The 142,687-nt window shown below is 40.1% G+C and overlaps 1 protein-coding gene and 3 long non-coding RNA genes across 6 annotated transcripts; 2 read left to right on the plus strand and 2 right to left on the minus strand.

Annotated features, from left to right (window-relative positions):
- Positions 1-4,097: 4,097 nt before the first annotated feature.
- nucks1a (nuclear casein kinase and cyclin-dependent kinase substrate 1a) lies at positions 4,098-33,607 on the minus strand. Its single transcript, XM_005452256.4, has 8 exons — positions 33,326-33,607; positions 17,632-17,681; positions 16,049-16,133; positions 15,064-15,110; positions 14,814-14,966; positions 10,292-10,441; positions 8,571-8,720; positions 4,098-6,788 (listed from the first exon to the last, which is right to left on the minus strand). The coding sequence occupies exons 1-8, from the start codon at positions 33,340-33,342 to the stop codon at positions 6,535-6,537; spliced, it is 906 nt and encodes a 301-aa protein (XP_005452313.1). The 5' UTR covers positions 33,343-33,607; the 3' UTR covers positions 4,098-6,534.
- A 126-nt stretch (positions 33,608-33,733) lies between these two features.
- Positions 33,734-34,422, plus strand: LOC109199449 (uncharacterized). The gene is made up of 3 exons (XR_002059853.2): positions 33,734-33,924; positions 34,018-34,039; positions 34,142-34,422. It is a non-coding gene; the product is annotated as an uncharacterized LOC109199449 (long non-coding RNA).
- Positions 34,423-54,877: 20,455 nt separating this feature from the next.
- Positions 54,878-64,516, minus strand: LOC112846830 (uncharacterized). Of its 2 annotated transcripts, none has more exons than XR_003220008.1 (4): positions 64,320-64,516; positions 58,713-58,916; positions 55,416-55,483; positions 54,878-54,959 (listed from the first exon to the last, which is right to left on the minus strand). It is a non-coding gene; the product is annotated as an uncharacterized LOC112846830 (long non-coding RNA). The 2 variants fall into 2 exon arrangements; XR_003220007.1 differs by having other exon boundaries at positions 58,713-58,993.
- A 9,788-nt stretch (positions 64,517-74,304) lies between these two features.
- On the plus strand, positions 74,305-78,814 carry LOC102079336 (uncharacterized). Of its 2 annotated transcripts, none has more exons than XR_266211.4 (4): positions 74,305-75,051; positions 77,680-77,831; positions 78,247-78,337; positions 78,429-78,814. It is a non-coding gene; the product is annotated as an uncharacterized LOC102079336 (long non-coding RNA). The 2 variants fall into 2 exon arrangements; XR_003220006.1 differs by having other exon boundaries at positions 74,309-74,806.
- The last annotated feature ends 63,873 nt before the right edge of the window (positions 78,815-142,687 follow it).

A 142,687-nucleotide genomic window follows, 5' to 3' on the forward strand; every position in this document is an offset into this window, starting at 1 on the left:
CGTACCTGAGAGGTAAAAGAAAGAACATAGACTATATAGACAAGTATTTGGCCATCTACACATTACAGCTCCAGCAGCTTTTATGACATCTCATTCTACATCCATTGGCATTGCTCCTATTCCTTTGTAGCTATTACAGCTCCACTTTTCTGGGAAGGCTTTCTACTAGATTTTGGAGAGTAGGCCACACTTTTGTCCATACATGAAGAAAGGAAATTGTAAGGTCAGGCACTGACGTTGGATGAGAGCAATTTTTGTTTCAGTTTAGCCGAAAATTGCTATATGGGTCTGAGAACAGCTCTAACAAATCTGAACCATAGAATTATCCAAAATGTCTGGGTGAGATAAAGCATTAAGATTTTCCACAGCATGATTCCTACCCCACCAAACTCTAAAGCTGGCACAGTGCAGTCAGCCAGGTAATGATCTTCTGGCATTTCCCAAACCCAGACATGTCCACCAGACTGCTAGACAGAGGGACCCATGCCATGAAGCTCCCAGCACAGTTTTTGTGCTGATGTTAATGCCGGGAATATCTAGAAGAGAAATTTCACAAATTGATTTGCTTCAACAAGGGCATCCTTTTGCAGAACTATACCAAAATTCAGTGAGTCGCGGATACACAGATAGTCACTGACAATAAATAAAGAAATGTCATTTATATACTATTAAAAAAAAAACTTAAAGCAACACAAAGAAAACACATTAGATTGCAATGTGGAAAAAAAGAAATCCTGATAAGGTCTGGGTAATGTGTTAGGAATGAAAGGATGTCACCTCGTTTTGGAGAAATGAAAATGATTAACCTAAAGACGGCTGAACTCAAAAAGTCCTTCTGTGGATACGCATCACCAGACCATCACTGAGCCAGTACCAAATTGGTCATGCTGAACAATGTTACAATCAGCATAATGTTCTCCACGGCTTCTCCTGACCCGTTCAAGTCTGTCAGATATGCTAAGAATGAACCTGCTCTCATCTGTGAAAAGAACAGGGGGCCAGCAATGGACCCGTTAATTCTGATATTCTACGGCAAATACCACTTGGGCTCCACAATGCCTGACCGTGAGCCCACCCTCATGAAGCTGTTTTCTGACTGTTTGGTCAGAGACATTCACATCAGTGTCCTCCTCAAGGTAATTTCGTAGCTCTGGCAGTGCTCATCCTGTTCCTCCTCGCACAAAGGTGCAGATACTGGTCCTGCTGATGGGTTACGGACCCTCTACAGCCCTGTCCAGCTCTCCTAGAATAACTGTCTGTCTCCTGGAATCTCCTTGAGAATGCACTGTGAGACCAAGCAAACCTTCTACCGATGGCATGTATTGCACCACCCTCTCCAATCCAGACTCAACGACCTCCATCACACCTCTCACCCCCCTTTCCTCCTCCGTGAAACTCAGAATACACACTGAGGATGTGAGCAGACTATTTCAGAAACAGAAGCCCAGGAAAGCCCCCGGACCAGACGGTGTCTCACCCTCCTGCCTCAAAACCTGTGCTGAACAGCTGGCTCCCATCTTTACTCGCATCTTCAACAGATCCCTGGAGCTGTGTGAAGTTCCCTCCTGCTTCAAACGCTCCACCATCATCCCTATTCCCAAGAAACCCACCATCACAGGACTGAATGACTACGGACCAGTCGCCTTGACGTCTGTGGTCATGAAATCCTTCGAATGACTGGTGTTAGCCCATCTGAAGGACATTACAGGCCACCAGCTGGACCCTCTGCAGTTTGCCTACCGGGCAAACAGGTCGGTGGATGATGCAGTGAACATGGGGCTGCATTACATCCTGCAACACCTCGACCGCCCGGGAACTTATGCCAGGGTCCTGTTTGTGGACTTTAGTTCGGCTTTTAACACCATCGTGCCTGAACTTCTCTCCTCCAAACTCTCCCAGCTCAGCGTGTCTCCAGCTACCTGTCAGTGGATCACCAGCGTCCTGACAGATAGAAAGCAACAAGTGAGGCTGGGGGAGATCACCTCTGAAACTCGGTCCCTCAGTATTGGTGCCCCTCAAGGATGTGTCCTCTCACCACTACTGTTCTCCTTCTACACTAATGACTGCACCTCCAAGAACTCGGCTGTTAAACTCCTAAAGTTTGCAGATGACACCACCGTCATTGGCCTCATTCAGGATGGTGATGAGTCTGCATACCGGCAGGAAGTTGAGCGGCTGGTACTCTGGTGCAGTCAGCACAATCTGGAGCTGAACACTCTTAAAACTTTAGAGATGACAGTGGACTTCAGGAGACATCCCTCAACTCTGTCCCCCCTTACCATATCAGACAGCCCTGTGTCGACTGTGAAGATCTTCAAGTTCCTGGGTACCACCATTTCCCAGGACCTGAAGTGGGAGACCAACATCAACTCCATCCTCAAAAAGACCCAGCAGAGGATGTACTTCCTGAGACAACTGGGGAAGTACAGTCTTCCACAGGAGCTGCTGATCCAGTTCTACACTGCGGTCATTGAGTTTGTCCTGTGCTCCTCCATCACAGTCTGGTATGGTGCAGCCACTAAACAGGACAGGAGCAGACTGCAGCGGACTGTACGGGCAGCAGAAAGGATCATCAGCGCCCCCCTGCCCTCCATCCAGGATCTGTACCTCTCAAGAACCAGGAAACGGGCAGGGAAAATGATCACAGACCCCCCACACCCTGGACACAGACTTTTTGATCTGCTGCCCTCTGGCAGACGGTACAGAAGCCTGCAGACCAGGACCACCCGACACAGGAACAGTTTCTTTCCCCTCGCCATCTCCCTTCTAAACAGTTGACCTGTCACACTGCTCCCACTGCCAGACTGCAACTGCACCTTATGTACATTCTGTAGTATTCATTCCACCTCATTTCTGTATTCTATGTATATAAGTTTAGATTGGTTATTTATAGTTGGTTTACACAGCTTTGTGTATGTATGTGTATGCATGGGTAATGTGTGTGTGTGTGTGTGTGTGTGTGTATGTGTGCGTGTGATTTACATTGCTGTGCTTGAGAGCCTCAATCTACCGGAACCAAATTCCTTGTATGTGTCTGCACATATACTTGGCCAATAAACACGATTCTGATTCTGATGTGCCATCCTGGAGGAGTTGGACGTACGCGACCTCTGCAGGGTTCAGATATCGCCTCATGCTGCTAGTAGAGACACTGACCCTAGCCAAGTGCAAAACTAGACAACAGCCAGAAAAGATGAGAAAAAATGTTTCATGGCCTCCACCTTTAAACCCATTCCTGTTTTGTGGGTTGTCTCATTGCAGCCTCTCTTGTGCACCATCTGTTAATCTCATTAACACCCCTCAGCTACTTAACTGACCAGATCAATATCACGAAAGGTTTAATGACTTTATTCCACACTGATTAAAAAGTGTTCCCTTTTTCGTTTTTTTAAGTGTACTCTTGAGTACACAACATTACTTCCGTTTTGGATTGTATTTCAGTTACTAAACATTTTACCACATCTAGATATAGTTCAGTTTTTCTCAACTATAACACTGATTGCAACAAGGTGCAACAACTACACCAAACTACCTCTGCACTTTATTTTAATCCTTATTTCCACTCGCTGTAGTTTTAGTCAGCCTCTGACCTTTCACTTTATATTATCAGTGTTTTAAGTTCACTTTTATTATATCCTGTTTTATTGGCTTTCAAGGCCTTACTAAAGTTTATGTTGTGTAAAGCTCTAAAGAGCTCAGGTGGCATTAGATTGATGGTCCGTGGCTGGGGCAATTATAATTTATTGTGTACCAGCTAAAAACTGTACTGTGTTCTGTGTAAAATCTATTTAGATAGAGAGGTCCACATTTAGTGTAAAATTGAGGGAATATATTCACGCGCGCACACACACACACAGATCAAATGTTCTTCCTACCCCCTCTGGGTTACGAGTGCCTCAGCAGCACTGTCACTAAGCCCATCTAAATATAGCATCTGGTGACCAGACCTGATCAACATCTGAAAACATAGTGGTGCTGTTGAACACGTCGCCCCCGAGTGGTAGTCAGAGGGCACTGCAGTTTATTACCCCTCAAACGCTTCTTGCTCATCCCTCCAGTCACCACCCACACAGAGCTCAACGGCACAAAACAAGTAGTTAATCTGTATAAAAAGTAGGTTGCCTTTATTAGAAGCTGGGAAACCAAAAACATTATCAACATCGTTGTTAATACTTTTTTTTGTAAGACCACAATATTGCCATTACCACCATCATCATCACCGCTTCGCACTTTTCCACAACATGCAAAAAGATTCAAGAGTTCAGCGTTCCTTTTCCACACTACTGACAAAATCTTCTCCACTTGGTCTCCTGTAGGAATCACAACTTGGCTTACATTTACATTGCCAGTACAACTGAAGGTAGATTGAAACAAAAAAAAAAAAAAAAAAGACATCAGAAAGAGAACAGAAGTTGGTGAATGAATGAGAGAGGAGAAATTCATAGCCTTATGCCATGTGGCTCCTGCGGGAAGATGATAGGAACCTCATTCAAGCCCTCAGTGCTGTGAACTACGAGCCGCTATCTGACCCTACCGCTAACAGCTCTTGGAGCGTAAGTTTGATATAAACAAACGTTTTTTTGTTTTTTTTTAAAGTTCCAATCAGAAAATGACAGTAGCTACAGATGGGTGCCAATTCAGGACCTGAACGTAGAAAAAAACACTTTAACCTGCGAACGAGGACAGTCGGAAAACAATCTAATGTGCTTCTGAACCAGGGACTAGGTTCGAGTGGGTCCTGTACGCATCCAGGACTGACGTTTACTGCAGCCTCAGACTTGATGTGAAAACACATTCCCAAGACCGCAATACAGACTTGCTTTTTTATTTTTTTTGTTTTTTTGTTTTGTTTTGCTTTTTTTCTTTGTTTTTTGCTTTGACATCAAACACTATTCGTTGCAAAAAAAAAAAAAAGAAAAAAAAAAAGTTTAATCTCACAAGTGCTGCACCTGATCTCCGAGTCACTAGTTTTGAGATCGTTTTATGGCTTTGGATTGCTGATCGTACAGATTGTTGACTCGTTTTAAGCCTAATTTGCCGTTTGTAGCAAAGACCTAAAACTTGAGGACAGATTACATTCTCGGGCCTCCAGTGACGATATAATCAGAGCCATGACCGAAACTCAATGAAAATTAAGGCATTGACAGAGAAACAAATGCCGGATATATACCGAGCTGCCCCCTTTTAATCTACTCCCGAGTCGCAGGACTGTGGAAATCTGGAGTCAAAAAGGTGTCCACTTGTGGAAACAGTAATGTGGGCAAAATAAAAAACAAAAAAACAAAAGCCTCCAGGAAACATGGACCTCGCTAAAGCTGATGTGTTTGGGGGTGGGAGGGGGGGCATGAAAAGGACAGAATAAGTCAAAGGAGGGATGGTTGGTCAAACCATCAGGCAAGAACAGATTGGATAGGGTCGACATTTTTTTCTTTAAAATCAAGATACATTTTATTTCTTTTTCTTAAAAAACAAACATTACAAAAAAAATCTGAATAGAGAATTAGAACAATAACCAACAGGAGAAAAACATTCATTTTTTTTTAACTCTGAAAAGAAATAAAAAGAAAAGAAAAACACCTCTTTCTTAAAATAACAAGGTTTCAGGATGCCTGGCACAAGGGCTTGAGTATTCAGAAGATGCTGTAGCCATGCAGGGAATAGAAATTGTGTGTTTTTTTAAAAGGAGGTTATTAGAAAGCCTGACGTACAACAACAGAAACCGTTTCACAAAGGCAGCTGATGGGCTTAGAGGAAAAATACAAAAAGTACCCCAATGAAAATTTAAGCGTGTATGCAAAGGCGCACACACCCGTGTGTCTTCTTGAAATGTGCGATGGTGGCAGTCTGACATGTAGCGAACACCCAGTTACACTTTTAATGAAGCAGCAGCCGCAAACTATGTAGATCAAAGTGTCTGAAGGAAGCGGAGCTAGCTTTAAAAAGAATTTAAAAGACACTGCTCAAACTCAAAGAACCGTCTAAAACAACCACCTGGTGCCAAAAAAAGCAAACCAGAGAGGGTGAAGGCTTTACCGCTTGCCTGCATGTGCTCACTCAACGTCATGTTGCAAATACAGCGCTCAACTTACTGACACATATCAGTAAAAAAAAAAAAATAGTAAAGAGTGTGGCCAGTCATGCCTGATAAGGAGGAAACAAAGATAAACAGCAGTGAAGGGGTGTGTTCACACTCGGGACGGATGCCTGCTAGCGCTGAGAGTTTTCACACGAAAATCCAGAAGGATGAAGAGAAAATACTAAGTCCTTACATATGCTGTACAGCCACAGGAGCACTATGTCCAAGCTGGAGGCAGCGAGAAGGAGGGGGGAGGTTAAAGAAGCACACCAAGTCCAAACCACTGAGCCAGGCCACCGGCACAAACCCAAAAAAAAAAAAAAACCCAAACAAAAGTCTAAACGCAGAGCAAAACAAAAAGGGAAAAAAAAACAAAACAACAAAAAGAAGAACAGAAAAAACCCCACTGAGAACAGACAGAGAGATGTGGAGGATGGGCTTCAAATGGGTACCATCTTCTAGTCTTCTCCAGAGGGTGCCTCCTCTTCTGAGCCATCCTCCTCCTCCTCGTCCTCCTCTTCCTCTTCTCCTCCTGTGGCCTCCTTTGTCTTCTTGGGAGCTGGGGAACTCTCCTTCTTCTCGGGCTCCTCCTCTTCCTCCTCCAGGGCACTCTCTGGGTCCTCCTCCTCTTCTTCCTCTTTGGGTGAGCTCTTCTCCATGGCCTTGGTGCTGGGGCGCCCCTTCCCCTTTCCTTTCATTGGGCTGGGGGTCACTTCAGAGAGAGGGACACAAATCAGTCAGTGACTAATCGCACAGGTAAATGCACACAGGTGGGCTGCCATGTAACTTTAACTCACAATGAGGAATACATTTAACACTGGTCGGTACCCACTGCTCTGCACTGACACACACCTGAAGCAAAGGTGCGAAGCAAATGCAAACTAATTCATATTTTTCTGTTTCCATTTCTGTTCAGAATCCACTCAGTGACGCAATTTTGCACCATCAACCTTAACAAGTACTTGTTAATGTACATGGTGTAAATGTGTAGTCCTGTAATAGCCTGATGCAGTGTTTCTGTCAGCAAGCAGCGACTTACTTTCATTTATGTCATTATCTAAATTCATATTTGTTCTTTTGGAAGAAATAAGCACTGTACTTTTTCCCTTTCACAAGACAAAGATTCAGATAAACACAGAGTGATGTGATGCTTTCAGGGACAGACTGTGCTGAGTGAGCAGTAGTAACTGAGTGAAGTGGTGATGTGCTGTAGTTTCATCAAGGTGGATTATTCTGAATGTGCCGGGTTGCACAAACTTGATCCTGACAGGAAAGTTTTTCTGAGGAACAGAGGAACAGAGTGTGTTTTTTTTTCTCCTGCATTTCTCAGGAAAATTGTGTTCAGCTCTCGTTTTACAGCACACAAAACACGATGTGCGCGACTATTCAATTCAATGTTATTTATACAGCACCAAATCACAACAACAGTCGCCTCAAAGCGCTTTATATTGTTAGGAAGACCCTACAATACATACAGGGAAAAATCCAACAATCATGACCCCCTATGAGCACTTTGGCGACAGTGGGAAGGAAAAACTCCCTTTTAACCTCTGCCAGAACCAGGCACAGGGAGGGGTGGGGCCATCTGCTGTGACTGGTTGGGGTGAGAGAAGGAAGGGCAGGGTAATGACTAGTCAACTGATCGCCACTGTTGTCACTAGTACCTGACGCACTAGTTATTTAATCTAATTGTTAACATTTTTATTGAAAATGCTACAAATCGCTGTGTCCATCTGCCACCAGATGGAGCTGCAGCTTATTATCCTTCATTATTTTGAAGGCAAAAAATAGGACTGCAGACACAAACAGTGGAAATTAGGTTTCTTAGAAGGGTGACTGTCCTCTCTCTCACCGATAGGGTTCTGAGTTGAGTCATTCAAGAGGGGTTCAAAATAGCACTGCTACTTGGAGATGGTCGCCCCCTGGGTCAAATCCTAATGGGACATGCCTAGAACACCTCACCCAGGACTCACTGAAAGGATTATATTGCTTGGCTGGCACGGGGATGCCTCAGTGTTTCCCCAGATAAGCTGGATGTGACTGAGAGGGAGGCTTGGGCTTCTCTGCCTGCAACCCAGCCCCGTATAAGCATTTAAGATTGTAACTTTTGAACAGGATTCACAGTCAGCATGCCAATTTACTTAACATATTCATTTAATATTCTGACAGTTCCTAAAATAAACAACTTGGGTGTAAAAACTGAAGGTTTTGTGTGCTCAAACATACACAGATATACAGAGGGAAATGTTGCAGCTGTTTGAAAACTTTGTGGAAAAAAATCACTTGGAAAGTTGTTGTTTCTGGTTTCGACTACTTCTCTTCCTACATCAGCACTTTTGTGGTTGTACTGTCTGAATGGCGACATCTATCGTTCAGGAGAATACTGCAGTGACCTCCTGTGACTGCACAATGATGTTACGGTGAGCAAGCAAGCCACGTCACAGGCATACTGGGACCCATCTTCCTGCACCTGTATCCTGATTGGCTGCCTCACCTGTGGCCTTTAGCCGTGGCTTGGGGCTTTTCTTCTCCTTGTCTGTCCGTCGCCGTCGAATCACCTTCTTGCCTCTCTTCTTGGAGTGACCGTAGTCGCTGTCATCGTCATCCTCCACCATGAAGTCCTCATCGCTGCCAGACTCGTCAGCTGCAAACAGGACACAGAGGATTCTCAGAGAGCGAGCACAGAGGGTATCCAACTGAACAAGAGTCACTGTTTACATACATACACAGCATGCCTGGAACATTAAAGCCTCCCCAGCTTCAGTTTAAAACAAAAACCATTTCAAACACTGAGTTACTTTAATGTCTTCATCTGTTTCCAGTTCCACTTAATACCATGATAGCACTGGGGCTTTAGAGGATGATTCCATTTCCAGTTTGACTGTTGTGGCCCTCTGGGTCACACCCAATTTGCAAGACTTGGGCGTCTACTGATACTTAACTACTACATCTGTTTGTGGGAAGCACAGACTATACATAAAAGATGGAAGTAGTGAACTCAGCGTCACCTATTGATTAGCAAGGCCCCACCAAGAAGCAATCCAGGGATTTTGAAACTGGGGGGTAGGTCTGCTGGAGAAACCTGAGGAAAACTGCATGTTCATGATCTAAAGACTTGTCGATCCCAATGTAGCTCTGCCCCCAAACTCAACCTGCTTTATCATCCAACTGGAAACATATATAGGGAGCAAAAACACAAGACTAAAGACTACTAAAACTAGTAATAGAACCAATTAAGTTATCAGAAAATAGCTTACTGAGCTTAGCTTAGCTGACAAACTCTGGTGAGTGAATACAACTTGAAGTTAACTTTGTAAATTATGGAGATAAACACGCTGTTGAACATTAACCTCCAGGACACAGGAGTTATAATCAAATGCACAGAAAGGGGCCAAATATGTTTTCTAATGCCTCCATTTTCCCATCATGTGTGGGAAAATGGCTATTTCCAGTGTGAATACCCAGAGTGAGGTATGCACAGTGGCTTATGTGCTGGATGTACAGCTAGATGAATGGTGTCTTGTTTTTGTCAAGCATTTTTGAATTGCTTGGCTTCCTGTACAGTTTCAAAAGAACCACATCGTTCCAGGCTTCAAACAAAAACATCACTAACACGATGGTTTATGTATGGTTTAAAGAGGCCAAAAAAGGTGCATGCATGCTCACAGTATGTCTACTATTGTCACGAAGAATGGAGGCTATAGATCAAACTAAAAACCAACAGACCTAAAGTCTGAAAATAATATCCAGTGCTCTCGAGCTGTGGTGGGCTGAGTGAGATATCCTCCAGCTGGATGTGTAATGTCAAGCGATCGATGTCAATGATCTCTTTATCGTTTAAGATAAAACCACGAGGATAACATTGTGGAGTCTCCTGAAGCTATAACACACTGCCATGGCTACACAGAACAAAGCTGATAAACTGGCATCCGCCTTGTTTGGTCAGATCTAAGAATACAGACAGAGCACAACAGATCCAACTTTAGACAGTTTTGAAATTTTACCAAGAATAGCTGCCAACTCCTTTGTTTCTTTGATGCTGCTAAAATGTTTCGCGCCACATCTGAAGCTCAGAAAATAGTATTTAAGCTGTGATCAAAATTCATTCTACAAAACAGCTCACTGTTGTCTTTGTTCTAGCACATGAAGATACAGGAACATTGATACAGCAGCTCATGTCTTCACTAAAAACAAAGTGTGCTGTGTTCTACATACGGTCCATGTAGGACTCCTCTTGATCTTCATGTTCCTCATCCTCGCTGCCTCCATCTCCCAGCAGGATCTCTCTCTGTTTGGACACGGCCTTTGAGGCCGCCTGACGCACTGTACGCTTTCGACTCACTTCCCTGTCGTCATCGCTGTCATCTACACAAGAAAACACACAGACAGTTACACAACGACTCAGGGGATGATGGGTAAAACAAACAAACAAGACAAATGGAAACAGTGCCTTAATGCTGCTCTATATAATGCTTTTATTTGATCTCCGGTATCATGCAACTGTATTTCTATTCAGACATAGACCTTTCCACTAATTCCGCAACAAACCCTCTACATCAATTGGTCGTTGAAGAAGAAGAAGAAAAAGAAAAAAGACAGTTCTACTGTCCCATCATTCCTCTGTGAGATCAGCAAAAACCAATACAGCTGCAGCCATGCCAGTGCAGGCTGGTGGTTAGCATGCACCCATTAACAGTGCTATTATGCTCGACTTGTCGCACAGTTCTGAGATTCTTGCAATTGGGCTCATTGCGCTGTGGCCGCCACCGCTGGGTTGAGGACATGAGTGCATAATCATGTCGGCTTTTCCCGCCATTTTAATGATATTCCAGCTCAGGAGCTCAGAGACCGTTTGGAACGGTTTGAAAACTTCAGAGTTTGTGCCCCCTCTCCAAAGTCTTGGCTTTGGTATTGACTTGTCCTCCTCCTATAGCAGCGCTTATAGCAGCTTAGAGTGCGACCAAATTTTTCAATGGTGCGACTAAAAAAAAAAAAAAAATTTGGTCAAACTGTTCGGGTAACACAAAAAAAAGAAAAAAAAGAAAAAAGAAAAATCTCTGCAACTCTCCGTGTGGTCAACAACAGACACACATTATGTCCCTATCGTGGACTAAACCAATCAGAGATAGTCAGGGGTGGGACCCCTTTGATTGGCCGTGGTCCAGTTGAAAGTGCAGGTGGATAGAGAGAGGTGAGTAGCTTGAATAAAGCGATATCGATTCATTAAATCCTGAATTGACTTTTAAATATAACTGTGTTTTGCCAGAAACGCCAGTTTCTCAGATTAAAGCTCACAAAACTAGTTCAACAACCACCAAACAGCAAATGAGAGCAGGTACACGGATTCTGCACAAAGACGTAAACACAGAGCGGACCCGACACATCAGAATCAGCTGTGTCTTTCTCAGCTTTCTCACCCGATAGCCTGTAGACGGACATGCCGTCGGAGCTCACCGATTCTGATGCGCCGGGTCCGCGCTGTGTTTACGTCTTTTTGCGCTGAGCTGAGCTGCAGGTTTTGTCTCTCTCTCCAACCAAAATTCACCGAGCCAGCAGCAAAAGCAGCAAACTACGCTTCACATTTGATAAACATCGTCATGAATTCCCTCTGACTTGTGCTGTTTTGCTTCCACCACGATTTAAAAAAAAAAAAATCCACACTTCATACACAGCTCCCTCTCTCTCTCTCTGTACATCAAGAACAGTTTCCCGTCTCAAATCTCTGTTTTCTGCATTTTTCATTCGCTTATTACCCATCAGTCTACCGTTGTTTACAGCGCTGTCGGTCGCTGTCTTTTTCTTTTCTTTTTTTCACTTAAATGACCTCGGACAAGAAAGCCTAATTTCTGCTGTTCAATACTGAAGAAATGTAAACTTTTTAAAATTGTGCAAAATTGCAGAATATTTTTAAGGTTATCTGCTATAAAAAGCCAGGCCAGAAAAATCTCCTTCATGTTTTTCTGTTTTATTCTCAGTTACTTTCACACAAAGGCATCTGCTGTGATGTTCACAATTCTGATGAAGTCTCACATGTATCAGTACTGATAAATGATCAGAATTATAATATTTCTGACTGTCTGAGGCTAAATTGAATCGAATCAGGACTTTGAGAACCGGAATCGAATGGATTATAGAAATCAGTGATGATACCCAGCCCTGAGTAGCCTAGGCCCAACAGAAGTGGATGTAGCTGTGGGTAATAAGAAAAGATGAAAAGAACTATTGATAACTTTTGTGTTAAGTTAAGGACTGATCCGTCTGAAATTCATAGCCAGTGCTCTGACACGATGCCATCAATCTTTGAACGCTGAAAAAGCACAGTGTATCCAGAAAACACATTATATGCTGCAATAAATGCACTGCCCAAGTGTCCCCTCTCCCCACTGCCTTTCAGCATCAGGCAGCAGCAAACAGGTCGTCAGAGGAGGCCAAGATGATGATTAAGTTTTCTACAATAACATTTTCTACAATACTGACAAAGCACTTTAAGCACAAGATTGTTAGTTAATCATTTAGAAATGAATATTGTCTGTATGGACTGCAACTCCCCCCCCAAAAAGTGCACATGTAAAACTCCGGTGTTAAGCGATGCGGTTGAAAAATTTGAGTGCGCCTAACTTTTGTGCCGGTGCGCCCATGGCAAAAAGTTAGTCTAGAGCCCTGATGTGGCAATACTGTCTGATTGGCGACACCTTTTGTCCAGGAGAATACTGCAGAGGATTCCTGCGGTTGCTGCGGTGAGTGAAACGGCCATTACAGCAGGTATATTGTGGCCTTTAGGTGGTGCCATCCATCCTCCATGATGTATACTGAGTGCCCCAAACACAGAAAACTTAACATTACTGCTGCTGTTGAGGAGTCACTTCCAGTATGAATACCATAAATGCAGACTACCAGCATGAGCGCACGGTTCACATCCATACTGTAACTAATGAACATACGTGAGGGGATACTGCCTAAACAGCTTAGCAGCAAAGCAATACAGCACAAACACAACTTGTACAACCCTGATGTGTAATGAAAAGTCACAGTGGAGCATTGCAGGTAAGCCATTTATGCCATGTAGGACATCTGAAGGCCCACATTGCTGGCTCCACTGCAATTACTGAAGGAACACACACACAGCGTGGTGTGTTTGTAACTATCCATTTGTTTGTTGATGAGGCAGAAATATAAAGGCAGATTTAAATCAGCAACATAAAGTTGTTTCCCACAGGCTCCGCTATAACTAAAAAGAGGGCAGCAGATGCAAACAGGATATTGTCTGGACCATCAATTAATTAATTTATTAATCACAAATACTGATATGTTGTCAGTATTTATAATTGCAGCTCATCAGATGACTGTGACTGATCAGCCTCGTCCACCGTAGCTTCCATTCACAGTAATAATAAATCACAGCGTCACAGTGTCGGGGACCGTTGTAGGCAAATGCTTCAATCAGCTGAAAATGTGGGAGGAATAAATGTCCAGGAGAGCACATCCAGTGCTCTCGAGCTGTGGTGGGCTGAGTGAGATATCCTCCAGCTGGATGTGTAATGTCAAGCGATCGATGTCAATGATCTCTTTATCGTTTAAGATAAAACCACGAGGATAACATTGTGGAGTCTCCTGAAGCTATAACACACTGCCATGGCTACACAGAACAAAGCTGATAAACTGGCATCCGCCTTGTTTGGTCAGATCTAAGAATACAGACAGAGCACAACAGATCCAACTTTAGACAGTTTTGAAATTTTACCAAGAATAGCTGCCAACTCCTTTGTTTCTTTGATGCTGCTAAAATGTTTCGCGCCACATCTGAAGCTCAGACTACAGCCTGTTTCTGAGAGTTTAAAAAAACTTAACACTAAAGGTGGCGCTTTTTACCAAGAATGAGGCTCTTGGTTAGTTTTTCCTTTAGACCAGTTACCAGGCGACCAGTAAAGAGTCCATGACTAATATCAATCTCAAAACGATGACTTATTCCTTGAGTGGTTTTGTTTTCTCAAGAAAACACTTTGTGGAAATGTTGAACACATAAGCGCAGGGTGCCGCTCTCAGAGGTTGAACCTTTTTACTCAAAGGGTCGACTAGAGCTGAGCAAATCAAAATCGTGTGCTCGATCACACAAACCTTTTTTTTATTAGTCCTTTATTTATCCAGGTAAGAGTCTCATTGAGGTTAAAATCTCATTTGCAAGAGAGACCTGGCATCTCCACCTAAACTCTGATCCAGACTGTGGCATTGAGGTAGATGCCCCTACCTCAGTGCCACAGTCTGGATCAGAGCTTGTTAGATCAGTTAGACCACAAACACATTCACATCAGAACGTTGATTCTTCTTCAGCTGCCGTTAAGTGATCTGAATTTTATGCAGAAAATGAGGAAAACCTACACATTTACCATATGATTTTTTGATATGATTGATTGCTTGTTTTCCGACCACTCTTGCTAAAGTTTGCTGGTCATTATTTGATTTGTTGCATTCTTTTGTTTATAAATTAGCATAATGCCAGTTGTAGCCCCGAGAACATTCCCAGATCTTCCCATTCTCCATCATCACATTCCTGAGATTGCAAGCTCATCATCATTTGCCCCTCTTAGTCAATCTGACCGTGTGTGTGGATAACACTGTCCAAAGTAAAATTTCATATACAAAACTGATCAACATTAAAAGCTGCATACGTCTTCAATATTTCATGCTGCCAGAGTTCTAGTGGAGAATTAGAAGTAGCGTTCAAACAAACTTGTGTTACCTGCAGCCCGTTTTCTCTTCGGCCCCCGCTTGCTGGGCTTCTCCACCTTGGCTTTCTTTCCCTTTTTCCCTCTTTTTTCTTCATAGTCACTTCCTCCGTCTTCATCCTCCTCCTCTCCAAAGTCATTGTCTTCATCATCGCTGCCAAAGTCATCTTTAGTATCGACACAGAGGAAGTCAGTGAGCGCTAACCAAACTCCAGCTGTTTTCAGAGAGAGTCAACCTTTTTCATGCAACTCAGACTGACTTACCTGCTGAATCATTTTTGGATTTGGAGAGCTTGTCATCAGAGTCCTCACTGGGGAGCAGAACAGGAAATAAACAAAACAGTGTCTTCAGTAAGTTGAGGAAAGGCAGCCAGGAACTCATCAACAAGACATACTGCAACGGACTGGCATGGATGAAATAATATGGACGTAATGTGCTGAGGACTGGTCTGAAAGATGTCCTGATAAGCTCCAGCCAGTGTTATTCTCACTGATTCAACATCATTCATTCAGTGGGAAGCATGTTTCATTTTGCCTACTGTTACATTACTGAGTAAAAAATTTAAAAATACAAAACAAAACTAACTAATTTATTCACATAACTGTGATTTTATCTGCCAAATAACACACCAACATGCCGATTAAACAGCGCGATAATCACACATGATAGAGAGAATTAAAAAGGCCACCCGTGGTGGGCTGTGCCACAGGTGGCAGCAGCAGTAAGAGACTGAGCAATCAGCACTATGACTGCACTGGCACTTGCTTTGATATCCAAGAACTATTAAACAAATTGATAAACAGTGCCAGTGTTTGTCTCTGGCACAGTTAATATCCTCCCATTGAGATCTTTCACTAACAAAAACATGCATATTCTGATATCCTGATTTTTCCTGTGTGCCAACTACATGATACACACAACATGTGATGTATGTACCACTTTTTCCTCCCTTCTTCCAGCCCTGTCTGAAAAACTGATAACTGTCACCTGGATCTCTCCTTTTTTAAACATATATTTAATCAACAATTTATTTCCTGTTTTCTATTTTCCTATAAAGGCTCAGGTGTACAGCTCATCAGGAAGGATCACCATACGCTTCACCATGTACCTGTTTGCCGGACCTTTAGATCCAAGTCTATTCCTTTCCATCCAAGTGATAAAGTGTAAAATTGATCACAGTGTCTGACGCTGCATTAGAAACTGTAACCAGACACCAACAATCCTACCAAATCTCCACTTAGGGCTCACCTGTCATCTTGCGAGTTCTTTGAGCGCTTGTGCTCACGAGGCGCTGGTCGCACCTTCTTCGGCTTGTCGTCACCATACTCCTCATCTACAGAGAAAGCGCACTTTTAACCTTTAAGACACACAACTCAATATCATGCTAGCAGCTCTACAAGATACCAGTTAAGACATCACAGTGCTTTGAGTTACATGCTAATGTCATCATTCTAAATTATTTAACCAGGAAGATCCCATTGAGATTAAAAACCTCTTTTTCAAGGGAGACCTTGAAAAAGAGGGTCTCCCTGCCAAGATAGGCAGCAGCAAGTATCTCACAGTTACACAAATTACACAATTAAACAAAGGCAACAACACACACACACACAAAACTAATTGTAAAATGTTGTTTTTTTTTTTTAAATAAAATGAAATTCAATAAAATGACAAGCAATCTAATTGAAACAGTTGCATGTTCTGGAACTGGCCTCAAAGATTCTTAGTTCTGATTTAAAATCACTTAATAAATGAATTCTGTCATTTTTTAGTCGTTCTGCAGCTCGTTCCAAACCGAAGGTGCTAAATGGACAAAAGCTCTTTTGCCAAGTTCAGTTTGGGCAAATGGAACAAAAAGCAACAAGTAACCATGCGGATGAAGAGAATAATGACCAGCATGTTTCACTGCAACCAGGGAACATATATAGGAAGGCAGAAATCCGAGTATTGCCTAATATATAAAACCGTATAAATGAGACTGACTGGCCAAAGCAGGCTATCATGCCCAAGGGTATAACTCACAGTGGTGAGTCTGAAATGTACGGTTTGCGATGAACCTCAGAGAAGCACGATACACAGTATCAACCATCCGAAGACACTGAGCAGAAGCATTCATATATAGAATATCTCCATAATCCAGCAGAGGTAAAAATGTTGCAGCAACAAATCGCTTCTTTGTATTAAAAGAAAAACACTACCAGAATAAAACCAGCTGTTAGGCTCAGTTACTGCTAGTTTGCTTATACTTAAAACTAACAGAAGGCCATTAGTTTTGTACTTACAAAAAACTTAAACAAAAATGGACAAATTAACTTTTTTCATCCTTGTTGCTTTTGTTGGATATCGCAGTAACGAGTAGTCAGGAAGGCAGCCGTACCCAGCCACCTTCTCGCCAAACCAGCACCCGACAAACTTACATTTTGCCTCAACTTGGAAACTTGGACTATGATTTTCTCAGGAGACTGAATATCTTTTAGATTCCAACTGATGAAACATTTAAAAAACCAACATTGATATTTGGGGATTTAAAATCTGACATCTCAGCTGACATTCTGTTTACTTTCAGACAAAACAGGAACAGATTTGTCAAACATTTGTTCTGCAGAGGTATTTATTTACTTGTCGACACAAAGTAAACAGAAACAGTGCGCCTATATATGTACCAAAACACAGTATCGCCTCACAGGACAGGTTTTTTTTTTTACCCCATACTTTTTTACCTTAAAATGTGCCATTACTGTACACTGATGCTGAATATCTATAGCAGAGACTAATCTGTACATTGCCCTTGTGTCACTCCATTTGTAATGAAACACATCTGAAGCCTCACTTACCTGCGTCATCAGACTCGTTGAATTGTGAGTAGTTCACCACCTTCCTGTTCCTGTGAAGAAGAACACACTACATTAGATTACAAAGTTACTGCCTTAACCCGATATTAGACGGTGTAGACTAGAGTGCAACAAAGCTATTATATGTAATGTCCAGCAGTTCAGGATGGTGCAAGTGGCAACGTGTTGGCTGTGTATGAATGTCTCGATCGTATTATTTGGTACGAGACATAAAACGCCTTCCAGCCAGGGGGCCCTGAACTGGACACTGGTCTACCTTCTACAGTTACAAAGGCTAATTTGGCCAAGTGTATGGGGGAGGTCTCAGTGACACTATTTGACTACACTTCAGGTAACACACACTTTGGAAAACTGAAGAGCAGCACTGACCAAGACTAACAGACAGTTCAGGTTAAAATCACTATGAAAAAAAGTTACCCCTGAATCCACTTTATTAGAGTAAGGTACATTTATGCAAATAATACATTAAAACAAATGCTTGTATTTAACAGTATACATGGCCAATATGCAATATCACTTAAATGCAAAGTAATTCAAAGGCATCTTCCAAAAAATAAAGATATTAGCTTTAACTTATTTGTAAATCTTTCAAAACTTTGTCTAAACGCATGTTCGCACGTTTAGACTAACTGCATTCAATAGCTAGCTTGGTGACTATGTCTTGAGTCTAAAAACACCTTAAGAGGATAAAATTACAAGATGTTTAGTCTCTAAGCGGGAGTGAAGATTAGAGGTCCTGATGCCAGGTTGAGAAACGGATAAATGCTGTTAGAGGTTTTTGTCACTGCGGAGCTGATTCTCTATCACTTCTACTTAATCAGATTTCTGTACGTATAAAAAGACACGATAAGGATCGAATAGATTGACCTATACAAGTAGTTCCCTTTCTTGTTGTATTGGGTTGTGGACATTACTTATTATTGAAAAAGTTATATATGCATTGTACTTATTTTAATGATAGCACAGAAAATGACAGTGTCGCTTATAATAATAATAATAATAATAAATTTTATTTATAAGCGCCTTTCAAGTCACCCAAGGACACTTTACAATAGGAAGACACATAGTAAAACAATAAAAATAAGAACAATAAAACAAAGCACAAGATAAAATTAACAAACAATGGATTCACAGTGAATATGCAGATTTGAACAGATGAGTTTTGAGTTGGGATTTAAACTGGGGGAGAGAACCAATGTTTCTTATTTCTGGGGGTAGGCAGTTCCACAGCCTGGGAGCAGAGCAGCTGAAAGCTCTGCTTCCCATGGTGGTGAGGCGGAAGGAAGGTACAGCAAGCTAGTCATTTATGTCACTTTGACCAAGGAATGGGCCTTTCATCTGCATTCACCTGGCTTCTTGTCTAAATTTACTTTTGCAGTTTTGTGCTCAAGATCAAGCGAGAATAAAGAAAATGTAAAAAAAAAAAAAAAGAAAGAAAGAAAAAAAAAGTTGCTCCCATTGAGGTTCTTCACACTACCTGAGCCGTCACAAAAACTGATTTCCACTGAGGACTTCTGAGCCAAGCCTGAAGCCTTGTCTGTTTTCCCTCTTTCCCTACTTCACCTCAAGGCAGGTGAAGCAGAGAAAGAGTTTCCTTCAAAAGCAAAATAGAGGCGTGGCAGTGAGCAGGAGCATGCTGATTTAGAACGATCTGGATGTATTAACACGCTCATCACAGAGGGGAGAACAAAACTGTGTGGTACACACGTTTCATGACTCTGAGGGTAAGTTTCCATGAAACTATGTTTTCTTCGGTTTAAGAACATTTTCTTAATGGTGAATGAAGCTGAGTGTAATTTATTCAGATGATCAAGATTATGGGAAGAAAAAAAGAACTAGACTACGGCAACTTTCACAGAGCAAAACAGCAGGTCTGTCCTGAATAAGACCAGCAGTGGGGCTTTTGCTGAAACCTAAAACGGTACAAAATGTGGATCCAGCAAAACAATGTCACCAACTGATATTAGATGGATGAAGATTTTTACCATTGCCATCTTGGTGTTTTGAAACCAGATGTGAATGATAATTGGCCAATGCCTTGTCAATCAGAACTTTCTAACTAATGAGTATACCGTTGATACACAGTATTACCCCGAAACACGGTATGACTAAGTGTTACAAAGCGGGGATGATATTTTATTCAACATAGCCTGAAACTAGTAACAGACAATGAAGTTAACAGGAAACTATTTATAGAAGTCACATCAGAAAGCTGTTTTCCCACAGACAGGGTGCCAGTATACCCTCTGCATTGGTCATTTAGCTCGCTGCCACGTCATCATCACGCAGTCACCTCTATCACTGAGCTTTTGTACTGGACCATCATTAAAATGGCAGTGAACACTGACACAATCATACTGTCTTCAATCCAGCTGTGACGGTCGTGGTACAATATGCCAGGTTACAACAATGAAGAGGGGCATGACTGACTGAAGCACCTCAAATACAGTGGCACACGCAAAGTGATGTAACGTCAAAAAGATCAACACGCGCTGACTATATATACTAAATACTGATTACAGTGCAAATGTTTGCAATATAAAAAATAAATGAAAAATGTAAACATCTATGTTTAGTGAACTTCAAAATACTGCACAATAGTGCTGGGCGATATGGAAAAAATATTTATCACGATATGAATTATTTTATATCACGATAACGATATACCACCTGACCTGTGGTCATCTGGAAAGTATGCAGTCTGTAAACAGCGAGTGGAGAGGGTGCAGTCTTTGTTTTGAGTTACCGTAAAGCATGTCGCAAATCCGGGTGCATGTAAAGCAGCACCATGTCGCAAAACCACAAGACGGAGTTTCTTTGCGAAAAATATCATTTTTTTTTATACTTTATTTTCTCTTGCATAAAGTTAAGAGTATGTATAGTGAAAAGACAACACTAATATGTGCCACAGGCTATTTAACCCTTTAAGACCTACCATAGAACCAAGTTCGCCAGAGCTTATCTTTACATTTTACATGCTGTAGTGCCATTTGTGGGAGCATTTCTAGTTGCTATACATCAATACAACCGTTATAGCCCAAATTTTAATAATATGTATGCGTTAAGTCCATAGTAACTACATAAATTGCAAAAAAGTGCAATAAACTACAAAAAAATGGAAAATCGTTTTTGTTTTGTTTTTTTACATATATTTCTAGTTAGAGAAATTTAAGAGGCTTATCCCTCAAAACTGTAAATACAAAAGTTGTACAAAATAGTTTCCAACCACGAGAAATTTATTTTGAGTGTCTTCATAGTTTTATTTTTGAGATGCACTAATTTTTATATACTACAGGAAAAATGAAAATAAATAAATGCAAATTTGCAAAAACACAGCATGTGCATCAAAATAAACTATTTCCAACAGTGTAATTTGACTTCTAAGCCTCCCAGAAACGATACAGAAAAGCATAAAGTCAAACATGACTTTTAAAACCACCAATACAGGCTTTGAAGCTAAAAAACTACATTTTCCGCGAAAATGACGTCACTTCCGGCTTCGGAGAGGTAATGCCGGACATGCGATAGTTCGCGCTGACTTATATTCCAACGTAGGAAGTGTTATGAACAGCTGATCGGATCGGCAAAGCGTGTTTCTGGAATATTATGTTTTTGTTGCTGGAAGTGCTTTTTAATTTTTGCAAAGCTATATGTGGACGGAAACCGTGACCTCGGGCAAGCTAATGGAATAAGATGTAAGTACAACTCCTACGGTTTCATATGCAAAAAAAAATTATTGCGCTACCTTACCTGGTTCCAGTTCTACAGGGATTAAAAAATAGTTAGGTAAAACGGAGTGTGCCTGCTCCAAACTGTTGTAAAGGGTTAACGATATATTTTATGTAATAATTTATAAAATCAGGGTTAGAAACGATAGAAGACAAATGGCATGATAGACACTTTTCTATCGTCCACACGATATATATCGTCATATCGCCCAGCACTACTGCACAATATTTGATCCACGTCTGACTCCGCGAACCCATAATGTTTCCACCAATGTTCCCTCTAATTTTTCATGTGTCTGAGCGAACACACAAACTCCCTGAGCGGTCCCTTGGACCACTGTGAGCAACATCAGACGTGTGCACTGTGGTCACGCCAGCATCTAATCCATCCAAGTTACGTGGTTTATTAAAATAATCAAATTACAGCATTTACATTTATGTTAGACTACTTTTAATTAACTGCTTTAGTTCACTTCCAATGAAAATTTAAAAAATCTTGTTCATGACCTGTGTAGTATGTTAACACTATTGGAAGTAAAAATAACTTGAACTCCAATTTTGAAAACACAACTTTCTTTCTTTCTTTTTTTTTTTTTTTTTCCATAAAGCTCTGACTTGTATTATGAGGATGAGTCTGTGGTCTGGGAGAGTCCTATAACTCTCTGTCTGCAAAATACAGTATATAATGACCAATGTTGGGCAATTAATTATATAGTTACTACTTCAAAAAAGTAACTCAGTTTGGCAAACAACAAAGTTTTTTGCAGCTATTTATTTTTTTTAATGCAGCCAAGGCGTTTTTAAATAAACATTTCAAACTATTTACAGAACAATCAGCTGTTCTGCATCAAATCTGATGCCACACAAATTATTTGTGCCACTCCAAAAAATAATTTCTGTCCACTATGAGATAAAGGAGAACAACAGCCTGATACCTGCAGGCCTGACAACAGGAGATGTATCACTCCTGTAACACCTGTAACATTCAGCAGTCGCCTCATTGTTCTGACACACCAACAAAACTATTGACTACACTACACACTAACTACACAAGATTTGCGCTAAACGTCTCAAATCTCTCACATCTCAGAACACCGCCGTCACTCCTAAAACTTCCCCCCGTTTCTTAACAACTAGATGCCACGTTGCCATATCATTTTTTGATTGGTCGACACGGTACTTTTTTCGACCAATAGGAAAGGGTGGGGGTTTTTTTGGTTTTGTTTTTGCTCACAGGTGGAGAGTGCTTTCAAGCGTTTTCCTTATAAAACGCCGTTTTTACCGTTTCTTCCTGCAGTAAATATAAATAATGATAGTATTCAGGAAGAAAACCACACATTGCATATATTTTTATCATAACTCTGGTTTTACGTGGCCGATCAACACAATTTAAAAACTGGTATAAAGTCCACACTTTTTCCGTCAATTGTTCCGTCTGTCCTGCTCACATCTCCAATGGTTGTACACATTGTCATTAATGTGGCTTCACTGCACATCAGCCACGCCGCTTTGCTAGCTAAAACACCGGTGTCGGCACATAAGGACGCTGTCATAGCCTGTCAGCGACGTTGACTGGCTGCATATATACGAATGTGAATCGCATTACTGGCTGGACTATAGGATAAGGTGGCATCGTTCTAAACCCATACAGGAGCAGCCAGTCACTTACTAACACTGCAAAACAGAATTGTTAAAATTTTAATTTTAATTTCAATTCAGGTTAGATTTTTTTTTGTGCGCAACGCAGATTTTCTGTGCGCAGAGACCGTGCCAGCAGTGCGCAATTGCACACGTGCGCAGCTTAGAGGGAACATTGGTTTCCACACCACTGAAGTCGTTTTACCTCACTTTTCAACCAACTTTTCAACCTTCTTCAGCAGCCATTATCCTCTCCTCTCCAAATAACTTCTGCTTAGCTTTCCGAGCTTTCCTCGGGTCCTCTTGTGACGCGTGTTCGAAACGCAGACAGGTGCGCTCGATTTGCCACACGGAGCAGCGCGAGAGTAAAGCATGAGGGAGGTGCTAATAATCGGCTCAGTCATTTTTAATGATCGTTGAAAACCCAGATCGTAATCGAGATTAAAATTCGATTAATTGAGCAGCCCTAATTCATCTCGAAGTTTTTTATATCGTAAGGTAAAGATCCTAAAATAGACTACTTCTGTAAGCAAGCACTTGGTGATAGTAAGAAAGGGGTGGGGGGTGGGGTGGAGAAATCACAATAATGAGCATTGGACCAGTCAACTGGAGTAACAGTCAACCACCCTGTACACAGGCTGACAACCCTGGCTGCTGGTGCTAGCAATGCTGACATTAGCAATATTTCCAAATTAATCTGACACTGTGTGCGCAATGTTATGCACAACCTAGGGCTGGGCGATATATCGAGTTTTTTAAAAAATATCGATATATTTTTATTCGAGATATAAGACGTGACAATATCGTTTATATCGATATAGTATATGTTACATTATAACTATACTTGTGGAGCCGCAAGTTTGCCTCTCTTTCTTCCACTTTTGTTTCTACGCAACGTTACTCCGCCTCGCCTCTCTCCTTCACTGAACACAACTCCCCCCTCCCCCATCGCTTCACCTGCAGGCAACGACAAGATGGACACGACAAATCTCCGTTAACCAGTTACCACGCGTCAACGTGTTAACGAACTAACCACGCTAACGCCATGCAGCCCACAGGGGCTGCACGGCCTAAAATCCTTTCGTTTTCTCAAAAGTTGACAGTGCGCCTTATGTATGAATTCTGGTTGTGCTTACTGACCGCGAACCGATTTTATGTGGTACACGGCGCTCAGCAATCTGTCAAAAAATGTTTTGGTACGACTTTGGTAAGCTACGGAGCTGCACCGCTTGATGGATTGTCGGAGCATTACGGCTACCGAGGAGCCTTGCGGAGTGATACATACTCTGCTTCAACGTAATATTACCGTACTGTGTGTGTATAAGGACCATAAATGGCACCTGTTAAGAGACATGGTTACGAAGCGGATTTCAAACTCAAGGCTGTCAGTCACGCAGTAGAACATGGGAACAGAGCAGCTGTGAAATCTGTCTCTTTGTTATTATGCTCAGCGTGTTTTAGTTTACATTTTGACTGCACAATTATGAGCTTTTTGTTATGCACAAAAACAACATTGTTTTCTTTTATTTATGGAGCATTATTATTTAATAAATGCTCAATTTATTTTTGAGTAATTTTTTCATGTACATCTGCGCTGTATGTTAATAAAAGTGCCTGTGTGACATCTGGGACACAGCTTTGACTAAGAACTCTCTATTTGTTCTTACTTTATGGCTTTAAAAAAAAATAATAATAAAAAAAAAAAATCGAGATATATATCTTATATCGCCATCCAGCTAAAAAATATCGAGATATGAATTTTGGGTCATATCGCCCAGCCCTAGTACAACCTTAGATTTTGTTTATTAAACAACCAAATTAACAGTTGTAAACAGCTCCTAATTACACACAATAACTCTCCTGACAGTGGTCAACCATTTGTCTGACACCTTTCGTTTTCTTATGGTGTTTTTATTCTCGCCACGTGACCCACCATGGGTGGCCCAGGACGAGTTCTGACGTCACATCATGTAGCATGCAACACTGCTTTTGTGGCCATTTGACTTGCTGTGCACCTCTTAATTTTTAGTCTCTGGCGCATTGTGCCATTGTTGTCACAGCTGGGTTGAACACACAAGTGTACAATTGCGTCTTTTAAAAAAACAAAACAAAACACCATTTTAATGATATTCCAGTTCAGGTTACTTCGTAGGTCAAAGTGTAGTGTACTTCAAATTGAACCATAATTCAGGCATGATGTAGCATGGAGGGAAATAATAGCACCAGTGGATCCCTTGTCCCTGAGAAAATGCAAATGACTACAAATAATTTATCAAACGAATAAAAAGAAATAAACAATTTTTTTTCTTTTTTTTTTTTTCTTAGAAATAAACTAGTCCATACCAATCATAACATTTTTATTTATTTATTTGGTTTTATTTTTATTATCTCAGTTCTATTTATCTTTTTGTATTTTGTACATTGTTTGTTTGGCAGGATATATAAACAATTTTATCATGCTAGTATCTAAGAAGTTATGACTATTTCATAGCCTTATTAATTTAACTTTAATTATATAAATTATATAATCAGTTGCCACTTGTTTTATCCTGGTAATTAGTTTTCTATTGTTAAATTCTGTAGCCTAGTAGGTCGTGAAAACATAAAGCTATGCTGCCTAGGTCTAGGTGGAGCTCTTGCCCCCCCCTCTCCAAATAAAAGATACATAAAGTTGACTATATTAGAGTTAACTGATAAAGCCTCGCTACCAAAGTAATGTATCACCATATACTGCAGTTGTAGACACAGCGTAAGGTACCACACTTCTCACTAATATTTAAAACATTTGATTATCAAGCAATGTTATAGTCCAGGGGTCGGCAACCCGCGGTTCTTTAGTCCTTATACTGCGGCTCCGCGTGGTTTGGGAAAATAAATTAGAAGTATTTAGCTGAAGTGCATTTTATTTGTGTTTAGTTCTTTTTTTAAAAACTTGTAGTTCTATATTGGAAGATTGTTGTGATTTTGAAATATAAAAATAAAATAATATTTTATTATTTTTTTTCATCGCTCAAAATAAGGGTTACACTCGGGGAAGCCGGTGTACCTGCCGAAACGCTGTGCATTTATCGAGACTTTCAACCCCAGATAGGCCAATTATGGATCTTCGGATCCACATTATGTCGGCAGCTGTTCTCAACCGTGAACTATGTTAAAAACAAACACCGCTCACGCCTCACAGATGACAGCTTACAGTCCTGCGTAAAGATGAAAGCCCCGATTTGCAGACGCTGTGAGCAGAGGTTCGGGACCAGAAGTCTCATATCACGGCAGACCCGACGATGTTTGCATGAACATGCTTTTCAGCATCTCTATATTGACCACTTTTCACACACGGTTGCTGTACGCATACAGCTGGCTGTAGCTTTTCAGCTCACAGCCCGACAACACAACAGCAGAGAGAGCACAGACTTTAAGGCGGCGAGGCGTGATTGCGGGTGCCGCTCAGGTGCGTCCGACTCCCATTCAGCGGCACTGCAGACCATGCCCCACCACACACATTAACCAGGTAAAATACATATTTAGGCAGAATTTTGCAAATATCTCTTTTGTTTTAGCGGCATAGTGCTTTTTTTCCAATTACTTTTTAAAAGGGTGGCGGCTCACAACAGTTTTTGTTTGCTACATGGATCATTTTAGTTCAGCTGGGTGTCTTTCCTTTTGTTATATTTCGTTAAGAGTTCAAAATGTGTTAATTACATAAATAAAATGTAATTTTCTCTGTAGCACTTCATGGATTTTATAAGCAACACACCTTAGTTGCTCTGTGGATTCTTTTAAAAAGCAGTTAAAAACTTTTCTGTTCAAACAAGCCTATTGTTGATCTATGTATTTTATATTCTTTACATTATTAGGGCCCGAGCACTGAGAGTGCGAAGGCCCTATTGTATCTGCTCTGTTTATTATTATTATTATTATTATTATCATTATTAGGGCCCGAGCACCGAGAGTGCGGAGGCCCTATTGTATCTGCTCCGTTTCTTCTTCTTCTTCTTATTATTATTCAGGCAAAACAAGGGCCTTTTTGAGGGCTTTAACATGCTCGAAAACTCATGAAATTTTGCACACATGTCAGGTCTGGTGAAAAATTTTGTATTTTAATGGTTTTACACATGAGCACTTGGAAATGGCTCTAGAGCGCCACCTATGCGCTGTTAAATGCATCCCTACGAACACATCGTTGGAGCTACATGTATGAAATTTGGCACACATGTGTATTATGCCAAGATGAACAAAAAAGTCTGTGGGCCCATTGACGCAAACCCAACAGGAAGTCCGCCATTTGCAAGTGAAGGTGACATTTTGGCTCTAATTTTGCCATTTCCATGCCTCGAACATTTTTCGAACTCCTCCTTGGGATTTGGTCGTATAAGCTTCATCTTTGGTCCGTGTCAGCTATACACATGGGCCATGTTAAATTGCGGAGCTTTTGAGTTTTCGTGATACGGTGAGGCCGTGGCGCCACGACGAATTTCGATGACTCGCCATGAAAATCTTATTGCCTCTCATTCCCTCAAACATTGTCCGATCTGGACCAAAGAGCACACATATGATAAGGTTCCACCCCTGAACATATATCAACTGCCATATTTGACACCAGGGACAGCGCCACCTAGTGGGAACAGGAAATGTCATGTTTTACACTTTGGGGTACCGTATTGTGATGGGTGAAATCTGCAGCCTCAAATTTCTCCAGGAAAGCCTTAAGGAGTTGGTCTTGGGTTACAGTGAAAACTGTGACTTTTCGCGAAAGGGTGTGACCCCAGCAGCATGGCGAATATTGACGTCTCGCCATTAAGAAACAAATTAGTATAACTCAATGAAATCTACTCTGATCAGTACCAGACTTTACAAGTGTGATGTCAGACCAACCGTGAACAGATTGATGTGCCCATTGTCAGGAATAGGTAGAGCGCCACCTAGTGGCAACAGGAAATGTCATGTCTTTCATTTTGTTGTACTGATTTTCACAGGTTCATCGTGGCCACCTCAAAAGCGGTGAATATCACCATCAGTCCCTCATGATGCTTCAGTGAGAAAATTGTGACTTTAAACTGAACGGCGCACCCTAGTGGCAACGTGGTTCACCATGAACAATGAAGTGGCTTTTGAGGGGCTTGGAAAGTTTAAAAAGTCTTGAAATTTGGCGCACACCTCCAATGTGACGAGGGCTATATTGTTACGTGATCATTTTCATTGAATGGCGCAAAATGGCTCCACAGCGCCCCCTACAATATTTCAAAACAACAGCCCCTGCTCTGTGTTTCATTTATGAGTCTGAAACCTGGTAAGTTTATAGGAGATATCAAGATGTACAAAAAAGTCTCTTGGAGCAATATCCCAAATCCAACAGGAAGTCAGCCATTTTAAAATTAATGTGTAATTTTGGCGACATTTTCCCCAATTTTCAGACACCGTTCTGTGACGAACTCCTCCAAGGGATTTCATCAGATTGACGTGATCTCCTGTGTGTGGAATCTAAAGACCTTTGTGATGTTAAATTGCGAAGCTTTTTACGTTCAGGGAAACGGGGTGGTCATGGCGGCACGTGGAGTTTCAATCACTCGCCAAAAAGCAGTAATCTGCTGTCACTCAAAAACACAATGTTCAATCTCTCCCAAAGATCGCAGGTGTGATGAGACTCAAGCTCGGAAATGTTTGTTATGCCATTTGTCAGTAATGGTTAGAGCGCCACCTAGTGGGACGAATATAATCATGATTGAATGAGATAGGATGTTAGCTGGTGGTTAAATGCATGAATTCCATCAATTTGACATCAGATCGGACGTGCTGGTTTTAGGTGTTGGGCGTGGCTCGACGCGATGGGGTGCGAGGGCCCTCATAACGCTGCTTGCAGCTTTAATTTAGATTTGATCTTTTACATTGTGTATAATATCTATTGATTGTATTGTTTATTTTAATATTTGTGTACAGCGCTTTGTGACTGCCTGTCTGTGAAAAGCGCTTAATAAATAAACTTTACTTACTTACTTTAGTTGTTCACACAAAGCACAAAGGTAAAAAAACAATATATACAGTGTTATCTTAATTTTAGATTTCAAAAAGTATTTGCAGCTCCCAGTGTTTTCTTTTGCGTGGAAACCGGGTCCAAATGGCTCTTTGGGTGTTAAAGGTTGCAGACCCCTGTTATAGTCTCATGCAGCTTTTTGGCCAATGTTTAATCTTGTCCATTAGATTTTGCTGAGTTTAGAAAAACTTTTCTTTTTAGGCTAGTTAATTGGTCTAATTATTCCTTGTTTAAACTATTAGTAAATTATTGATCAGGAGAGTTGAGCATTAAAAACAATAGCATGAGTAACACAAGCAACATACCTGTAAAGAATATGTGTTCAAGACTTTTTTGGGTGGTGCAACACAACAAAAAGAATATTTTTAAGCTGTCTGAGGTTTGGCTGTGCTTCTGCTGACATGGCTTCTTATTCCATTTCAATCAAACAGAGTTGGTAAAGTAGGCTGCTACCATTTCTGTCTCGTTGCTGGCAGACTGCTTCAATTTTTGTCTTAAGAAAATGTAACACATTATAGGCACAAATAATCGCATTATGTTAAAGCAGGGGTCTGCAACCTTTAACACCGAAAGAGCCACTTGGACCCGGTTTCCACGCAAAAGAAAACACTGGGAGCCGCAAATACTTTTTGACATCTAAAATGAAGATAACACTGTATATATTGTTTTTTACCTTTGTGCAAACAACTAAAGTAAGTTTATTTATTAAGCGCTTTTCACAGACAGGCAGTCACAAAGCGCTGTACACAAAGATTCAAATAAACAATACAATCAATAGACATTATACACAATGTAAAAGATCAAATGTAAATAATGTAAAGAATATAAAATACGTAGATCAACAAAAGGCTTGTTTGAACCGAAAAGTTTTTAACTGCTTTTTAAAAGAATCCAGAGAAACTAAGGTGTGTTGCTTATGAAATCCATGAAGTGCTACACAGAAAATTACATTTATCCAATTAACGCATTTTGAATTCTTAAAGAAATATAACAAAAGGAAAGACACCCAGCTGAACTAAAATGATCCATGTAGCAAACAAAAACCATTGTGAGCCGCCACCCTCACAGCAGTTTTTTTTCCAATTAAAAAGTAATTGAAAAAAAAAAGCACTATGCCGCTAAAACAAAATAGATATTTGCAAAATTCTGCCTAAATATGTATTTTACCTGGTTAATGTGTGTGGCGGGGCGTGGTCTGCAGTGCTGCTGCATGGGAATCGGACGCACCTGAGCGGCACCCGCAATCGCGCCTCGCCGCCTTAAAGTCTGTTTACTCTGCTGTTGTGTTGTCGGGCTGTGAGCTGAAAAGCTACAGCCGGCTTTATGCGTACAGCAACCGTGTGTGAAAAGTGGTCAATAAAGAGATGCTGAAAAGCATGTTCATGGAAACATCGTCGGGTCTGCCGTGATATGTTTACAATGAGACTTCTGGTCCCAAACCTCTGCGCACAGCATCTGCAAATCGGGGCTTTCATCTTTACGCAGGACTGTAAGCTGTCATCTGTGAGGCGTGAGCGGTGTTTGTTTTTAACATAGTTCACAGTTGAGAACAGCTGCCGACATAATGTGAATTCGAAGATCCATAATTGGCCTACCTGGGGTCGAAAGTCTCGATAAATGCACGGCGTTTCAGCGGGTATACCGGCTTCCGCGAGTGTGACGCTTATTGTGAGCTATGGAATAATAAAATATAATTGTATTTTTATATTTCAAAATCACAATAATCTTCCAATTTAGAACTACAAGTTTAAAAAGCACTAACATAAATAAAATACACTTCAGCTAAATACTTCTAATTTATTTTCCCAAACCACCCGGAGCCACAGTATAAGGACAAAAGAGCCGCATGCGGCTCCGGAGCCGTGGGTTGCCGACCCCTGTGTTAAAGTAACACTGTCTATAAATGTTACAGATGGGCACAACTGATAGCGTCTGCAGCCTAGCTCCCATATTAATGTATTATTTTACTATTAGACACTGCCGCTAGCCACCACGTTAATGAGGATTTAACAGGCAGCTAATGTAGCTATTGGATGGCGGCTAATAGCTAACATTAAAATGTACAGTGGCAGGTTAGCAGTTATTATAACTGTATAATGCTTCAATGTTGGTGAAAATGGAGCTTTATAAAATTCCTCAAAGTTTTTTTTAAATGCCAACTATTGTTCATGTGTTTAGCTGCTAGTGAGGGGAGGGGCTGTGTGATTGTGTATCTGCAACAGTGTTGTGTGAAGTTGTCTCGGCTGAGGGAGACAACACTGTTGTAAATGAGTATCTAGTCCAACAGTCATTTTTAGTATTGACTTTCTGGCAACCTCGGTAAAGAACAAAATGCAAAAATCTTAACTGCAATGACTTCATCAATAGATCTGTGGTAGTGTCTAATGGAGTTGATTTAATTTTTTTTTAAATTTATGTGTAGAAAAAAAAAAAAAAAATCAAACAAACAGAAAAAACATGCTATTCCCAGCAGAGCTTGCCCAAGGTATCAAATGCCCTTTCTATGTAACGCATGCTAATTATTTGAATTGCTTTTTTTCAGCATGAAAGTATTTATATTCTTAAAGACATTTTGTCCTGTTCTACTGGTCGTCCTTGTGACTTTAAAATTATAACTCAATGCTTAAACATTTGAGTTTTGCTTTTTTTTAAAAATCGTTTTCAGAGCACTTTTCTTTCATCCTTTTCAGGTTTTATGTTGGCGCACATTGTCCCAAATCTTTCAGAGTGCAGCATTCAGTTATATGAGGAAATTCCCAGGGGCAGCCCTGCAATCCATCACTTACTGCCAGACAATGACTATATGGCCTGCATCATTTGGATGGCACACATGTTCAAGCTTTGTCAAGTAACAGTTCCAATAAAGTTTATTCAAATGTGATTGCCGTGCTCTGAGTGTTGACAAAAAGAGTAAGGCAGTGTTATTTTGTCCAACGTTCATTGACTTCACCTGTCTTAATCGACATGTTTAGTTTTGTTTTATACCTGTTGGGAGGCTCAAGTATAGACTTTGTGTTTAGTAAGTAAATATTAAAATCCTACAAAGTGTATTTTAGCATTTTAAAAATACCTTAAGACATTTTAAATCCAACTAAGCCCTTATTTTTACAATCATTAATGTAATGCCTTTAAAAGCTTAGAAACTCTGAAAGGCAGAAATCCTGTTTTCTCAACCCAAATAAAAGATTAAGAAGAACATTAGTTAATGTCGGATTTCTTTTAACTTCACAGCTTTTTTTTTTGTATTTAAATAAGGAGTAATTTTCATACAGTCCCTAAATATTCACCCAGTTGTCTCTGCGAGAATGGCCCAGTAAAAGATTCCATGTTGTCGCTACAAAATTTCGAGAACTGAGTTTACATTAGAATAGCATAAATGTGATTTACAGTAATTGTAAAAAGGCATTTTAATCTGAATAAAAGGTCTGAATGCACCTCGTGCGTTATAATCACAGCGGGGATCTTGCAACGGGAATGGGGGTTGGAGGGGGTGTGGTGACTTCTTGTAGTTCTCCGCCTTCCTCTGACATCAGCCAGCAGTGTTAATTTACTGCCAGCTCTGTAAATGTAGACCCGCTCTCCGTGCTCTTTTTTCCTCCTCCCCCAACAACAACGACATTTTCGTTGGCTGACACCATTTTTAAAAATGTTCTCAAAGTACGACCCCCCCCCCCCGAAATGCGGCGAAATGCGTTGTAATGGCGACTACAACACGACACGCACAGTCTGCGCGGTAACAAGATCAAATCCCGAGGCCGACCACCACCTCCTCCGGAGATTTTTTTTTTTTTTTCGTGTGGGGGTGTATTAGCGTTTCTGGAGCCTCCCCTGGATGAATGGGTAGCCATATTCTCATTCTCAAACAAAATGGGAAAAACGTTATCAGGCCTGGCTTAAGTGAGCCGTAAAACGTAGCTGGTTAAATCACACAGACTAATTTTCCGCTTGGCCTACATAGCAGCCAACAATGCACATCATGGATCCGTTTAAAAGCATGATAGACACGACACGGCGGCGGGCTGCGCGTATCTCCACACAAGACATGGCGAACAGTGCACAGCGTTGGGATCCATATTAGAAAAAATGAGGGTGCACACGCGAGAAGGGAAGCGCACATACACACACGCATGCACACATTCCCATTATTTTTTCATGAAATAAACAAATTCCCAGCTCATAAAACACAACATGGTGGAGACGTGCACGTTATCGGCTATGCCAGGCGCCAGCGCAGTGTCGTTATTAACTTGGAGAGAGCAGAAGACATATTTAGCACACCTACCTCACTGGTCTTGACATTTTGCAGGAATACTGTGGAGGTTAAGGATGTAAGAAAGGGGGAGAAGAAAAAGCACAGGGGGGGGAAAAGGAATATAGATTCCCGCTCTGCAAAACACCGAGGGGAGTGAGGTTGACGCACAACTCCACCGTCCGAGCTAGCGCGTGAAAATAAAAGTACGGCAGCCACTTGTCCTCCTAACGCAAATATTCTTATATTTTTTTTTTACCTTCAGCTACCTTCAAAATGGTGAATAAAACAAACTGAAACTGCAGCCTGTGCTCAACCAAACTACGCGGCCTTGAGGGGTGGGTCCTCGCCGGCAAGGCCCGCCCCCCAATGAGAGCTGAGAGGCGCAGCGCGGTGCTCCGCTGCTGCCATTGGCTGATTTAAACGACGACTTTTCTTCTTCTTGGATATTCTAGCTGCTCATCAGAGCATTTTTAGCATACAGTTCCCCGCCTCTGTTAACAGGCTCGGTTGAAATGACACTGTTAAGAAAACAAAAAGAGGCCCTCAGGTTGGATACATACATTCAATTCAGTGTGGGTCCCACAAGACCATAAAGCAACGTTGCATCAATAGGTTATAATGTGTATAATGTATGTTCATATAAACATATAACGTATTTCAGTAATCTCTTTGATTTGGCTGTTACTAAGACAAGCCTTTCTCTCCTCTGTTTCACCTGGCAGACTGCAGCAGCAGGAAGCACAGGTAACGGTTGCATTTATACATTTATAGCCCACATTGCAGTGAACATGTTATCCCTGTCTCAGTAAAAGAATTTATACTGCTGTGCATATGTTTCATCCTCAGACTGCTGTGAGATTCTAATAGCCTCCTGGATGTGAAAACAGATTTCATCTCCAAACTGCTACAATAAAATCCACTTTCATAATGCAGACTGAGCCCTGATAAGCCTTTATTTTAAGTTCTTGTGACTGGACTGGGCTGTGTGCAGGCTACGTTTAATGGCCCTGTTCCTGACCTGGGTTTATACTTGTCGCTGACTGCTCCATTTTGGTTTAAATTATGATTAGAAATATATTTTTTTTTCCTGCTATTCAAAAACCAAAAGTAATGTTATTCTATTCTTGTTTAGCCTCACCAGTTAACCCCCCCCCGAAAAAAAAACAAACAAAATTGAAATTACGTCATAATTGAAAAAAATTGAAAATTGAAAATTGAAAATACCTCAAACTATTAGAATATTTCATTTAATTTGAGTAAATTACTGTTCAAACTGTTTAAATACTGTGTATCTCTAAGTCTAGATTTGTACATACAACCACAGTCATGGGGAAGACTGACACCTTGACCAAGTTGTCCAGAATACAATCATTGACACCATCCACAAGGATGGTTATTTTACGGATCTTTGCTGAAAAGCGTTGCTGTTCACAATGTGCTGTATCCAAGCACATTAATGGAAAGTTGTCTGGAAGGGAAACGTGTGATACAAAAACAAGACAGATGACCGGAGCCTTGAGAGCTCTGTCAAGAAAAACATATTCAAAAAGTTGGGAGAGCTTCACAAGGAGTGGACTGAGATCCACCATACACAGACATCTTAAGGAAAGCATTCATAACATCAAGCTGCTCCTGACCCAGAGACTTTAAAGGTATCTTGCCTGTTGCTTAGTGGTCCAAAGTCCTTTTTTTCAGATGAAAGTAAATGCTGCATTTCATTTGGAAATCAACATCCTAGAGCAGGGGTGGGCAACTCCAGGCCTCGAGGGCCGGTGTCCTGCAGGTTTTAGATATCACCCTGGATCAATACACCTGAATCACATGATTAGTTCATTACCAGGCCTCTGGAAAACGTCAGGATATGTAGAGGAGGTAATTTAGCCATTTAAATCAGCTGTGTTGGTTCAAGGACACATCTAAAACCTGCAGGAAACAGGCCCTCGAGGCCTGGAGTTGGACACCCCTATCCTAGAGTCTGGAGGACAGTGGAGGGGCACATAATTCAGAATGTCCCTTCTAGTTCCTATTGATATTCTTCACTGATATCAAATCTACAAAACAACAAAACAGAGCCAAAAAAAGGCTTTTAACAACCTGAAATACCCACCATGTAGCATCTATAAAGAGAAAACATTTCATTTGTATATATGATTTGAAATAAAATCAGAAACCAACTAGTGCTATCTAATTAAGGATCGTCCTCTTCATTAACACACATTTGAATGAAGGGCACATATGCAATATATTGACAGCCCATGTACATACAAAAAGCTATGATGAATTTCTGTTTCTGTTTTCTTGTCTGTATTGTAATGTGTTTTTCAGATACTTGCTGATCTTTACATTCTCTTATTCATGGGTGAAATTACCAGAATTAGTTAGTTGTTGATCTAAAAAGTCTATAAAATATAGATATCAAATTCATTGTAGTTCCTTAAGTGGTGGTGTATCTGCTTATTGCTATTAAACACACATTTTGGTCAGGCAGAGTAAACCTCTAATGACAAACTCTATTGACAGAATGTATCATTGAATGACTACAACAATGTAATATTGCCAAATGAACCAAACTTCCTCTTTTTCATTGATCTGAGTGATCTAAAAATTCAGTTACTTTCTCTGAATATACCCAATGTACTTGAGCCATATAGGTACGTGAAGACACTGAAAGGTAACAAAGTCACATTTTAGGTTGCATCAACATACTGGTCGTAGTCATGATTTTTAAAAGCTCTGCTAAGTGTGCTAAACTGGCAAATGCAATCATCTAGAAACAGCTGCAAAAAGTATTTGCTTGTCTGCATATTAATTTGATTGACATCCCATTCTTCATCAATACTGTTTAATATGATGTCTCCCCACCCTTTACAGCTATAATGTCTTCAGCTCTTCTGGTAAGGCTTTCCACAAGGTTTAGGAGCATGTTAGTGGGAATAGGAAGGGCTGTCTTGCAGTCTAACTCTAATTCATCCCAAAAGTGTTCTATTTAGTTGTCAAGTTCTTCCACACTAAAGACATGATCCATGTCTTTATGGACCTTGCCTTGTGCACTGGTGGGCAGAGATGTTGTACCAGGAAGGGGCCATCCCCAAACTGTTACAGCAAAGTTTGGAGCATGAAATTGTCTATAATGTTTTGGTATGCTGAATAAAGAGTTCCTTTCACTGAAACTAAGGGGCTGAGCCCAACTCCTGAAGAACAACCCTACACCATTATCCTCCCTTCACCAAACCTTATACTTGCCATAATGCAGTCAGATAAGTACTGTTCTCCTGGCAGCTGCCAAACCCAGACTTGTCCGTCGGCTTGCCAGATGGAGAAGCACCTGAATTCAGCGATTTGGATATGTGAGTGAATACTTCAGGCAATATAGTTTATCTACCTTCATTCTCTCCATCATATCAGCTAGCTCTCTCCCTTTGCCAGTCATAGTACCTACATTTAGAGTCGCTACTCTCATCTCCATACTCCAGCTTTTGTTTCTCTCTCATTACCTCTCAACATGCCTTCCCCTCATTCATCTTCATTTGTCCCTGTTGTCTAACAAACAGCCGAGACAGTTGTTAACCCAGGCCCTGACCAATCCAATATAGAAATCTCATTGTTTATGATCTGCATGTTAGATTTGGCCAGGATTATACGTTGGACACTATTCCTGAAGCAGTTCTCCCCATTCACCCAGCCTTGGGACTGGCAGTAGGAATACACTGGATTGTGTCCTCCCTATGGCTGGGTTTTTACTTAATGTTTTAACGTATCATTGTGGCTAACCTGACATCTGCAGATAACAGTCTTGACTGAGATGATCTATAACAAATATCTTTGCTACAGGGTTCACTTGGAAACAGTTTCATCAGTCTACAGTACATTTTAAATAGAAATTGATAACTCATAATTGGATTTTGTCACTACTACTGCACTGCTCAAGGACTAAATGCACTTTTATACGTTATGCCTCATTCAGACAAACACCTAAATGCTTTCTATGTAACACTGACACATCAGAGAACAACTTTAGTAGCGGTTTAGTATTTTGCCCAAGGATACTTTGCTTGCAGACTCGTACAGCCAGAGATTGAACCACCAACCTTCCAATTATTAGCTGACCCACTCTACCTCCTGAGCTGCAGTCAGTCACTCCAGCAAGAAAAATGTCTCTTTGAAACAAAATACATTCATCAGCTTGTGGAGCTAGCTTTAAAGGATGCTTTCTGTAGAAAATTACAAAACAATGTGATGAGGAGAGTCTGCACTCACAGGACAGTCACACATACATATGTGTGGCAACGTCTTAACTTAACTTTTCTACCTGAAAAATGTATTTTATGCAATTTTGTAATTGTGGCTACATTTATCTATGAGCAATTATGTAATTATATAAACCAGTTTATGATGAGGTTTAAGCCTCCAGAGGTCTATGTCATATTTATTCAAACCAGGAGTGGGCAATTATTTTTCCCACGGGGCCATATGAGAAATTGAAACTGTTGTGGTGGGCTGTACCAATAAGCTGAACTCAATTTTGTGCAATATTACATTTGTCTATTTATAAACTGCTATTAGTAAGACTAGATATTACAATTAGAAAAATGTGAAAGAGGCATAATAAAATTTTAATTATTCACCATTTTTTTCAACATTCCCAAAAAGCAGTCACAAATAAAATGTACATGTTTTTGTGAACTTTCAGTCTCTTAACTATACAAAGTTTGATTGCTCTTTTGCAATTTTTTTCAGCTATTTAATCTTGTTCAGTGAGTGAAATTTTTCTGCTTGAACAAGTGAATTAAATGTTAAAAAGTGGAGATTTGAAGGGCAGTGGATCTACAAGCTGATTGTAACAGAGATAATTCAGATTTGTTAAATATCGTCACTAAGAATGTTTGTTTGAGTATGAAGGCAGATGAGAACCAACATCTTCTCCATTGGTATGTCAGTAAGAATGATGCTTTCCAACTGGCTTGAAAGAAATGGTAACTTTCTCATGAAAACCAGACTGTATATTTTGCATGCAAATAGGCCTTGCAGTTTGATATTTAGTTAATTATTTAGTTAAGTAATTCGTGAAGTCACATAATTCAGTAAATGCAAGAAATGCGTCTGGATCTGAGAGCTCTGAAATATCCTTGCCTCTCTTCTCATTCTTGAATTTCTGCTATCAGATCCCACACTCTGCACTCTGTCTCCTGACAGCTCTGTGGTGGCCTATGTCACCATGTTCATTTCATGCTCTTCCAAAAGTGCAACAAGTTGTCTGTGATTCAGTGCTTCTGCTGGAATGAAGTGAACTATTTTAATTACATCAACTACAGGGTTAATGTTTTTAGCACTATAGCACTTGACTTGCACATTAGCTCCTGATGCAATACAAAAATAAATTTTTTTAGCTCTGGGGTGATTTTAGTCACTTTATCTTGCATCCACTGTTGTTATTTGGACAGTCATTGGTTGTAACACCTGCCAGTTTGTCCTGTTTCTGCCCAAGCCTATCGGGCACCTCCATGAACGATTCACTCCCTGTAAGTCCTTTTCATTGAGTGCATTGCTCCTAGCTCTACTGTCATTTAAAACTTTTTCATCATTCCAGGTACAAAGATGAGTAGCTCCTGTCCAGAGTCTTGTCCAGTCTTCTGTGCTTTCTCAGTTGAACACAACAATACACATGGCGTTACCTCTGGTTTTAGTAAACAAATACTTAGTAGACCATATCTTGTTAAAAAAAAAAGCCTCTACAGTTTGCATCAATTTCTTTTTAAAAAATGTGAGCTAACATCTTTAGGAGAAGCAAACTCAGTAGCAAAGTCTGTTCCAGCATATTTGAAGTAAAGCTCTATTTGCTTCCATACCTGCAGATACATAACGAAACGAAAAAATATATAAAATAGCAGTTGCCTTCAAATTAAAAGCAATGTAATTTTCCACAAAATCACAAAAACAGTAGGGAAATGGTGGGTGAAATGGGACAAAATAAATGGATGCATGCTTGATACGTGATGGACTCTCAATCTTCCAGGTAAGGAAATCCCAGAAAGCTAATTCTATTCATGTGGACACAGCATTTTCAGCAGGAAAAACGTATTGTCACTCATCCAACGGGCTTCTTAAGTCTCAGGTGGTTGCAGGTTTCCCCAACCTTATAAAAAGCACAGATGCATAATGACTGAAAACTAGAACCACTGACCAATAATGGGCCATGACCTCATTGTTAGTATGCAGACTGTCACGACCATTGATCAGAGACCATGAGTATTATTCACAGAGTCAAGGAAAGGTTGCAATCATAGCATGGTAAGATGCTGAAAGATGTGCTCTAAGGCTCCATTTCCTCAGTTCAGAGATGGTCGTTTTCCATTTAAACCAGTGTTTAAATGGTGAGTTATTCACTTATAAAATCTTAAATAACACTGCCCCTAGCTATTTAACAGAACTTCTTCATTTGTATAATCCTATAAAAGCACTAAGATCTTCTAACCAGATGCTTTTAATGCAACCTAAGTCTAGGTTGAAAACCAGAGGCGACCGTGCCTTTGCTATTGTAGCTCCTAGACTGTGGAACAACCTCCCTATTGCCATTCGCTCTTCTGAGACTGTTCAGTCTTTTAAATCTCGTTTAAAGACCCATCTTTTTACACTGGCTTTGATGTAAGATAGTTTGATTATCATTTGGTTGGTTTCTATGTTTGTCTTGTCTTGCATTGTATTTGTCTTATTTTATTTATTTATTTTCATAATTTGTGAAGCACTTTGATCAAAACTGTTGTTTTTAAATGTGCTATATAAATAAATTTTGATTGATTGATTGATTGATTGATTGAGTTTTTTGTTGTCTTTTATGAAACAGCCTGAACTTGAGCCCTTATGCTTTGGTGTCCAAAGCATAAGGGCTGGAGCTGATCGGGGCATGTGAGAGGTAAACTGTCGGGTACAGCAGTTTAATTGTTCGGTATTTACACACTAACTAATCAGTTACTGAGAGTATATAAAATTAAGACTGTCACAGAAATACATAGTCTTTTGTTAAGAATTGCAGTTGAGTTTTCTGACACTGAATGGAAGTAACATTTGTTTTCGAGGCTCATTGAATTTCAGGTCCACCCACGCGTGCAGTGAGTTTGAGTAGGTTCTGTCAAATTGTAGGCTGTGTTGAGGGTTTGTTTGGAATGTGAGTTATTCCCATTATACTATGTGTGCGCGTGTGTGTCGGTGATGATGCTACCCTGGATTTTAGGAGACAGGCTGTTGAATTCTGATCAGTGTTTTAGGAGTTTTGTGTATCGTGATGAAACACTGTTAAAATGCATGCCTTGTGTCTTCTGTTTCTTGCACATCAGACAGACTTCTGTCTCTGTGTTCAGGGATGATGCTGTGAGTGAGGAGCAGGTATGTTTCCATAGCAACCAGGGAAGTAACTCCAGCCCCCCTCTCGCTCTCTCTCTATACCTCCATCTCCCTGTCTTTTGGTGGCTTCACATTAGCCAGTGGATCATGCTCAAGTCTGAGCTCTGTAACCATCACTATGGAACTACAGTAGAAGCCTTTGAACCTTTCAGCCTTAATAAACCTCTTCAAAGTTTGATGATGGATGTCATTTGTGCATCATAACAGTACTGACATCCAGCTAAAATGGGGATTAAACCATCTAGTGCGCTACTGTTTAAGTGCCAATCGCATTAAAATGTTAAGTGCAAGTCAGAAACAAGGAGTTGGGAGCTTGTTAGTCCATGTCCTCATCTGTGTAACACTGACACCAGGTGGCCCATTTAGCCAACTGCAATGCAGCAAAAATACAACCTGTAAATACAACCAGATTCCCCCTGGTCATCAAGGACCCTGTCAGAGGTTCAAATACCTCAAATACTACCACCCAGTTTTTGAGAGGTAGTGTATAAAGATAGGAAACCTTTCAGGGGTTCTTACTGTGTTTGAAACAGTCAGGTTGACGAAACATATCATGTGATGTTTTGATGATTGTGAGGGAGAATGAATGAATGAATGTCAGAGTAATTTTGAGATTTTAATGATTTCTTTGAACTATTCTTTGGATGGAATGATTGTACAGCATACATCTTAATGACTTAACAAGAAAAAGGATTAGGTGCACAAGTTTGAATTTATTTGAATTTTCTCTAATCCACAAAACTGCAAAACAGCTTGATTTCTCTTAGGCAAGCTAGAGGCTTCACCTCTCTTGTGCTCTGTCTGTTGTTTTGGATAGTTGACCCCAGGTATTTAAACTCACTCATTTTCACTAACTCTCCTCCTTGTGTCTTCAATCTCTTATATCTGTCTCCCTCTCATTTAGACAGAATCAACACCAAGTAAACACACCAGACTGAGCCTTTATGTTCCATTTGCTGAGCAGTGGTTTTTGTCTTTGGAGCCATTTTTGTCCAATCTCTTTCTTATTCTGGAGTCATGAACTCTGACATTAACTCAAGCAAGTGAGGCCTACAGTTCTTTGGACCTTCCTGAATTTCCTTGGATCAGGGCATGATATTTAGCTTTGAGGATCAGTTGGTCTACTCCACTTTGTCAGGCAGGTCCTATTTAAGTGAGATCCTGATTGAGAATAGGGGTAGCAATAATCAGGCTTCGGTGTGGCCTGAGTGTTACGACCCCCTCTGCTAGGCGTCAGGGGGGGAGAAACATACACAAGCCCTCTCACGAAACCGAGTTAATAAAGGGTTTTATTACAAACATTAAACCAAAAACCGACAGGGCTGTTCAACAGACCACTGGGCAAACAATTATTACATAACGAAGAAAACAGTCAAGCGTAAAAGCTAAGGGTTATCTAAGGCAAGCTGGCGGCACACAAAATAAAAGCTAAGGGTAACTAAGGCAAGCCAGCATCACAAAACTCTAATGAAACTAAGTTCAGCTGTATGTCAGGTTTAAACAAAGCATCACAGCGAACAGGTTTTAACAAATGAGCTTCACATGCAAAGCAGACGAGGAGGCCACTGCGTGTTCACTGCAGAGCAGCAGTTCCCCATAGAGTGAAGGATCTTCAGCCTTTTATACTCCCAGGTGCAGACAATCAGCCAGTCAATTGGTCTTGGAGTGGTCATGGGATCTCCAGGCAGCCAATCGTCCGCGAGGTCTGGCACACTGATCTGCATAAAAGAAGGCTGGCACAGGACTCCCAGCAGCCAATCGCCCACAAGTCATGGTCTCACTCCCTCCAAGGCCCAGGGCTGTAACACCCCTCCCCTTAAAATACAAGACTACGTTTTGTATACACAGATTTCAATATTCGTGACAGACAAAAAAAAACAAACAAGTCATACTCACAACCGGGAGAGGTCATCAACTAGTACTTTATCAGTACGTTTTTGTTCTTTGTTTTTTTTTTGTTTTTTTTTTAAAATGCCAAATCTCTGAATTGTTTTCTTGCAGCAGCAGGGCCCATCGCATGAGGCATTTATTGTGGCTAAACATCCAGGCAAGACATACAAGAGAATTATGAACAGTGTACACTACAATGGGTAATGTGCACTGTTCACTGTGGTAATGTGCACTGTGTGAGAAGAGGTTTTTCTTAAAATGGCATAGCAGGTTCGCTAAAATGGCTGGTGCCACCAAGGCAAAGACAAGTGAGCTCCCTCGGAAGCTTGCCTCAGGTATGGTTTTATCCACACCTGACTAGGTGTGGCCAATTAGCACCAGCTGAACACACTGAGCAGATTAGAGGCTGCAGAGGGACGTAACACTGAGAAATTGAACTCAGCTTTCCAAAGATGTGATACACCACAGCTAATTTATGTTATAAGGGGGCAATCACTCGTTCACACGGGGTCACATAAGTTTGGATTTTTTCCACTAAATAATAAACACATTCATTTAAAAACTGCACTTTGTGTTTGCTTGTGTTATCTGTCAAATATTTAATTTTGTTTGATGATCTGAAAGATTTAAATGTGGCAAACAGGATGACAAATACTTTTTCATACCACTGTGTTTATATTTGTGTGTGTGCCCAGAGGATTTGTTCATTTTAAAAATGAACCAGGTTGTTGATTTGACCACTCCGAAAGGTTGCATGTTGCTGATGCTGAGAGGAAGGATTTCTAGGTAAAGATGGGTAGAGGTTAACCAATATGCAAAAATCTGCATCAACAAGTTGGGGAACAATTTCAGAATGATCTTCTTCAACGTAAAATTGTGAAGACTGTGAATATCTCATCTTCTACAATACATAATATCAAAAAGATTGTGAAATTTCTGTGTACAAGCGACAAGGCCAAAAAATAAACACTGGATTCCTTTGATCTTCGTGCCCTCTGGTGGCAATATATTAAAAAAGGCATGATTTTGTCATGGAAATCACTGTGTGGGCTCGTGAAAGCTTCCAGAAATCATTGCCTCTGAACACAGTTCACAGTGCCATCCACAAATGCAGGTTAAAGCTCTATCATGCAAAAAAGAACCCATAAATGAACATGATCCAGAAACACCACCTTGTTCTGGGGGCTAAAGCTCATTTCTAATGGACTGAGGCAAAGTGGAAAAATGTTCTGTGGTCAGACTAATTAAAATGTGACATGCAATGTGGTTGCATTCAAAAACAGAAATTCTGACTTGTCCATGGCCTCAAATATTCTGATACCATTTTAAATTAAAAACAATCAGGGATATTAGGGCATGTTATGTAGTAGCACAACATCCATGTGGTGTCTGAAATGTATTAGTACCTGTCTGCACTTGTTCCCTATTAGTATACATTCTAGCAAATATTATACAGTGAATGAGTGAGTGAACAACTGGACAATTCAAACAAAGTGGCAGAGAATGACACGATTTCACATGCACCTATAGCTTTGTATTTTACCACTTGTTCCCTATATATAGTGAAAAAATCTTTAGAAAATAGGCAAATAATTTAGAAAATGTCCGTTACTGTCACATGAAACACCAGAAAGTATGGTTTAGAACCTGTACACCTCATCCGTCCGTAGAGACATCATGCATGGCTGCCTGTCTGTTATCAGAAGAAAAAACAAAGAATCTCCTGATATGATTTTCTTTCTCAGTAATCTGGTGTCTGGTGAGCACGGCACGGTGGTTTGTCTCCTACTCTGCATCAACAGCAAGATTTGTTTCTTATAAAAAATGCATTTAAGACTTTAGTTGTCCAGTTCAAACTATAAATATGTTAGCAGCTCATTGTTAAATAGCCCATCTATAAAGTCATCATCATATAAGCTTAAAACACATGGAGCTACTGCATAACACAGTGTTATTCAGCGTTTCTGACTGCTTTTCACGGGGCATATTCACAACTGACATTAAAAATGAGTATGTAATACAATGCAGTGTAATGAACAACTGCAGCATACTTGCACACGAGGATTGAGTTCAGTGAGAGTGTGGTGTAAAAATGTTTGAGGTACAGGCAGAAAATTAATTAATTGAAATTATTTAAGAAGACTTCTTTAATCATTTTTAAAGCAATAAATGAAATTAAATACGTACAGTAAAATTGACAAAAAATTCAACTGAATTCAAGTTTTGTTAGTTTAGTTTAAGTCGTTCAGTTACTTTCCACCATTACAGCTAAAGTTAGCGCTAAATTCATGCTTGGCTAAATAGTCTTATTCCTGACAATTTGGACATTTATTGAATACGGGACCAAAATGACCTTTTTACATTTTTGCCTCGGTCCTCGTCACTTCACATGTTGACCTAAAGAGGGCAGTGCAGGACTGCAGTTGGGCTGGATTACAGCCTGTTGGCACAGGGAACATATTACAAATTCAAGTCAGCCACTACTGGTGGATGCCTGCTGGCCAAATGTTTGACTTAATACCTCTGCCTGTGTGTGTGTGAACGTCTGATTAAAATGTCTCTTGACCTGACTGTGACACCCTCAGTTGATGAACTCATTGTCTGACAGTCTGCAAACAACCCACTGATGCTCTGGGAGGGAAACAGAAAAAGCAACAGGGTAAAGAACTTCCATAAATGAGCCTCCTTTTCAAAGGCTTATCGTGCCTCCTGGCACAATGATTGTTCTTACATATCATCCTGCACCACTTTGGAGTTGATTCCCTCATTTTCTCTGCTCTGTTCTCAGATGAGTAGCTGCAGGCAAAGCTGTGGATAAGTGGAAAAAGAAATACAGAGAGTGTGAGAGAGATAGATGGAGAGGAGCCTGTGCTGCTTAACTTAATTCTTAACTGGTTGATTTATGTAAAGCACAGGCATGAGCGGGAAATGATCTTAGATGCCCACTTCTGCACAGTAAAACATCAAGCTGGAATTCATTGGAAACAACTAATCCTTTTCTCACTTTCATCTTAAAATAATGCAAATATATATATATGTACCGTTTTCATTTCAAGAATATTTTTTTTCAGACCACTTTAAGACCCGTCCAACATGATGCGCTAACTTAGCTGGAAAAGATAAGGTGAATGTGAGTATTGCTGAGAACTCAGTCACCTAATTACACTGTGAGAAAAAAAGAACACACACTCCAGCAGTGACTGCTATTTAAAAAGTAAAATCTTGGAAACACATACCATCTATGCTTGCTGTGTGTCACAGATGAGTCACGGCTGGGCTTTTTTTGGCTGTTTTTTCTTATAAATAAGGTTATTCATAACCTTATTTAAAAAGTTCACATGACAGAAAGAAGTGACTTTTCAGACTGAGAAAATAAACTAATACCAGCAGACAGCACAATATTTGTGTCTGATAAGATGCTCATTGTGTCACTTTTGACGACATGCCAGTCAGGCATTCTTATTTTGAAAGAAATATTTACGCATTACCATAGTGACCAGAGAGCATTAAGGGGCATAGAGGAGGATGTTACTCTCAATGTTGTTGGTGCATTTTCAGGAGGATGCTGCTAGTTAAGTTACAAAATTACACAGTGAATTTGCGTTTATTATTATATTTACAAAATACCACAGTTTTTGTTTTGATCGTATCATTTTATTTTGTTGTATTTATCACCGACACCTTAAAGGCTGGTCCATGAAAATATTGTCTGACATTAAACCGGTCCGTGACGCAAAAAAGGTTGGGTACCGCTGCTCTACATCTTCACATTCTCTGTTTAACAAGAACATATACATCCATTTAATAAGGCAGATCCCTCCACTACACAACTGTGAGGGCTCAGACTGCAAATTGTCCAGCTGTTCATGAAAAATTACATGCCAGTTGTAAAAAAAAAGAAAAGAAAAGCCAGAAACCATAATTGATGTTATGAAATGTGTTAAAAGGTTCCTGGCATGACAGCAGTTGAATTAATGTTTGTCTGTTAAGTGGTGGTGCTGTACAGGAGCAATGCCAAAGTCAACCTAACAAGAAACATAGTGCTGGATGGGTTGGATGTCTGGTAAGAGAGGGAGACGGAGATAGAAAGAAAGAAAAGGCTGAGATAGACAGCTCTTAAATGCTGCAGGCACGGACCACCATCAGCAGCACTGATTAACTCCACCTACTATTAACCTGCAACGCAACACAGGGGGACCAAACGGGGAAAAACACTGCAGGCCTACACAAGGTAGGAGGGCCATCACGTGCATAACCTGGTGTATCTAGTATCTTTTTTGGTGGGTTTTTTGGGGGTTATTTTTATTCGTCCCATCCATCCATCCATTTTCTTCTACTTACCTAGGGCTGGCTTGAGGGCGCAGCGGCATAAGCAAAGATGCCCAGACCCCCTCGCCCCAGCTACCTCCTCTGGCTTATCTAGGGTGAACACAGAGGAGTTCCCAGGCCAGCTGAGAGATGTAATCTCTCCAGGGGTATGTCTGCCTCAGGGCCCCCTTCTGGTGGGACATGTTTGAAACACCTCCTTAGGAGCCAAACCACCTCAACTGACTTCTTTTCATGTTGGGGACTAGCGGCTCTACTCTGAGCCACCTTCAGATCACTGAACTCCTTACCCTATCTCTAAGGGAGAGGTCAGTCAACTTTTGGAGAAAGCTAATTTCTGCTGTTGGTTTCTGAAATCTTATTCTTTTAGTCTGTGACCATAGGTGAGGTTAGAGATGTAGTTAGGGATGTCCTTAAAAACTATAAACAGAATTGGTGACAAATGGAAACCCTGACAGAATCCAACTCGCACTAGGAATGAGTCTGACTTATTACTGGGAATGTGTACCAAGCTCCTGCAACAGTGGCCGAATGAACAGTAGCAACAGACACCCCTGATTCACCTCCCATAGTATACTCCCAGGAACGCGATCGAATGCCTTCTCCCAGCCCAGAAAACACATGTAGATTGGTTGGGAAAATGCCCACACACCGTCAAATATCCTCAAGAGGATAAGCAGCTGGTCCAGCGTTCCACAACCAGGATGACAACCGCATTGTTCCTCCTGTATCCAAGGTTTGAGTAAGAACAAACTCTCCTCTTAAGTACCCTGGCATAGACCTTCCCAGGGAGGCTGAGGAGCGTGAACTCCCTGTAGCTGGAGCACACTCTCCAGTCTTCATTTTTAAACATGGGGACCATCACCCCAGTCTACCAGTCCAGAGGCGCCACCTCAGATCACCAACCAATGTTGTAGAGGCGTGTCAACTAGGTCAGCCCTACACATCCAGGGCATTTAGGAACTTCGGCCAAACCTCATCCACACCAGAGACCCTGCCACCAAGAAGTTGTTTACCTGCCTCAGTGACCTCACCCCTAGTAATTGGCATCTTGTCCTCCTCATCAGCAGATTCTCCTTCCTCTATAAAAGACATGTCAGTGGGATTAAGTAGGTCCTCGAAGTATTTCTTTTGTCACTAGACTATGTCCTCAATTGAACTCAGCTGCACCCCACCCTCAGTGTATACCATATGAGTGACCATCTTATAAGATGGTCACTCATATGGCAAACTGTCAGGCGACTATAGTCGCCTGACAGTTTGCCAAAATTGCTTCAAGGCAGATCAAAAGTCCTTTTCAATGGCCTCACTGACCTCCTCCCACACCAAGTTCTCCCTTTTGCACAAAAGTCCAACAACAAAACATCACATTAGTTTCAGATCTGGAAGGCTGTTCATCCCAATTACAGGCACTACCGGTCTTGCTGTCAATGACCATGTGATAACTGAAATCTCCCAGTAGGACAACAGTGTCACCAGATGGAGCACCCCACATATACATATTACCACATTTGGGAAAACACATCAGCACAAACACTGATTCAATTCAATTCAATTCAATTTTATTTATATAGTGCCAAATCACAACACTAGTCGCCTCAAGGCGCTTTATATTGTAAGTTAGACCCTACAATAATACATACAGAGAAAAACCCAACAATCAAATGACCCCCTATGAGCAAGCACTTTGGCGACAGTGGGAAGGAAAAACTCCCTTTTAACAGGAAGAAACCTCCGGCAGAACCAGGCTCTGGGAGGGGCGGCCATCTGCTACGACCGGTTGGGGTGAGAGGTGATGCCACTTGTTGAGGTGATGAGGTGGTGGAGGTAAGACAATTTAGGCTTGTTATGTACTCACGGAAACTGGGTACCTTGGAGTCATTGAGTCAACCATGAATTCCTCTATAGACCAAATTATTCTAGAGTCAAATGTGAGGGCATGAGTCTGAAAGCTAAAGCTTCAACCTTGAAATGAACTTAACTCATAGTTCCTAAATCTCTGCAAGGAAAAGTTGTGCACCTGGCCCACGTGGGACATCAAGGCATGGTTCGCAACAAACAACGCCTACTGGTGGCCACACATGGATGAGTTTGTCCACAAAAATTCTTTCAGCATGCACAACCTGCCAGGCTTGTGATAAAACAGCTACTGTTTCAGCTGCCTCATTACAACCCATCAAGTTTCCAGTAGGTCCATTCCAACATGTTGCAGTTGACATTGTTGATCCATTTGAACATTAGATCTATGACTGGAGGTTTGAATAGAATAGAATAATCCTTTAATTGTCCCAAAAGGGGAAATTTTGTTGTTACAGCAGCAAGAAAAACACATATACAAACAAACAGGACACAGGACACAAAACAGGACAATAGTTACCAAAAACCTTATTAACTATTTTAGTAAGTGGCCTGAAGGTGCATTCACCCCAAATGCCACAACTGCAACTGTGATTGCATTCCTAACTTCTGTTTTTGCTGATTTTCTGACTGAGCATGGCATTAACCACATCAGGACAATCAGATCACATCCTCAGGTGAACGGAGGTGTGGAGCACTTTAACAGAGTACTGAAGGACTCTATTCAGAAAGCACAAGCTACACAACCACCCTGGAAAACTCTGGTTACAGAACTTCTTCACAGTTATCGGGCTACCCCTTATGCTACAACTGGTGGGTACCCTTTCCATCTCCTCAGAGGGACGCCAATGCGGACTAAATTGGACATCCTGCCTCTGCCAATGGATGGACAGTATTAACACATCAGAATTAAAATGGCACAAACACAGGACAAAAGTGCACTCTACACAGTATGTATTTCCTAGTATCTACACAGAGTATGCAAACCTTTCCATTGGGAAAAGGAGAGACACAGTACAGCAATCCATTGTTGGTACAGCAGCAATGTATTCTCAGTGATGGGAAGAGTTGGAATGCAACGTGTTTCATGGCCAGAGAGCTCAAAAGAAGCACCAAGAGCTGATACAGCGAGTGAAAATGTCAGGCAAACACAGACAGTCACACGTTCAACTCTGCAAAGGGAAAGACAGCCCCCCCAACAAAAGACTATGTCATGAAATAAGTCTGGGGTTATAGTTAAACTTCTATATGTGGCAGACACCATTATGCTAATCAGAGAAAGAAACAAAAATGTGAGTTTGATTTAAAGTACTTAATTTCAGTTATGATTTCTGCCAAAGTGTTTCGTGTTTAAAAAAAAAAAGAAGAAAAGGCTAAACCTGATTTAGTTATTAAAATACTGGTCCAGACTAAAATGAGGATAAAATTAAGTTAAATGCAGATGCTTTGCTTTTGCCCTTTTTATCCACGTTTTTCATCAGAGACACAATGCTTTATTTTGCCCTTACAGTCTTTTAAGTTGCCAGAAGAATAAAACTTGACTGAAGTATTACTTAGGCACCTTTAAAAGTAAACATGTTGTTTAATGTTTGATTGATACTTGCGCTTGGCCGATAATTGCTTTTTTGGGTGAAAAGGGAGCTATAGAGCCAAGAACCCAGAGTGATGTTAAAGCTTAGTCAATGCAAACCCCAGCTCAGTAGCCAGACCCTGAACTTCAACAGGTAATGAAATGATGACCAGTCAGGCATCAGCTTTAAAGTCTCTTTGTGCTGTTTATGATAGAACTCATTGGGGACCAATTCAGTTGCTCCCAGATTTGCTCTGGACCGGCTGTGCAACTTTGGTTTTGGAAACTTTGCACTTTTCCAGGGGAAACTGATGAAAATCACTTGGTTGTTGTGGATGCTTGATCTCTGCAAAGGTTTGAGGTACAGTTTGAGGTAAAAGTTGAAGAAGTTGCCCACAAGAGACTTCCAGAGAGCAATTCAGAAATATGATCCCAGGTCCCATTCCCATAACTTTTTGATCAACTTTTTGGCGACCCATCTTATTTGGGCCACCCAGGTCTTCCTTGCTTAATACCTAGATTTGATAAAGGCATGCTTGCCACTTTAAACATTTTAATCTAGCTTCATTTTGACCAACTGATGCTGGCCTCGATGCTGTTGGCAGTTTGGAATGATTTTCTTACAGGGCAAAAGGCCACCTAATGAAAATATCTGAATAGGTCTAGACTTTGAAAAGCACCGCCATTCACATGGCAACATTTGACTGCTTTCAGAGGGTCGGTGTGAAATGATGCAGATAAACAAACCAAAAACAGAGTGAGAGAGTGCGCAAGTGAGAGTGAAAGACATCTTAAACTTGGGCTGGTTTCTCAGAGGACAAAAATAGGTGTAAACACTAGATTTGTACACAAAATGAACGATGAAAACTGAAGTTTCATTATCAGCCCTTGATTCGAGAGTATCCCAGCATTATGTTGTGGGTTTAAAGGTTGGAGTAAAACTAAGAGCCAGGCGAGAACTGTGTGTTCTTGACAATTCCCCACTCTCTCCCTGAAACAGAGATGTGCTGACAGTCGTACGGCTTGAAATGTAAATAGGTCCAACATTAGTATTCAACCAACATCCTCGTACTCTGTTTTTGTGTCTGCTGCATGTGTGTGTCTGTGTATGAAGGCGAGGGGTTGGGGGGTAACAGTAGGGAATTGGAGTATTTGATCAGGCTCCCCTCGGTTTAGTGTGAATCTCAGTAGCAGGAGTTCATCTGTGGGACAGTTGGTAACGACGAGCAGATCAGCTTCATTGCAGCGTTTGCCTTATTTTCTGAATTGTGTGTGGGCTTGTTTTGTGTATGTCATTATGTGTCACTATGAGCTTCAGCATCTGTCTCCTTACAAGCAGCACTCTTCCATCCCACACATTCAATACACAAGATATCGCTGAAACGTGCAAACAGTAAGCCGCGAAACTCCTACGCAGCTTGTGTGTGTGTGTGTGTATTCTTACAGGGTTCTTTGTCTGCCACATTCACCGGTAAGTGAACCCTTGTCCCTGAAAATCCAAATGACACAGTAGACTGTTCCTGTCACCCATAAATCCAGGCAATTATCGTGAGGCGCGCACGCACACACACACACACACACACACACACACACACACACACACACAATAGTAGATATTTTGTGTGCACCAACCTCACCAATCTATGCATGCCAGTGTGTTAATCTGGCATCTTTTATGTCAGTTGGCAGGGAGTGAAGAAGAACGAAGAAAAAGAGCTTTTTGTTCCCCAGTAATTCAAGGCTAGATGTGATTTGTAAAAGCTCCAGAAATTCTTTAAAACTTTACAAATGAACATAAATCACTTCAGTAAAAGTATTAGAAGTGTGCAGTATTTCATGATGTGATGCAAAAGAGCTGACTACCTTTTTCCTTCTTCATGAAAAAGAAAGCAGCTTTCTCTTGGCTTCACAGCCCATAAACCATCTATAACTGCTGGAAATCGGGGCTGAAAATTTGGGTTTTCATGCAGTGCAGGCAGCACAAGGACTACTTTTTACAACTTTTTAAACATCTTTTTGACCATATTTTTTAAAAAGGGAGTGATTCTAGTCAATCAGAACCAGTCTGTGAGAGAACATCCTATTAATCCTAATATATTTCCAATTTCACTGTACAATACCTAAGTACAATAAAGGAATCCTTATCTTGTAGGATGTATAAGAATTACTGTAATTCACTGGGCAAGTGTGCTTGCAAGATAGTCCTTACTGAGTATGTGTAAATTTGTGCTAAATAGTTAAACTTGTTATTTACACCAGCTTCTTGGCAAGAAATAGCACACACGTTATTTTAGTTTCCATAAATACAGTTTTGATATGCTAGTTTTCTGCTATGCCTGCTAAAGATTTGCAATAGGATTTACAAAACCTGTAAAAATCTAAAAATGGAAGTGAATGAGCTATACACTACCAGTCAAAAGTTTGGACACATCTTCTCATTTAATAATTTTTCTTTATTTTCACGACTATTTACATTGTAGATTCTCACTGAAGGCATCAAAGCTATGAATGAACACATATGGAATTATTTAATAAACAAAAAAGTGTGAAATAACTTAAAACATGTTTTATATTTTATATTCTTTAAAACAGCCACCCTTAGCTTTGATTACTGCTTTGGACACTCTCGGCATTCTCTCAATGAGCTTCATGAGATCGTCACCTGAAAAGGTTTTCCAACAGTCTTGAGAGATTTCCCAGAGATGCTGAGCAATTGTTGGTCCTTTTGCCTTCACTCTTTGGTCCATCTCATCCCAAACTATCTCCATTGGGTTTTGGTCAAGTGACTGTGGAGGCCAGGCCATCTGGTGCAGCACTCCATCACTCTCCTTCTTGGTCAAATAGCCCTTACACAGCCTGGAGGTGTGTTTGGGGTCCTGTTGAAAAATTAATGATGGTTCAACTAAATGCAAACTGGATGGTGTAACAGTCACAATGGTGTGGTGTCTCTTTAATGTAACATAAGTCAAGGGTATATGAGGTCATTAGTGTGCGCCACTGCCCTCTCTGTGATTTATGGGAGCAACGTGCTTGCATGCGAATACATGGAGAGAGACAGACTTTATATGTTTTACCTCTCCAGAAAACCTTTGCGACGTTACGGGTTGTATGAACACTGTCTGTCATGTTCGATAAGCAGCAGCCGTTTAACCGGGCCTTGTATGGTGGATGAAGAGAATGTGCATTAAAGGACAAGCTGTGGAATTCCCAGGACCAGTGTGATCGTGTATTCTTCCTACTATCCTGCTAAGGTTTCTACCGCCTCCTCTTAACCACTGAACACAACCCAACGTTACAATGGGATGGCACGTCACTGCAGGATGCTGTGGTAGCCATGCTGGTTCAGTGCACCTTCAGTTTTGAATAAATCCCCAACAGTGTCACCAGTGAAGCACCCCACACCATCACACCTCCTCCTCCATGCTTCACAGTGGGAACCATGCATGCAGAGACCATCCAGTCACATTTTCTGCGTCGCACAAAGACACAGTGGGTGGAACCAAAGATCTCAAATTTGGACTCATCAGACCAAAGCACAGATTTCCACTGGTTTAATGTCCACTCCTTGTGTTTCTTGGCCCAAACAAATCTCTTCTGCTAGTTGCTTTTCCTTAGTCGTGGTTTCTTAGCAGCTATTTGACCATAAAGACCTGATTCACACAGAAGCTGAGGCTGGTGACTCGGATGACTTTATCCTCAGCAGCAGAGCTGACTCTTGGTCTTCCTTTCCTGGGACGGTCCTCATGTGAGTCAGTTTTGTTGTAGTGCTTGATGGTTTTTGAGACTGCACCTGGGACACATTCGAAGTTTTAGAAAGTATCCTTGGTAAAATACTGAACTGCAATTTGCCCTGATGCATTGGAGTGTGAGGGTTTGAACATTATGTTAAACGTGCTTAGACACAGGAAAAAAAATTACAACAACAACAAAAACAAACAAACACTTGCATGAATATACGTGCGAATGAGGCTTGTAAGAAAAGCACTGTATAAGTACCAGTGCATTTACAAATTACATTGCTGGTGAATTTATATTTATTCAACATGACACAAAGGTAATTTTGTAAACAATTTTATTAGAGACAAAAAGAGGATAAAAAGCTTCAAAGTGAAATCCAACCCTCATATCTCCTGGCTTTGAAACATCACCATAAGTGCCTTGAGGCAACTATTGTTGTGATTTGGCACTCAATACATAAAAATTAGCTGAATTGAATTGAACTGAATGGATAGAGAAATGCTTGAGGGACTCTAGTATTGTCATGCCTTTTCTTTTCATAGGCTTCATTTTTCAGTCCTGGAGTCCTGAACCAGCTTTACCGCTTCAGAGCTTGGAATACTCTCTACCAGAAAATCTTGAAGGGAGAATGCCCGAGTCCGAAGTTCAAGAGAAGTTGACAACGATCTGAAACACACCAGCAGGTTCACCTTTATTCTACTCTATTCTACTTATGCTCTATCATGTGTATTTGATCTGCAGAAATCTATGACAAGGTGTGTGCAGCCTAAATATGAAAATCCTGCATTTAAAAGTTTACTTAAGCAAGTTCTTATATAAATAAGTCTGGCTCCATGGTGTACCACACCCAGTCAACCATTTCCTGCTGATTGGTAATTTAGAAAGCTGTAAATATTATGAGAAGCATAGTTCACCATTTAGTATTTTGTGAGGTTAAGAGAAATCCAATTTAGATATGTGTAACACGGATGATTTTAATTAGCTTTTGTGATACCTGATGCATGTTAATAAGGTGTAAAGATGATAAGATGAGTATTCTTGCAGGAACCTCATGTTTATGAGGGGTTTTTTTTCTAATTAACATTCAGATTATAATTAGTTATTATTAACTAATTGGGAAATGCAATTACATATATAGAACCTTAGTCACACAGACAAACAATGGGATACTGCAATGCTGTTAATGTTATCAGATAGTTCTCCTACATTAGAGTAAAGCTGAACACTACAAAGCTTAATATTCACACACTTTCCATACAAGTTTTGTATTCCACAATATGCTTTGTACAACAGCAGACATGCTCCAGACGCCGGCGCCATTTTTTTTTTTTTTTTTTTTACCTCTGACTGTTGTTATCAGGGTTCCAGCATGTTGCCTTATCTCCATTCACACTCTACAGTCCGCACAGCTACAACAGAGCAAAATGCCACATAGCGAATCAATCACATAAGAAAATATGTTATTAAAGTTTTGTCTTAGCAATGGAAAAACATAGCCTGAAGTGCGTTCCAAATTCTACCAAGATTGTAAGCACATTACCATCATGCACATATTGACACATTTGAGCAATCTAGCCGTTCATTAGCATTATCATAATTATTCACATAGCTGCAGATCCTGTTTAGTCTCTTCAGCTAACAGTTGCCTTTCAAAAATAATTACCCTGTAAAAATGTTGTGTGTACTTTTCTGTGCTCTAATGTATAGTAATGAGTACAAAATGCATTAAGATTCCCTATGGCCACCACTTGACATAATGAGTTTTCCCTATTTCTCATTTTGCTACAGTTTGAGAATGCATTATCACCTAGTACATATCTCATTTCAGAGTAAAACATCTTTTTTAAAGGTCAAAATAAGTGAAATGACAAAAAGCACATAAAAGGTAAGAATGCAGGGATTTTTCTACAAGAGCAATGTGGATGACTTGGGTGAGTTGTGTTGTTATCAGTGTATGTCTGCAACTAGCACACTAAACTTAAAGCCAGTGCTACCTTATATTTTGCTAATTCCTTTCTTCAGAGTGGTTATTAGATTGCCCCAAAATAAACAAACACACACTCGGAGAATAATTCACACTGACTCTTGGATTAGATACTTACTTGTAACTCTACTCTTTGTATTTGTCATTGCCTTCTCCAGCTGACACAAATTTCCATGTAGCACTGCATCAGACAGGCAGGCAAAGAGCTAGCATCACTAGCAGCCGAGCACAGTAACAGTACCCAGAGACTAACACCCATTATATTTAGGGATGGGTATCGAAACCCGGTTCTTGTTGAGAACCGGTTCCCACTGTTTCAATTCCTTGGAATTGTTTGCCATTTTTGCAAACGATTCCCTTATCGATTCCAGTCGCCTCGAATGACGTCACCATGTTGCGGAGCGTCATTTACCTGGCAGGGCGCCTAAGCGGCTCAAACGCTCAAAAGTTTGGTTATACTTTACGAGAACGGATGACAACAGGGCAACTTGCAATACTTGCAAAGTAGATATTTCATTTAAGGGAGGAAACACTACGAATATGCAAAAGCATTTGCTCACAGAACACGCGATAACCTTAAATGAATGTCGTGTTTTTAATTCCGCTCCGGACTCGTGAATCTCAACCCAGCAGCAGCGGTAACGTTTGCACGTCCCCTCCGTTAATACGGCAGGTAAATAATCAGCTAACAGTGCATATTATGTTAGTGCAATCTGCCTTATTACAAAACCTGCCATTACTGTGCGCTGCATTTAGGTGACCATGATGAGAGAGACAGACAGAGTCTGGCTGGCTCACATGCTGGCAGTTCTCGCTGCAGTCTACCGGTAGCGTCTCCTTTCAGGCCAGGATAGACAAATGTCACCGAGCAGTGACTAAGTTTATGGTCAAAGGCTTGCACCCATTTGCCCCGATTTTCGGTAAGTGAATGTGTTTAATTGTAGGCAGGGACATTACTGGATATTCTTGTGTAATTGCTACAGAATAATTTATGTTATACTTTGTTATTGCTACAGAAGAATATTTATTTTATTATTTTACATTTACAATTTTTTTTCCTGGGGACCCTGTGACACCCCATTGAAGAGCCGTAGGCTGTGGATCTCTTAAGATCTCACTGTTGGGTTTGTAAGGCCATGTTACTCCTAAATTTCTATCTTGTTCAAAGAGAAGATATAAAACAAAGTTCTAAGCTAATCGACCTTAGTGTTCTCCTTTTTTAAAAACAAGAATCGATAAAGAATCGAATCGTTAAACAGAATCGAAAATGGAATCGGAATCGTGAAAATCTTATCACTACCCATCCCTAATTATAATACATCTTTATGAGGAATTTCATGAGGTCAGTAAAGCTCATGTTTTCATGACATTAAAGTGTTTATCAAAAATGTTACCATGGCCAGCGTACACATTAACGTTAGCTGTTTAACTATTAGCAATCACCTGGTAGCCTCAATATGTTGTTATTAAGCTAGCAGGTAGCAGCTAATTCTAAAATTATACCATCAGTTATACATTATCAGTCCTGTCTATCAAATTTAGATCATCTTTTTTTTCCCTTAAATTCACAGATTAAAGTTGAATGTTAGTCTACCTGTGTAACTCATTTTGATCAGTACTGAAAGCATGGTGCCAAATCACCAGAACCACATGAAATAAACAGGGCTACAGCTGAATTCATTTTTCCTGACCCAGTATTGTTTTAATCGTATTATTTATTTATTTAAAAAGCCATTCTCCCAATTTTGTAATTGGCACTTTTGTCATTTTCCCTCATGGTATCTAAAATGGTATTGAGTACTGAGCAAGTGTGAATTTACAATAATATAAAGCATGTGTAAGATTTTCTTTTTTGGGCTTCTGCCTTTAGGAGTCGCCCCAGCTTGTCATCTGCCTCCACCTCACTCTACCCCTTGCATCCTGTTCTGTCAAACCAGCCCTCTGCATGCCCTCCTTCAGAATGTCATAGATGTAGTGATGTTGTAATGTCCGACTTTTGCGATTTTGTTGCTGCTACCATGTAGATTATTTAAAGTCTCTGGTAACCATGTTTGGACATGGCTGTGACGTGCTAAGTTGTTAAAATGAACAAAATTGTTTGACAACATCCACAGACTCTGTGAGTCCAAGGTACAGACTTCTTACATGGACATTTAGGCAGTTAACCAACCAGTAATGTTATTTGTTAGATATTTGTCTTAAAACATGTACCATAACCACAGACATGGTAGAGAGGTCCAGTTCAGTGACTCAAATTAGCAGAAGTGAGTCCTTGCATTACTGCATCATTTTTAGAATTATTTCATTGTTATTTATTTATCTATTTTACCAGATTATAACATATTTATTGCTGTTGCAGAGTTGCAGAGACTCTTTAACATGAGAACCTATTTGTACACTACTGAGTGTTTATTTGTTTATGCCTTATGATTTTGTGTGCGTTCTTGTGAAGACAGCTGCTAAAAAGTGTACTTTTGTGTAATTGGTTATTATTGCATGCATTTTAAGTCAGGATCTGTGTCAGTCAGGCCTGGTAACAACAGAGATTCTTGACAATTCAGACTGAGGCTAAACAGAGTCAGTTAAGACAGTGTGTGAGTGTGTGTGCAAAATGAGAGCAGCAAGTAAGTGCATGCTTAACCAAGCTCCAGCACCTCTTGATGCCGCATATGTCTCGTCCTCCTCCCATGGCGAGAAGCTCATCATCAGAATAGCACTCCCTTTTTTTCTCTCCCTTTCCCCGGTGCGCCACACTTGTTGAGGAGCTGTCACATCTTTCTCTCCCCTTTCCCTCCCTCTCCACTCTCTCTTTCCTCGCTCTGTCATCTTTCCAGCGTGGCTGCAGGGGCGGATCAAAGCTGGGTGGAGGCAGAGGGAGAGGTGGGTGGGTGGGGGGTGTTAGAGAGAGAAGAAGCAGGATGAAGACGAAATATTTCTGTTTTTTTCGGGGTGAAAGAGAGGACAGGGTTGCTCTGTGACACACATGCAAAGCCTCACCAAAATATGCTGCTGTGAGGAGTGCAGAGATTTGGGCTGCTCCTGAAAGGGCACGTACATGAATGGAAAAAAAGGCTAAGGCATATTCGTAATGATCAAATATAGAGCTGAATATTAATATCATACCCTTCCTTACCAATACAGAGGACTTAATAAGACACACACACGTGTCACCCAGTCTGATCGTGTGAGAAAGGTTAAACCAACATGGCTGGTGTTGTTTGAGAAGCCGCTGTCATTACAGATCGGAGGCGTGTAATAATGTTTTCATATGAATCCTCTTACACATATAGTGCAGTATTTTCTTTCTACCACAAGGTGACAGCGTTGGATGATCTGACCAAAGACTGTGAAATTACAGGCTCTGGCACATTTGACCCAGTAAATCACCTCATACTTCACTGCAAATGTTTAACTATATATTTGGGGAATACCAATTTAAAATATTGTAACAGGCAGTGGTTAATCTGTTTGGCTGTGCTAAAAAAATGCATGGATTTAGTGAAGGTGGTGCAAAAATCTATTTACTCATAGTTAGCATTAAAAATCTATATGTATAGTTATGTTAAGGATTCACATTAGAGACTCACACTGTTGTGTTATGTCTTTTTGTTATGTTGACCCAGAAACCTCATGGGAATATTTTCTAGAGTAAAATACTGAGGTAAAAAAATTATTTGAGAAAGAGTGCTTCTTGGATTTAAATTGTTTTTATTTGGATATCCGCTCTTTAAGTCTGACGTTATTAGGCATTTCCGGGTCCAAAAGTCGAAGGATCACTGCAGCATCACTGAGAGTTACAAACTTTCTAAATTCTTTCATCTTTAATAAAATGATCAGTGTGGCTGCTCTACAAGGTGTAACAATTAAGTTTAACATCCAGGCATCCATGAAAATAGAATTTATGAAATTTAACGAAGTTAGCAGGGAGTTAGCTCGCTAGTTTCCACCCAAACATAATACACCATGTTCTGACTGAGGGAAAAAATTCAAACGTACAGCTCTGCTATCACTTCCAACATAAATGAAGACAGAAAACTAAACAGCAGTGACGTTTGTAGGGTTACTGAAGCTGGTATATAATGATGTGCTAGCTACACAGCTATGGTTAGCATAATATAAACACATTAGCACAGTGAAGCTGGAGGATGAACGCTAACTTTTTTCCACTCTCACCGTGAGGGTTCCCGATGGTTAGGGACAAATGCAATCGCATGGCAGGATGCTGTAAATGGACCAAACTTCAGTCAGGAGAACAACTGAGATAATCCATCCACAATACAAGGTTAGTTATTAATATACTGCTGCATGGGCTGGGCTGTAGTTAATGATGTTAACGATGTTTTCGCAGCATGTGGGAGAAAAATAACCTGCAGTGAATTAGGTGCAGACAGTTAATATTTCCATGGCAACTTAGACTCGACGTTTAAGATGATGATGAAGATGAAGCCAACCATCGTACGTGGAAAAACTTGCGATACATTGAGTATATTTCATATATTGCCTACCCCTAACTCAGCCTTGCCCTCCATACGACTTTAGAACACCTTGACAAACCAGGCAGGTGGGCCAGAATGCTCTTCATGGACTTCAGTTCTGTCTTTAACACTGTTGTCCCCAGCAAACTGGTGTCCAAACTCCAAAATCCGGGTCTGAGCAAAACCATTCGCACATGGATTTCCTAACAAACCACCCCCAGACTGTCAGGACTAGCAAACACACAATCTTGGTCTGAATTTGCTTCATGTTTTCCTTTTACTTAGTTCTATTTATAGTTTTATTTATACTGTTATGTTTTTTCTTAGTTCCATTCTCAAATCCTGGTTGTTTAGAGTTTATTGTCATCCTCTTGCGTCAGTCCCCTGTATTAAGTTCATTTGTGTCTGTGTTTCCCCATTTAGTTTACTTTGTTTTATTTTGATAGTTATTTGTCTCTAGTGCTTGGTGTTTAGTCCTACTTCCCCTCGTCTTGTTTGCTCCCGTGTGTTTCCTGCAGCTGTATCCAATTCCCATTATCCCTCATTGTGTATTTAAGCCCACTCAGTCCTTTGTTCCTTATCAGTGCATTAGTTATCCCTTCCTGTGCCATTTCCTGGATGGTTTGTTTTTCTACTTTCATGGTTTCCCTGGACTCCGGGATTTAGATACCTTTTGGACTTTGTTTCCCTTGGACTGTCTTCTCATACTCATTAAAGGCATATTATGCCTCCCATGTTTAAGTCTACATATGCTGCCGTATTCACACTCAACCTGACAGCCTCTGGAATCCCACAAGCTACAAGCTCTCCTTAAGTCCTCTTATTAAATACAACATCCAATGATCTTGCTGAAAAAGAAATTCATAATTTCTCATTGATAAATTTCTCTGTATTTATGAATAAGGATTTTAAATATGTAGGTCACTTGTTTTAAAATATCCACAGGTGCAACGTTTTGTTAAGGCAAAATAATCCATTATTTCCTAAACTTCTCAAACCAATGTTAATACATGAACCTTGTAAGAAAGGAGTTATCTCAAAAATGTATAAGAAAGTAGGGAGCTCCAAAACAAACACACAAAACCTAAGTCTGTCCAAGACATGACATTTACTTTTAAAGTAACACATTGTTTACATTGGTTTAAACAGACGATAGATTAGATCTTTCGAAGTACGGATTCTGTGTGTGTGATCACCATGTTCTGGCTCCAACTTCTTTAGGTCTTACGTTTTGGAGCTTTTCATGTTATTGGTCCAGCATTTATCTAATGATTTCTACAGACCTGGACCGCTTGGTTGCAGTTTTAAGAATAACTGACTCCACCAATTTTGTATGGTGACATTTGACAACTCCTACACCAACACTTTTTAATCTTATAAATCATGTTATAAAACATCTGGATTGGGGAAAAAGTCATCTAAAAAAACAAAACAACAACAACAAGAGCATTTTTCTAATGAAATCTGTTAACCTTTTTTTTTTTTTTAAATTATTGTAATGAGCTGCATTTATCTGCTACCTCCTTCCCCCATCACATTTTCTCTTTGAGTATGGTTAGGCTTATGCTATTAAATATTTCAGATTTTTTCCTTTTTGTATAAATTTGACAAGTTGATTGTCTGTTGGTTGTTTTGAAATGAAAAAGACAAAAGTTATGATCTAAGAGCTCAGTAATTAATCGGAAAATATGGATCTCTTTATGGATGTTTTAAACTCGGCATCTGAATATTCAGATCTTTGCATTTGAGGATAAGATTTTTTAATTATATTCTGTATTTAAGCCAGTAAAGACAAGCTAATATGGTAGAAGATATGTCTTTCTAAGCCCTGTCAGTAATCTAAATAACTATGTATCTAGAAAATCCTAAAAAAAACAACATCATTTTATGGGAGAACATTTTCAAAAATGGAAACTATTGTTCTTATTTTCTTGTTCTAACAAATAAAAAGAAATCATTCAACTTCAAATGCCCTTTGCAATGCTCCAGAAACCCCTGCAAAACTCCTGAGAAGGGTCCCAAACCAAACCTACGGAAACTTTAGCAAAGTTTAATGACCTACATTTACTGAGAGACAAGCAGTTCTTCAATTGATATTCTCAGTCCTCTGGAGTTCTGACACACTTGTACTGGTCATGCCCGAGATGAGTTACATTTTAAAAGTCATTTCTTGGCCATGGCTGAGGGTTTTGCAATTGCCAATCCTTGCACATCAAATGTACATGACCTAAAACAGCTAATATTATAGAATGTCATTGAGGTAGAGGTCATCCGCTTTTCAAATGAAGAGGTCTTTAAGGAATACCAGACCTCTAGTAAACCCAAGAACTAGAAGTTAGCGAGCGCCAGATGGCGTATTTAGAAAAATGAATCAAAAGGGCAAGAGGAAGGCATTCACAGATGGGCTGTAACTGACCCACAAACAAAATATTAGAAGGCATAAAAGCACAGTCTGCTTGGACCTTGTCAGTAATTGGATGGATGGCTAGTTTAAGCGTATTTCTCTAAAAGCTGAACAAAAACTCAGAGGTAGTTGAAGGTGCTCTCTTGCTTTATGGCTCTGTTCAGGTGAAGAGAGTCTTGTTGAAAAATAATCGATTATAATGAAACTTTACAAAGTTAGAGATTGTATCTATTAGTATCAGAGGTAAGCAAGAGGCATCATAAGAGGCCGATGGCATTAAAAATCTTGAATTAAAAGAGGCGGAATTCTGGAAGATAAATTAGGCCAGAGGTTCCCAAAGTGTGGGGCCCGCCTCCTAGGGGGGGCGCGGTATGGAAAAAAAAAAAAAAAAAAAAAAAAAAAAAGTGCCAAGGTAGGTCTGTCCAAATCACGAACAAACAGTATCCCACAGTTGTTTATGTTTTTAAACCCATTTTGCACAGATAGGCAATGTTGAATATTATTACACAGGAAAAAACACCATGACGCCTCTGCCTTTCTAAATGGAGGGACAGTAACTGCGTGTGTATATGTAAGCGTGTAAAACCTGAAGATAGTAAGATTAAGTAAGATTTTGTCTCTATCTGCCATTCTGCAAAAAAAAGTTTGGGAACCACTGAATTAGGCAGTGCTTCAAAAGAACTGCCCAGCGGTTTTTCAAAGATCTCTGCCTAATGTTGACATGCTTTGGTGACACCTATTTGACTGTCAGACCATTTAGTGACAATAGGTAGCAAAAAAGTCAACATCATTTTAAAAAGTGTAGCCAGAGCAAAAATGCCTTAAAAACATTCTTTTTACTGGCCACCCAGTGGTGACAACTGTGGTTGTACAAAGATTCCCAGTTGTATAGAGGGATAAGAGCTGTCTTGCTTTGTCACCATAGTAAACACTGGTTACATTATGGGTTAAATCCATTCATTAAATTATATATATTCTAAGAATCAGGCTATGCTAATTAGTTAATTACCTATCAGTCACAAGTTGTTAGCCAATAAGAACGCAATTTCACAGTTGCATCAGCCCCTTCTAAACTCAACAGGACAAATGCAAAAATACTCATTCTGAGGCTTCATGTTTCTTTTATATTTTTATCATATATTTTACTGTCATTAGATTCATTTTGCTAATGAGAATACATTACCATCACTTTGTTGATCCCTTAGCTTCTAATCTAGTGATTTTTAATCTGTCCAGTATGTTAGAGCATGACCGTATACTTGACAAGGTATATTGTTCTTCTCATCTCAATCTACTGTGAAAACTATGATGGTGAACATTTTACCTGTTAAACAACATGTTAGCATTGTCACTGTAGGGATTTTCATTGCAGAATGATTTACCTGAAATGTAGTGAAGACCATCTTCTTCTTTTGACTCTCCTGTTATGGCTCACCAAAGCTGAGTATCGACCTCTACCTCACATCTCTTCTGTCACATCAACCCTCTTCAGTTCCTTTCTCCTTCTGTGCAATATCAAACTATCTTCTCGGTGCTCCTCCTCTTCTCTTATTCCCTGTTAGCGTCATCAAGAAACATCAAGATAAAAATGTTTACTTGTTTTATGCATTTATTTCTTACCTCCTCCAATGACCTTATATTGTTGATAGTGTTTGTGAGCAGCTCATTCTGTCTGTAAACACAATACCTAAAAAATATATTCTGGTAAAACCTTACAGGGGTATAGAATGGGGTCATGTTAACAATCCTTTAAAATGTGGTTTACATCCACCAAGGTCTTCAAAGTCTACTAAATGATTATTGGTTGATAATTGACTTAATAATTAATAATAATAATAATAATTAACATAGAAACTATGATTCTTACAAATGTGGTGTGTATTGTCAACATTTAGAAAGTCCCATATAAAGATTTAAGAAATCATGTGACATTAGACCTCTGGTCTCTCCTTCAAGGACAACAGATTGATTTAAATTTCAAAGTGATAATAATGCCATATAGAGCTGTTTTAAACAATTTTTACTGCAGTGTTTTATATTAATAACTTGTAGGCATATGTAGGAAATGATACATGGGGATTATAGTTCATCCAAATATCATAATAATAATAATAATAATAATGATGATGCATTTATATAGCGCTTTTCGGGACCCTCAAAGCGCTTTACAATCCTGTCACATTTGACCTATGATCTCACTTTTACATTTCACATCAGTCTTTCTCTCAAGTTGACTCCCAAATGTGTTACATCTTTAGACAAAGTATTGTCAAGAGAAAGAAAATGAGCTGCCTGGTCAGCTAGAAAAATACTGTAGTGTAATATTATATAATAATAAAAAGTTATTTATGTCCAGTTATTTACAGTTCAATGCTTTTTATCCGTTATCCAAGTACTTTGTGACTGTTTTGTTGTCTAACCTGTGCCTTTCTCTTATGTTTTTTTTATACATCCATATTTTGGACATATTCCTATTGATTGTATATATTTCTCCTGTTTGCCATTTGTTCCTGCTGTTTACTGTTTATATTGTATTCCAGCACAGTTGGTGTGAAGCACCCGCAATTTTGTTGTACATGACAATGACAATTCTATTCTATTCTATTCTATTACATACTCCTACATAATGTTTATTACCACCCATGGGGTGAACAGTCTTGGTGGAGGTTTGGGCTCTCAGAATGCTTCTTGTTTATTGGAATTTTTGTGACCATGTAACAGCACTGACGAAGCAGAAGACAGATTAAATTTGCTGTTCTGTGTCTTGAAACATGCTATTTTATATGGGTTATATGCACTGTTGGTCAAGTTACTTGAAAATAGTAATTAGTTACTGATTACTTCTCCACGAAAGTAATCCTGTTACTTTTCTGATTACTAATTTTCAAAAGGAATTAGTTACTCTATTACTTAGTTACTTTTTAAAAGCATGATACACAACCTGAGTACATAATAAAGCAACAGATCTTTCAGCCCAATTCTATTTTTTCTGCATAATCCATCGTATAAAATTGAATCAAATGAAAAAGTCTCATTTTAAAAATTGTTTTATGAGTTTTAATATTTTAACTTTATGCACATTGCATTTAGCAAAAATTAAATTATATTCTGTTTTTGACTTGAAGAAATTTGTTTAACATTTAAACCTATTTTCTGCATATTCCAGCATATGAAATAAAATAAAATAAAATAAAATAATGTTTTGTGTTTACACTCACTCTTTCAAATAGATGCAAGTAAAACACAACAAAAAATAAATAAAATCACAGATTCAGCAGCACTGAGTCCTGTCTCTTAAATCTATCTTCACCTGTTTAGCAGGAGTGGAGGTTTGCCACCGCAGCAGTCATGTCAGTGGGGGGATCCGGGGGTTTCTCTGTGAATGTCACATTCCCATGGCAGCATGCTCGGTGCTTGCTCAGATTTGAAGTTTAATTTTTTGCTGTAGAAAGAAGTTTTCTTCCCATGCAGAGTGCACAGCGGACGCTAATGTTTTTGTCACTTTTTACAGAATCAAACTCAAAGTAATGTCAGTACTTCCACGCTTTAAACGCTGCATGGTCGTACTCTCGCTGCACTCCATACATGAAAAAAGTAATCGGATTCCAGTAATGTAGTTGTAGTAGTTGTAACACATTACTGCCCATCTCTGGCTATATGTTGCTGAGCCGAGCAAAGTGCACAGCAGTCAAAGTTCATTTTGAGGTTTATCCACTGAACCAAAATAACTCAAGTCCAGGTGTACAGTTTTTACAGACTGGGAAAGCAGTGGAGCAGGTGTGAGGCTTCTTTCTGAGGCAGACACCTAAACTTGCACTAATCCACAAAATGGGAAACCTGAGTTGGATTGAGCCGCAGAGAGGTCTGTAGTTCCAGTGTCAACTGCTGCTGTTTAGTATTAGCCTGCAGCTCTCTCCAGGGTTCCTGTGGTAACCTGTCTCACTGCTGGAGTTGTGATATAGAGCTGTCACTCTGACAGCCACACATACAGCTGAATGCACCAGTACTCAACAAAAAACTGGTGTTAAAAATACAATACAACAATAAAATGAAAAGATAATGGGTTGGCTTTTTCTTTTTCCTTCTGTCTCTTTTTTTTCTTTTTTGCTTATTATCTAACATTCAACCTACAGTCTAGTACATCATCCCCCAGTGGGATATGCATTATTTAAAATATGATTACTTGATTGCCTTGAATGCTGATTATTTCTTGCATGCAGTGGATGCTGTTTGCTGCAAATTGTCTGGAATTGTGTGTGGCACTGCAGCACTACTTTCATGCTGTGTAACTAATTATAAATGACCTCTGCAGAATTCTTTTCAGTGTGTGTGTGTGTGTGTGTGTGTGTGTGTGTGTGTGTGTGTGTGTGTGCATCACTGTGTGGCGATTACTTCAGGAGCATGATAGGTAGGTCAAGGTTAAAAAATTAAGGGGAGGACATTAATGTGTCTTTGTAGTCACTCTCCATCTGTCTCTCACTCCATAAAAAGTCCATTAACATCTAGAATGATAACCATGGTGATTGCTTCACACTGTAACCCATAATGGTGACCATCCCGGCTTTCTGAGATCCTGCTTTTGGGTTAAACTTCTTACAGGAGACAATCTATCACCTCTTAAATCTGGCCCATTCCTATTCTTCACTGTAATGTTACAGCAGTATACTCAAAAGCTCTTCATGAACTCAGAGTGCAACAGCAAGGACATGTAGAGTAATAAAAGTGAAGCGTTAAGGCTGGCGATACTGACAAAGTCAAATATAATGATATATTTGACCAAGTAACTCAACATCTTTGATATGACAATATTTTACGGATGAATTTTGATGCTCTATAGAACAACGATTTTAACCTCTAGCATTCCCTTTCCCACCTTGCTGACAGTGACAGGATTCAGCAGCATGTTTTATGATTCCCAGTAATACTGATATTATATATTCTCTCCTTATTCAACTTATTTTTTTATTTCGTTTGCATGATACACAAGGAACCTATGAAAATTTGATATTAGAGATTAAAGGGAGGATGGTACTTTTTACTTTTCATATTCTCAAAAAATCCTGTTAAAATCCTAAAACCAACAATAAAAGACCCACTGCATAAGACTGCTTATTGTATCCCCCTTTGTGCTGCTAAAATTGCTCTGACCTGTTGGCATGTGGACAGGCTCTCTAAGGCAGCGGTCCCCAACCCCCGGGCCACGGACTGGTACTGGTCCGTGAGTCATTTGGTGCCGGGTCGCAAGAGTTGAGGCGCGGGTGTGAAATTTATGGTTTTCAGGGTTTTTATAATTTTTTATCATTATTTTTTTAATCGTTTTTATCATTAATTTGGTTTCCCTGGGTCTTTTCCCGTGTGTTACGAATAAATCTTTTTTTTACAGGTTTCATTTTGTTGTCTTTATCTGTGACACCTTAAAGGCCGGTCTGCGAAAATATTGTAAGACATAAACCGTGTTTAGTCCGTGGCTCAAAAAGGTTGGGGACCGCTGCTCTAGGGGTATTCTGTTGTGCCTGGTTTTGTTTTACATGTACAATAAAAATAAAAAGCTATTCTGTTCTGTTCTATTCTATTCTAGCCCAACTCACACATTTAATTTAAATTCACTTTATTAAAATTCATATAATTCAAATCTACAGTATTACTTTTACTAATGCTACTATTACTACAGAGCATTGCATTGGAATGACATGAATGGTGTGAATCACTTTCCCTGAAAAACTGCATTCCCTAACCAGACGGCAAAATCTTCTTTGTGATTGCTTTGGTCACTATAATACTGTTGCAGTCATTTTTGAATGGAAGTGACAAACTTGTCTTCAAACACTGATCAGGTACTCTTCAAAAGTCAGAAGTCAAAGTTGCAGTGCTGAGACACACTTTCAAAACAAGTCTTCTCCATTTCTGTTTCACTACTGCTCTGCAAGTGGTTAGTTGGTATTTGCAGAAAAACATGAAAAACTGCAGATGACTGTGCCAATCTGCTAGCAACCAAAGCAATCACTAGGAAATTTTTGGTGCAGCACATTCTTTGCTAACAATTCCATCTAACAAAAGCAAGAAAGCTCCAGGAACCACTGCCAGTCAGTCAGGGAATACACAACAACTTCTGAGGAATGTGTGCATGACATGTTGGGAATGATCATGATGCAGTTTATATTAATAACTTCAATTTATTGTTTTCAATGCTGAAATTTAAAGAGCACCAAGTTGCTTGAAACTCCATATTGACATGATAGCATCACATGTTTGCTGCAGCTTCATCAGATGCATATCTATGATGCAAATCTCTCATTCCACTAAAGACAGCATTTGGCAAGTGTCACCATAGAACATACTATCATCCTAGCAAATCTGCTTGAGAGTATACTGACCTTGCTCGCAAACAATGTTTGACAATCCTTTTCCTCTGAAACTTACACCTCTACTACTTATACTATAAATTTCACTCTCATCTTCCTCCCCTGTCCTGTCTTCTCTATATCTTCTATCTAAGACTGAAATAATTACAAAATAAATTTTTCTCCACAATAGCTTTTTTTCTTCCCTGGAAAATACAACGACTGTACCTGTAAGCTCACAGACAGATGATTATCAAAACTGTACAGAAACAGTTGTGGTGTGGTTGCTGATATGGATTGAGCTCTTTCATTTGAAATTACCTGCAACTTAGAAAGTGTTACTATGTTTAAGCTCTACTCTTTGTCAGTAGAGCTATCCAGATGCTGAAATACTGCAACTTTATCGACAGCCTCAGCGCGGACATGACTGTGATTTAAAAAGAAAAGAAAGCATGGATGCAGGTGAGACCATGTAGTTACTTTAATGTCTTCTGGCATCACCTAGGAGGGCAACTAGGCTGCAGCACATGAAAAGAGAAGCTGACTGACATTATTTGAAACAGTTTTTTCAATTTAATGATGTTTAAAAAAGGTGCCAGTATGCCATTCTGGGTCATTTGGCTCACTTTAACCCCTGTACTTAATGCATCATATAATACATTATAATGTGTTAAATTTTCTTCTTCAGCATTTTGAAAAGTCACTTGCTTCAAAGGTCCAAGGCAAACCACTGTAACATGCCTGGACAGTAAAGACAGAAGTATTGCTTATCTGTATAATTTATAGAACAAAAAACCTTTTTGTGAGAGTTTGAGAAAAATTTTCAGGACAACTGTTTCTTCTATTGACATGAATTTTAGTCTTAGACTAAGGCACCGCTGACAGTACCTATATTGACACCAGCAGTGTTTTGGTATAAGTCTTCAACGCCTGTCGCTACTACAGACTGCAGCTGCACATGAGAGATTTTTGGTGCCCATTTTTGTAATATGTGACATCAGTGTTTGGTGGCACCGTCTATAAACTCAACTTAATCCAAACCAAATCCCAAAACTCAGCAGGGGTTGTGGCTGGGTGATCATGAAGGCCAGGTTATCTGTTGCGTTATTCTCAAGGTTTCTTCTTCATCAGTGTGTGGCTGGGCTGTGGGAGGACAGAGTGGTTCAGAGTGCAGTGCCAGGTGAGGCTATTTTCTAATCAGTCAAAATGATGTTGCAGCAATAAGGGAGGTCAAATGTGACATGATATTTTAAATCTTTATAGAGTGTTGACAATACACAGTTGTAAGAGTCATAGTTTTTAAGTGATAAGGCTTTTTTGCTCATTTTCAACCAATAAATTATTAAGTTCACCTTGAAGATCTTAGTGAATGTAAGCCAAATTTTAACAGATTGTTAACTTGACCTCACTCTACAACCGTACAATGTGTTATAACAGGGGTGTCCAAACTTTTTTCGCTGAGGGCCACATACATAAAAATATAGGACGGGCTGGGCCACTTACTAGAAATTAGGTATATAACCTTAACTTTACTGTATTAAAAATCATTTAAAAGTGGTCAAATGTGTTATATTGTTGAATATAATTAAAGACAAAACTGCCTTCATCACAGTTTTCCATAAATGGATCTTTATTGATTTATTCAGAAAAAGCTTTGGTAGCTCATTCTCAGAACAGCAGCCTCAGATTTCTTCTTAGAGGGAATATTTACAGCACAGAGAAAAAACAATAAAGGGGAAAATGGGACGGGTACATTTCAAGTTTGTTATTTAAGTTATTAGGCTTAGCAACACACCTATTAACGTTCGTTTGAAACGGTTATCAACATTAACAGACTGAACTGGACTTAATAACAGGAGTGCATATAATTTTAGTCAATTATTCTGGTGAGTATCAGCTGCGCTGGGTATGTAAATCGGGCCATCCAGCTGCGGTGCTGATCGTGGCAAAAATCCGGACAAATGTCACTTGACCAAGGAGCAAATCTGCATCAGATGAGATCAGCTGACTTGCGTGTGCGTGCGCTGTGCACAGCGGTGTTTACTCTGTGTGTTAACAAGAAAAACGCATATAAGAAAGCGGTGCGCAAAAGCAGGGTAGTGACAGAATTGATGCGCATTATTGATATTTGAAGCATGTGTACCTGCACATTAACACACGGGTACTGTGGAAGATATTTTTACTCACCTAAAGCGCTCGTGCTCTCGTCCACTCCCCGCAAAGAAATTAGCAGCTGTGCGGCGTCTGTGGCATCGGTGCTCTCATCACATGCGATGGAGTAAAAATCAAAAGCACAGCTTTATCACACAGTTGCAGTTTAATGTTGGCTGACGAGTCTGACGTTGTTGAAGTCCTGCACTTTTTCCGGGCGCATTATTTCGGTGACTTTAACGAGGCAGTGTTTTATGAGGTCTCCATCTGAAAAAGGCTTGCCGTGTCTTGCGATGAGTTGGGCGACCTCATAGCTGCTATTGGAGCCCTTTCCTGGACAATTTGAGCACGAAAAAAAAATACTGTTGCTGACCCCGCAGGAGAGCTAGCATTTGCTTTAATTTCTGCTCTCGCTCAGCACCAGTGTAGGATGCATAGGCCTGATGTTTGGTTTCATAATGACGTCGTAAATTATACTCTTTCATAACTGCCACAGTTTCAGCGCAGATCAAACAGATACACTTCCCCATGAATTCTTTGAAGAAATATTCACTCTCCCACCTTGTCTGAAATTTTCTGCATTCACTTTTTATCTTTCGCTTCTTTGGTTCTGCCATGTTTAGTAACTTGAGAGTAAATTTCTTCTGTGATTGTCCTTTTTGGTGGAACAACTGCCTTGATCAACAGCAGCTCCCCCTGGTGTTAAAACTAAGAAGTGCAATACACTCAAGCAAAAGTTGGAGTGCGGGCCATATTCTATTCAATTTATAAAATTACTTGCGGGCCAATTAAAACTGGACCGCGGGCCGCAATTGGCCCGCGGGCCGGACTTTGGACATGCCTGTGTTATAAGAATTCATTCAAAAGCTCAGCAAGAAGAACCAACAATGGTTCAGCCTTGTTACAATCAAGGTCCCAGGTCACTCTTTGTTATTTATTGTTGTTATTTTCTTTATTATTAAAAAAGAAGATCTATGATCTGTAATTAAGAGCCCAATAATTCTTCTGCAATTTGCTCCATTGATGACAAGCAGTATTCACCATTTACATTCAAAGATACTTTTGCGGGAAAACTGTTTATTTTCAATCATTCACTGAGTCAAATATGTTAAGAAATACTAGATTAACAAAAATCACCTGCAAATAGAACTCAACGTACAACACCTGGTTCTATCCACTATTCTGATTGGGCTTTTCTTTATGAGAGTTGGACATAGTCTAGTGTGGCAGATAAGACTCTTCCTCTGCTCTTTCAGGTATGCCGACTGAGTGCAGCCAACTGACCCATGACAACCCCTTTTTAGCCTCCTTAGCCTCCAGGAGTCTCTGGTGCAACCAAGTGGAAAGCTTGGACAAATAACCTTAAATAGAATTTAAATATCTTGAATTCAATTATGTAAAGTAAGTGGGACCCTTAACACAAACCCACTCTCTTGCAAATCAACTTATTGGCGATGCAGTTTATTGCTTCTCCAGCTGTTGCAACGCATATCTAAGTTCTTCAGCAAGATTAAAAACAAGTCCCGAAACTGTAATTCCTGCGACTTCTTTTTATCCACAGCTTTAATTTTGCGAAAGTGTTCTGCTGCAACTGCATCAAACAAAGCTTCTCTGGGAATGAACTGCAGCTTTTCAGATAAGTTTGTAATTATCGCCAAAACCAGGATTGTGGGAACAGCCGTTCTGTTCATCTGAAATCGCTGAAACCTTCATGTAGTGACAGCATATTATCAGTTCAGGTGTGAATGAGTTTCCAGTCTCTGCATGCTTCTGCATGCTTCTGATTCACTGCTTTAAATGTGTTTTGTTAGCCACACGCTCATTGCATTTACATAAGTGAGTATGTAAATGCAATGGAACGGTGTGACATCTCCAATCCAAGTTTTCACATTCATTTTTAATTCTATGTAACTTTTCCTCGGCTGGTTTGAACAGGAAGCACATGTACGTGTATGTGTGTACAGAGCGGTCATAAGAGGTCGAGTGATGTCAGTGTCACTGCTCTCCCTCCTTGTTGACCCTGTCATGGTGACTGCCATCTAAGTGTCTGCATCCAGGCACTGCTGCTCACGCACACACCCGGACACACGAGGTGCTGACATCTTCAAGTGCAAGGGCAACGGCGCTGTCAGCGTCAAGAGCAAGGCCAGCAGGATGGGCGACTTCAAGTGTCTTGCCTGAGTCACCAGTTCACCACCCGACCATCGGCCCAAGCCCCAGCCACACTCTGCTTCCCTGCAGGCAGAGGCTGTGTGTTTTATAAACTTTTATTTTATTAGCATTAACATTTTGTAATGCTCATTGGGTTTACCTGAACCTGGAGGACAGCTACAAAACAACCAAAAATATTCAATTAAAAAAAGTTCTCTATCTAATGTTTCACCAAAATAGAACATAAATGTTTCTCTGCATGCAAACTTTTTGAATTCATTTAAATTTGTATACTTAACTCAGTATTTTAATGTATTACTCTACAATCACTTGTTTACTACATAAATTTGACAGGAAGGTAATTTTATCTCAAACATGGTCATTTGTAGGGGTGCATGGTTATGGCCTAAATGCTAATCACAATTATTAGCATTTTGGCCATAACCAAAATGCTTTTGCTGCTAAGGTGAAAAGTGACTGGCATTGTCCAAATTCAGAGGCTGCATCCTTCGAAGGCCAGAAGTGCAGGGCTGTTCAATTGGACGGTCTAAACTACGACAGGCTGTTCCTGCTACCTAGCAACTGTGACATAAGCAGCTACAGCTATGGCGGACAGTATGTTCGACAGAAACAGAGAAAATCTTTATTTTATATCATTTGTTTGACTTTGATTGGAAAAAATTGTGTTGTTTCATTTCCGTGTGATGTGTCTGGGAGAATACCACAACCATGCGCTGAGTCCCTTTAGCCAACAATGATGCTAAGTTTAGCTAGTAAACTAGTTTGCTAGCTCTTGAAACGAGTCTCATTTTGATGGTATTGTGGCGAGCTCAGACAAGGAGGAGACAGAGGTTTCATTCGGTCTTGCTTCCCGCCGTGTTAGCCAGGAAGCACAGCCGTTTATTTTGATTTAACGGGAGAACACTGCCGCTAGCAAACTGCTCAGCAGCACTAGCACAACAACAACAACAAAACAAAAAGGCGCTCTCTCACCCGGAAAAACACACAGTCGCCGAGAGAGCGCGTCACCTGTCACCATGGCAACATGACAACAAAACATAACTGTCAGAACAAACCCCGAACAGCCCTGGCCCGCTACAGTATAAATGTAATAGGATTTACATTATTGATATTTTACTATATATGCACCATTTTTTGGAAAAAGAAATGCTCAGTGTCACAGTTTGTGGAGACAGACCGTGCGGAGATGTGTGTGGTGGACACAGGTGCGAACACAAGTGAGGATACGGGACTGAACTTAAACAAAAGCGAGCCTCTTTATTGTGGCTGATGATCATGAATGAAACAAACGAGAACGAGGGCAGCACAAGAGCAATAACTAAACAGAAACCTAAACTGGGAACAAACTATGAAAGCTAACTGTGGCAATGGCTGTGACTCTGACTATGGCGAGAAAAACAGACGACCTGACGACGAACAAAGGAAGACTAAGGACTCAGATACACACGAGGTGATCAGGGGAAGTGGAGACACATGAGAACACAGCTGACTAGAATGAAACATAATGACAATACAGGGGAGAGTAACACTAACTACAATGAACAAAGAACACCAGACTCTTCCAAAATAAAACAGGAAACGTGAAGAAGACATGACAATCCAAACTTGATAACATAAGACATGCAGTCAAAACAGCCTCACAGACAAAGGGTGAGGGAAACTTAAATACAGGGGAAGAAAATATAAGAGGAATCGAAATAGACAAATGAGCTTAGGTAATCTAATGAACCTAAAAGTAAACCATAAACATCAAACATAAACTAAAACTTAAAACGCTCGGTCAAAGACCCAGGATCGTGACAGCTCAGTGGTGAAATTTAACTCAGTTGTCTCAAATATTACATTTCAGTTAAAATTCAAGGAATATATTTATGTCATATCATTTATACCAGTTTGACTGTCTAACACACAAATATAGTGACCACTGTGTGAAAGCTTTAATTATATTTAAGAGCAAAATCCCAAAAATAAACTAATAAGATTTGATCCTTGTATGTTTCAGATAAGATGGAAGACAAACCGATGCAGTAAATATTCTTTTATTGATGAGAAAACTGTGCAGTATAATTTGCTTAAGATGTTGAAGATATGAGAGCATTAAACAGGGTGATGTTTGGGTAAGAGGCTCTAACAGGAGAGAGATGATACAGAAACATGACGTCCTCATAAAATACTGACACACTTTATCAATGTACAACTTTTCGCAGCTCTTTTAACTTTGTATTTAAATGAGCTGCATACTTTTCACACTGAAACCAGCACAATCCCACTGTCATGAAAACAATATTTTAACAAAATATATTCTGGATAAATCAAAGCATTTCCTTGTTTCCCCATCAGATCCTGTCCTGCAGGATAAACATCAGTGAGTTGTTCCCTGTATGCAGCTGTTACAGTTTGTGTTGGAGATACTTCTGCAAATACACAAAGCAAATATCTAGAAACTGTTTTAACTGTTTTCACCAGTCCCTCAACTACAGAGAACGGCTGTCTGTTTTCCCCCTGTACTCCTCTCCATCTCTCACCTGCTGCTGGCTCCTTTTTCTCCTCCTCTTCCTCACACACTGCTGAATCTGTCCTGGTGTATCACCGGGGTGGAGAGCCTCTGTCCTGTCACCTCTCACCTGCAGTGGTGGGTTTCTCAGTCTCACCTGAGTTTGGACATTTGCAGAAGGAAATCAATCATGGCAGTTAACAACAAAAGCAGCAGAAGTTTATCAAATATCTGTTAACTTGATGAATGAAAACAGTTTTCTAATAGAATCACATGGACACATTTTATGTTTTTTAATCAGAGAGAAAAAAAACGGGACATGCAATCCTGCAGAAATGTTGGGCTTTATAACAAAGGTGACAGACTCAAGTTGTTTGGTATAAGCATGACAAAACAGCACAGACACAAGAGGAGGACTTCTCCATTTACTGTCTGTCTTATTATTAGTGGTTTATATAGGATGAGAGCTTTTTCCTGACTAACTCAATGCCCAAGAGCCATTTCCCATCAAAAGTCGCAATTTTCTGCCCAGTTACAGACATTTGATTGGATGAGGGCAAGTGTCATAAATTTAGTGTCAGGTGTATTTCTCACCCTGCAACTTCTGATTGGTGGAACTGACGTGAACACGACAATGTTACCGTGAGGCTATTGTCTCAAGCTACTAAAAGGAGGGATCGGCCAATAGAAGCCAAAGTTGGCCCTTCAAAGTTTAAAGGGAAAAGGGAAAGGTAACTCAGTTACGCAAAGGGAAAAAAGTCCCAAAGTGCGTGAATATGTGGGTAATTCTTCAAAAAATATTTTAGGCATGTAAATAAACTTAAATCATTTCTACTGTTCAATACATAAGAAATTTCAGCTCACAGATGGTGCCAAAATATGCCAAATGGCAAAAAGCCTGACTATGAGTTTATTAAACCCACTGTAACATTTCTGGGTTTCACTTCAGCAGCATCAATCTTTGCACAGATAATGGTTTTTTGTTGATTACTGGTTTTCTGGAGATTGTCTACTGAAGCATATTTTCAAGCCTAGCAACAAACACAGAGTGATGTAAAAGCTGTTTACTCACCTCAGCAGCCAGAGCCTGATCTTCCACAGGTAACAAACGCTGTGATAAACAGTCAGGATCTTTGATGTGTTCAAGTTTCCTTTGTGTATGTTCAGACCTAAACACTACAAGAAAGAAGTGTGTCCTCCTTGGGATAGGGATTTGTGTTAGTGTGTGTCTGTATTTTAATTACTTACTATATACTTAATTCTTATAACGTAGTCTTCCCTAAACATACAGAACTACAAATCTTACTACTTGCAACAATTTTCATCAGAAACATATGAAAAATGTAGGTGTTGGTGTGAGTTGTTTTATTCTAGGAGTGAGTCTAACAGATTTTAAAAGCAATGCTTGTAATGTAATAGTAATTGTACAATAATACCGTTTTCATGGTCATTTTAAAATCTGGTTTGTAATCCCACCAGTTTTATCTGGATTGAGAGGTTTTTACAGATAACTAAAGATATAAACATTTACTAACATGTGCAGCATCTTTGTGATGGAATGACAGGTCTTACTTGATTTCACAGTGAAAACAGAGGGAACAGAGAAAAATTAATCTCGGACTCCGCAGCAGCGAGGAAGTGCACCATCCCAATTTTACACCTCCATACTTTTATAGGTTCGTAAGTGTTGCTGGAAGCACCAAGCATCAGTGAGCACCAATAGAAACATCAATCAGGTCAGTTGCCATTTCTGTTATCCCACTTAGTTACCATCTGCTTATTCTCAGCCCCGATGCTCCTGCGCTTTCAGCTTCAGAACAGCTCCAATTAAACAATAAATGTGCATGTGTGAGAGCATGTGAGCGTGTGTGTGGATCTACGGGTGGAGCTAATACAGTCCAATAAACGATTGCTTCATCCCATATTTGCAAAGTTCTTATTTTATCTTGCATCTATTAGCCTACGGGCATTCAGGACTTCAGCGCACCATAGAGTGAGTGTGTGCGCGCGTGCAAACGAGCTCGTGTTTTGAGGGTGATGTATTGAGCCAATCACCGTGTGACGTCTCATACATCACTTTTATTGCAGTGGTTCGGCCCTAACCCTCTTTTTTCCTGTGTTGCTCAATCTTTTCTCTCCTCTCCATTTTAGGCAGAGGCAGCAGAGGAGAAGATAAATAATAAAGTTTTCATGAGACTTCCACATTCTGGGAGACAGAGAGTGCTTGTCAGTGCGCTCGGAGGTAGTGTTTATCCCTTTTGACAAGATTTACTATGTTGACCTGTGAACCTCTGGCTGACATTATCCTCTTGACCCTTTGTATCTGTCTACAGGTGGTGGTATCTCTTTTGCATTTTAAGGAATCGCTGTGCAGTTTGTGCTGAGGTGAAGGCCATTAATAATAACGGCTGGAATCAGCTGCCATGCTTCCTGCTTTAGAATACAAAGTGGACCTTTTCAGCATTTCACCGTGTTGATCAAAGTAAACATTTGAAATTTTAAACAATGAAAACATCCTTTATTTTCAGAGCTTCACTTCCTCCTTTCTTCACCATCATATTTTCCTAATTTATCTTATTCTCAGCTTTAATGAGTTTTGATAGACTGCTTTTGTCTGGCTAGCCCACATTATTTGGCTCCATCTACATAGCCTTTGTTATGCTAAATAAACAGCCCCAGGACTTCTTTGTTAGTCTAATGTCACTGAATAAAAGTGCTGTTTCACCACTAATTGTCCTCTCTAATCTTATCACACATAATTGTTTTTATCCCAGCAAAATCTGTTTTGGCCACACAGCTCACTTTTGATTTGAACTCCCCTAAATCCCTCTTTGCTCATCTAAGGATGGCTATATGTGACAAGCTGGTTTGGTATCTATGCAAATCTTTCAGAGAAAAATTATTTTTGAAGAGTCACTCCCTGTTACTTAAACTCATTGCCCTCTAATTACCACAAATATTCATTGACATTGACAGTAAACATATTTTTTTTCAAATTTATTCATAATGTTTTTTGGTGATTTATTGGGTCATCCTTGGACCTCCCAGACCTTTCATTACAGCGTCACTTGTACATATTTGAATTTATCTTTTACCTCTGTCAAAATTTGCAAGTGTGCTGTGAAAAAATGACCTATACACAAGTTCTCCTATCAATCAATATACAGCTGGCTGGATATGTAATCTGGAAATAGAAATTGATAATGTACGGTGTGTATTTGTTATTGACAACCTGCTTGTAATTGAGCAGCGTAAGAAATCAGAATAATGAAAAAAAAATCAAAATTCATATGAGGCTTAAGTCATATCCATACTTATGTCGTCTAATTGAACAGACATTTTAGCATCACATTGTACTTATACTGTACTATACTTATTAGGATATTTATCAATATTTATCAATTTTCAATTATATAATACTACTTGATTATTACTAATATTGCTTCATTAAGTCATCACTTTAAGGTTGTAGCTTGAAATAATGCAGCTATATCTTTAATAATAAATTATTAGTATCCAGTGTGTATTATTTAATTATTTAATTTTTTGCAAAATAATAAATAGAATTACAGTATTTGGGCCCTGGCTACTTACAATGCTCAGTAAATAACAGGTAATTCCCAGCAAGACAGTAGCGTTTACATTTTATACTGTATATTGTTTTATGTTATAACCCACCTCCTCCCCCACGGAGGACTACAGCCAGTTTAAATAAATAGAGACCATTTTTACCTGAAGCACTTTAATTTATATAGCATACAAATAACTGTGACTATCTAACATGCACACCTGAAATCCATGGATTATGCAAGAATAATTTGAATGCCATTTATTTCAGCTACACGGAAAAACTTGATATAATTCACATGTGCAGCCGCTACTACCACAAATACAACTTCATTCTGAGGGAAACTGCTCTTTGCTTTTGATTTTATCTTTCTAGTTTTCTTTCTAAAAATCAGTCTATAAGTAGTGTCCCAGGGTGACATGGTGGCGCGATGTTTGACCCCACCATCTGGCTCGGGCCTTTCTGTGTGGAGTTTGCGTGTTTGCGTGACTCTCCGGGTACTCCGGCTTCCTCCCGCAGACCAAAGTTATGCAGTTAATGTGATTAGGTTAATTGGTGATTCTAAATTACGCATATGTGTGTATGGTTGTCTTTCTCTCTGTGTTAGCACTGCATCCGACTGGTGACCTGTCGAGGGTGTACCCTGTCTCTCACCCTATTGTGGCTGGGGTAGGTTCCAGCCCCCTGCGACCCTGATAAAGATAAGCAGAAGAGACTTTTTTCCTCTAAAGTTTTGCCGTGTTACAGTAATCTGAAAGTTAAAGAAAGTCCTAAGTTTAGTTAAGCATAGTTTAAGAACTAGAGGAACTAACTTTAGAATCAACTCTCTTAAAGATGACATTTGATGGCCTCCCCTGTAATCTCGATGACGTGTTCTGACACCTCAGCATGTATCAATAAAGATGTGGTTTGACGAGCATTAGCTTTCAGGTTTTTCCAAGGGTAGCTGCATAGCCGTAGACCACCCTCACTAACAGCTGATGCATATGCACTAGTCATTTTGTACTATAAGCAGCCCTGAAACAAGACAGAAACTGTTCAGAAAGAGACTCTAGGTTTACTCCTCACAGACTTATAAGAGATAAACAGTTAAGAGATTAAGAAGGCTGCAGTTTTTGCTTCCTCTCAATTTCTTAGTAGTGAACTGGCATCAAGAACCAATTTGTTACACACACAAACCAAAACCAAACAAAACACACACACACACACACACACACACACACACACACACAACCCCGTTCAGCTATCTTAGTGAGGACCCTCATTGACATAGTGGTTTCCCTAGCCCCTTACACTAACCCTAACCATTAAAAATGAATGCCTAACCCTTACCCTTACCCTAAACCTAACCATTACCTAATTGTAACCCTGACACTAAAACCCCATTTTGAGCCTCAAAAATGCCTTTAAATGCCTTCAAAAATGTGAGGACCGGGTTGTGTTTCCTCACAAGTGACTGCTGGTTCTCACAAGTATAGTAGAATGCAGATTTCGGTCCTCACAAAGATAGCTAGACAGGAACACACACACACACACACACACACACACACACACACACACACACACACACACACAAATGTGCCAAACTGGCATGCTTTTTTGGGGATAGCACTTCATATGACACAGCAAAGAATTACGTCAAAATACAATTGGGAATGTTTTGGAAGCCTCGCTGTAATTCAGTGCAACTCTGCTAATGTCTTTACACAGATGACTTTATAGTTCAGTCTTGAAAGTGACAAACTTTTGCCAGGGGCACTGAAAAAGAAACTCTTCTGTTGAGCTTCCCTTTGAGAGATCAAGGATGAGAAGGAAAGAGGGTTAGGAAAGGTCGACAGAGTGGGGAAATAGGAGGAACAAAAAGAAGGGCAAAAAAAATGCAAGGAAAATAAAATAAAAAAGAGGAACCAAAGGACAAAGAAGACAAGAGATGTTGTCTAGCGCGCTAAGCCTCTGGGATGTCCGACAGATTTAGTTCTTTTCATTTTGATTTGATCCATGACAGCAGGACAGATCAGTACAAAAGCAGCCACTGCACTGCTGGGCGCTTGCTGTGGAACTAAGCGCTTACCTTCAAATGCCTGAAAAATCAATCGACACTCCAACATTGCCAAGCGCTCATTTGTGTGATAACTCTTCAGCTCAGAGAAATATCAGGACTGTTGTTGTGTTTAGGGTATAGATTTCAAGTAAAACACAGGTCGGTATTTCTGTAAAAGATACATTCTAACAGACATGCTATGTTGTTACTTAAAAGCAGTACTATCCAAGGGAATCAATGAGAGGAAAAATAAAAACTGTTTGCTGTCCACATGTCAGGCTGTTCTTCATCTCTGTTCAGGTAGCAACTATCAGGCAGCATCAGTGACTTTCTGTGACTAAAATGGACAATACCTTGGCATCGAGTCACAGCACAGCAGAAAGTTTCAGTCTCGAGCAAGTCTTCTATTTTGAAAATTAACCAGATGTTCCATGCCGTTTAATATCTGAGTTCCTTCCCTCCCTGTCTATGGCCAGCCTGACAATTTCCATCAATAATAAGCTCAAAAATTTGTAATTCAATTTGAAATTAAATGAAATTAAAACATTTCAATTCAATTATAATTCAAGTATTATTGTAGAGTCTTAACCAGTGTTGGTCAACTTACTTGAAAAAAGTAATTAATAACTAATTACTGATTACTTCTCCAAAAAAGTAATCCTGTTACTTTACTGATTACTGATTTTCAAAAGTAATTAGTTACTTAGTTACTTTTTAAAAACATGATACACAGCCTGAATACATAATAAAGCAATAGAGCTTTTAGCCCAGTTCTATTTTTTCTGCATAATATATCATATAAAATTGAATCAAATGAAAAAGTCTCTTTTAAAAAAATGTTTTATTAATTTTAATCTTTTCACTTCATGCACATTGCATTAAGCAAAAATTAAATTGTATGCAACATTCTTTGACTTGAAGAAATTCTTTAACATTTAAACTTATTTTCTGCATATTCCAGCATAGTGTTTACACTCACTCTTTCAAATAGATGCAAGTAAAACAAAGCAGAAACTAAATAAAATCAAAGATTCAGCAGCACTGAGTCCTGTTGCTCTTAAATCTATTGTCACCTGTTTAGCAGGAGTGGGGTGGGTGGAGGTTTGCCTGGTGCCACAGCAACATGTCAGTGGGGGGATCCGGGGGTTTCCCTGTGAATGTCACATTCCCGTGGCAGCGTGCTCGGTGCTAGCTCAGAAGTTTAGGGTTTTTTTTCGCTGTACAAAGAAGTTTTCTTCCCATGCGGAGTGTACAGCGGACACTAATGTTTTTGTCACTTTTTACAGAGTCAAACTCGAAGTAAGGTCAGTACTTCCAAGCTTTAAATGCTGCATGGTCGTACTCTCTACTGCACTCCATATTATCCATTGTTGATCTGCACACGTCTGTTGCTGCCACGGATGTCGCACGCTCGTACGTCATTGTCATGAGACACTCTCACAAACAGAATCAAGGTTTAGTAACGCAGTAATGCAGCGTGCTTATGGGAAAGTAACAGTAATCTAATGACTTTTTCGCAATAGTAATCCCTTACATTATAATATAAATAAAATAAAATTGAATAAAAACTGAATTGAATTGAAGTTGGACGCCTGATTTTAGAGCTGGATACAGTCAGTGTTCTCGGCTCCTCTTACACGATTCTTTGTTGTGCTTTACTCGTTCTTCCAACGTACCTGTTTATTCTCCTCTGCTCAGGATTCCTGGATCTTCTTCTCAGTGAGTTGGGCTTTTTTTCCTGTGGAAAGATACTCTGTGGATTTGCCTGTCACGCAGATCTATGTGTGTTCTCCACAGCCTGCCATGTCTCTTGCCCTCTTCATCTCATCAGTCTGTTTGTCCCCACGTCTGTCCAAGTATCAAGCCTGTGTGTCTTAGTCTTCGTGTCAACATGTTTCCTGTTTTATTTTGACAGTCTCTGAGTTTGGTGTGTTTAGTTTTGCTTCCACTGTGTCATCCCAGCTCTGTTCCCATGTGTTTCCTCTTCCCTAATCACCCTCATGTGTTTATATTGTGCCATTTTCCTCTTGTCCCTTGTCAGTTTGTCTATTTGTATCATGCCATGTTCCAGGTATCCATGTATAGGGTTCTTGTGCTGAAGTGTTTAGTGTTTACTTTAGCTTTCCCCGGTTTAGTTTACCATTAACTGCATCTTTGTTCCCTTTTGGCCCTTGTTTTGTATTTATTTTTGTACCTGTATCTCATCAGGTTTTCATCCAGCACATAGTCAAAAATGTTTAATGTTATTTTGCATCTCACTTTTGGTTGTTTTTGTTTCTCAGACCTTTTCTAGCACACAGCACTTCAAAAGCCACAATAAGTTCATGAGTGGTTCTTGAGTGGTAGCTGAAGGTTGCCAGGCTTGGATAAACTCTCCTGAAACAATGAACAACTGGGTTGTAAAAAATTTATGAAAAATCTTAAGTACTGCAGAGAGGTCATTCACAAATCTTAAAGAGCACCGCAGTAAGGAAACAGCCAATCACTGACCCTGAATCAGATGTCTACACTGCTAATGGGCAGATAAAGTCAGATGTTGAGGTTTGGTCAGGTCGCAAAATCTCTCTCAATTCTGATATGCTTACCCTTGTTACGGCAAATAATAATAAATATATTAAGTGCATGATATAACAAAATCACAATACACCATACTTTCTGGGAATATTATTAATAAATATTCTGGTTGCAATGAAAAATAGTCAGCTGTTCTTATACTCAAAGTTATTGGCACAACCAAAAACCTTTTCTTTTAATGCCCGTTTCTGCCACTATTATTCTACTGGATCTATGCTACAACTTTTATTTAACCACTTTTTATATTCTAAAACATTTTGAGAGTAATGAAAACAGGTTTATGAACATTTTTCAGTGTGATATAGAAAGGATAGTAAATCCATGGGTTTCATGGGAGTAGGAGCCTTGGCTCCTTCATCCTGTTCATGGGCAGAGTTGTGCCTGCAAGTCCAAAGACAGTGGATACCTGCCAGGAAGAGCTGGAATATAGAACATGTTCCTGGTCCAAATGGTGTTGGAAGGTAGGTGTGAAGATGAACTGAATCTGAGTTCACATTCAGTTTCCTTTAAAGTAGGTTCATCGGGAAAGTGTTTCACTATAAACTTTATGTTGTGAAGCAGAGCTAGATTTCAAGTAATTAGCAAACACTTGTGTCGTTACACGTTAGGTATTTGTCCTGCATTAACTGGGAAAGCTCAACAAACCTGAGAAAGAAGAGGTCAGAATCCTGATACTGTACATAACTACAGTTAAGAAAAGGAAACCTTGCTTATACAAAAAGAAAGATGTAAGACTAATCAACAACAGATAACATGATACAGAGATCAGAATGAAATTATAATTCATGTTTGTAAGTTCAGATTTGAACCCCTGGACTGATGTGTCATGCACTCTGGCCTGACATCCTCCCTGACAAGTTACTCCCAGTATGTCTCAATAACCATCTGACTAATTAACTAATTATGTGGCTAACAAACAAAATAGCTAATTCACTAGCTAAAGAAATATCCACCCTCTGAATATAATCAAAGTATTAGATTTTTACCTCAACTTATTTAAGAAAACAATGAAAAAAAACCCAATTTTTGATATGACAATGGAGTAGAGTACTATTAGTCTTACAGCGCCCTGTTTGAAAATGCTGAAACATGCGTACTGAAGTTCAGTTTTCATGTACTTGCTCTGCTGTCTGGCTCTACTGTTGTGACCCCACCCCTACCCTAAAAAAACCCCAAACAAGACCCCCCCTCCAATATTATAGGTTATATTACAGGTTATTTTTTTTTAGAGTTTAAGATAAATACTTTAACTCCACCAACTTGTAATTAAAAATATAAAATCAACCTCTGCTGGGCTATTATCATCCTATGTGACCAGCTGTTTACAGGAACAATGTCATGTGCTAATCACTTTTTTTTTTTCAAGACATCAACAGTGCAGCACAAAACCAATCATATGACCACTGGGTTCAAAAACACACAGGTCCAAATAAAACAGGAGCGGGCGAGACAAAAGCACCGTGGCAGTTCTATAACCATGCTGTCCTGGGAAAAAAAGTGCATGAGCTGGTTTTTAAGCACTTAAAGCAATTAGTGCAGAGGATGGAGCCAGCTGAGCCATTGATTACTGTTATTTATAAACCTGACAGCACCCTGATGAGGAGACAAAAACTAGCTGCTCTGTCTTTTTCCCCACTCTTCCTTTTCTCTCCACCTTCCAACATTCTTTTCCACCTCTGTGCACCTTTTCCACATCTTTGCCCCTCTATCACCTCTTGTTGTGTTTTTTTCTGCTTCTCCATGCTCTCACAAGATTTCAGTGTCCGTCGTATTTTCTTCTTTGCCTCTCTGTCAACTCTACTTGATGGATCACTCTCACGCATTTCTATGCTATTTTGAAAGAAAAAAGAGAGGTAGAGGAGTAAGCTGAGTAGGTGAATTCCCTTACAGACAAAGAAAAATGTATTTCTGCTTTTCTTTACCACAAACCAATACTCCCTTAGGTCTGGCCTTGGGCCTTGCAGAAATCTGGGAATGGCATGAGACAAAGCACCAACAACAGCCCCTTAAACAACTCTGGACATTCTTAGAATATTGTCTTGCATGCAGGTATGCCTGGATGGGCGTCACAGAGTGGGAATGGAGGCATCTAATCTATTCCCAGGCTCTGGAGCCTGCAGCCCAGCAACAACAGGGGCATTATGGTCAGACCCCAGCTTCACAGAGCTGTGCCACAGGGTCCGGTTTGGAGGAAGAGGGAAGAATGTGCATGTTTGTTTGGAGGTGAAGGTAGAGATGAAGATGTGTAAGTCAGTAGGATTATATAAAGCTGAGGGAAAGAGTGAAAAGGATCATGGAAGTATGTATAAAATTTCAGAAATTGGATAAAAATTCTCAGAATGAAGGAAATATTAAAAGGACACAGTAGATCTTGTATGTAGAATTACATCCATTAGTTTTTGGACAATTAAGAAATTTTTTTCCTGTAATTTTGCCCCTGTACACCTCCTTAGAGTTTTTAAAACTCAAACAACCAAGCTGTGACTGAAGTCTAGACTTGTTAAACCTCTTTACTTCAAGGGGTTTCCCAAAGTATTGCATTTAGTGTTTAAGAATAACAGATATTTTTATACACAATCAGGAGTTCAAACGTAACTGGAAAACTGGCCACCAGGCAAGGTCAGTTCATTATTCCCTGACAAATTAAGAAGATAAAAGATCCCGACTGTTGAACTTCGATTTCGTAGCTTTTCACTGAAACTCTTAATTTAAGGGTCCAAAGAGACAAAAGTCAAGGAGGCCATGATTAAGTTGAAAAACCAAAATAAACCAAAACAAGAGATGGAAAAACGTCAGGCACCAAATCAACAAACATTCTTAAAAACAGCAACAACAGAACTCTTTCCTTGGTTAAGAAAAGCCCCTTCACAACATCTAGCCAACAACTAGCTAGGATAGAACAGAATCTACAATCAAGAGCCACCATCACAAATATAAAGAGATGAGAACGAGGTGCAAACCACTGATTACACTTAAGAATATAAAGGCTTTTGAGAACTTTGCAAGAAAACTGCCTGCACAGTGCTGTAAATGCATTCTCTGGATGGATGAAACCAAGAATAACTTATATCAGAATGATGGGAAAAGAAAAGCAGGAGGAGAGAAAAAGCCCATGATCTGAAGCATACCATGTCAAACATGATGGAGGCAGTGTTATGGCATAGTGGAACTGGGTTACTAATGTTTATTTATAATGTGTCTGCTGATAGAAGTAGCAAAATGAATTCTGAAGTGTAAAGGGGAACTCAAATTCAGTCACATGCTGAAAACTGATCAGGTGGCACATCACAATCTGAACTAATGATGACCAAAGCTTAATGCAAAAACCCAAACCCACCCAGAGTTTCTCAAGGCGAGAAATGGGACTGACCAAGTCATTCGTCTGACCTCAGTTCAACAGAGCCTGCATTTCAGTTACTGAAGGCAAGATTGAAAGCAGAGATCTGTTCAGGATGTACCACACTCTTTTGGACAGTGACAGCTGGGATAGGCTCTACCTTGCCCGTGAACCTGAAGCAGATAAGTGGAGGATGGATGGATGAGTGGATGAGTGGATGGATGGATGGATGGATGGATGGATGGATGGATGGGTGGGTGGGTGGTTTCAGCCAAATAGTTGCTCAGCAGAGGTTGGGTCAGTCACAACCTTCAGCTGTGTAGCTGCTGTCCATTGTTGTAAATATTTAAAATAAAACAAAAAGATTGCTGTTTTTTCTGGTGAGCATGGTCTCTGTATGTCATACCCGTCAATGTAATAAATAAATAAGTAAGCTACTGTGCTTACCTGAAATGTATTATTATTGGAATCCACTGAAGAAAGGCAAAACATCACTGGGAATTACTAAAGAAGAGACACACATAGACTGCACAGTTCAGAATTAGAAATAAGTGGGAGAAACACTAATTGGTGACAAAGTTCGGCATCAATTACTAAACATCAATGCCTGTGAATGTGTGGTGTATCTATTAGTAAGGCTTTATTCCTAAAATAGCAGAAGACATCACAGCAGATTAGACCAGAAAAGCCAGTAATTAACTGCCTTGTGTTAGGACTATTTTGAGCTCTCTATCTATTCACAGCCACACAAGCACAAAAACACAGAAACAGGGAAAAGTCCTTTAAAAAAAGTCAAGATTGAGTTGAAAATGCTACATAGCTGCTGTTGGTCTTGAAGGAACAAGAAAACTCAACAACTATAAGATGGATTTCCATAAAACGCTGCACAGACATTCATCCACAGAGGAAGAATCTTATGATTGTGATGATACAGTGGCATGATCCTGTAGCATTAATGTGAATTTGCCATTGTCTGTTTGCAGAGACAAGAAAACTGTTTCAGATATTTATTTACCCATCAGGTTAAATTCAAAGTAAATGTGTTGTCTCAAAACATTTCATCTGTCCTTACATTCAACCAAACCATTTTTTTATTTACTAATTTGCTTGGTGTCCAAATACCTGCAAAATATGCAAGCTGGAAAAGTGTGACATGTGGTCCGATCACTTCAAAGGGCAAAGGTTGGTTCTAATGGTTCTAAAGGAAGCATACAATCTGACTGTCACAGAGAGGGTTGGGATTCGGGAGCCATGCACATCAGTGTGAATAACCAGAAATTGTTGAACACACCCCCAGTTTAGATGTGTTAGATGGAAAGGAGTTTTTGAAGCTGCTCAACCTTTCAACAACTGTTCCAATAAAGAACGCTGAAGACTTTTTGTTGTGATGATTAGAAAATGATTGCAGACACTACCAGGGCAAATGGTGAGCATTGAAAGCAGAACTAAAAGTCCACCCGACAAAAGCATGTCAAAGTTAACCCTAATCCTGGCATCAAGAGGTTTTTTGTCATGATAAACTAGCATTTAACTAGCAATTTGGCTACATACAGCCAGTGAGAGCTGATAGCGTTTCAATTTATTTCAATTTTGTCATGTTAGCCTGTCAGGTAGAAAGTGTACTCGCAAATTTATGCCTATAATATAACTGTTTTAACTCCTAACCCTTTCTCCTTTTTAGGGTTAGAGTTGCAACACACTGGGAGGGTTGACTTTTGAATGAGAGCAGATACAGTCAGGTTTACCATTTGAATCCACGATTTCTCAGTTTGCTCTGTATGGTGTAGAGAAAGACCACTGAAAAAAAATATGATACTGGCCAGCTGAAAGGTATACATTTACTGCATTCACTTTGAGATACTTGTTATCAGCTTCAAAAAGCCATACATGCTCTGACAGTTTGTTAGGGTTAGGTTTTTGGTCAGACCACACACAAACCAATAGGGTTGGGCTCAGGGTTAAGGCAAAGTTCAAGACTAGGGCTAGGGTTAAGGTTGTACCATATTGGGAAGGTTGGGCTCTTGAGCAGCTTCATGCCACGCCACCCTGAGTACAGCTAATTTTCTCCAAAAAGCCAAACATGTCTTGTTCTGACAGTTTAGTGGTAGGTTTGTGGTTAGGCTTTCCAGGTAGTTAGGTAGCTAAACCAGCTACCTAACAAGCTGGATAAAATTTTGAATCGCTCTAGTTGGCAAGACTTTAAAACATGACTCGTCTCATATCTTGAAACAAACATGACTTGCTCTTCATTCGAATATTTTAGAGAGGCAAGAAGAGCGGCAGAGACATGGGGTAAAGACAGCAGTTGTATGGCAGCGCTCTCACACTTGTCACCATCAAAGGTCACAGTGACACATCTTACATTTCTCTGGCTCTTTCTTCCCTGTACCGCTTCTTCTTCCTTCTCACCGTCTTGTCTCAAAGCTGAGTTTGTTCCCCTGTGTGTGTGTGTGTGTGTGTGACAGAGAGGGAAAGGAAGGAAGAAGTTGCAAACTTTCCAGTGCCATGTGCGTGGTGAGATGAGAGGGAAACTGAGATGAGTCTGTGTGTGTGTGTGTGTGTGTGTCAGAGTGAAAGGAGAACAGGGAGATGAGAGGGAAGTGTAAGCTGTCATATTTGAGGTGAGATGCGGGTTCATTGTGAGGTTAGACTTTTCTCAGGGGTCTGGTGAACCAGCTGAATGAGAGATCTAAAAATTGTAAAGAGAGGAGAAGATGGAGAGATTAACACTGTCCACATGCTGGCATCCTACCAACTAACCCTCCCTGTAGGTTCTGTGTATGGCTTCATTCATCTGTGTTTGTATGTTCTCACAATCAAAGCTTAATTCATGAAGGGTATCCACAACCTAGCAAAGGCATGAAAGCCACAACCTGTAAAACCCTCCGGTCAGTAAATGCATTTTTATTTGATTTCATTCTAATCTAGCTTGTAGAAATCTGTTTCTGAATGTTTTACAAAATGACAAATGCTTCTGATTTATTTTCTGAACTCTCTGCACCCCACAGTGGCCATCCTAGTGTTTCCCTATAACGGCTGCAGCTGGCTGTTGTGTCTCTACTATTGTTTCTGGATAAAACATTTTTGTACCGATTATAATTTAACATGTTTTAATAATATAAACACTTTGCAATAAATTGGGAATTAAAACAGATTTGTGACGAGTAAGCTGTCATATCATCATTTACCTCAAAATGCTGGGTATGGTACAATTACAACTCTTTGTTGTGGAGTAGGCTGCAAAACCTTGTGAAAGGAGGATTATATGGGTCAGTGAGAAAGTGAAGGTCAATCCTGTTCATTGACGGTGATACTGAGGTAAGTTTATGAGGGCATGCTGAAATTTGAAGAAACACCTTGAAGTGGAGCTAACATCGTTGGATTTGGACATTTAGTGAATAAACTCTCAAGCGATGTGGGAATAGCCAGAACAGTGATACTTGATTTTGGTGCTGAAAATAATCATAATAAAAAAAAAAAGATTGGCATTGAAAGATGACAAAATTAAACTGAAAAAGAAAACTCAGTGTTCTAGCTGTGTCCCAAATTCTGGCAATAATCCTGACCCCATGGGTCAGAGGTTTTCCTGTGCTGATGAATTAAACCTAAGGCCAGCTCTAAACTTTAAGATTCAGTAAAAGGACTAGATGTTATAGTCCCTGATATTGCATTGCTTTAAATGGAGAGAATCTTGAGGGATGGCTGTTATGAGGAAAGGCAGCCCAGAAACTTTACCAGCAGCACACATCGTTGTGTGCCTCAACTTTCGGTGTTTACCCAAGCTAATCTGCCGGTTTTTTGGGATTAGAGATCTGATCTAGATTATCATATTAACATTTGGGACACATCGTCAGTAGTGGACCTTGGATTCATCGGGTGTTTCGGCCATTATCACTAGACACCCTCATCCAAGGAGGCCCTGCCAGGGTTGATTAGGCCCTGGAGTGTGTCACTGGTTTATGTTGAATTGTTATTTCTCTTCTTCTTTCTTCTGTTTAGTTTTCTACAGTTTATTTTCTATCTATTCACTGCAACTGAGAAATAACACTTACCTCTTTAGCATTTATGGAGCCTCACTACTTCAAAGGGATAGAAAAGGTAATAGAGAGAAGTAAGACAAAAGGGACAAGATAGGAGAGAGCAGAGAGGAGAGCCGGAAGAGGGGGTGCCCGATCTGGCTTCCCACATCTCCCCGCCAGATCGGGCTGTACAAGAACAAGATATATGTGGTTTTCTGAGAAAAAGAAAAATCTAATTGCACCTGGTATTCTGAGGAGGTCTCCAATCCAAGTGCTTCCCAGGCCCTTCCCTCCTTAACTTCTAGAAATTTAGATGAGATTAGATTTGCTTTGATTGTTATGACTATAATTTGGTCACTGGAGCAGAGATGACCAATTTATGGATTCAAATAGTGAACCTTGCACTGTCTGCTCTTGTTCAAAAGCTCAACCCTCCAGTGGTGCTCCAATCCTAACACTAACCCCTGTTCCTGACTGTAATCCTAATTATTCTTGTAACTCTAACCCCAGCTCTACCCCTAACCCAACCGTACCACTGTGCTCAAGCCCTAATGGGTCCACCATGCTCACAGAGTTGCCTGTGTTGTGGATGTCGTGAGCGAATGTTGACATCACATCATGTGTCGCACGACAGAGTCTTTGTGGTGCTTTGGCCGGTCATGTCGCTCTCAATTTTTGTAACCTGGCATGTTGCGCCACGGCTGACACAGCTGGGTTAAAGACAGAGTATGCGATTGTGCAAGTTTCCACTGTGGTTTTAATGATATTACTGTACAGAAGCTCAGAGACATACAGATATACAGAGGAAGATATCAAAACAGTTTGAAAACTTGAGAGATTGTACAAAAAACTTAGCAAAAAAACACTGGACAATGTCAGGGGTTCGGGTTTCAACTTCTTCTCCTCTATTGCACTTATGCGGTGATATTGTCTGAGTGGCGACAGCTATTTTTCAGGAGAGTACTACAGCAGCTTCCTGCACCTTAATGACTGGTGTAAATATGAGTGACTGTGAGATGAGGTAGTGGCGGCAAGCGAAGTGACCACTGTGTTCGGTATAGGCCTAACCCCCTGTCCCAGACTGTAACCCTAACCCTAGCCCTAAATCTAAACCAATGGGCATTTCTTAGCTCTGACTAAATAATTAACCCTAAAGCCAACCCTAAACATTGGGAACAATAGATATATGACTTTCACAAAAAAAAAAGGAAAAACTCAAAGGAAATGCTATTCGAAGGTGGTTTTTTGACCCTATTTTTCTTCCTTTCAGCTGATTGGTCAATATCATGACACAAATTTAGCTATCCAATCAGAGAACAGATGGGTTTAGCTGTCGGAGGGGCGCTTTTTTGAACTGCAGGTCCTTGAAGGGTAATACAGTTTGAAGCTGGAGGATCTCTATATAAATATCCGATAGCAACTAGGTCCCCTAACTTTCAGTAGCTGTTGAAAGGATAAAATTGTGGTATGTCAGTGGTTAGAAATACCATTATTACTTTAGGATTAGTTTAACACAAAATCAGGGCTGACCCGGGACCATTGCTGTGAGTCACAGTGCGCAGCATAAAGGTCCTTTCACATCGGATGCAGCATGTGCTGCTAATGCTAACTGCTAACTAAGCCAAGGATCCAGAATTTGTTGCGCTGGCTGCTGAGCTCTGTGGGTTTTTGCAGCAGCGCTACCTGTACTAGATGCACCTGCTCCTTGTCGTTTCCATCTCTGACTTTATGTCCTTTACAAGAGTTTCTGTTTTTTTATCTTCAAATGTTCAATAAAAACATGTATCGCTAATTCATAACGAAGAAAGCTTTGCAACTATCCCCACTAGTGAAGACTGTCATTTCCACAACACTGCCCCCCTCCAGGTCCGCAGCGCTGTTGAAAAGGCTCTTTACACACACACAAATTCTTTTTACACATACAAATCTTTTTTACACACACACAAATTCTTTTTACACATACAAATCCTGATTTACAAGTACAAAATATTTATGACCACAATTTGAGCCCATATCTCTAATGGTTAAAATTTCATTTGTGAAGAAATTCGTTAAGTCATGGCTTGATGACCTCAGCAGAGCTCTGACTTTTTTGTCAGCCTGGCTTAAGGGTTGTTTTTATTTTCTTCAATCAGTGATGAATAATCAGTTTTAGTAATGGCTTTTTAAAAATATAGAGTATCCAAACTATTTAAGCTAAATACAGCTCTTCTAAATGAATCAGATGCCATTTCCTCTTCAACTTATGGGTTTTATTCTGTAAGGTGAGTATTTGAGAGTTGTTCCAGGCAGTCAAGTTCTTCTGATTTGAGGCTTTTGTTTTGAGAGGAGTCACAGTATTCAAAGTAATTTGCTGTGAAGATGTACTACTATTAATAAAATAAATGACCTCTGTGGGAGTATAGTTCTGGTAAGCTGCTCTTCACTGTATTTGTACATGGCACTGAAGAAGATAACATTGGAGGAATTACATCCTCAACCATGGTTACAGCACTTTCAGAAAGACATCAGCTGTAATGAAATGTATTCTTACTGCTGTGTTCAGAAGAGATCAGACAGTTAATGGCTTCAAATGGTAAACCAAGTGATCTCTGCTCTCACTCAAAAGCCTGATCCTCCCAGCGTGCTTCAACCCTCCTGACCACAATTTGAGATCATCATTGTGAAAAGAAGTCACGGTTATTAAAATATTCTCAAACCTATCGAATTCAGTCATCACACCTAAGTTTTGTGTCAACACCATGTTTTAGCTCCATCACAGGTCCATATTGTGCACTCACAGCTCAACTTGCATGTCCAGAAGAAAAAAATATAAATGAGTATGTGTTCTGTCAACCTAGAAGTAGGAAGATATTGCAGTCACTGAACATCCATACATGAGATGCTGTCAAGAAATCCGAGTAAAAGTGACATACAGCAAGAACGCACAGTTTACTTTGCTGGCTGGAAAGGAGATTAATGATCTGAAATTAGAGACAAAGACTTTGAACGTATCAGTAATGCTGTTAAAAGTTTATCACGTCTAAATCATTTTAAAAAATAAGTTGTCTGATAACAGTCTTGGTTGTTTGGTAATTTTGGTTATATTTATAAATGAAATGACCACTTTGAAGTCGCACAAGCTTCCTTGTTAGCAGATATATGACTGGTTTGTAGTGAAAAGTCTACTTCAGCTACATAAATAACTAACCTTGCCTCATTTTTGCACTGCCAGCTCTCTGACTTTCTGACTCTAAGCTCAAGGACATTGTTAAGTTGAAAAGGAAACCAGTTCCTTGAGCACAAGGCCACTGCACTTCTAGAGCAAGCTTTCTTCAAGAACCACACTGAATATGGTTGTACATGTCTTTCTTTAACGCTGGCTGTATCCTTTCACTGAAAGAATGGCATTAGTCAGACAATAAATGCATTTTTCTTTTATGATCGCCATTTAAGCTCTTTAACTGATATTTACATCTTGCTTAGAGTTCTAGTATTTGGCTGATTTTTCTGTTTTGGCAACATTATTTTGTAAATGCTTTGTGTTGTCAGATTGGTGAAAAAGCATGCTTTTTCTCAAGCTGAAGTTGGTCTCTAGGCCACCATATTTTCTCATTAAGTCGGAGCTGTTGCTGGTGTGATTGTAACTGTAAAACCAGCACGTTTGTACAAGAGACCATAAAGGCATTAGAATATAACAAGAATGAGGAGTAAGTCTTGTTTTTACTTTATTTTATAGTTTTTAAAAGAGCCTTTGATTCTGTGAGGGCATTTGATGTGAAAAGGATTACAATGCCTTTGTAAAGAAATGTGTGTAAGAAGTTGCTTTGCTTCTTTATTCCCAAACATGTTTAAAAAAAATACACCGCCTTTTCCTTTTATTATAAAGTATACACTTTCCAATTTCTTCCGAGTAATGAAATGCATCAAAGTGGCATGCTGTAAGATCTGCAAGACTTTGAGGTGTGAGTAAATACAATGGCACAATCAGTGATTAAAGTCATGTGTGAGTGAGTTTGGGAGCAAATTCTCATCAGGACAGAATACAAGTGGCTGGAATGGGAATGGCTCTCCTTCAGTGATGCACCTTAATGAAGAGCTCTTCCCAGCTGACAAAGACCTCAACACACACACAATAGCACATAGCACAAACACACAAAACAAAATGCCCAGCGTGCTATTCGCTAACAACTGGGTGGCAAAAGGATGTCAGTTCAAACGCAGGGAGGAAAAAAACAAACACTTTGTTGTGTTTTTCAAAAATGGAGGGTCTTCCCATTTTTTGTATTTGTCCATTTCAATCTAGCTACTTTTTATGACACTGTCTTTAGTTTGGTTTGGTTTCTTTCTGCTATTAAATGGGTTTTGAGTTTTTGTGTTTACAAAACTAATCCAAAAACCTGTTAATAATTTGACTACTTTAAGGCAGGATTATGCATTTAATTCTGTGCAATATAGTATTTTCAAACTCTATTACTTTGATTATCCAGCGCAGCAGCTCAATTAACGTGTGGCACTTTTACTTGCTGCCTTTATTACCTACAGCATTACTGTTAAGTTTAGAATTTTGGTCTTTAATTTCAGGTCATCTCTTTTCCAGCCAGCAAAGTTCTAGTAAACTGTGCATCCATTGCTGGATGTCACTTTCACTCTGATTTCAAATACAGAAATCCAAATAGAGAAAAAACAAAAAAGCAACGCAGGTCAACACAAGAGACTTGGAGATTATGACGGGGGACATGGAAAGAGTATTGAATCTTTATATTTCTAGGCAGGTTGAGATGAACAGTGACAGTATTTATTATTGATTTGACTTCAAATGAGCCAATGAAACTTAAAGAGTGTTTTTTTTTCTTCTTTTTTTTTTTTTTTTTTAGATTTTTCCGGGAGACAGAGAATGAATTTGGTGGACCTTCACAGGTGGCAGAAATGACAGAGATAGAGCTGGATGGACGGCACCCTGAGTTCAGATTCTTAGAGTGGAAATAATGGCGGCTGATAACCAAGGCTGGCCTTGAAAGGAGATGTGCCGGCAGAGGATGTGAGAGAGTTGTGAGCATACTCCACCCAAGGTAGGTTGGAGCTCCAGTTTGATTGGTTGGAGGATACCAGGGGAGGGCGATCAGGTGAACTGCCTTGGAGAAACGATTGACAGTAGTTAGAATGACTCTGTTGATTCCTGAAGAGTTAGGAATGTCCTATGATAGCACATCACTGGTCGTCAAGGGATGTCCAACATCACCCTGTTTGGAACCACGGTCGACAAGGAACAGCTAAAGGGTTTAAGAGTCCTGCAGGTAGCATGTGGGCCATCTTGTTTTGAGTGCAGATAGTCCAGGCTCCATTGTACTCCCAGACATCCTTCTCTAAGCTACGTAAGTTTTTAAGATACATGCACACCATGAATATTAAGTGACTTCAAGAATAAACTGGAGAAAGAGTTCAGGTTGAGACAGGACTGAGGCAGCTGTTGGGTCTTGGCTCAGTCCCTCTTTCAGAGGGACAGCAACTAGCCACTGGTGCTGGGTCATAATCAAAACCCAACTAGATCAACTCAGTAGGTGGAAATGTAAAGTTCACCTAGAAAGATATGAATTATAATAGTTTGCTGTGTCTGCACTGTGCTGTGCACGTCGAGGAGGATGGAAACCTCAGCATTAATGTTTAGCAGAAATCCAGACCCATAGACCAGTACCTACTCTGTGACTCCCACCACCCTCTGGAACACAAACTTGAGGTGATCAAGACCCTAGCACATCAGCCAAAAAATGTTCTTTCTAAGCCAGAAAGAAAAGAAAAAGAACACACACATGTAAAGAACGTGGTTATCCCAAGTGGGCCTTCATCATATCAGTGAAGATACATGGTAAAGAAGACACCAACTAGGGAGAAACAGATTGAGAAACGTAACAACACTGTCATCTCTTATGTAACAGGTTTGTCAGAGAAACTGGAGAATTTTCTTCAAGAACAACATCCCAGTACACTTTAAAACCAGCCACACCCTCAGAGAAAAACTGGTTCATCCCAAGGACAAAACTCCCAGGGATAAGTTAAGCAACATAATGTATGCTGTGCAGAACAGCAAAGAGTGCTTCGACCTCTACACTGGAGAAACCAAACATCCACTTCGTAAAATGCATGGCACAACATAGAAAAGCCACCTCAACAGGACAAGACTAAGCTGTACACCTGCATCTAAAGGATACATGGGCATCCTCTTTCAAGGACGACAATGTTCACATTTTGGATGGAGAAGACAGATGGTTTGAAAGAGGAGTGAAAGAAACCATCTATGTACACCATGAATGATCATCATTGGCCAGAGGCGGTGGCTTATGACACCAACTGTCTTCCACCTACAATGTTGTTTTTAGATCTCTTTCCAGGGTTCTCATCCCCCACTCGTATTTTGCATCAGATGACCTCAGTAGGTCAGATGATAGGGTGAGGCAAGGTCTCATGTGGCTTCACCCAAAACCTCTGATAACCCATGGCTTATATTACACCTTGACTCATGTGAAGACTTACATGATTAATAGTGGGTAAATGAATCTCTTAAGGGAAAATCCCCTCCAGGGTTTAAGTACCTGGGACTCTCCACCACTTAGTTTTAGAACTGAAGAAGCTTCTCTGATGAGAGGTTAAATAAAGTAAAGTGTAGCTGCTTTCTTTCCAAGCTTCTTAGACTACCATGACCTAGATGACTGAGAACCTACACAGACATGTGACCTGCATAGATAACTGCATCTTTGAAGTCACATTTTTTTCATTATATTCATCTCACTGGGAACACAGTTATTCGCTGTCTATCCAGACAGTCAGGAATAAGTTAGCTTAGGTTAGCATAGTGGGCCCAACTGATCTGTCCAAAGGTAAAAAAAAATCTACCTTCCTTTAAAGGTTACCATTTTACATCTACACAACCCATAATTTAAAACTGCCATTTATAAATGTCATTAGTGCTGTTAGGTTTAGTTTAACTTTGAATCTGGTAAGGATAGCTGTGCTCCCTGCTTCCAGTCACTACCCTAATTGCCACACAGCTCTCGCTCTGTACTTAAAACAGGCTTACTGGTAACAGCTTTTTTTTCTCTCAAACCTTATGTGAGAAAACAAATGGGTTCATTTGCATTTTAAATGTTTTCTTGAAAGCTGCAATAATAACTCTTCTTTACACCAATTTGACAGAAAAGCACATAATAAATGTAGGGAAACTGGTGCCTAAATACAGCAAGCATTGAGGAATATTCGATTTGAAGTCTCAGCACCTATGTCTCATGTACAATTGTGGTTTTATAGACTCATCGCGGCTATAAATGTCATTGTAATTTGGGGCTTTTAACAAATTCTTTGAACTGTTTGAATGATCGTGTAGCACCCATCTTTAATTATTTTAAAAAAACAAGAATTGAGTGCACAAGTTTGAATTTATTTTGGATTTTCACTCATCCAAACAAGATCAAATGATGTTCACAGACTCCACCTCTCCAGGCTCAGTATCAGGGGTGATATGTGACAGTAGCATAGCAGCAAGTGTGAAGGGAAGGTTTACAAGATGTTAGTGAGACCTGTTATGATGTGTAGTTTGGAGACAGTGGCACTGACAAAAAGAAAGATGGCCGAGCTGGAGGTGTCAGGTGCTCATTTTTCATTGAGAGTGACAGGAATGGAAAGGATTACAAGTATATCAGAGATACAGCTGAGGTTGAGTGCCTTGGAGACAAAGTTAGAGAGGCAAGGTTGAGATAGTCTGGACAGAGAAGACGTAGTGGATACATTGGACACAGGATGTTGAAGATGGAACCACCAGGCAGGAGGAAAAGAGGAAGACCTCAGAGGAGATTCTTGGATGTAGTGAAGGAGTTCATGCAGAGAAGAATGGTAGGGTTGGGGTTAGATTGAAACAGATGATCCACTGTGGTGACTCTAAAGGGAGCAACTGATAGGAGAAGAGGAATTTTGATCTTGTCTCTACTACCTCACCTGATAGGCCAAGTTTTAATGTGAGTCTTAAGAGCTTAAAGTATACCAACTGGTGTTAACAGCCAAAGAACTTAAGAGGTGGACCAGCCCCTTGCTGATAGAGAACAGTTTATGAGTAAGTAATTGTTAAATAATAAATAAATAATAATTTTGACTCAACATGGCATCAATTAAACAGCTAAAAAGAAAATAAATGGGTGTCCGTCTGAAGATGGGACAGACTGTGCCACTTCCTTCTCTCGAAATATCTTTTTCTATGGCAGCTTCATAAAACTGTAGTTTAATTAAACCAAGGTTAAATAGTTCTAAAGCTGACTACTGTTATAAATTACAATAAATATGTAATTGTACAACATTATCATCTTATTGGAGCCAGACTTAACATGATCACATCTGAGCGCTAATTAAAGTCTCATATCGCTTGCTGTCAAATCCAATTGGAGGTGTAACCCCAGTTTGAACTTTTAACCAAACACATGAGCCCAAATCACTCCTCAGGCTTTCACCTGTTACCTAAAGCTGTCACCTGCACAGGTCAAGTGGGGAAGATGAAGCACGAGGGGAGGGGGTCTGTCGTTGGACCTCCCTCATCTCATTTACTTCAGCTCCCATCAGTAATCACGGCTCTGTTGTATTATGGTATTTGTGTAGAAAAGAAACTCCAATTAGCAACCAACAAAAACCAACACAACCTGTCACAGTGGATTATCCTAAAACCTCCTCTCTCCAACACCCCCACCCTCACACGCGCACACACACCCTTGCGCACACACACACACACACACACACGCTCTCACACGCACACACACAAGCTTTTCCACATCACATGCTGGTGTGCTCCACCACCCTATTTACATTTTTATTGGCCAATTATCTCCCTCTCTCCCCAGTCTGTCTTGGAGCGGGGCGCTTAAAAATAGGGGGAATCTCAGCTATTCTCTAATTGAAAGACTTTCTGGGGATTATGGAGAGGTCAGAAATAAAGTTGTTTTGAGAAATCATAAACATAAGCCTTTTCTCTCACTCTGTGGAGGAATATTATTTTTTACTCCAGCAGCTGTTTATCATTGCAGGAGGTTTTTTTTCTTTCTCTCTTTCTTTCTCCCCGAGCAGAGGAGCTTATCACTCTGCTGTGAATACTTTAAGTCGGGAGCCTGCTACTCTTGTTACGAACTGGGGAAACGGGAAGAGACGGAGGGATAGTGGGACTTTCAGATGGGTTGGATTGGCCTTGCATGTGCCATTGGTTTTTCTCTTCAGTCACTCATGTCTCTGATGTGTCATGACAATGTAAATGCCTGAGAACCTCGAGATACAAAAGCCAGTGCCGCACGCTTGGAAGGATGAGACGTCGGTGCGAAATTACTACAAGAGATAGGCTGATATTTTAGATTTTAATTGGTTAGTTTTATTCACCAGATGCTCTCCACAGCACATGGACAAAATGCTTTTGTGCTTGCTAGGTCTCCTGGCTTTTGGAACAAATGCTAACAGCCCTAACCAGATGTTATTTAAGGGCACCAAGGGGACAAACTTTAAAGTGTTTGTCACCACCCTGTGTCTGCGAAAGAAAAAGTAAAGTTCAGGGCTCAGAGCAAACTTTCTAATATACTGTACTCAGGAATAGAAATGATGTGGTACAGTTTTTAGTGTGTTTCTGTATGTGTGCGTCTGCATCTGATGTGTTTATTTCTGAGAAGAGGCGCATTAGATTATCATTTTAATGTCTCTCTAGGCAGTAGCATAGACAGATGGAAAACATGGAAACAAAGAGGGGAAAAAACATGTGACACATTATGCACTAGATTCTGATCCATAATTCCTCACAACCAGGTGTACAGATGGAGCCAAGCATGTTTGGCTCAGGCCAACAAGTGTGTCTCACACCTTCAGCAATGAAGTTAGATCTAATAGAAGTTACAATTAAAGAGAAGACACTGAGCAGGCAAAACACCTACCTACTTGTGTTTGTCCCTCTTTTTCTGCCAAAACAGCCCCCACTAATCAAGGCAGGGACTCCATTAGACCCACAAAGGTGTGCTGTGGTAGCTGCACCAAGATGTTAGCAACAGATTCTCCTGCAAGTTGGTTAAGGTTAAGGTTACTTTATTTATACCCCTAGGTAAATTTGCTTTAAAGAAAAATGATAGCATTTGGCAACCATTTTTAAAAATTGATAAAGCCATCCGTAGTATAGGGAGGCTAAACAGGGCTGTGACTCACCTATCAGACGAGTGAGGTGGAGCTTTTATGGATCTGACTCATTTGTCCAGCACATCTCACACATGCTCAATTAGATTGACATCTGGGGAATTTGGAGGTCAAGTCCAGTCCTCAAATAATTTTTTAACCATTTATGCTTTGTGGCAGGGAGCATTATTATCTTGCTGAAAAAAACCCACAGGCATCAGGGAATACCCTTGCCATGAAAGGGTGCATGGTCTTGTTGAAAAAATGACTTAGAGATGTGTTCCTCATTATTGGTATGTTTATTAAATATTCTGGTATATGGTGGGATTACCAGCCCACTGAGTGGGTCTGGCTTCGACCCCATTAGGGTCTAGTGGAGAAGCTGACCTGAAGCTGACCCCGAAACACTGAAAAGGTATGTCAGAAACACTCAGCAGGACAGTCAAAAACTTACAACCACAATGGTAGTGGGAATTCCACAGTGCTTGGCGTTTAATAAACACACTCTTCACCAACCTCACAAGGCCTGGTTGAACGGCTGCTGTCTTATCACACATGCAGCGAGCAGTGTTCATACAACCCGTAACGTTACTTTGAGTTAGGGAGGTAAAGATATGCGGTCCATCTTAGTCCATGTGTCCATGTGCACGTTTCTCCCACACTCTACAGAGGGCAGTGGTGCATACTTGTGACATCATTAACATTAACTTATGTTGTCCTAAAGAGACGCCACACAATTGCGACTGTTACACATTTATACTGGAAATAGGATCTTTGCTGACTTGCTGTCTTCCCATAGTGCATCCTGGTGCCAGGTGTTTGCTTATGTAAATAAAATGCCTTTGATATTCCAATGAAAGCAAAGCAAAACAGTCACAAAAGCAAAGACCAGTGAATTAAAAAGTTTTACAAATGTGAAACCTTCATGGAATAACAGTTTATAAAATTTAAATAAATAAAAGAGCCCTAATTACAACTGAAAATGTCCTGTCAACCATTTAGACTTCTCTTTTATAATACTGCTGTACTGGGAAATGCCCTTACAAAGTATATTAAAATCAATCCAGAAACTTTGCATTATTAGAGAGAAGTCTGATTTGACTGACACATAGTCAAATCAGCCAACACAGCTGTCAAATAGACAGGTCCTCATCTAATCCATATCATTGAACTGACCTCATAAATGTCTACTTTTGCCCTTAGTATCATTTCTGGCATGTCAAGTGTACAGCACTTTGTGTTCAGCTGGGAGTTGTTCTGAAAGTGCTATATAAATAAATTGCTTGCTTGCTTGCTTAGGAGCATTTTTAATGGAATCTTCTGACAAATAATTTGTGCTTCAGTTCTGGTGAGTGAAACTCTAGTATTCGATCAGATTAAAGTGTCTATAAATGCAGCTCGCTAACCAAGCTTGGTAGAGTTAGCTAATAACTGAGCACTGATGTGGTACATGAAAACAAAGCGATCTGCTGCTTGCCCTGCTATAGCTCTTTGTAATTGAGAAAGAGACAGAGCAGGAAGAATGGAGAGGTAGAGAGGATGGAGAAGCAAAAGAAATCATGTAAGTCAGTGATAAAGTGTGTGTGTGTTGTAGCGATTGCTGGCTGTGGAGATAAGTGGATGGAGTTTTCAGCCCAACAAACAGCAGCCATGAGAGGAGCGCAGAGGAAAGGCTCTTGGGTAAAGACGCGTGCTGCACTTAAGAGCCAATTACCAACCATGTACACATCTCCTACTCCTCCTCCCTCTTTCTCCTGCTATCTCTCCTTCTCTGCTTTCCAACATGGTACTCATCTTAGTTTAATGGCCCGCAGGGAATCCAGCACACGCGTTCCTTTACACACGCACATACAGGCATGTTTGCATGTGTGCAGTGTGACTGCACACAAAATTTTCCTCATGATGTGTGTTTCCAATCCTTTAATCTTTCCTTTAACTCTCTCTGTTCTTTGCTATCTCCTTCCCAACTCTTCCTAACTGTTGAAACACACACACACTCTGCAGCACACACACACACACACACACACACACACACACACACACACACACACACACACTCATCTTATTTTAATGCGTCTGAAGGGGAGGCACTCAGCACCACAGCAGGGGGGCTTTCTGGCAAGTCACGGAAGCTTTGAAAACATACACTCCTGCTCACGCTACCACTGAAAGCACACACACACACACACACAGATGCAGTATATGCATACATGCAAGCCCACAGCAAAACACGGAATGCACAAAATCACAATACTCTAGTAAAGCACACTTGCTGACTGGTGTGTTATCCCATCACAGGATCCAAGTAGAATGTAAAAGTCATCCAAATTCCGTGACTGAGAGGTTGAAAACACTTTTACCAGACTACCATCGCAAGTCAGGAAATGCTGCCAGAGGCTATCCTGATCTCACAAGGTCTTTTGGTCCTTTCATCACCAACACTAGATTTATGTCTGCTAATATTTTTTTGCCTATTGTAAAATGTGAGTACAAAGACGTGATGGAAATGATCTCTAAGTGGGATTGTGGCAATATGGAAATAATTATCAAAGCAAATGATGAGGGCATCAGTTAATTTACCAGATTTCAAGTAATTCAGGTGAAGTCCCTGCATGTCTCCGACAGTTTTTGTATTCTGCTGCAATGATGTGACTTCATTAACAGCCAACCTTTGATAAATGTCTCTGCTGGCATGTGTACTCCCTGCTGGCATTATTTATTTATTTATTTATTACATCAATAATTGTGAGAACACCGGGTCAACTTAAAATACAAACAAACACAAAACTGGTCAGCATGTCAGAATTTTCAAGCAAGAGAAAGAGAAGGAGGAGGGATTGTTCAAGTGGAGCAATGCATCAGGACTCCTCAGGAAGTTGGATAAACAGGATGGAAATGTTCACGGAAACACATTCAAATATGTCTTTTATTTTTATGCCCATTTCTAACAGCTGTCTAATCAGGTGATGATTAGCTATTTTTGTCACATCTTGCTGGGTGATGCTGCTACTTCAAGCACACAGGCCTTCATAATGAGTCAGCTATTAAACACTGAATGTGTGGAATCCCATTAAAACCCATTTTAAACTAAGCCACAACATTGTTTTTGAATTGTCTTTTCTAGTGGATTTTTTTTCAGCTGATCTATGCTCCTATTGGTTTTTAGGTCTAGTGTTTGTGCATTTGTGTGTAGTAGTGGTAGTAGTATAAAGTTAGTACAAAAGCTCGAATTTTGCAAGTGAAACTAAACAGCATCATTAGTGCAAATTAAAGACTCCGAGCTTTGATCCAACCCAACTTTGACCATGACACCTAATCTTGTTCTATACTAGTAGTGTAAATAGTACTGCTGAAATCAGCCAATGCAGCATGCACTAAACTCTTTTCGTGAAACCCAATGCAAAACCTGTCCTTTGTAACTTACATTTTGATTGTTGAGAGTGAAATTTTCTCCCTGGCAAATACACCAACTAACTCATTAAATAGCAATCTAACACTTAGAAAAAATAGCTAAATTTATGTTTTCTCCTTTTCTTTCTAAATGGTGAAAAACTATGATCACAACTTTATTGACACCTGCGTGCAGAAACAGGTGACAAAGGTGTGAAAGAATCAAAGGATTTCTTGAAGAACCTCAGTGGCCTCAGCTGGAAGTAACATCAGAGTGCAGTACATGAAAAATTAACCGGCTTTATTATTTTATGTATTAAACTGCTTATCAGATTGACCTACTCTTTAATTATCCTTCTGGATTCTTCCGTCTCACTTTAGCCAATGATTAAACACTTGGCAAGCTGCTGGCCTTCAGTATATTTGACCTTTGGTATTTTTGGCCTTCTTCATACTTGACTAACTGGCAAATGGCCTGTTAGTCTTGTCTCCTACAAGAGAATGCTTTTGAAATTGTTGTCATGTGCTAGACACATGACAATTGTGAAGACCTGCTGGACAAGGAAACTGACTCTTTGAACAATAGTCATGCTGTTTCCAATGAAGTTTCACAACTTCTTTGAAATGAACCATATTGTAACAAACCTGATAAAAAATACTAGAAAAAAGTTTGTTGTCTTACATAATATAAGGAAAAACTAAATCTTTACCATAGTCGCACCTGCCAAATCTGAAACAACTACTATTAATACAAATGATTTAAGGCACACTTATACATAGTTCAATCATCCATCCAAATCACTGAATTCAGGTGTTCCAATCACTTCCATGGCCTCGGGCGTATAAAACCGAGCACTTAGGCATGCAGACTGCTTCTACAAACATTTGTAAAATAATGGGTCGGTCTCAGGAGCTCAGTGAATTCCAGTGTGGTAATGTGTGGTACATAGTTCTAGTGAAAGGAACTCCTAATACATGAGTGTGTCTGTGTATCTGTTTTTGTGTATTCCACAAGCTCTGGTCCTCTACCAGAGGCCTGAATTCTGGGGGTTCTGTGCAGTATCTTAAGTGTTTCTCAGATCACTCTCTTCTGGACAGAGACCTCTGATGTTGGGACCACTTTGGTTTTTACCTTGGACACCTGCGCCAGTTATTCCTTCAGCCCCTGGTACTTCTTCATGATATCGTTGTCTACTGGGAGTGATGCATTTATAACTGTTGTCTTCTGCTACTTTTCAACCACATATATGTCTAGTTTACTGGCCAGCAGCTGCTTGTCTGTCTGGAACTCAAAGACCCACAGGACCTTAGATTTGTTTTAAACTACCTATGATGGTGTCTCACATTGGAACTTACATCCTGCTGCCATGTGTTGGATTGTCTCTGGGGCACTGTTGCTCAGTCTGACTCTTGGGTCCTGTCAGCTGTGGTAGACTCCTGCCTCTATGGATTTTTGTTCTGCCCTTTGTTAACCAGTCTGGATGAAAACCTGGTGCTAGCACCCCCCTTATTTGTGCTTCCAGGTGTTCATGGCAGCCAGTCAGTATGGATCATGTCAGGCCGTGATGCTTTCCAGCTTGTTATTCTGGAGACTCATTGTTGGATGTCTCTCTTGGTGATGTTGACTGGTTCTTGTTCTGGAAGGTCTGCTTTTAATTCCACCAGTTACTTGAAATTGTCGTTGTCTGACACCTCTTTTTTTTTTTTTTTAGATGTTCTTCCAGTATTGCTTAGTCTGCCCTCATAGAATTGTTGTAGCTGTACACCTTTACTTTCTCAGTCCTCTGCTTCTCTAATATATGTTTTCAGAGTCGTGACCAGAGCAGTGAGCATTTTGATTACTGTTGGAACAGCATATATGAGCTCAGTTTTTCAGTGATACTGGTTGTGGGTGTGGTGTACAGAAAAGTGTTCACATCTGCAAGCATCTCCTCTAATGGGACCTTGTCAGTGAGCTGTGGGAGTCGTGACCTCATTTGAGTGGCTACACTTAATATTGTCACTGCAGGTGGCTGGAGATCATCTACCTGAGTTACACTGCTCTCTTCTACCAGGTTGGGATTATTATGTTCATGCTTAACTGTTTCCACTATGCTGTGGCCTCTGGATGATCACAGTGGATTGACAGAGCCTCCACTGTGTTTTAAAGATGGCTGTAGGCACTCACTGTTGTACCTCTCCCCTGATTTGGATTCATAAGTCCATAAGATGTGTTACTAGAATCCAGTTGAAGGTGAGTCAGTGATAAGTAGACGTAGATGTTTCTGGTCAAGGGCCAGATGATCTCAGGTCCTGTGTGAGGTCTTTACTGGATTTATTTTCTATTTCTTAAGGACATGGCTCTCACATGCTGTTCATCTGATATACACACAATGGTCAGTTATTAACTAAAAAATGCTTTTTAGAAAATGTTATTATTATTTCAACCTAAATCCATCCATTCAAGTCGCATTCACAATTGTGCTGTTAATTTAACAATCGGAAAGAAGTAAGAATGCGAGCTATTGCCAATGGGACTACAATAATATCACCTAAGCACAGCATAATTAACCAGAATTCATTTCAAAGGGAAACTCTATCTAAACGTTACACTTTTTAAGCCATTTTCTTTGAAATAGTGGATCAGGGCAAGTATATGTGACCCAGACATTTCAGAACTCCCCTGGTACAGCCCTCTTGTATATTTGGACAGGAAACCTCTCACAGTATTGGATGTTAAGCCTCAGTGCAGTTGTTTTGATGTTTCCCACAGTGGCTAGGGGTGGGGGCCAGGATGAAGGGTGCCCAATAGTACCGTTGCAAATTGTGTTTCTGGGACAAAGCCTGTTTTTGTTCAGCCCTAAATGTGGACAGAGTCAAAGCGAGGCCAGTGGACTGAAAGACTCATGGTCCATAATCCTGATTTTACACTGTAAACAAACTGCCTCTGTTTAGATGGAGCTCTGATACTGAAATATCAAGCTTATCAGATGTGATTATATATATATATATGTGTGTGTGTGTATATTATATGTATATAAACACACACACACACACACACACACACACATATATATATATATATATATATATATATGTGTGTGTGTGTGTGTGTGTGTGTATGTATTTCACTAAAAGTTTTTAGAAATGGCATAAATTCTGATTGTTGAAAATGCAAATAATCCACATCCATCAGACAGTAAAAGGAGTAAGACCTCTGCGATAGTCTTTCTAGTTTCCTGAAAAAGTTGTGTGAGGTTTTTAGAGCAGAACAGGACACCAAGTTGTAGTGCTGGTGGCAGTGTGTGGCTCTGAGCTACAGTAACAGATGTTTTGCTAAAAACACCTAGGATGCCTGATGGGATGTTTTAAAGGTCAGTGTTATTCTGTAATAAGAGGCAGTTCCCCGGAGCTCTGCCATACTGTATCTGTCAGCAAATACCAGGCCTCGAGTGTTTAGCTGCAACTACCTTTCACCAAATAAATAGAAAGTGCTCTTGCATTCAAAACAGCTTAAAAAAAAGACTGTGGGCATTTAACAGTATCATGTATTACAAACTATAGTTGTTATTAAATGTTACGGGTAGTGATTTTGTTATCGAGAAATCGGTTCTAGATATTAAATAAAAAGTAAAATATATTAAGTTGTCCAGTGATTACTTGAGATGAGAAGATTTTGTTCAGGTTAGTAACTTTTCCCACTGTATACTGAGGGGACTGCGAGGAAACACCAAACTGAACAATATGGACACATTTTTTTACTGAACCAAATGTAAAATATCCCTGTAGTGACTGATTTGAGGATTAAAACATTAACTTAAAGGTTTCAGAAGTGAATATATTTTAAAGTTATTTCAGACATGTTATTATTTCATATTAGGCTTTTTTATGTTCATGTGCCTTTTTCTGTCATATATATATATATATATGTATTAACATCAAGTTTGTTTCAAAATGTCATTTCATTTCACTGTGGAGTTGTCACAGCACTGTCACCTTTCAGCTACTTTTAAACCTTTAACCTCTCTTAAAGGACAGCAGCATTTTATTTTCTGATTTTCTTCACTCAAGCCAACACAACATGGGTAATACTACTAATTGCTGCTTTTGACATTGATGTTTAGTCTTAGGGTCAATCACAAGCAAGCCCAGCCTTTCAACCTTACGAAATACAATGAAATTACTTGTAAGTTTACTGTTTTAGGTAGGGTTAATTGAGTAACCCTAGTAAATCAGCTAGGTTTGTCGCTACCAAAGCTATGGTCCCTAATTGAATTTACACAAAATGAAATTTAATATAAAAACTAATAAATCCATTGTGATTTTGCAAATTATAAATTATCTAAGATATTGGTAATGAGAGTTATTCACACTTTATACTAGCTGTTTAGCCAATTTAGTTGCCAACATTAGCAGCATTAGCACTGTTAAAGCTGTTAATATTGCTGTATATTTTGAGCTGTGAAGCTATAGCTAACAAGAATGAATTTGCTAACTATGAGCCATGCTAACATTGAGTTGTTTACTTCCAAAAACAAAAGAACGAGACATATTGAATTAGAAATGGGAAAATGCAAAAGTCTGTGCAAAATAAAAAATTAATAGGCCGACAGCACATTTTCTGCACAGCTGTAATTTAAAAGCTCCTCAAAATAAAAAAAACAAACATGTTTTGACTTTTTTAACATGTGTTAGGCCTACAGATATTTGCTTGTAGCTGTTACAGAATAAAAGGCACAGAGAGTAGGGTTCCTAGGGGTCTTCCTGGGGTGTGTGAGGGGCTTTCTGAGATTCCTACAGTAACTCGACACTCTGTATGTTCCAGCTCCAGTTAATGAACAGATTATCTCACTGGTAGCACAGATGTAGATTTCAGCATGACACACCACGCAAACCAGATTGTTGTATGTGGTCTTTCTTTTCTACTTGTTTAAATTTAAACTAAGGTGATCTTTTATTTAAACTATAATTGTGAGTTCAAACACTTTTATATGCGGTAAATTTTTTACTTTCCAATGTATATAGTAAATGATGTATGTTCTGGTCTTCCTGTCATCATTCTGCCCCAGAATATTACCTCACATCATATAATGCATCTGACAAGCAGCTTTTACCACATTTGCAGAATAGCAAACAAGAGGGGGATTGTGACTGAAGAGTGAGCAGAAAGCAACAAATCAAAAAATGTGGAACAGCTGAGAGAGGAATTTTGACTAAAAGCTCTAAGAGGGGAGCAAAAACCACATCCCTGCTCACATTGACTCTAATTTCATTCACTGTCAGACTGTTAGGATGCCTGGGTCGTTGACCTAGAGGTTTTTGAGTTTATTATATGATTTATCATTTCTGGGTTTCTTTGAGTTCTGTCTTTTGGTTTATGTCTCGGTGTGATCCTTAGTTGCTGTCTCCCCTGTCTGCTGTATCCCCATGTCCAGTCAGTGTCTGTGTCTGCCCTGGTCCCACGTCTCTGTTCCCTCTGGTGTAGTGCCTGCATGTGAGTCTGTGTCTTTTGTTCAGTCTGTGTTATGTGTTTCCTGTTTTACTTTGAAGGTCTCTGTCTTATCTCAGTGTGTTCAGTTTACGCTTCCTTGTCTTGTCAGTTCTGTTTTGACCCAGCTGTGTTTTCCTCCTGTTACTCATTCCCTGATTGCTCCCTCTGTGTATTTTAGCCCTGTGTTTCTCTGTGTCCGTGTCGTGATCTACCGTTCATTTTGCTGTGTGTTCTGTCTGCCTGCCTGTGTAAGTTTATTTTGTATTTTCGAGTTTTTTGTTACTTTTTGCCTTCCAGCATTAAAGCTGAGTTTTGAAATACACTTTTGCCTCCGAGCGTCTGCACTTTGGGTCCTCCTTACCACCACTCCTGCCTGCACACAGCCTTCACATGACACAGACTAGTGTATGTTACAGTTTGATCTAATCCCATGACTCCGTTACAGTCCTACAATAAACCTACCATAAAGTTTCAGCACTGAGTAAATTAAAACAAATAAGCCAGGTTTGCATGCAAATATAGTCAATGTTTTATAAAATTTTACAATCAGTTAAAGAAGAATTAAAATGATGTCCACATTTCTGTCTATTGTTGATACAGAGCTGGCGTGAGTAAGTTTGCAGACAGTGAGAGGACACAACACGACAAAATTAAAACAGTTCCAGTTAACGCATAAAATCTAAAAAAAAAAATTCACAATGGAAATTTAGCATTTCTGTCTGTCTCTACTCCCTTTTATTGCACTGTGCTATTGTTTTTTTTTAAATTTCCTCCAGCCAAGGAAGTAACAACTGTTTTGCCCAGTTTTACCTTCCACTCTTTGTGAACCTGATCAAGCGACTGCTTGATATATATACATGTATATATATATACATGTATATGTATATATATATATACATGTGTATGTATATATATATATGTATATATATATATATATATATATATACACATACATACATATTTCTCTTTATACCTGACTGAGAGTTTGTGGAGAGGTTTATTGCTTATCACATGTAGAGACAAGTGTGGCACAGCTTCATCATATCTGGTAATTACATTCTCAGCTGCAGGGTAAGTTTCTGATGAAATCCAGCTCACTGCAATGCTGGCGTCAGAGTCGTTTACCGTTATTTACGCCATCTCGGCATTATCCAAAGTTTTTCAAAAGGTCTAGGATAATATCTAGTGGTAATCATCATCACAGCACAAATGGGTGGCAGCTCTCAGTTAGCTGCTGTATCAACTTGCCTGGATGCAGTGTGGAATCGGTGCAGACGCCAAATAGTCGGATGACTCTTTTTCATAGCGTGTGCTTGTTTGTGTTTGCTGATGCACTGGAATGAGAACAAACGGCTGACAAAATGTTTCAGGAGGAAGTGCAAACACACACACACATGCAGACACACACTCGTATATCCCAAGGCGCTTATATCAGACACAAAAAGAAATCATTCAGCCTTGCACTGAGAATCACCTCTGATAGTCTCAGCCATGAAATTTCAGCTTTGGCAAAAGCAGTAGGCACAAAAAAGATGAAGACAAAAGCACATCGGCCATGCGCTCACTCCTAGACGCTCATGCACCCTCCTACATGTAGGCTTGACAAATTTGGATTTGGCCAGGGATGTGTCCCTCTCTCTACGTCTCTATCAGTTTATTGTCAGACTGGTGCCTGGTGAGCTCTGTACCATTAAAGGGGCAGATGTTAAACAGTGGTCTTTTTCCTCTCTTGCATAACTCCTGTGTTATCGGGCCAGTTCCCTGTGGTGTAATGAGGCCAATAAAATCAGTACCTCATTAGCATACTTACGTAACCTGAACTAATGAACTGGGTTTAATTCCTGAGCCAGGACAAGATTCATTGCATATTTAGAGCATGCATATTTATATGTGCATGAGTATTTCATCAATACCAGCTGAATTAGTGACGAGGTTGTGATGTTTTCATTTTTGTTTTGATTTTTGTGAGCCTTTTTTATCAGAAGTCAGCTCGACTTTGTGATCAAGAGCCATGGAAATGGCTTATGGCGCAGTATACACATTCTTCCTTTAATCCTCTGAATACTTGCATTAGGGTGCAAAGATAGCGAGGCAGCATAGCATAAGCCATCCTGAATGCTTTCCAGGGTGACAGTTTGAGACGTGTGGTAAAAAAGGAAAACTGTAGAGGGTGAGGGACGGGTCAAGGAGCGCATGATGGAGGAGGATCGAGGAGGCTGAGGGGGCTAGAGAAGAAGGAGACAGGGTTAAGCTGGGTGAGGTTGGGACAAAGACACAACATGTCAAAAAGAGGAAAGGAGAAATAAGCAAAAGGCAGAAAAGGAGGCGAGCAGAGAAGTCAGGAAGGGAGAGCAGGGAGTCGGGGTTCCTCCATGGGGGGATGACTTCAACCCTGTTCCTTTTGCTGCATTCTTCAAAGCCTCATGTCTGAAATCTCACTTCATTTCCCTCATGACATCATAGCCCGGTGATGTCCATGCATCGGTGCTCTGCCCTCATTCCATTGTCTGCTTTGTCTGCTGTCTTCATGGAGGAATGGTAGGAAGTCAGGGTGTAGGTGTGGACGTGTATTTGAAGTGGCTGGGTGGAGTACTTGATAAGCTTCTCCAAAACAGTTTGAGATCGACAGAGCTGCAGGCCTTCAGCTTAGCTTAGGAAGAGTACACACACACACACACACACACACACACACACACATATATTATTACTTTATAAAATACATTTTAAAACTAATCTAAGGTACTTGGACTTGAGTGCTATTTAATTTCACTTTCTACTCCACTTAGTATTTGACAAATTGCGACACTGATAGTATGCGGAAGAAAAAAAGAACCTCTCGGCTGAGTTTTCAGGCTCTTCTGTGGAACCAGCTCTTAGATTCGGGAGACAGACAGCCTCTCTACTTTTAAGATTAGGCTTAAAACTTTCCTTTTTGATCAGTCATACCCTATCCTCCCTTAGTTATGCTGCAATAGGCCTAGGATGCTGGGGGCTTCCCATGATGCACTGAGTGTTTCTACTTCTCTCACCCCTTTTCACTCTCTGTGTGTTTATACACCCCTTTGCATTTAATCATTAGTAATTATTCATCTCTGGTTCTCTTCCACAGTGCGTCTTTGTCCTGTCTCCTTCCCCTCACCCCCAACCAGTCACGGCAGATGGCTGCCTGGCTCTGATGGAGCTTTCTTAAAAGGGATTTTTTTCTTCCCACTGTCACCAAATGCTTTCTCATAGAGGGTCATCAGATATAAAGCACACTGAGGTGACTGCTTTTGTGATCTGGGGCTATGTAAATAAATAAATAAATAAATGATACATTTAAAAAACTAATAACCAAAGAAGTAAAAATTAATTGAATAGAACAGACGGATAGATGGATCAGTCTAACCCTTCTCCTTGCCCTTCACCACTTTCCTGCTATTCCTGTATAGATTTCCTTTTCTGTAAAACACATTACACTGATAACTGTGGCTGTTGTAAATTCATGGGTCATTATTTTGCCCATTGTTCGAGCATTTTAAATTTCAGTAATTTTATTCAGAAATTTTTTTTCCAACAGATACACATGGTGCAATTGTATCTACTACACAAGCTTAAGAAACACACAGAGGCTAATTTTGGTTCGCTCTAAATTTGATATTTAACATTGTCAGTCCCTCCCTCCCTTCCTACTGTCTGCAGTGTTTCCAATCAGGGAAGTATAGCAAGGCCCAAGATTACAGTCATAGGAGGACTGGCTTTATCTCTCTGCTTTAAAAGGGAAAGAAGAGGGAGGGGAGAAAAACAGCAAAGAGGAGAAGGATGAGGAGGAGGAGGGAAGGCAGCTAATAATTGCAGCTGGCTTGTTTTAATTGTGCCCAGAATCCCTGGTGATTGCAGGGGCCAATAGAGGGACTGAAGCTGTGTTGTGTTGATCAGCATGCTCTTTTCTGCTCTGCACAATAATACACATAAACAGTGAGCCACAATGACTGACACACACACAGCGTTTTCTACAGCAGCCAAGCTGTCAACAATCCTGACAATGGTGGCCATTATTTTCAGGCGTACTGCTGCCCTCTGTGCGGCTCCTTCCAGCAGTGTGTGCGCACAGGATGTTTGGGAGCGTGCATTCTTTGAATCTTCAGAACACGCTGTCCAACGGCACCTCTGCCAAGAGAAAGTCAGTGTCCAGAGGCGACGCAGGCCAAGCACTCACAGCAGAGCGGCAGCAAAGCATTCAGCAAAAACTTTAATTTAGCTAATTTGCATAAAGAAAGAGAAACTGGCCCTTTGTTGAACTTCAGTCAGAGGTAGCCTTTATCTGATTGCGCCTGTGAAGTTGACCAAGGTTTTCCGTTCAAAGGGAGCAGAGTGCGATCAACCTGCTCGAGAAAAATCCCCACCATCTTAAATCAAGTGGAGGGAAGTGTGTCAAGGAAAAACTTTCCTCTCGTCTGGTCTCCCTGCACTCTTTTCCTCACTCGTCCTTTGTTTGATGTGCTCACGAGAGAGACAATACAGACAGAGAGAGAGAGAGAGAGAACATGTGCATGCATGAGGAAAAGATTCATTATTGAGATAATGAGTCCGTGTGGGACAATATAAGACAGTTCACTCCCCCTGTGGTTGTCTCCAGCATTCTAGGAGAGGACACTTTTCCAGTTCGGAGCAAGAGGACAGCCAGCACTGCCACGGCCTCGTTATTGTGCCACCCTGCCGACGGTTGCCATTGCTGCTCCATGAAGAGTTCTGTTAAAGAGCACTGCCAATTGGAGGTCTTCTGGAGTTTTCTTTCCTCCATAAAAAAAGAAGAGCTGACAAATCCTGCCTTCGATTGAAAACCATATAACTCAGCTTCACAAAAACGTTTTTGTGGAAAATCTGTTTGCATTAATTCTATATTCTATAACCTGACCTGAGTTCTTGACTATGCTTTTGTATTTTTATCTAGAAAAAACCTCATTTACACTGATGCATAGATCATACATGTCAAAGATGTACATTTCCTTATTTTTTTACATTTCACCAAAATTCAACATTCAACATTTACTTGGCACTCGTTCATTTTGCAACCAATCACAGAGCTAGCCTTCCTGATCATTTTACTCAGTCTGTTGGTGTCACCAGCTCAGATACTGCAAAATACGATGCACTCAAGAATGTATCACTCTATCGAATGACAGAAAATCTCCATTCTTTTTCTGCACACACTAGGATCTCAGCTTCCTTCCTGCACATCCCTGCCTTGTATAGAGGTTTACAGACATGCGACCACTCACCATGTGCACATGTGCAGACACAACTTGTCGGCCATTTTGGAAGTGGGCTATCCTAACATGTCAAGTGAGTGAAAAACCTGCTAAACATTATGTAGATGAGATAAAGTATGGCAACTATAAGTAAACAAACAAGTCTATATTCTCTCTCAGAATAAGAAAAACACTTTCATGGCAAGCATCGTGCTCGTTATGTGGAGAAACTGGGCAAGGGAGGGCTGAAGATGGATGTTTAGTTACTCTATCCGAGTGTGTTTACTGATGTTTTAAAGCATGGCACTCTTTCCGACTTCATGCCGCAAGACTTATATCATTACGTTATCATGTTATACATTTGAGATATGAAGGCCAACAAAAGTTTCCATGCTTATCAGTATTTTGTGTCAGAATGGGTAACAAACCTCAGTCACTGGACTCTGCCTGGAACTGTAGCCACTGGATTTAGTGGACCACGGTAACTGCTCAGGTATTTACCAGATTCTTTTGGCAGATGGGGGAGATGAGAAAGAAAACGTCTGGAAAATAATAATAAAAAAATCTTAATGCAAAAATTTGAATCTTGTTTGAAACATACTTGTGATCTTAAAAATTCAAATAAGTTATAACTGATACTTTTTGATCTGATTCCACTGTTTCAGTTAATTGTTTTTAGGTTTTTTTCATCTTCTTCTATGCAAAACAGCAGGAAAACAAAAAAGAAATATTCTCTTTCTGTCCTTGATGATTGCAGCACCCAACAGCACAGCAGAATATAGATGTTGAAAGGATGAGAGGAACAAGAGTGAAAGGGAAGGTTTACAAGATGGTACTGAGACCTGCTATGATGTGTGGTTTGGAGATTTGGAGGCACTGACAAAAAGACAGGAGGTGGAGCTGGAGGTGGCATTGCTGAAGATGTTATGATTTTCACTGAGAGTGATCACTATTGGAATTACGAATCAGAGGGAGAGCTCAGGTTGAGCAGTTTTGAGACAAAGTTAGTGATTAAAAGTTGAGATGGTTTGGACATTGGATGAGGGATAGTGCATATATCGGACAAAGCATTTGGATGATGAAACTGTCAGGCAGAGGCAGATGGTAGGGAGAAGTTTAGATGGAGGCAGATGATCCACTGTGGTGAGCCCTAAAGAGAGCAGCTGAAAGAAAAAGAAGAAAAAAATAAGGAAAATATGATCTCCTCTGTATCCTTCATTTAAGTTACACTGTGACAAAAATAATAACAATAATAACAAAATAATAAACTTTTACAGGACAGTCTAGGCAATAAACTATACATTTTACACATGTATTACTTAGAATTTCAGCCCAAACAGTCATGCTAAATTAATTTCATTAACTGCAGTATTTCTTTATCACGTGGGAAAACTGAAGGCATAATGTTGACATTGCACTTTTTTTTTCTTATAAATATATCAGGGATTAAATGTCTGGTTAAACTTCTTTTCACTGACAGAGAGGGAAGTTTTACTGGTCTGGTCTATTTCAGATCAAAGTGAGCTGTTTGTAGCCCGCAATGTGAAATGAGGTTGACATCCCTGGACTAGAATTTAGTAAAAACCATGCAGCAGCATTTTATATTGTATACCGTTTGTAACATGTACCCCCTTTTTCTAGATATGTAAATGAATACAGTGATTTATCTCACCTGGATAAAGTAAGATCATGCCGTATTAGGTACTTATCAGGCATCCAAAGATCAAAAAACTCTGATTTAAAGGCTATGTCTCCATGATGGACCCTTTTCAAAAATGCTATTAGACACAATATGGGCAGCACAGTGCTGCAGTGGTTAGCACTGTCACCTCACAGCATGAAGGTTCAGTCAACTGGCTGGCTGTGTGGGCTCTCTCCAGGTACTTTGACTTCTTCCAACAGTCCAAAGTCATGCTTGTTTGGAGAATTAGTGATTCTGAATTGGCCATAGATTTGAATATGAGTGTGAATGTTTTTCTCTCTATATGTGACCTGTGACGGCCATACTTTGCTTTTTTCCCTGTGACAATTGGGATAGGCATCTCTGTCCTGGAAGACTTGAGAACCAGAAACAATAGATGATATTGTATCATTTTGTTGGTGCCATTCAAACAGAAGACAATGTGAAAATGAACCTAAATTATTCTATAACTTCTTAATGTCCACCAGGTTTCTGGTGAGCTACTTTGGACTAATATTGAATTGAATTTGAGATACATGTTAAACAAGATGCTCTATTTCCATATACCAAATACATAACAGTTGGCAGTCTGGTAGATATTAACCTAACCTCAAGTTTAAATGGGTTGCTGCAACCTAGTGAAAGTTAAGAGATTAAATAAAAATCTATAAACAAATATGTGTAAAAGGAAAAAAAAACATTTACAGAAAGTTAAAAAGAGATATTTCAGGGTCAAAAACACTGCAGCATTTCTTTCTTTTCTTTTGTCTTCTTCTTGGCTTCATGTCGTGCACTGCTGTGCGGTGCATCCAGATTGCTGAAATAAACTTTAAAGTATAGATTTTTCCATAGAGTTGAGCCGTCAATTTAGCACCAATGGCTGATGTGATTTTACCCCAGGTGGTTTTGGATTTTGTGTCACAATAGGAGAATCAGAAACGTTAATCAATAGACTCTCCCCCTTCTTGACTCCCCCCTTTTCTTTCTCCTCAAAACAAGTGAACTAAACAGCAGTCCACCCTCACTGACATGGAGAGCAGACTGCTGTTTGTGAAAACAACTTTATGGCAAGAAGCCCTGCAGCACCTTGGTTAATATGTCATGTTATCACAATGGATTTTGCCCCATTTTTTGTCTTTTCATCAGATTTGACACTTTGTCTTTTTTTAACTTCCCTAAAACAAATTATATAAGGCATTGGGGTGGGAAAACCTTGCAAGAGAGAGGGGAAAAGAGCTTGCAAGGTCGGAGATAAGTGGAGGTATTAACTTGTGGAATGAAACAGAAAGAGAGCAACAGAGGTGCACATGCACCATTCATTCTCCATTCAGAGCCGCTGCTACAGTGCGGCACAGAGGAAGCACACTGGGACACTTCCCTCGTCATTAATCACAGTGACAGGCCTTTTGTTGTCACTTAGCAGCTGTATGCTGGGGAACATTACTGTTGCTGATTACAAGCTCTACACACCACAGTTGCATGTACTTGTGGGACCATGTACGAGTTGGTTTTGACCTTGCTTGAACCCACAAAAATAATTGTTATCTTGCTACAAATTCTTCCTTGTCTGGTCAAAATGCCATCTATTACAATTTAGCTAGATTCAAGGCAATGTAGAGAGAAAAAAAAAGACAAAAAATATATATATATATTTTAGATTACATTGTTTTTGGTCAAAGTCTATCTCAAGGGTAAGTTCTAGACAGCCAAAGTTGACTTTTATTCAAAGATTTACTTATTCACTATTTTTAAATATTCATATCAGTAGTGTCAGTGAGTAATGTGTGCTGATAAATAAAACGTGTTGAGTCATGTATGAAGCAAAGAAACACAAAACTAAACCAAGCCAAACAGCAATAGATATAGCCTTGGAGTTAGATAGATAGAGAATTTATGGTCCCACATGCAGGAATTCAGCCAAAGAAGAGTCCAGTCTTGCTACAAAGAAAAGTTTCTGATTGGGAGCCTTAAGTGGGATGTTACTGGCAGCCAGCCTTACCTTTTGTCCTGGCGAGTAATCACTGTGATGATGAGTTAGTCCACGTACCTTTTTTTTGAGCCTGAGCAAGGCCTCGCTGGTCTGGGTCCAGGCCCGCTGGCAGTGTTCCAGATGCTGTTGGATTGATGGTACAACGAGCTCCAGTTCTGTGGAAGGGAATAAGGGGGGTTTATATCCAAGAGATAGAGGGCGACTGACATGTAGCTGAGGAGGTGAGGGAGTTGTGTGTGTATTCAATCCAGAGTAACTGTTGTAACCAAGTGGCAGTATTTTGAGAGGTGATGCATTGTATGGCAAGCTCCTGGTTCAGCCGCTCAGTTTGCCCATTGGTCTGTGGATGGTAACCAGAGCTGAGGCACACCTTGGCTCCCAAGGAAGAACAGAAGGTTTTCCAGGTTTGTGAGAGGGAGTTTGGAAACATAATTTACAAGGATAGTCTTACCATTGGGCGGAGGGAGGTCAGTGAGGGAAGTCTAATGCAATGTGAGACAAACGGAACCTTGTGGGATGTGAGTCTGGAAAGTGGGGAAGCTACCTTACAGCAATCTCTGATGAAGGTAAAGGGTAAAAGTTGTTAAAAACCAAGAAGTGTTGGAGCTTTGTCTTGACATATTCTCAATCATCCAGGTAAGTAAATCTCCAAAAGTTGATTCTGTTCATCTGGCCATTCCCCAACTCTCTGTGAATGGTACTTTGATCAGTGGTTGTTGATCAATGAGCATATTTCTTGGGTAGCAATGAGGTCAGAAGGAGTGGTGCACAGGTGATCAGTGGTGGCGGGGCCTGAAGGGAGAGCAGATCTAAGGCATTGGGTGTGACAGAATAAACTCCAGATATGTTGGAGAGGGATCAGGGGAAGGTCCAGGTGACGGGCTATTTCAGCGTCAATAAGATTCAGCTCATAGCTAGAATCCTCAAAAGCATGGAGGGGGTGAAAGGCTTGTTGGTGACAGTGTTTCACTGGGAGTAACGGTGCATACACACCGAACGCGATAGAAGCGACCAAAGAGTCAGGTTTACATGTAAAGTCAATGGAGGAGCATGATGAAGCGCGACTGGGGGTCCCGCGAAACTTCAGAAGCAGATTGGCGTTGCGAAAACGCTTTTCTGCCTGATTCGCACGAACAATTAGCATGACTGATGCGTTTGAAGCGCAAAGTAAAATACACGCTGCATTTTATGTGGTGCATTTTGTGCATGCGCGCTTATCGCGTCTGCTGCTCAAGTTGGAAAAATCTGAACTCCAGCGTCAAGTCGCGCCACGACAACCAATCAGGTGACGGGTGTCAGTGATGCTGTGACTGAGTGAATGGAGTCACAGCATCAGCAGGACATGCATACTGATAAACACCGTGGCTAATCACCCCGAGCTACATGACACCAGCTGTTTTCTATACGAAGACAGGAATAAAAAAATAAACATTATAAAGAGGTTAAACTATTTAGACAGGAAAGCTCTTAAGAGGTTTGTGGGTGGCTCTTAAAAGAGCCGTTGTGGTTGCAAAGGCCCCGCTCTCTCTGTCGAGAAGTGAGGCATGAATAGCTTCCTCACCCGAACACCCAGGCCTGAAGACTCCACCACAGCTAGTCCTGCGCTGCTCACATATTATAAACTTTTACTAACCGCAGACAGATGGACAGGCGCTCTGCAGGTGGGATTTAGCACCTGTAGTTGGTGTCTAGGCGGGCGATGCTTGGACCGACGCGGGACAGCAGCTCCTCAAACTGGGTGAGGGACAGACGGTGGTACCGCTGAAAGCGGCCGTCATCCAGACGCAGCTCCTGGAGCAAGTGGTGAAACTCACCAAACTGCTCACGCTTGTGGAGGACCTGATGGACCCAGGTACGGTGAGGACATCCTTTACGCTGCTGCTCTGCTCTCCACAGTAAATAGAGAAGGGAGACTCTCTCTTCAAACGTTAGATCGACAGCTGCCATCTTGCAAACATACCGTCTTGCACTACTTCCTCCCACATTTCCGCTTCACGCACGTGAAAATTGCATATTTTAAAGAGCGACCAGTTCGCTTTGGACGCGCTTTGAGGTGTGAATGTGCAAGTGACCAGCTAGGAGCGTGTGGCGCTTTTTGGTCGCTTCTATTGTGTTCGGTGTGAACGCACTGTAAGAGACGGGACTTGGGCAGGGAAGAACCGCCCACCAGTACCCCAGAATTACTATTTGGGTGACTATTTGGCTGAACTGGACAGGAGGCAATGAAATGACCAGCACTGCCGCAATATAAGCACTCACGGGGTCAAAAATACCTCTCTCTCTCTCCACGGGAGTGAGCCTCGACTGCCCAATTTACATGGGTTTGTTTGGGTCCTTTGTTGGAGGGGAAAAGGGACCGCTGAACGGCTCCGTGGGTGGCAGCGTGAGAGGGCACAGAAGTCTGGTAAGTGACCGCGTTTTCCTTACTCTCTGTCTATACAAAGAGCTAAAGAGACTAATTCCTCGAATGAAGGGGGTTCATCATGAGCTGGTCCTTCACACTTGGAAAAGAGGGAGTTTGACTGAGCCTATTTTACCATCATAGATAGGCAGACAATCTGGTGAAGAGGGGCAGTTTTATAAGCTGGTCCGTATCAGATCTTCAGGCTACTCTTTGAGCGGCCGACCAAGCTCCATGGACAAAGCCCTGACCACCAAGCACTCTAGCTCCCTCGCCAGGCTTTGGTCCAGTCTGGGTCCTAGTAACCCTGTCCCAGACAGCGTAAACTTGACTTTTCTTATTTCATAGACCTCAAAATCAGAGTTAGTCCAACTGGGAGCAATCAGGTGTGCGCTGGTATCAAGAACACTTGCAGAAAATTTTGTGATCTAAGCATGAATAACCATCTTATCATGGTGGAGGGGTTTTTGTGTCCCAGGGGATATACTGTCAGGGGCTGTCACAAAGTTGAGATTAAAAGAAAAACAAAGACCTCGTGTCAGTCTGAATAAAATACAAGAGATCTATTTTTTTAAATTTCTTATGCAATTCTGAAGTACACAGCACCTGTAATAATAATTTGAATTACATATGGATGTTGTCAGCCTCATTACCATTTGAGACATTCACTCACCAAAACAACTGGAGAAAAACTGTGGATAATGACCATGTAATGGCCATTACTTTTGAATACACATTATGATGGTTACGCATTAATTGACCTTTGAAGTGTTAGACAATATGCAATTTGAAATTTCTCTCTTGCTACTCCAAACTATCTCTCAAAGCCACATGCACTTTTTGGGGTGATTGTGGATGCAACCTCATGCCCCATACCACGCTTGTTTTTGGTTTGCCTGTTGAAGCCTAATAACAGTAAAGCCTATTTTAACAAGTCAATTCTCCACGCAGTGTGTTTAATTCAAATATAGCCGCTCGCGGGCACATACATTTATGGTTTCATTCTCTTTCAGTCGCTGAAACCTTGAAGAGTCCCGCAGAGGCAATCATACCAGACACTTGAGTAAAAATAAACCGATCAAAACTTGATTTCTTGTCATGAGATGGGTACAACAGAGGGCAGTATGGTGGTTAAAAAACAGTTGCCATACAGAATAATTTCTGGGTTGGAACCTTCTAGAGAGCTGGGGCGTTCTGTATGGAGTTTGCATGTTCTTTCTGTGTCTCCCTGTGGTCCTGTTTCATTCCAGAGTTAAAAAACAAAATGCATTTTAACTGATAACTGATGGCTGCAGGTCTGTAACAAGTGTTTCAGATGTGTTATACCTTTCTTTATTCACACTGTGATAGCCCGAATGCATCAATATTTTTATATAAAAGATGAATTTAGCTTCTGGGTCTGAAAGGCAAAGCCGGTTTAGAACTGCCTTAAGCCTAGTTAAACTCTGATCTCCAACAGGGACAGATTCCTTCAGTTGGCAAAAGTAAAAAGAAGTGGTATTGTAAAGGAGTATGTGCTGAAACATGGTCTCAGTCATGTTTTTGTATGTTCCTACTGTACTTTTAAATCTTCTCTCGCGAGTGTCATTCAGTAGTATGTTATGGCTCGAATCCTGCCATTGACTGATAAGGATTCGGTGCATTTATTGACTTGACTGTCAAAGACATAAAGTACTGTGAAAAAGTCTTGAACAATGCCTATTTCTGTATATTTTGCTTCCATATTTGCTTTATTGAAGCAGTGTGGAAATCATCTTGACCAAAAACAGAACAATAGGTAACCAAGTTGCAAAGAGTTTTGGACTATCCTTTAAGAAGCCTGGAGAAGAAGACTAGCAAAATAAATTAGTAGAAAGATACAATTTTGTTTTCCAGAATATATATAAAACATGAAACAAAGTTTTGGGTGCACTGTCTATTCACATCTATTTAACTGAAGAACAATAGAAGATAAAACACACTTTGTTGTCAGGTATACATGTTGCCCCCTCGTGTATGCATGGCCATAGTCCCTAGACTTGCAAGTAATGTTCTCTGGTCATTCTGTGATGAATCTGTGATGGCATGTTGATGTATCCAGGGTGTACGCCATCCCTTGCCCTATGAAAACTGGTATAAGCTCCTGCCACCAATGATCCTAAATTAGACAAGTTGTTGGGAAAACGGTTAGATGTTTAAGTGACATAAAAAAAAAAAAGGCGAGCCAAAATATTACCCATTTTTTGGGATTTCCTTACCTGATTGAGCATGCATCAAGACTTTACCCATGTTTCTTTTTCTGGTGCTTAAAATCAATTGCTCCTATCTGCTTGGACTACACAAAACCTCTGAAAATGACTTGTGGTATCACCACCAAGACAGTGAATGAAAATATTTGTTACAGGGGTGTGGTCTTTGGCTCTGCTGTGGTGGAGGGTGGTGCAGCCACCTAAAGGGGCAGTGTCAGGGAGGCTGAGGTCCAGGTGGAGGAAGTCAGGCTGATGAACTCACTTCCCTTTTAAGTGCTGTCAGATGGTGGCTCTGAGCCTTCCACTGACATTGCGAGGCAGCTTTGGGGAAATTCGCTGCCCTGTGCTGGATCATTTGGGCCTCTGCCTGGAGGATCATTGCCGGCGGTTCTGGGCCAGTCAGATGATGGGGGAGGACCAGTCATTCACGTGGGCGTGGCTGCGGCTACCTAGAATAAATAGAATAGAATAGAATAAAGGCTGCAGTAATTTTGTGGCTGTCACATCCCCTGATTCTGGGAACAAATTGCCCGGGGTTTAATAACCTGTTGGGGCATTATGTGGGGATGTGATCACAGCCTTTAGTAGTGTGTAGCAATTGCAGAGGTGGAAAGTAACGAATTACATTTACTTGCGTTACTGTAATTTAGTAGTTTTTTTGTGTATTTGTACTTTTTAAAGTCATTTTTCAAGTCTGTAATTTTACTTTTACTTAAGTATATTTTTTAAAAAGTATTGTAGTTCGCTACGTTTTCAATCACACCTGTTACTGAGTAAATTAAAAATAAAAAAAAACATTGTGCTTCAGAAATACTGCAGGGAATGATAGGTAGTAGAACAAATTGGCGTTAAAGATGGAGTCTGACATCGGTGTTACGGATCCAGTGAAAAAAGAAGCCCCGTCGAATTCTGCTGACCCTGAACTCGAAGAAACGGATGTGAACCCCTGGCAGTATTTAAGGGACCATTTCGGCTTCAAGTGCAAGAAAGGCAACAGCTTTATTATGCAGTGTAAGCTGTGTTTGCCCAGAGAGACCGAGTTAGCAGCTTTTAAAAATTCCACATCAAACCTGCGCAAGCATGTAGAGGTAAGTTAAATACAACTCGTACCATTATGGTAGCAAAAAGGCTGTGTTCAAATTAATCACATTAAGTTAAGACATCTGTGAAGAACACAGATAACGTTGGTTGGTAACTTGCTGTAATCGGGCACGTTGTTGTCCACGCAACTTACATTTTTTTTTACTGGGTTGGTAAATTGCCAAAAGAAAATGTGTTTACCTACGTTTTTCCTGTTTGTTAATAATAATAATAATTTATTTAAAAAAATAGTTAAATTAAAGACAGAAGCGGCTACTTTCTTACTTAACCCACATATGTTCACACTGCAGGCAAAAGAATAACAGAACGCTCACTTACCTTAGATTAGTCAAAGACAGCTGACTTCTGTTACTTGTTAATTAGTACTTGCAACCTCCCGTTAACTAGCCTGTTACTGTCCAATAAAAAAAAACACGAGGTATATTGATATAATTTACCAGCGGTAGCTATGTAATGCATTGATGTCTTATTAGGGACGTCAAAAAACTTTCTCTCAAACTTAACACTGGCTTGCCTGCCTCAGCTGCCTTCGAGCATCTCTTTAGCTGTGCTGGACTACTGTTCACTGCAAAGTGAGCAAGGATGAACTCTACTAACTTTGAAAATCAACTGCTCCTCAAAATTAACAGGAAGTTCAGAGAGTAACACTCTAGGATGGATACAAAGGAACTTTAATCTAGAGGTACAGTAGGGCAGGGCCAAGTTTAAAAAATTAAAAAACATTTTTAAAGCAGCTGCCATTCAGTTCAGTACTTGTTCTCTTATTTGACAGTTTAGAACACATTCTCATGTGAAAGAATGATATGGTTTTGTATTGAAAACACTGTGATACCTGACAGTTTGGTTGATTGGTTTGGTGACCATTATCCATTTTCATGTATAGACTTGCAGTTTAACTGCCACTGCACTTTAATTTGTAAAGTTTTTCTTTTCACTAAAAAAGAACTACTTTGAGATTTATATCTCACTGTCTTTTTTTGCACTACTCAGAAGCGGCTGTCCTCCTGCTGACAGAAAAGTAACTATGTAACTTTTACTCTGAGTACATTTTAAATGAGCTACTTTTTACTTTTACTTGAGTACATTTTTAGACAGGTAATTTTACTTGTACTTGAGTAAAATTTCAGCAAAGTAATAGTACTTTTACTTGAGTAAAATATTTTAGTACTCTTTCCACCTCTGTGCAATTGTAGCGTGGCAATCAGTGGTTATGTGGGGTTGTCCGATGCTGACTCTGGCGGGGAGGAGACGGCAGGGCCTTCTAGTGAGGCCTGGCTGGCCTGGCTGATTGAAGATTTACCAATGCGGCAGTCTCGTGACGACACTCTATGCTTGTGATAAAAATTGCTGGTCACTTGGTGCGCCCTGCCCATATGGAAAAGAAATAGAAAAAACTTATAAAAGACTTGCATCAGATGTGGCCTACTTCATATAGTGAATCATATAAGGGTTATATGATTTACTCATGGAAGTGGCCACTTTCATATATTGTTTTAGTAAGTATCCAAAACATACAAGTTGCATTTATATAATTTTGCTAGGGATCTTATATCCGTTTTCACTCTTGTATGCTTTTCATACAAGTTTCACACAAGACAGATACAAACTTTATAAGATTTATCTTTATCTTTTCCATATGGATAAAGCCATGCGGACCTACCTGTGCTTTGTATTGTTGAGTGATAGGTCTTATTGAGTGAGTCGTGACTCTCGCAAGGAGGAGGCACACACCCAGTTGTTGATGCCTAAGAGCCACTCGGAAATGATTTTCCAGGCGGCTCATTATAACCCCATGGCAGGGTATATGGGATATGATAAAACTCTGGCGCGAATAACGGCCCGCTGACGGTACGTGTCCTGCACAGAGTTTCTTTTGGGATGTCCGGCTAGTTGCCGGCCATTCCAAGCCCAAAAGCATTTGAGCGCATTGGCATAGACCTTATTAGGCCATTTCACCTGAGTGTACGGGGATATCGCTTTATATTAGTTCGAGTGGATTATGCGACACAATATCCTGAAGTGGTGCTGCTGTGCACCATATCTGCAAAAAGTGGGGCACAGGCGCTGTTTCAGGTCATCTCCTAAGTCAGTATCTCAAAAGAGGTACTGACTGACCAGGGCACGTCGTTCATGTCTCACACACTCAATGAATTATTAAATCTATTCAGATCTGTTTCTTCCACCCTCAGACTGATGGGTTGGTGGACCGTCTGAATAATACTTTAAAGTCCATGATTTGTAAGTTCATTCACGAGGATGAACGCAATGGGATTGCTGGTTAGACCCTCTGTTGATCTCAGTGCCGGAGGTACCCCAGACCTCCAAGGGATTTTCTCCCTTTGAACTGCTGTTCGGCAGGAAGCTGCAGGGGGTGTTGGAACTAATTAAGGAAAACTGGGAAGAAGGTCCAGGTCTGCCGAAAAATTCCCGCTTCCCTACATTGTGATAACCATCTCACAAAGGCCGGGAGAGTTGTTGCATTGCAACAACTCTCGGGTGTTGATGCATTGCAAAAGTGATTTGCAGATGTTTTCTCCCACCTGCCTGGCCGTACGATTCTCATAGAGCACCATTTTGAGACGCAGCCTGGCGTGATGATGCGTTCACGGCCCTACAGGTTACTGAACAATTCCTGTTCAGAAGGAATTGGCCAAGATGCTGAGAATGGGGGCAATAGAAGTGTTGCACAGCGCTTGGTGTAGCCTCATAGTTCTGGTTGTGAAGAAAGATGGATCTATACGGTTCTGTGTTGGTTACTGCAAGGTAAATGAAGTGTCAAGGTTTGATACCTACACCATGCCCTGGGTCAACGAACTCCTGGACCAGTTAGGCACCACTTAATTTTTCATGACACTAGATTTAACCAATAGCTACTGGTAGGTTCCCTTGTCTGTAGAGTCTGTAGAGTCCAAGGAAAAGACAGCCTTCTCCACTCTGTTGGTACCAATTTGTTACACTTCCGTTCGGCTTGGTCGGAAGCCCCTGCCACTTTCCAGAGCCTCACGAACCGGGTGTTGCTGCCGCACGCTGCATATGCTGCCACCTACCTGGATGATGTGATCATCCACAGAGTGTGGGCAGAGTGTGTGGCTACGGCCCTGGAGTCCCTTAGGCAGGCAGGGCTCATGGCCAAATCAAAAAAGTGTGCAGTTGGATGGAGGGAGGTATGGTATCTGGGGTACCACTTGGGGGATTGGCAGGTGTGTCCACAGGCGAAGAAGACAGCTGCCATTGCATCCTGCCCACGCCCCAAAACCAAAAAGCAGGAACAGAGGGCTGGGGGCCATTTTGTCCCAGCAGGTAAGGGGGGTCGACCGGTTGTGTACATCAACAGGAAGCTGACCGAATGAGGAACGCTCTTGTTTGAGGACAAACTGAAGAACTCTGTTTACCTGGTTCATTTTTGTTTCCAACATGAACTGGTGTTAACTGGTACACACTTTTCATAAGAATTTGGCCCATGGGAGATTTTAACACATGACCGTTTATCCCACAGTGAATGTGAAGAATTAGTTAACTTATCACTCAGTTTTCTGAGATGCCAACAGATCCCAAATGGTGACATGCAATATGGTTAAAATAATGATTATTTTCTTTGTCTGGGTGACTCAAGCACTTAATGCTCTGCCCAAAACAACTCTAATCCTTGGTGCACACTAGAGAATGCTGCATAGAAGAAAAATATTTTTGCCTGTTACCACTTTTAAGAAAAAAACTGATATTTGATCGGGGACGGTCACTAAATGAGAAGATTTTAATCACTGTACAGTGGCTATTTTAGGCCATGTCAGGCTTCAGTTGGTAGCCAACAGGGTACTTTACAGAATAGGATGGGAATGCTGAGCATGTAACCTTTAGAATATTAGTTATGTGTTTAGAGATTTCAAGATCAAGGGTAGCCCACACAACAGGGACATGTCAGTCACTTAGGGGCTCATTATTTTATTGAGTGCTTCTAGCTGGAAAATGCCCTTTGGGTATTAAAGTAACAAAAACAACTCAACTTAATGCCAATACAAGGTATGTAAAATAAAGATTAATTTGGCCAAGACTGTTATTTTAGTCTGTAGTTATGCAGCGGTATACCTTACAGCCATAAAATGGTTAAGAATACAGACTGAATTACCCCAAGTTGGTGCAATGTCCGAGTTTTATGAGTATCCAAAGGGAGAAATTGACTACTGACACTATTAGATTCAGCCTGTCACAAACTCAAATGTTGAACAAGTAGAAATTCTGTCACGTTTGTATGATTACATCAGACTCTTCGTCTCGGGAGCACTGGACCTAAAACTGATGGTAATACAAATCCACTGCTGTCAGAACAGATCAATTAGACCAACAGGGTGACAACACACTACCCTTGACCATGCATTTTGTACTGATATTGTTTTTTTCTTCCAGAAACAAGACATTGATGATTTGTCCCCGACCTCAAAACTGCCCCTCAAAACAACATTTATTCATCTACACTGCAGCTTTGTGCAGCATTTTCATCTACAGTGGTTCTTATGTGCTGCAAGCTCTGAAAGCTCATGACGTGAGGAGCATCCCCGAATTGATCTCTTGAAATTAGATTTGAAAGTGTCTTATATTTGAGGACTAGGCAATTTTGTGTTTATCTGTATTATGGGTTGTTTATGACATTAATTCTTTAGACTAGTAAATGTTATAGCTGGTCTTAATACCGGCTCTCTATCACTTTTTGCATTAGCACCTGTTATGAAAATGTTGTCTTGATCTGCCTTTGATCTAATCGCAGTTTGCATAGGAGGATGATATCTTGACAACAAATATAGTGTGATCCCAGGTTAGGGGAGGCAAAGCAAGTTAATGTAAAAGTTAATTTAATACCTATGATATGTTATTAATACTGAAGAACAGACTCCAATGAGAGCTAAATGATAAAGATATAATATTGCATTGTGCTCTGAGGAAATTTGCTTTTGGCCACATTTCCAGACTCAGCACAGAAGACAGAAACTATGTCATCATTGCAGAATATTAAAAACAGCAAATAATATTAAAAACAACAAATAATAATAATATATCAGAAACACTATTTTTAACAGAAAATAATAATAAAAATAAATAAAACTTTGACTGTTTGGACTTGTTTTTGAAAAATTGTGCATTTAGCATGTGGCTAAAACAAAACTGAATCCTAACCATAGCACTTGTAATTGCTGGGAACCTAGTAGGTGTTAACATGTTAAACATCATTTAGCAATTTGGGTATACAGGCATATCCCTAATACCGTCTCTTGATCCTTCACTGTGTGGATTGATGGTTTTCCACATGCTAAAGGTTCAGATTCTAAAAAGTCTTAACAGGTTTAAAAAGATTTAGTAATTATCAAGAAAACCTGTTAAGTGGTACATGTATACAACAGCTTCCCAGCTTAAAAATAATTGATTTCTCATAAAACAGATGTTGGAATAACAGGTCATCTCATATTTGATTCAGTATGCTAGCGATTATCCTACTGACTTGATAGGAAGGCAGCTTTGTCTCAGCTAGGATCAAATTTAGTATTTGCAGTCAATTTGTGAATTTACTAATCACAACAACATACCTTGGTCATAAAAAACAAACAAACAAACAAAAACAAAAAGCTTGTCTTTCAGGATTATGGTAAATAAAGATAAAGAACACATAAAGCAAGACAATGGATGCTGAATGTACAACAAACTTGCCCTTTAATTTTATTATTATTGAAAAGTCCAAAGTTATGAATATATATCTTTCTAAAACAGGACCTGGCAACCTTCAGTGCTCATTGTCCTGTACCATGGAGCCCCACTGGTATTTGGCATAGGATACCAGAATTGATAGGTCCACCACTGGCACCCTGTTCTTTTCACAGATGAGAGCAGGTTGAGCTACAGCACATATGACAGATATTAAAGGGTCTTAAGAAGATGTAGAGAAAGCTGCCTAGACCATCAGAATGGCTGATTTGCTGGTGTCTCAGTGATAGTCGAATCGAGTCGGAGGGGACACACAGACCTCTACAGACTAGAGAGGTCTGCCCTGGTCCAGGTCTGGGAGGAAATCCCCCAGGACAGAAGCATACCCCGATGTTGGTGTCTTTGAATTCAGCCTTCTGTACGTTGATCATTTTCATTTCCATTAAGACAATGTGACACATTACCTAGTCCATTTCAGTATAGAAATCAGTACGATTTTTTTTTTTGACATTGAGATCTGATGTGTTTTCAAAGAATTATCTTAATTTCTTTTGAGCATTATATATTATATATCAGTATTTTTTTTTAAAGCAGAGGAGTCTCCCCCTGCAGGCCAATGTGAAGAATGTCGAGTTAAGATAAGTTACACAGTTCTTTTCATCTCTTATACACCATCTACAAATTCAGCTGATGAGTAACTGATGGAACTTATATGCATGTTCAGTGTGTGCATTTCACACATACAGACGTTCTCTCATCTCTCACACATGAATGGATTTACAGTATCTGGTGTTCTTCATCCCTCTGCATTATCTGCACTCTTGGCAAACAAATGGATAGCCTACATTCAGGCAAGATAAGCTCATCCTCTGTATGTTTGTGTGTGTTTGAAGGTTTACCCAGTGCTTTAAGGCACCGCGGGAATTATGCCCCCAAGATGCTAAATTTTGGACTCATTCATTATCCCGTGTGTTATCCTGACAATGCTTCTGGGTCAACACACTCAGCTCTGAACTCTATTTGACCCCAACCTCCCATCGTGCAGCGCTCCTAGAAACCTACCATGACTTTCCACAATTAGTAACCAAACATGGGCACAAAGATATACACACACATATACATACACGCACACTCACGTACACACAGAGATGCTGACACAAACACACACACCTCAGTCGTTTTTCTGCCTGGGCTGTTTGCTCTGTTTCTCAAAGTGACAAAGAGCTCTTGGGCTGTTTGGTGACAGTCCTTGTTTACCTTCCTTCACTCCTCCTCCTCTTCCTCTCCCTATTTGTTGCTCTTTTTTTTATAAACCACCCCTCTGAGAGAGTCTGTCATGGATAAAGCGCTCCTAAGACACAGACTAGGATTGAGTGAGGACGACCCTGTTGTTTCTGCTGCAAGCTGCACAATGCATAAACATCTATTTCTGTCTTCCTTTATTCAAGAAAGTGTGCGTGTGTGTGTGTTTCTGTGCTGCCTCAGAGCTGATGGGTCACACACACAACAGGGCTGTCACAGTTTATCAGCTGCATGTGTCCCATATTGATTCTAATGCCTCAAATGTAAATTGATGAAAGGAGAATCATGAAATTGACATCACTGTTTCTAGCTTGTAAAAGAAACCTCAAGGGTGAAAAGATGGATGGCTCCCTGTAATTATGCCTATACTTACCTATACATACGAGCAGCGCACTGGTAAGGGAGGCAGGCTTCCTTTAGAAGTGGAAATGAGCAACGAGATGTCTTTGGAGATGACAGGAGGAGGTGCCCACCAGTCAGATCAGTGGATTCTTAAAGGCTGTCCTCAGCATTATGCTCCCTCTCAACTCGCTCTCACAACTATTCCCTCGGCAACATTACACATAATAAACAAACATCTCTTTAATTTTTGGGAGATATTGTCATATAAACAGTGTTTGTTCATCTCCTCTTTATTCTTGATTGCGATGACATAATATGTTTTAAAGTTAGCTATAAATGTAAGATACATTATGCTTTGGACCTTTGATGACAGCCAACTAGATTAACTCACCAACTACAGCAAAGAAAAATGTAAGGCAAAACTGCAATGCGATTATTAATATGAAGGACTTTAAATGAAATGTATGCAAAGTATGGAGGACTTCAATTTTAGTTCATTAGTACTAATGTCTTGTTAGGGAGCTTTACATTGGTGGTCTGCTTCAATCAGTTAGAGTGAAAAGAGAAAAGCTGAGAAACAAAAAATAAATAAACACTTTCCTTAAGACCTTAAAACAGAAGTTTGAAGGACAAACTATTCGGATTCTATATTTAAATGGTGATTCAGACGAATATTAAGGTGATCCAGACAAACCAAAACAAACTAACACAAAGCCTTCTCTAAACCAATTATCAGTTAAGTAATTGATCCAAATATAATTTGTTGAATAAAATTATTAGTATCTTTAAAAATACACATACATTTTAAAACAAAGATCTAGAGGAAAAAAAAGACATTTTGATTTGCAGATCCTCCCAGTAGACAGACAGACAAAATGAACAAATAAACAGTTTTCAGGTTGGTGAGGTCAGAGGAGGATCAGGAACACGGAGATCTGGAACAAAAGATACAGAAAGAGGCAGAGAGGGAACAAGAGGACAGAGAAGACCAAGTACAAACAAGGAAGAGAGAGGAGACACACATAATGTTATTTAATAGTGCTAAATAAACATGGAGAGAGTGAAAGAGGGTAGAGTGCATCATGGGTCACCTATTAGAATCAGCGTGTAACACTTTTAGCCCCATTGTTCTTGTGTTAGTTTTATCCAAAGGAAAGACTAGATCATAATCCCTCCATTTGTGCTGCCCATTAGAACACTAGAGCAATGAAACGAGCCTGGATCCTCCAGATTCACACATGATTTTGTCTTTTAACAAAAGCACAGTGCCTAAGTGCACTCCCCATCAGCTGTGTATAATACAGATGATCAGTAGCAAGTCTTCAGTGTTTAGAAGAAAAGCTTGCTGCTTCAGCTGATTGTGTTTAAATGTCAGATAGAAGAAAATGCTTTTGTCTAAATCCAAACACAGCCAGACCTTGAATTTAGATTTTACAGTTCCTCAGTGCATGAGAAGCTGTTGTAAAAGATGGATGTATTTGTTAGGATTGGGTCAGCTTAAGGCTACATGCATGCTGAACAAGAGCTGTTTTGTAAATGATGAGGGTCAGAGGTTTAGCTAAAGCCTTCGAACATCTTTGAAGTTCAGTGGAAGAAGTTTTATGCATACTTAAAATGCATACTGTTTTGGTTTTAAAATATGTAAAAATGTGCACCAGAGGGGGGAAAAGCTGTAAAGAGGCAAAAAGGGAAAAAAAGGAACAAATAAAAATGAAAAAAAAAAAGAAAAAAAGAACACAATGGTATCAGGAGCACATCTGGTGCCCTGCCACCTGCTGCTGCAGTGTAAGTGGTGTTTAACAGAAAACAAATGTCTTGCTTCATTATTAGTCTAAGGTCTGACCCTGGCTTTGATCCCATCTAACTAACCTGCTAGTCAGGCGGTGAAAGGGCTAAATAACCGAACATGTAGCTTCAGCTTCAAATTCTTGCTGTTTCTCTCACAGCAAAGGCAATCTTCAACACTGGCATTGCTGCCAGGACTGCTGCGTTTTCATTTAAATATAATATATTTTTCATGCAGCATGAACACAATATCCTGTCAAAGTATAGCCCTTTCCATTTCTCTGCATTATATGTCCCCACATCATTGTACTGTGTAGGTCAATTTTATTTATAGTGCTCCTTAAACTAGCGTTTTTGTCACAATGTGATTTATAGAGAACAAAGGGCACAGAAACGGACAAGAACAGAGATAATGAAAGCTGGAGAATAACTACTCTGCAGACTCGAGGATACAGACAAGAGATTGTATATCAGTGTTTCAGTTATTCTTGTGTCACCTTGTCACATTTGGTTGTTAGGGTGAGCCATTACAGGTGAACGAGTTTTTCTAAGGCTGCATGGAGGGTCAGCTATTAGTGCTTTTGTTTAATGGTTTTTAGTTTTTATTATTTATTTACTGCCATCAGTTTACCTTGTTTTAGAGGACTTCACAACAATATTAACTCTATACAGACTAGTTTTATAGCCTGTTACCCAATCAGATAATCTCTGGATATGGGCCTACAGGGAACAGAGAAATACAGTCTGCACAAACAGTCCGTCGAGTGATCTGCTGGCCTCTTTTGTGAGGGAAAGACCCGGCAGCAGAGTGACTGAGAATGAGGGAACAACTCCATGTGCTGATTTAGTTTAAACAGCCACTTTATTACAACTAGTGACAGGTGTTGTGTTAGCGTGAATGATTAGAAAGTCTGGTAAAAGCATGGTGTAAGGAACAGTACAAAGAGCCCACAGACACCCCCAGTTGTCCTGTGGGGGGTCATAGCTGTCGTGGTAGCAGGGGGCGAGCTTACAGTTTTGTTGCACCTGATCTGGGAATAGGAAAAAAAGCAAAATACATAAGTAAAGTAAAGTAAAATTCTGCCCTGAGCTGTCACTTTTTTTCTTGAAATATATGCAGGTATGTCATCACATCAGTTCAAAACCAGAGAGTTTCTGTTTATATAGCCTGTCCCCCCTCAGATGGGAAAAATAGGAATTTAGTCTTCAGTGTTTAGAAAGTAATGATGCTTCCCTGATCTAAAAAAGTCAGTGCTACAAGATGGCATGTAAGACAAATCGTTAATTCGCTTTCAAGTTCTTTAGCAGAAAGTAAAGCTAAATCCAGATCTATTATAACCGGCAGACATGGTGCTCACTGAATCCTGACTAGTGTTTCCTTGGATGCAGAGACTATACTGATGTAATTTTGAGGGTAAAAATTAATCCAGACAAATTGATTGAAGAGTGAAAATACTGACTAAAGTTTAAAAATATAACTGCTTTTTACTTCTGTCCAAGCTACAAATGAGAGCTATAAGTTGTTTTTATTTTAAGCTACCTGTGAAGCTGGTTATGGGTTTTAGACAGATGTTGAACATTTTTCTGCACCTGTATAGCTCATGAGATGACTTAATTTGAAATAATAATAATAGTTTTCAACAGGTTGTTTTAACTGGAGAGCAGGTGTTGGTGTAATTTTGCAAAGTGAACTTTACTCTGCTCTCTAATCCATCCATGACCAACTCACTGTGGAACTGTGGGTGCGATTTAGAAAAAGTCTGCAAGAGAAAGAACACGACTCTGAAGCTAATTGCAGAAAGGTTGTTTCATTATTTGTAATTTTTTGCAGGCAACTGTGTAATTAATGTGGTCAGTGCTGAGTGCAAGGTAGAGTAATGATAAAATTTATACTTGTGGAAGATCAAGTCTAATTTTTATCTTAGAGACTCTTCAGTGGCAGCAGAGTGCTTCAGCTGTGGAGGCAGGCTGATGAGGTGATGGAAAAAAGGTGGATGGTGAGTGAGAACAACGAGGTGCAGATGTTTCAAAGAGTAAATGGCAGATAAGATAACTGGCTGTGATAACTGAGTTAAGTCAGTTAGGGACCGACTGGGAAACAACAGCAGAGAAAAGCGGGGTTAATTTTGGCACCTGATGTTCGTTCAAATTTAGTCCTTACAAAATGTGAATTCATTTTAGTCAATAAAAACCCAAATCATGTTATTCAGCAACCAGGCGGCACAAACAGGAAGGAAAGACTATTAAGTGTTATGCCTGGATGAATTTGCTGCTATCATGAAAACTTGTGACAATATTATTGTTTTAAAGTTATAATATAGTTAATGTGGACTGTGAATATTCATACAGGGAGTGCAGAATTATTAGGCAAATGAGTATTTTGTCCACATCATCCTCTTCATGCATGTTGTCTTACTCCAAGCTGTATAGGCTCGAAAGCCTACTACCAATTAAGCATATTAGGTGATGTGCATCTCTGTAATGAGAAGGGGTGTGGTCTAATGACATCAACACCCTATATCAGGTGTGCATAATTATTAGGCAACTTCCTTTCCTTTGGCAAAATGGGTCAAAAGAAGGACTTGACAGGCTCAGAAAAGTCCAAAATAGTGAGATATCTTGCAGAGGGATGCAGCAGTCTTAAAATTGCAAAGCTTCTGAAGCGTGATCATCGAACAATCAAGCGTTTCATTCAAAATAGTCAACAGGGTCGCAAGAAGCGTGTGGAAAAACCAAGGCGCAAAATAACTGCCCATGAACTGAGAAAAGTCAAGCGTGCAGCTGCCAAGATGCCACTTGCCACCAGTTTGGCCATATTTCAGAGCTGCAACATCACTGGAGTGCCCAAAAGCACAAGGTGTGCAATACTCAGAGACATGGCCAAGGTAAGAAAGGCTGAAAGACGACCACCACTGAACAAGACACACAAGCTGAAACGTCAAGACTGGGCCAAGAAATATCTCAAGACTGATTTTTCTAAGGTTTTATGGACTGATGAAATGAGAGTGAGTCTTGATGGGCCAGATGGATGGGCCCGTGGCTGGATTGGTAAAGGGCAGAGAGCTCCAGTCCGACTCAGACGCCAGCAAGGTGGAGGTGTAGTACTGGTTTGGGCTGGTATCATCAAAGATGAGCTTGTGGGGCCTTTTCGGGTTGAGGATGGAGTCAAGCTCAACTCCCAGTCCTACTGCCAGTTTCTGGAAGACACCTTCTTCAAGCAGTGGTACAGGAAGAAGTCTGCATCCTTCAAGAAAAACATGATTTTCATGCAGGACAATGCTCCATCACACGCGTCCAAGTACTCCACAGCGTGGCTGGCAAGAAAGGGTATAAAAGAAGAAAAACTAATGACATGGCCTCCTTGTTCACCTGATCTGAACCCCATTGAGAACCTGTGGTCCATCATCAAATGTGAGATTTACAAGGAGGGAAAACAGTACACCTCTCTGAACAGTGTCTGGGAGGCTGTGGTTGCTGCTGCACGCAATGTTGATGGTGAACACATGAAAACACTGACAGAATCCATGGATGGCAGGCTTTTGAGTGTCCTTGCAAAGAAAGGTGGCTATATTGGTCGCTGATTTGTTTTTGTTTTGTTTTTGAATGTCAGAAATGTATATTTGTGAATGTGGAGATGTTATATTGGTTTCACTGGTAAAAATAAATAATTGAAATGGGTATATATTTGTTTTTTGTTAAGTTGCCTAATAATTATGCACAGTAATAGTCACCTGCACACACAGATATCCCCCTAAAATAGCTAAAACTAAAAACTACTTCCAAAAACATTCAGCTTTGATATTAATGAATTTTTTGGGTTCATTGAGAACATGGTTGTTGTTCAATAATAAAATTATTCCTCAAAAATACAACTTGCCTAATAATTCTGCACTCCCTGTATTGACATTATTATGCTCTTTAATGTTAGACATTAAAATGTAGGATAACTTTGGTCATAGCACAAATGCTTACCACCTGCACAGCTTACCAGGTATGGCTCTCTGCAATTTTGACCAATTCTCCCAAAAGTGGTAAATGCACTGGTTCTTGTACAGTGCTTTTCTACTTTACCTGAGTACCTGAAGTGCTTTATACAGTGCTTAATCCATCCATTCATACAAGCATTTTTTATGCTTAAGTGTTTTCTATCTAACATTCACTCACAGATGCATGAGAGAGCAACATGAGGTAAACATCTTGCCCAAGGATATTTTAACAAAGCAAGGTCCATAAAGACATAGTGAGTTTGGTGTGGAAGAACTGAACTGGCCAGCACAGAGTCCAGCTCTCAACCCAAACGAACACCTTTGGGATGAAATAGAGCGGAGACTGCAAACCAGGCCTTGTCAACAGCAGTGTCTACCCTCACAGGTACACTTCAGGAAGAATGGTCAAAAATCCCCATAAACACACTTCTAAACCTGGAAAGCCTTCCCAGAAGACCTGAAGCCTTTATGGTTTGTTGTATGAGCAACGCAAACCAGGTGGTTGCAGGCTTGTGGTGGTTATAAGTCGAAGATTAAATGAGTAAAATACCAGTACCAGAATGTAACGCACTCGTACAAAAGACCAGCGGTTAGAGCTGGGCGATATAAGATTTTTTCATATCACGATATGTTTTTTTCATTTCAGGCGATAACGATATATATCACGATATAAGCCAAATAACTATATTTGTAAGATTTAAATGTGCCTTTGCTCACAAGTAAAATGTGAAATAATCAGCAGTTTGTTTTGATTAAAATATTTATTTCCCATAATAAGTTCAACAGGGCAGACTTCAGTTTCAGATAAATAAAGGCAAATATTGCAAACTACACAAAAGGTAGCCGCTAAGTTTCAAAATAGAACAAACAAAACACACTAAATTGTCAATTCTACTTAGAAACAAAATGTTAATTCTAGAAATAAATCTTAGTTTGTTTTACAGAAGAACAGACAAAATTGACTAACTTTTGTCAATATCAAATAAACTGAGAACTAAAAGGAAATTCTCAATCTCTCCTTGTTGTATAGCTTAGCTTTTCAAACAGTTTTAAAATAAAGGTGCTAACAGAACATTCTGTAAATACTAGGCGCACATCCAAGGTGCAACTATATATATTATATAAAACTTTAGTCTGACAAAAGCCTACAGGTTGCGGGACAGGAAGACAAGTCTATCCACTGCTTCAGGCTTTAAAGCGGCCCTGTGGCAAGTCACAATATTACCCCCTGTACTGGTTGCAGGGATGCACAGGTAGCGCTTTGCCAGGCAGCTAACTCTTGGGAAAAAATGCGCTACTCTGTTTTTTGTCAGACTTCAAATAGCCGAAATACCTCCACACTACGGAACTTCTCTGGCCCTTCCTTTCGACAATCTCTCCGGCATTGGAACCGTCATCTGTTGTCTTCGGTAACCTGGTCACCCAAGCTCTCGGTTGATTTTTCTCTAGTCGGCACACTCATTTCCTCCATTACCCGGCCGGCACAGCGGCTGGCTGCTTCCCAAACAAATACACATGTGCGGCTTGGCACTTGTGCTGTACGTAACAAGTCACGTGATGTGACGCTGCGGCTGTGATTGGTTCGGCTCTGCGCTGCTTAATTTGGATTGGCTGTTCTTTTTTTTTTTTTAAGAGAGGAAGAGAGAGAGAGATGAGGCCTATCGCAATAGTTTAATTTTTCTATTGAGAAAAAGTTATTTCGCAATACATATCATTATCGTTCTATCGCCCAGCTCTACCAGTGGTTGCCACTGCTATCCCTTGGGCTTGTAGTATGGTAACGATTTCTAAATCCTATGTCACTCTCTTCTTAAGTTATAGCATTCAGAAGGTTTTCAGAAAAATGAATTAGAATTCATCAAAAAGTTTTAGAAGATGCATCTATGGTGTCATTTTGAAAATCCTCCTTGAGTTATTGCATTCACAAGATTTTCAGAAAACCTGACCCCTGATCTTGACCTTGAGGAACTGCTGAGCCTGCAGTTGGGATGGCAGCTAGGATATGGTCCGAGCTGGCATCCCCTCTCCATCACATCATTTCCTTAGGGATTAATAAAGTACTCTGATTGTGATTCTGATTATCATCAGTGTTCCTTGTTACTGTACTAAAAGAGTTATTAACAACCTTTTTACCCACCATCTTCACTGCATCACACATATTGGCCAAGGTGGTTAGCAAGAGGAAACATAACTATTATGACGATAAATGCTAATAAAAGCAATGCTTCCATACAAAGTTAAGACTGGAAATGATCTGTGAAAGCAGAGTCCGCATCAGATTGCTGTCAGTTTACTTTAAATACCAAAATTTAGCCACAATATGCATGAGCAAACCACCAGAAAAAAACTGCTGTTTACCCAGCTCAAGTCATTGTTAATGGGAGACAGATATGCCCCTTAAATGGAGACAATACAATTTCCTACGACTACAAAACAAGCAGCGTTTTCAGTCAGAATAGCTAATGCAGCCAAATGATGGCAGTAATGTAAAGGCTGGATGGAAAAAGACCTGGAGGTTCATGACAGTGCTGCTTGAGATGTAAGGATAAAGATGACCTTATTATGTTATGTTTTAATTTCAGTCTATTTTCACATTTTGTCGTGAGAGATTGCTGAAAGGAAAGGACAGCAAAATTTAACCCCGTAATGCCAAATGTATCATATGACATAACGACTTTGATACCTCTACATCGTCAGTGTGAGTTTTTTATTTTGAAAAACCTGACGTGTAGAGTCGCACACAGCTTTGCTGTTGGGAGTAATAAGCTGCGCAAAAATGATGGATGTAGCAAAAATGATACAAATTAGTACTCACATGTGCAAAATGATATTTAATTTCTTTTTTTTTTAAATGTGTCAGATTATTCAATAAACACTCCACTTTCAAAAAAGCTGAATTTTCTGGCAATTATTTCATGGTTCAGCCTTTAAATCAAGTGCCATCACATCTCGCAGGTCTCATAATTAACTTTGATCTTTGCTTTCATAGCTTTCAATAGCCATAGATCAGCAGTGGACTTGAACTCAGGCCCCTTCAGCAGTAGATATGATGACCTGCACAACTAGGTGAGCCATAATACAAGTTTAAAAGCCCCACGCCCCCGGCATTGGGGGCAAAAAGGAGGAGATCATGTTTAATCGGTTATAACGCCGGTTGAGAAATATAAATCCAGACATGTGTGGTATCCACAGAAACCTCAGAATCTCAGCTAAAATGTCATATAAACCATTTCTACAACCACCAAACACACCGAAAACAAGCTGCAATTAAACGAGCAGTTACGTAAATGCGCAGAAGTCCGCTAAACACACAAAACCGAACCAGAAATTCTTCAGACTTCATGTAACCGGTTAAAAATAGGCTGGTTAGCTTCCAGGGCTATCACTGACTCCACACACCAAGTTTCACCACGATCAGACCAAAATTCACTGAATTAGCCGCAAAAGAAGACCACAAAAACACACAGCGGTGCAAATGCGCTAAGACAGAAATTGGCTTACCATCCCGATTTCCTCCGTTATTTTCGCCGGTAGCCGGTAGCCATGTGATAGCCGGTAGTTACCATGCCAACCTAGCCGCATCAGAGCCGTTTTCCGTCAACAACCTCCATTTTAGACCCACCTACAGACACGTGACTGGACAGACGCCACATGCAATAAATTTGGACACACGTGGGTTTTGGCATTACAACGTCTGATTGGTTGAAGTGACGTGAACGTGGCATCGTTACTTTGAATCTATTGGCTAAAACGATTAAAAAGAGGTGTCAATCATGCAAATTGACCAAAAGAAACCAAAGTTACAGCCCCTCAGAATTTAAAGGGCCAGAGGCCAATGAAGCGCTCTATGCGCATGGCAGAAAAGGGCCATTAGCATGTAAATGTGTGGTTAATTCTTCAAAAATATATTTTTAAAAAAAGCATTTTTAGGCCTGTTAATAAAATTTATTAATTTCTGCTCTTTAATACCTAAAAAAATAAACTGGCATGGTGTCCAATTGTGTGCCAAAATTGGACATTTTTGTACAACGTCTGGATATTCATGTATTGACAGGGCTGTAGTTTTTCACTGTTTTACTTTAGAAACACAAATCTTTGCACAGATTATGCTTATATGTTGGTTACTGGATTTCTGGAACCAAATATGAGCTGAGGCATATTTTTAAAAGGGTTATATGCTAAAAATTACAAAAAAAAAATTAGGCGAGAATAAAATCTACTTACTTTTTCTGTGTTCCAGTCTCAGTACCTTTGACACAGTAATATCTGCTTTAATATTTACACCTCTGATTAAATGTCC

This window comes from Oreochromis niloticus, linkage group LG5, assembly GCF_001858045.2.
Source record: "Oreochromis niloticus isolate F11D_XX linkage group LG5, O_niloticus_UMD_NMBU, whole genome shotgun sequence".
In the NCBI taxonomy this organism is placed as follows: Eukaryota; Metazoa; Chordata; class Actinopteri; order Cichliformes; family Cichlidae; genus Oreochromis; species Oreochromis niloticus.

Bases quoted from the DNA above. Each gene is read 5' to 3' on its own strand.
- nucks1a (XM_005452256.4), bottom strand. The intron at 15,111-16,048 runs GTGAGCCCTAAG...TCTGCTCCCCAG, and splicing joins AAGAACTCGCAAGATGACAG to TGAGGACTCTGATGACAAGC. The intron at 6,789-8,570 runs GTGAGGCAGCCA...CTCTCTCTGAAG, and splicing joins GCCACGGCTAAAGGCCACAG to TGACCCCCAGCCCAATGAAA.